Below are 138,106 nucleotides of genomic sequence, written 5' to 3' on the forward strand. Positions count from 1 at the left end.
CCAGCTACTCGCGAGGCTGCGAGGCTGAGGCAGGAGAATCACTTGAACCTGGGAGGCAGAGGTTGCAGTGAGCCGAGATCGCACCATTGCACTCCAGCCTGGATGACAGAGCGAGACTCTGTCTTTAAAAAAAAAAAAAAAAAAGGCCGGGCGCAGTGGCTCACCCTTGTAATTCCAGCACTTTTGGAGGCTGAAGTGGGCGGATCACGAGGTCAGGAGTTTGAGACCAGCCTGACCAACATGGTGAAATCCTGTCTCTAACAAAAATACAAAAATTAGCCAGGTGCGGTGGCAGGTGCCTGTAATCCCAGCTACTCGGGATGTTGAGGCAGGAGAATTGCTTGAGCCTGGGAGGTGGAGGTTGCAGTGAGCTGAGACTGTGCCACTGCACTCCAGCCTGGGCAAAAGAGCAAGACTCCATATAAAAAAAAAGTACCCCAAATTTGCCAGGCGTGGTGGCACATGCCTGTAATCCCAGGTACTCAGGAGGCTGAGGCAGGAGAATCGCTTGAACCCGGGAGGCGGAGGTTGCAGTGAGCTGAGATCGTGCCACTGCACCCCAGCCTGGGTGACAGAGGGAAGCTCTGTCTCAAAATAAATAAATAAATAAATAAAATAAAATAAAATAGAGAGTATAGGGCCAGGTATGGTGGTTTACGCCTGTAATTCCACTTTGGGAGGCCGCGGCAGGTGTATCACTTGAGGCCAGGAGTTTGAGACTAGCCTGGGCAACATGGTGAGACCCTGTCTGTACTAAAAATATAAAAATTAGCTGGGCGTGGTTGCGCGTCTGTAATCCCAGGTACTTGGGAGGCTGAGGCACGTGAATCGCTTGAACCTGGGAGGCAGAGGTTGCAGTTAGCAGAGATCGTGCCACTGCACTCCAGTCTGGGCAACAGAGTGAGACTCCGTTTCAAAAAAAAAAAAAAAGAGAGAGAGTATAGCAAAGTTGAGGAGAAAAAATAAAGGTTATTAGGGAGCCATCAGTCTGGTTATAGAGATTCAGCAACCAGGCTTGGAGGGGTAGCAGTGTGATAGGTTAGAAAGAGCTAGCAAGGGTCGGGTGTGGTGGCTCACACCTCTAATCCCAGCACTTTGGGAGGCCGAGGCAGGCAGATCACTTGAGGTCAGGAGTTCGAAACCAGCCTGGCCATCATGGTGAAACCCCGTCTCTACTAAAAACACAAAAAATTAGCTGGATGTGGTGGCAGGTGCCTGTAATCCCAGCTAGAGAGGTTGAGACAGGATAATTACCTGAACCTGGGAGGCAGAGGTTGCAGTGAGCCAAGATCATGCCACTGCACTCCAGCCTGGGTGACAGGGCGAGACTCTGTCTCAGAAAAAAAAAAAGAGATATCAAGTATGGTGGTCACAGTCTAGGGGAGTCACGGTGGCCAAGCCCAGTTCCAGCCCTCAGAGGTCACAGTCTGGTGGGGAAAATGGAGGGACCAGGCCTGATGCTTGTTCTGGGAGTCAGTGTCTGGTTGAGAAATTGCGGGAAAATACTTTTTCCCAGCCTTCAAGAAAATACTTGTGTTCATTTAAATTCTCCCAAAATTTCAACATCTGTTCCAAAATTCAGTTGGTTGCCTGTTCCTCTGCCTTTCAGGCATTTGTCTTTGCCCTTTCCACCACCTTAAATACCTCTGTTGTCTGCCACGAAATATCCTCATAGACTTCTTTATCAGTTTCAAAAGTGGATTTGCAAGAAAATCTTCTTTCCCCCTCTGCCCTCAGCGGCTTTTCAATCGAGCCCTCACTCACCTGACTTTACTGTTTTACCGCCTCACCCATTTACAGGCTTGCATATCTTCAGAACAGTTCAATTCTATTCCTCAGCTTCTTCAAAGACCAAATGGAAGTAAGAAGCAGCATGTTCTGACTAATATCCCTTTAGAGAAATAAATTAGATGAAACACCTGCAGCAGTTAAAATTGTGCCTGGTGATTGGTCTTTAAAAGGACTAATGTCTTTTGTTTGCATATTGTCTTCCTCCATGCCCTCTTCCTTTCTAAATTCTTTTATCCATCCTTCTGGAATCTGTTTCTCCCAAGGACTTTTATCCCTCTTGGCCTGCATGGGCTATGTTCACTGCACAGTGGAAAACAAGGACAGGAGACTCTTTGCCAAAGTTAAAAGCGCATCAAACACGCCTAGCTTTTATTATTTTAATCACAAACCTATAGACCCCTCAGTATACCCTCCCTGGGGCCTGGCCCCAGCAATCCAAAGCTGACAACCTTGGGTGTAGGTATGAGGGGTGGGAATGGAGGGGGGAGTGTCTCGATAACTCTGAAATGGGGTGATTCCTCCCAATGAAGAACTGGGTGAGGAACAGAGGTTGGGGTGGCCTAGATTCTCAGTATGCGGAGCAATAAAAAAATCAGATAAACAAATGAGGGGGTACAATATGCTTTTAAAACCCTCCTCCAAGCCTCTGCCTTGCTGGGGGAAGGCTTCCAGTTTTTCCTGGGCTGGGGAGCTCCCAGGATAGCCCCTTCCTTCATCCTCTTGCCCTACATGTTGAAAAAGAATACTGAGGTACTGGTTCTGGTAACCTGAACTCAGTCCCCCACTAATACCCATCACCTTCCCAAACTGCCCCTCAAGGAAGAAGGCAGGACTCTGCCCAAGGGTGGGGGCCTCTCACTCCAGATATAGGTCTGGAAAATTCATCCATGAAATTTCATCATCTGTCCCCTTCCCCAAGAGCAAGGTTGGCTCAGAGCCCTCCTAGGTTAGGTCAGGTTGGTCCCAGGTTAAGGCGGGGGAGCTTAAGTACCACTCCTCCCTGCAGTGTGGAATGCTTAGATGGGATGTTGCTGAGGGACAAGGGTGGGGCTGTGATCTCCACAAGCACTAGCGGTGGCCTGGTCCTACTGATTCTTCCACATCTGAAATGCCTGTGCTGGGCTGTTCCTATAGGGAAGGGGTGGGGCCTGGCTCCTCCATTCCTAGAAGGCCAGGAGAGTTCCCAGGGGAAGGGGCCGGGTCTCATCCTCACTTCTGTTCCTTGCCTGGGCAGAGCAGGGCAGGGTTCATGGGGAAGGGGCAGAACTTAAACCCCCAGGGCTGGCACCTCCATTACTTGACTCCTCTTCTGTGCCAGGATGGACTAGACTGGTGGTTCCAAGACAAAGGATGGAGCAACATCCTGACATCTCCCTTTCCCAGGAGACCTGGCTAGGACAGTCCCTAGGGGACAGGGGCGAGACCTCATCCTGTCTCCTTCCCTCACCTGGGCAAGGATGAGTCCCACGGGGGCAGGGGTGAGGCTGTGATCCCCAGGGGGCAGGCCCTGATCTCATGTCCTTCTCCAGCCTTCTCCTTCTGAAATACCTGCACTGGGCAGTTCCTTTGGGGAAGGTGCAGGACCTCATCTGACTCCTCCTCCTTGCCTGATTACGGGGTGGGGCCTGATCACATCTCCTCTTCCCCCAGGATACCTGGGCAGGGCAGTCTCATGGGAGGGTGGGGGAAAAGGCGGGGCCTCATCCTGACTGGTCCTCCTTTCCTGGGTAGGGAAGTCCCAGGGGAGGGGTGAGGCCTGATCAGGACTCCTCCTCCATGCTGAAGCTGCTGCGGCGGCTGCTGGCCTTGGAGACAGCAGGGGACACTGAAGAAAGCAGGGGATCGGAGGCAGCCCGCAGTGGGGACAGGGCACCCCCCGACAGTCCTCCCACCACCCCCTCCTCCTCCTCCATCAGAATGTCCTCCAGCCCCAGGTGGAAGGGGTCTCCCAGGTCCCCCAGGTGGTCGCTGGGAAAGTGCAGGTCCAGAAGGGCATCTGAGGGTGGTGCGGGGGGCTGCTGATGGGGAGCATTCTGGGCAGGTCCCCCCCCTACATGGAACGTTGCTGTGCCTGGCCTGCCCTCCTCCTCAATGTCCAGCTGCTCTGGCTTGAGGCTGTCAGAAGCCGAAGTCGTGGCCAGGGAGAGCAGCCCTGGAGTGGGAGGTACCGGCAGGCCATGGATCTGGGCCTGCAGTTCTAGTTCCTGTAAAAAATGGGGGTTGGGTGCAGGATAAGTAGGGTTCAGAGTCCCTCAGAGGCAGAGGAGTGTAAAGGTTGAAAAGGGTAGGTTCCCTGGGTTGGAATTCAGCTTCTGCTACTCACTAGTTGCAAAACTTTAGGCAAGGTGCTTAACATCTCTGAAGCTTCAGAGTCGCAAATTGTAAAGTGGGTATATAATAATGGCCCCTAGGCTGGGCGCGGTGGCTCACGCCTGTAATCACTTTGGGAGGCCGAGGCAGGTGGATCACCTGAGGTCGGGAGTTCGAGACCAGCTTGACCAACATGGAGAAACCCCGTCTCTACTAAAAATACAAAAATTAGCTGAGTGTGGTGGTGCATGCCTATAATCCTAGCTACTCAGGAGGATAAGACAGGAGAATTGCTTGAACCCGGGAGGCAGAGGTTGCGGTGAGCCGAGACTGCGCCATTGCACTCCAGCCTGGGCAACAAGAGCGAAACTCCATCTCAAAAATAAATAAATAAATAAAAAATGGCCCCTATCTCATAGAATTCTGAGGATTGAATAAGTTAGTGGATATAAAGCTCTTGTCACAGTACAGAGCACAAGATAAATGCTATGTACGTTAGCACTATTATTATCTTTGTTAATATTGTGATTATTATTTATCATTATCACTATCATCATCGTGTGAGTTGGGAAGCCCGGGGATCCCCCAAGTATGCCAGGAAGGGAAACCCTGGCCTGCTCTCTCTCTGCCTCCACCTGTAGGAAGCTCTCCCCCGCTTCCCCCACCACCATCTCTTCTTTTCAAACCTGAATTCGGAGCTGCAGGCTGCGGTTGGCCTGCTCCAGGGATCGCTGCCGGCTCTCCAGGTCTTTGGAGCGCTGCTGCTCCTTCTGCAGCTTGCGGATATAATCCACAGAGGCCTTCAGGATGGTGCCCTTGTTCCAGCGCATCTCCCTGTGGGGCCCAAGTGGGAGGCAAGCAGGAAATGCCACATGAGGGGTTTCTCAGGAGCTGAGGTGGGGATTGCACCAGGTGGGAGCCTCCCACCACATGCTTAGAACTTGAGGCTGGGGTCCTTCAAAGGTATGGAGTACCCAGAGGAAAACTTCCCGCCTGGAATCTTCCAATGGTGCCCCATCGCACTCCAAACCCTGGAAGCCGTCTCTGACCTGACCCCTTAGGATTCCTCTCTTCCCTATGTCCCTCCGATTGATCTCACTACAGCCACATTGGTCTCTCAGTGCTCCTAGAATATAGAAAACCATTCCCATCTCAGGGCATCAATCCCAGCCGTGCCTTCTGCCTTGAATACTCTTACCCCCAGACACCCATGCGGCTCCCCGCCTTGCCTCCTTAGGCTCTTTATTCAAACGTTTCCTTGTCAGTTGGGGCCTGCCCTGTCATCACCTTCCTTACCCCAAACTAACCCTCCCCAACATTCTCCCATTTTCCTTCCAGTCTTTATTCTTCTCATAATACTCATCATAATGGATCTCATGGATGTTTACTTATTTACTATTTGTCTGCCCCCACTAAAACATCAGTTTCATGAGGTCTGTTTTGTTCCCTCTGGTATCTTTAGGGCCTAATATGGTACCTGGCACAAACCAGAGGCTCAATAAATAAATCTTTCCCTTTTCCTTTTTTTTGGGGGGGTGGGGGTGGGGGATGGAGTCTCGCTCTGTCACCCAGGCTGGAGTGCAGTGGCACAATCTCGGCTCACTACAATCTCCACCTCTTGGATTCAAGCAATTCTCCTGCCTCAGCCTTCTGAGTAGCTGAGATTGCAGGCCTACGCCACCACGCCCGGCTAATTTTTTTTGTATTTTTTGTAGAGACGGGGTTTCACCATGTTGGCCAGGCTGGTCTCGAACTCCTGACCTCAGGTGATCCACCCGTCTCGGCCTCCCCAAGTGCTGCGATTATAGGTGCCCACCACCACGCCCCGCTAATTTTTGTATTTTTAATAGAGATGGGGTTTCACCATGTTGGGCAGGATGGTCTCGATCTCCTGACCTTGTGATCCACCTGCCTCAGCCTCCCAAAGTGCTGGGATTACAGGCGTGAGCCACCGCGCCCGGCCACCTTTTTTTTTTTTTTTTTTTGAGACAAAGTCTTGCTCTGTCACCCAGGCTGGAGTGCAGTGGCACCATATTGGCACACTGCAACCTCCGCCTCCCGGGTTCAAGCGATTCTCCTGCCTCAGCATCCCGAGTCGCGGGGATTACAGGTGCGTGCCACCACGCCCAGCTAAATTTTTTGTATTTTTAGTGGAGACAGGGTTTCACCACGTTGGCCTTCAACTCCTGACCTCGTGATCCGCCTGCATTGGCCTCTCAAAGTGCCAGGATTACAGGTGTGAGCCACTGCACCTGGCTAATTTTTGTATTTTTTAGTAGAGACGGGGTTTCATCATGTTGGCCAGGCTAGTCTGAAACTCCTGACCTTAGGTGATCCACCCACCTCGGCCTCCCAAAGTGCTGGGATTACAGGCATGAGCCACCACACCCGGCCAATAAATAAATCTTGAATAAATAAAGGAAGTACCATTGAACCACTGCACTCCAGCCTGGGTGACAGAGTGAGACTCCATCTCAAAAAAAAGGAAGTACTAAGTGAACAGCAAAGTAGGTGCATATATCCTATGGGGACCAGATGGGGCACAGACCATAACATTATGTGCCTAAAATTTTAGGTGCTGACACAGTGAGGGTCTACAACCCTGTTCAGGCTGAGAAAGAACCAGACAGAGGAGAAATGCCTGGGCCAAGACTGCCTGGTGAGTCCACCAAGGCACAATTTTAGTAGCATGGGACGCCTGCCCCACCTCCCGCTGGCTTGAGGGTCCCAGCCCAGACTCACGGGTCACTGGACTTAGGGATGAGAGTGCCCAGTTCCTTGATCCTGTCGTTAATGTTGAATCGCCTGCGACGCTCAACTTTGGAGAGGGGAGGAGAGGAAGAAAGAGTGGGAGAAAGAGTTGTCAATTAGCCAAAAATGGAAAAGACAGAAAGTAGGGAGTTGGGAGGCTGTTGCAGGGAAGGAGTTCCCCATGGGGGGCCAGGACTCGGGGTGAGGCAGGCCTGCACAGCACCCGGGCAATGCACATGCTCTCTGGCTTACTTAGGTTGTGATTGTCTTTCTTCTGCCGTTCCTTCAAAAGGGCCTTTGCCTCGGTCTCTGGAAAAGAGTGGAGTGATCAGGGCCTCTGAGCACGGAAGGCAAGAAACACATGCAGATGCTAAGGTAGGGTTTGGTAGCCAAAAGCAGGGGAAATGCCTTTTTTAAAAAGTGCCTTCTTTTTACTATTTTAAGCCATGGTGATAGGCTGGTTGTTAAATCCAAGATGAGAGGAAGTGAGAAGTGGGGTGAAAGCAACACCACAAGCCATATGGGGAAAGAGGACAAACAGCCCCCATTTCTGTATGTCCAAACCATTCCCCTCAGAATCAGGCCCATCTCTAGACCTGGTAGGCACAGGGCTCACCTGGGGTAAAGTGTAGGGCCATGGGGCCAAGACCCTATCACCTACCAGAGATCTCCCTTTTGATGTTGGGCAGCTCAGCTGGGCAGGAGTTGCTGACAGTGATGGCTGGTGTGGCCACGCCTTGACTACTGTACACATCAAGCAGATTCCCTGACACAGGCAGCTGGGGGCAGAGAGGGCAGAGACTCACCAGTTGGGAACAAACCCCAGGCTTGGCTCCTCCTCAGAACCAGGTTCCTGAGCTTCCACATATCCCAAAGATGGGGCACCCTCTAATGCAAGGACTGGCTGACTCAGCACCGGAACCCTTGCTTCTCCTTCAAGGCAAATTCACATGACGACCAAACAGGGAGGACAGAGCAAATCGGACCTACCTTGCTTCGCTGGGAGACTGGAGCCTGCCTGGCCTGCTTATCACTTCCTCCAGTCCCTCATATCCCTCAGTGACCTCTAAAGCCCCTTTCCCAAACCCTGGGGCTGGCTCTGAGAAGAAATGCTGGAAAACCACCCTTCTCAGGTCTTTGTCGACTCTGATGTGACATTCCAGTCCGTTAGCTCCTCCCAGCACAACATTCCAATCCAGCATTCTTGGAACACTCCAACCCAATCTTCTCCGACCTTGGTAAATTGTCATGACAACATTCTATCCAAAATCTGGCCTTCTGGAGAATTCCAACCTAATCTCCAGTCTTTCACTTTGATCAAGTTGTACCATCTTCCACTCTGATCAAGTTGTACCATCTTCCACATCAGGGTCTCCTGCTGCTGTGGACCAAGGTCCTGACTCCAGTATCTTCCTGCACATTCTGTTCTCTCAGGAGATTCTTATCCAACTATTCAATTAGCACTGCTTTATGTCAGCCTAGTTTTTTTTTTTTTTTTTCTCTCCTTCACACTTTCCTGGATATACTCCAGAGAAGCACACCAATCTGAAGTATACCCAGGGCCAGGTGCGGTGGCTCACGCCTGTAATCCCAGCACTTTGGGAGGCCGAGGCGGGCGGATCACTTGAGGTCAGGAGTTCGTGACCAGCCTGGCCAACACGGTGAAACTCCATCTCTACTAAAAATACAAAACAACAAAAAAAATTAGCCGGGCGTGGTGGCCTGCACCTGTAGTCCCAACTACTTGAGAGGCTGAAACAGGAGAGTTGCTTGAACCCAGGAGGTGGAGGTTGCAGTGAGCCAAGATCACCCCACTACACTCCAGCCTGGGCAACAGAGCGAGACTCCATCTCAAAATAAATAAATAAATAAATAAATAAAAATAAAATAAAGTATATCCAAATCCCACTTCTTCATGAGTTTTAATCTCTCTTTTTTTTTTGAGATGGAGTATCATTCTGTCACCCAGGCTGGAGGGCAGTGGCGTAATCTCGGCTCACTGTAAGCTCTGCCTCCCGGGTTCACGCCATTCTCCTGCCTCAGCCTCCCGAGTAGCTGGGACTACAGGTGCCCGCCACCACGCCCGGCTAATTTTTTCGTATTTTTAGTAGAGACGGGGTTTCACTGTGTTAGCCAGGATGGTCTCGATCTCCTGACCTTGTGATCTGCCCACCTCAGCCTCCCAAAATGCTGGGATTACAGGTGTCAGCCACTGCGCCTGGCTGAGTTTTAATCTCTTGAACCCACTTCCAGTCTGGTGGATATAAGGTCCCAATCTCTAGCTGTGTCCAAATCAATAAAAAGTTCTGATAAATTAGTCTCTTTTTTTTTTTTTTTTTTTTTTTTTTTTTTTTTGAGATGGAGTCTCGCTCTGTCGCCCAGGCTGGAGTGCAGTGGCACAATCTCGGCTCACTGCAAGCTCCGCCTCCTGGGTTCACGCCATTCTCCTGCCTCAGCCTCTCCGAGTAGCTGGGACTACAGGCGCCCGCCACCACGCCCGGCTAATTTTTTTGTATTTTTAGTAGAGACGGGGTTTCACCGTGGTCTCGATCTCCTGACCTCGTGATCCGCCCGCCTCGGCCTCCCAAAGTGCTGGGATTACAAGCGTGAGCCACCACGCCCGGCCAAATTAGTCTCATTTTTATACATGCTTCCATCCTATTGATAAGTTGGAGAAAAGCAAAACTACAGCCACTTGGTATGCTCTAAAGCAAGTTATGAGACCAAGCATGGTGGCTATGTCTGTAATCCCAGCACTTTGGGAGGCCGAGGTGGGTAGATGGCTTGAGCTCAGGAGTTCGAGACCAGCCTGGGCAACATAGTGAGACCCTGTCTCTACTAAAAATACAAAAAATTAGCCAGGCATGGTGACACAAGCCTATGGTCCCAGCTACTTGGGAGGCTGAGGTGGGAGGATCACTTGCGCCTGGAAAGTGGAGGCTGCAGTGATCCAGGATTACACCACTGCACTCCAGCCTGGGTGACAGAGCAAGGCCCTGTCTCAAAAATAAATAGGCCAGGTGCAGTGGCTCAAGCCTGTAATCCGAGAACTTTGGGAGGCCGAGGTGGGTGGATCACCTGAGGTCAGGAGTTCGAGACCAGCCTGACCAACATAGTGAAACCCCATCTCTACTAAAATACAAAAATTAGCCAGGCGTGCTGGCGGGCTCCTGTAATCTTGGCTACTTGGGAGGCTAAGGCAGGAGAATCGCTTGAACCCAGGAGGCAGAGGGTGCAATGAGCAGAGATCGCACCATTGCATTCCAGCCTGGACAAGGAGAGCGAAACTCCATCTCAAAAAAAAAAAAAAAATTAAATAAATAAATAAATACATAAGTAAGTAAGTAAGTAAAGCAAGTTAGGCCAGGCATGGTGGCTCATGCCTGTAATCCCAGCACTTTGGGAGGCCGAGGCAGGCAGATCACAAAGTCAGGAGATTGAGACCATCCTGGGTAACACGGTGAAACCCCGTCTCTACTAAAAATACAAAAATTGGCTGGGCATGGGGGCACGCGCCTGTAGTCCCAGTTACTCAGGAGGCTGAGGCAAGAGAATCGCTTGAACTTGGTAGGCAGAGGTTCCAGTGAGCCGAGATAGCACCATTGCGCTCCAGCCTGGGTGACAGAGCAAGACTTCGTCTCAAAAAAAAAATAAATAAATATAATAAAGCAAGTTATGAGACTCTTGGAGTGTTCAAAACCAGAATGTTACAATGGTACATCCCTTGCTCTAGAAAGTTTTATCTACTGACTAGAAGGACTCTGCCTCCTGGTACAGTTCACTTGTTATATTCCAATCACTACGAGATCCAACTACTTGTTATAACCCACAGCAAGTTTGAAGACTTTCGTTATGCTTCAAGGCCGGGCGTGGTGGCTCACACCTGTAATTCCAGCACTTTGGGAGGCCAAGGCAGGTGGATCACTTGAAGTCAGGAGTTCAAGACCAGCCTGGCTCACAGGGTGAAACCCGGTCTCTACTAAAAATACAAAAATTAGCCAAGCATAGTGGCGTACACCTGTAATCCCAGCTACGTGAGAGGCTGAGGCACGAAAATCACTTGAACCCAGCGAGCAGAGGTTGCAGTGAGCCGAGATCACACCGCTGCACTCCAGCCAGGGCGACAGAGTGAGACTCTGTCTTAAAAGAAAAAAAAAAGGTAAAAATAAAACAAAATGCTCCAATCATTACATGGTCTGGTGTATATGTCCCAATGACCTGAATCCCTTGGTACATTCAAGTTGCTATAAGATTCTCATCTCGGCCAGGCGCGGTGGCTCACGCCTGTAATCCCAGTACTTTGGGAGGCTGAGGAGGGCAGATCACGAAGTCAGGAGTTCAAGACCTGCCTGATCAACATGATGAAACCCCGTCTCTACTAAAAATACAAAAATTAGCTGGGTGTGGTGGCACGTGCCTATAATCCCAGCTACTCAGGAGGCTGAGGTAAGAGAATCGCTTGGACCTGGGAGGCAGAGGTTGCAGTGAGCCGAGATCGCGCCACTGCACTCCAGCCTGGGTGACAGAGCGAGACTCCGTCTCAAAAAATAAAATAAAATAAAATAAAAAAGATTATCATCTCTTGGTACTTCTCACAGCAAAGCCCAAGCACCTTGATATGCCCTACTGTCTCAGTGAACTCCCCACCTGTATCTCTCACAGTCTACATGGCCCACCTCTCAACACACTCCAACAAGGTCCAAGGGCATTGACATACCCTGTTCTTGTCATAAGGCCTCCCTCTCTATCTTAGCACAATCAAGGCAAGGATCTCATATACACACAGCCAGCCTGAGTATGGTCTTGGTGATACAGAAATGCCCTAATTTTCAGACCAACCTCCCATCTCAGGGCCTCACCGTGCTGGGGAGCTGCAGTCCTGTGGTGCCTCCGGGCAGATAGCTGAGCATTTCATCATTGTAACTGGACTCCAGGCTGATGATCTCATCAATGACATCATCAATCTAGGGAAAGAAGTAAATATTATACAGGTTTAGAAGAATTTGGGAGGGGAATGTGGGAGGAGGTTTGGCTGTAGCCTCTTACCTCCTTCTCTGAGCTGGACCCGATGGTGAGCAACGCCATGGGGCTGTTGGGCGCACTACCTGTGGGGCCGGTAGTGTGGGCAGCCTCAGGGGCAGGCAGTGGCTGGGCACTTGCAGGTCCCGGCGGTGGGGTGAGGGCCTGGGAAGCCAGCTTGGGCCCGAGTGTGGTGGACAGGTACTGTTTCACCTGCTGCCGGCGCGCCTGCTGCAGATGGTAGCGCGTTGGATTCTCCAGGTGGGTCTGCACCTGTGAAATAAGGTAGACAAGGAAAGGGAGGGGACAAGGCAGAACAGGACTCAAAGGGGTGAACTCTGAGCCCCAGCCTGACCCTCCTAACTCATCAGTGCCTAGACTCAGGCAGACAAGCTGGGCCCAGAATCTGAGAACACCCCAAAAATATTGGCGAGTCTCCCCCAGGACCCAAACTCTCTTTCTCAGAAATCCTTCACAGCTGCCAAGATCCACCCATGACTGACATGATCCCTCTTAGTTTCTGGAAAACCCTGTCACAGTCCCCAAAATTCCCCACCTAGTCTCTGACACCACCTAATAGACCTGGGAACCATACAATGCTTCCCAAGACCCCCTAATGGCCAAAGAACTAATGTATCCCACACACAAAGCTCTTCCTACAAAGCCAGGGCCCATTTGGGGCACTCATGAGCCTCCATGGTCCACCAAGACATCCTCATGGCCCCCAAGAACTCTTCGCAATTTCACAAGATCACCTCAGAAACCCAAAACACATGAGACACGAACACAGATCATTTAATCAGTACCAGGGACCTTCCTTAGAGCCCCTAAGACCTTGCCCCCAAATCACCAGCGCATCGAGGCCATCCCTAGCTCCTAGGATCACTCCTCAGTCACCAGGAGCCCCCTCCCAGGGCCTCTGGATCTCACCTTACCTTGAGCACCTCCCTGGGCACCTGAGCAGGGGGTGGACGGCCCAATGTGTGGCCCCCACCAGAGACGCCAACCACAGAGATGGCAGGAGAGGCAGGTGCAGGACTGGGGAAGGGAGCCGCAGCGGCCTGTTCCCGACGCTCACGCCTCTCCTGCTCCTGCGCCTGGGCCCGCATTAGCTGCTGCCGCAGCAAGACCCTCGATGAAGAAGATGACGACATGGCAGGGGTCCTGGAGCCCCCTGCAGAAGACGATGCAGAGAGTGTAGCTGGGGTGGCTGGTGTGGCCTGCAGTGATATTGGGAGGCTGTGGAATGGGAAATATGGGGCCATATTTTAGGTAAGCTAAAAGTCTCATCCCAAGCCTAAAGGGTCTTAGTGTGATGGAGCAGACACAGGAACCAGGCCTGTTCTCTGCCTTCCGAGGCCACAGTGTAGAAGCAGAGACACAGTAACCAGGCTTGGTGGTGGCTCTCAGGGGTCACAGTCTGATGGGGGACACACTGGAGGTCAGTCTGGTGGGGAAGTTTTAGACTTTGGTCCTTATGGTGAAGCCTAGATTTGAGCCTGTTCACATATTAAGTGGAGATGCTATTGTTCGGCTCTGCAAGGGGGGGTTTGTCCTATTTACAGGAGAGCAGAAGCAGCAGAATTGAGGCTGTGGCAGCAGAATGTGGATACAGAGGGCTCCTAAGCCCAATGTGAGGCTAGAGAAGCTCTCTGAGCTCCTGGGGGTGGATGTCAGGTGATAGGAGAAGCCCCAGGTTCCTCTTCCTCCCCTGCCTGGGCCTCTGGTCCCAGGAGCTAGGCAGTCTTGAAAACCTCGGAGATTTCACAATACTCTCTTCCTGCCCCTCTTCCACCTCCCCTCCCCTCTCTCAGAGCCCGGGCCGATGACTCAGCACATTTAGACTTCCAAGCTTGGGGAAAGAAGAGACCAGCAGGGGCTCCTCAAGGGCTGAGAGTGGGTGAGCTGGTAGTGTGGGAAGGGACTGAGATGGGGCTAGAGGCATGTCCCTGCCCACCCGGGGACAGGAGTTTAAGCAGGCCACTCCCTATCTCTGAGCACTCCAGGCCGGCTGGAACACCTGAGGCTGGAACACTTGCATATGAATGGGTGTGCAGGTGGGCTGGGGGCACGCAGGGGAGGTCTTGACAGAGATACTGGAATCCTAGCTTGGCCACCTACTTTCCTGTGTGACATGCTCTTTCTGGCCCCTAATTTTATCACCTAGAAAATGCAGGCTGGTGAAAGAATGGGTTGGGCTGGTACTGAGGGCCTCTGCCCATCAAGAGGGGAGAGGAGGGCTGAGGAATTGGGAGGGGAATCAGATAGACAAGTCATACACACCTTGAGCGAAGAGGTAAGGGTTGGCTTTTGAGCTCGTAGAAGCTGTCAGGATCAAGGACGTTTTCTAATTCTATGTCAGCAACAATCCCGGATTCCGGAAGCAAAGAGTTCAGGCTGAGGGGGAGGTGGAGTGGTGGTCAGTGATTGAATGAAGGACCTTATTCCCCAGCCCTCCCCTGAGATGGAGAAAGAGAGCGACAGAGAGGGGGAGAACGAAGAGGAGGGCACGAGCCCCTCATATCTGGCCACCTTGCTGGGTACCACACCACCATGAATTCCCACCTCCTTCCCCCATCCCCCCTTTCCCTTCCCCACTGTGTTACTCATAGTCCCTTAGGAGTCAGAATAATAAGAATGCCTCCATCCCAACCCCCATACTGTAACAACCTGGGTTTGAGGAAAACAATTTAGGAATAACAATTCACTTTATAGAAAGATTCCTGACTTCCTATTCAGAGTTTTCCCAGCCCCCATACCCCCCTACTTTTTTTTTTTTTTTTTTTGAGACAGAGTCTCGCTGTGTCGCCAGGCTGGAGTACAGTGGTGTGATCTCGGCTCACTGCAACCTCTGCCTCCTGGGTTCAAGCGATTCTCACGCCTCAGCCTCCCGAGTAGCTGGGATTACAGGCACATGCCACCACGTCCGGCTAATTTTTGTATTTTTAGTAGAGACGGGGTTTCACCATGTTGGCCAGGATGGTCTTGATCTCCTGACCTCATGATCCGCCTGCCTCGGCCTCCCAAAGTGCTGGGATTACAGGTGTGAGCCACTGCGCCCAGATCTCCTGACCTCATGATCCGCCTGCCTCGGCCTCCCAAAGTGCTGGGATTACAGGTGTGAGCCACTGCGCCCGGCCAACCCCCTGCTATTTTCTTTACAGCTGAAAGTGAGCCCAGGTATATGTGTACACGTGCACGCGTGCACACACACACACACACACACAGAGCAAGTAGGGGCATCCCTCAGCATAACAGTCCCTTGTAACACAAACTGAATGCATCACAAAGAGAACTGGGAATAATTCACTTGACGTAAAGATCTACCATTTCACAAATGAGTTTGTCCCAGCCCCAGCCAGAGTTCATGGGATGCCAACACATGCCTAAATATAAAACAGAAATATCAAAGGCTTCCCCTTGCTCCAACAGACTGGATTTACAAGAGGGAGAATTTGGGTGGTTGATCCACTTTATACAAGCATCTTTTCTTACTGGAGGAGCCTGCCCAGCCTTCTCCTGTTTTTTTTTTTTTGGATAGATCAAAACACACACACACCCCCAACACCAACACCCACTGGCGTACAAAATAAGAAGCCATATACACCCCTCCCTTTAACTATGTCCACTACTGCGATGATCTAGGTTGTTACAGAGGAATTAGAAGACGGTGAATCGATATACAGAAAGGCTCTGCTCAGCCCCAGAGAGCAAGGGACAGTTAACACACACGTGGATGAATATGCATCCTTCGATTTCGCTAAACATTTAGAATGCTGAGAGATTGCTGGTGACTTCACTTGACAAGAATCCTCTCCCCTCCCCAAGGATCTGTCTTCCTTCCTCTCCTCACCCTCAGATGGAGCCCTAAAACCACCCAGGAAGTTGGGAAGAGGAAGCTCGGGGAGCCACTGAGCTCAGCACAATCCCAGGCACAAAGGAGGCAAAGACCCCCCCTCCGCAGGGCTTACACACCCATTGCACAGAAGTTGGCAGAGATGGGCACTGGGGTGAGCAGGGAGGGCTGGGGCTGCAAAGCCCCTTGATGAAAGTAAGGATGAGAAGAGGCCAGAGGGGATCCACCCAGGCAGGGATGGTGCAATCTGTACTGGTTCCAGCTCTAGGGACAGATTCAAGATTACCCCCAGGAGCTCGGAGATCCAAAAGAAGATAAAAAGAAAAGGGGTGTGGGGCTAGGGAGTGGGAAGGGCTGAGAGGCTAGAGCGAGTAGCAGCATGAACAAGAGCCTCCTCTGGGTTCCCAAACAAGGTCTGAGGCCTTCTCTGAGCTAAGAGGTAACATCATCACCCTCTGCCTGGCTGGCTGTCTCCCATTCAGGCCCTTAACAGGTGTGGGAAGAGGGCTTTTCCACTATCCTTGGGATCTGCCCCAGCTGGGTAGGCGGGCAGGGAGGAAAGGATTATTCTGGTCAAGTCTTGCTGAATGTTGCTTCTCTTGTTCATTCACACGCACTCACAAGGCTGGTCCGAGGCAGCATATCTGAGATACCTCCAAATCCCTCCAGATTCATGTTATCCCCAAACACAGCAACCAGTCACTGAGAGGCACCAAGCTCCCAAGACAGCACTTCTGTCCCTCAGGACCCCTTCTCCCACACTGAGGGAAAAAGATTCTAGGATTCCCTTAAAACCAGTGCCTCACCTGACAGTGTCCCCTCAAATTCATTCCCCTCATGTACGACTGAAAATCCCCGAATTAAGCCTCTAATCAGAGACCCTGTCTGCCAAGTTCAGCTATCTCAGACCAGTTTCTGGATACTCCAGAATAGGCCCCTCTAGACGCAGTCAAGGGCTCCCCAAACCTGACCCAGACCCCGCTTAATGCACTCCCACGACTCCTTTAATAAAGCCACAATCCAAGCAGGCCACTGCCGGATTCCTTAGGTGCCCCCCTAAGACGGGCGCCCCGACGTCCTCCAAGGCTAGGCCGAGGGCCTCTAATCCCAGTCCGGGGCCCCCGCTGCCCCCGAGATCAGGCCCCCTGGGAGCCCCAGTCGGCACTCCCGGCCCCAGGCGGCCCCGCACCTGAGCAGCTGAGCCGAGTCGGCCGGCCTGCGCTCCTCCAACAGCACGAACACGGCTCGAGGGCCCTCCGCGCTGGCCTCTACGCCATCCCGAGCTGGTTCGGCCGCATGAGACATGACGCCCGGCCCCGGGTGAGCCCTGCCAGGCCGGTCGGGCCTCGGCCCGGTCCCCCTAACAAAATAAGAGTCCCCCCTCCCCCCAGCTCGCCACCGCCTCCTCCTCCGCTAAGCCATGGAGCTAGCACTGCGCGGGCGGGCGGCGTCGGGGAGATGGGATGGGCCGTGAGTCATCCCCCGCCCAGAACGGACCGACGCCCCCCCCTCAACCTAACCCCGGACGACCGCCCTCCTCCCCCTCGTCTTCTTCCCCCTCCTCCCTCCTCCCAGGGATGGGGAAACTCCACAGGAAGTGACCGCACTGGGGATGGACGGCCCGCCTGGCCACGACCCATTAGCGAGGCGGCCAATCGCTGAACGGCGATTCGAGGGCCCACCCTAAGCGACGCCTCCGACGCGGAGGAAAAACGCGATTCGGCCCGCCCTCATTCCGAGAAGAAGCACCCAGACCACGCCCTCAGGGGCAGCGACAAATAGGCGAGGGGTGATTTGGTTGAACCACGCCTCTATGTTTGCGTCGCTTTCGGAGCCACGCCCTCTCTTCTCAAATTATCCCTCTGCAAGATATTATTAAGCCGCTCCTTGGGTCCTCTGCGCCTGCGCATCGATGGCCAGTCGGCGCACGGAGGGTCTCCTGGCCAAGCTTTTAGCTGCGGAACTGCGCCCTCTCTCGGCCAATATTTGTAATATCTGAGCCCTAGACCGCGCTCCAACCTCGATCTAGCTGTGCTCTCTCAGCCAAAGCCATAACTATGAGGCAGAGGCAGCTACATTCCCTGAAGGTGCGGGCCAGAAACCCCGCCCTTACGGTGTCCGCAGTCCAGCCGCCCAGCTGGTCTTCTGGGAGTACTCCGCCTGTTCCATGCCATCGAGAGCGGTTGTACTATGTTCATTGCGCTGCGCAATATGTGCTTAATAAATTCTTGACGGGTGGATGAATCTGGTCCCTTCGGTGAATGACGACTTCTGGAATCACAAAGATCCAGGTTTGAATAGGGAAGGGGACCTCCCCTCTCCCAGCCTCAGCTTTCCTGGCCTGTTAAATGGGGGTCAAAATACCTGTCTGGCAGGGTTGTTCTAAGGATTAAAGATAATGTATGAAAAGTTAGCTAGCAGGTTGTTTGGCATACAAGAAGCTTCCCCAAATTAGTTGATTCACTCATTTGTTCACTTATTCAACATTCACTGAGCGCTTCTGTATGCCAGACACATGCAAGCCGGCTCGCACACGGCAGAGGGTCTCACCCATATCCTCAGGTGCAAATAGCTCAAAAAACACCCAGACCCACAGCCTTCCCTTCCTCTTTCCTGACGTCCCAAGACCCCACCCTGAGTTGCGCCTCCAGGAATTTCACCGGGCTCTCATTTACCTTGGACCTTCCTGTATTGGCATCATTATTTCACAGGTCTGTCAGTTGCTTTCGTAAACTCATCCATACAAGGGGGAAACCTCTACGTAATAAAGATGACTTCTGGCCGGGCGCGGTGGCTCATGCCTGTAATCCCAGCACTTTGGGAGGCCGAGGCGGGTGGATCACCTGAGGTCAGGAGTTTGAGACCAGCCTGGCCAACATGGTGAAACCCCGTCTCTACTAAAAACACAAAAAATTAGCCGGGCGTGGTGGCGGGCGCCTGTAATCCCAACTACTCGGGAGGCTGAGGTAGGAAAATCCCTTGAACCGGGAGGCAGAAGTTGCAGTGAACCAAGATGGCGTCACTGCACTGCAGCCTGGGTGACAGAGTGAGACTCAGTCTCAGAAAAAAAGAAGGCCGGGCGCGGTGGCTCAAGCCTGTAATCCCAGCACTTTGGGAGGCCGAGACGGGCGGATCACGAGGTCAGGAGATCGAGACCATCCTGGCTAACACGGTGAAACCCCGTCTCTACTAAAAATACAAAAAAATTAGCCGGGTGTGGTGGCAGGCGCCTGTAGTCCCAGCTACTTTGGAGGCTGAGGCAGGAGAATGGCGTGAACCCGGGAGGCGGAGCTTGCAGTGAGCCGAGATCTCGCCACTGCACTCCAGCCTGGGCGACAGAGCAAAACTCCGTCTCAAAAAAAAAAAAAAAAAAAGAATACATTACCAATTGTACCAATCAAAATTCTAAAACGGTACTTGTAGATCCAATGTTAAAATTCCTATGATGCCTTAAACATGTAAGAATGGGCTGGGCGCGGTGGCTCACACCTGTAATCCCAGCAGTTTGGGAGGCCGAGGTGGGTGGGTCGCTTGAGGCCAGAAGTTCGATACCAGCCTGGCCAACATGGCGAAACCTCGTCTCTACAAAAATACAAAAATTAGCCGGGCGTGGTGGCCCGTGCCTGGCCTGTAGTCCCAGCTACCCAGGAGGCTGAGGCAGGAGAATAGGTTGAATCCGGGAGGCAGAGGTTGCAGTGAGCCGAGATCACGCCACTGCACTCCAGCCTGGGGCGACAGAGTGAGACTCTGTCTCAAAAACAAAAACAATGGCCCGGTGCGGTGGCTCACGCCTGTAATCCCAGCACTTTGAGAGGCCGAGGCAGGTGGATCACTTGAGGTCAGAAGTTCAAGACCAGCCTGGCCAACATAGCAAAACCCTGTCTCTACTAAAAATACAAAACAATTAGCCAGGCATGGTGGCGTGCGCCTGTAATCCCAGCTACTAGGGAGGCTGAGGCACAAGAATCGCTTGAACCCGGGAGGTGGAGGTTGCAGTGAGCCGAGATCGTGCCACTGCACTCCAACTTGGGAGACAGAGCTAGACTCCATCTCAAAAAAAAAAACAAACAAACATGTAAGAATGGCTAATTTTACAAAAGAAGAAAGAGGAGGGTCCAGGGGAGGTGGCTCCCACCTGTAATCCCAACACTTTGGGAGGCCAAGGTGGGAGAATTGCTTGAGCCCAGGAGTTTGAGACTAGTCTGGGAAACATAGGGAGACCCCATCTGTACAAAAAAGTTTTTAAAAAAGTAGGCTGGGCATGGTGGCTCATGCCTGTAATCCCAGCACTTTGGGAGGCTGAGGCCAGAGGATCATGAGGTCAAGGGATTGAGGCCATCCTGGCCAACATGGTGAAACCCCGTCTCTACTAAAAATACAAAAATTAGTTGGGCATGGTGGCACGCGCCTGGCCTGTAGTCCCAGCTACTTGGGAGGCTGAGGCAGGAGAATCTCTTGAACCCGGGAGGCGGAGGTTGCAGTGAGCCAAGATCGCACCACTACACTCCAGCCTGGCGACAAAGGGAGCCTCTGTCTCAGAAAAAAAAAAAAAAGAAAAGAACAAAAAAATTAGCTGGGCATGGCGGTGCACACCTGTGGTCCCAGCTAGTTGGGAGGCTGAGGCAGGAGGATCTCTTGAGCCTGGAAAGTTTGAAGTTGCAGTGAGCCGTGTTTGCACCACTACCCTCCAGCCTGGGCGACAGAATGAGACTCTGTATCAATTAATAAATAAAACTACATACTGTCTGATGAAAGATGCTACAAAGTTAAAAGACTTACAACAGACTGGCAACAAATATTTACAGCAGTAGAGCCACAGAGTAATTATCCTGTCACACATCCCAATCCTACAAACAACAGCTTCACACACGCATCTTAAATGTCTCCATGACAAGTGATATCCCATGACATCCTGCATGATATGCCTACCCTGCATCTTTCTGAGTTTCTCTCTCTCTTTACTTTTTTTTTTTTTTTTTTTTTGAGACGGAGTCTCGTTCTGTCACCCAGGCTGGAGTGCAGTGGCGCAATCTCGGCTCACTGCAAGCTCCGCCTCCCGGGTTTACGCCATTCTCCTACCTCAGCCTCTCCGAGTAGCTGGGACTACAGGCGCCCGCCACCACGTCCGGCTAATTTTTTGTATTTTTTAGTAGAAGCGGGGTTTCACCGTGGTCTCCATCTCCTGACCTCGTGATCCGCCCGCCTCAGCCTCCCAAAGTGCTGGGATTACAAGCATGAGCCACCGCGCCTGGCCGTTCTCTCTTTTCTTTTTCTTTTTCTTTTTTTTTTTTGAGACAGAGTCTCGCTCTTGCCCAGGTTGGAGTGCAGTGGCGCAATCTCGGCTCACTGCAAGGTCCGCCTCCTGGGTTCACGCCATTCTCCTGCCTCAACCTCCCGAGTAGCTGGGACTACAGGCACCTGCTACCATGCCCGGCTAATTTTTTTGTATTTTTAGTAGAGATGGGGTTTCGCCATGTTAGCCAGGATGGTCTCGATCTCCTGACTTCATGATCTGCCCGCCTCGGCCTCCCAAAGTGCTGGGATTACAGGCGTGAGCCACCACACCCAGCCTTCTTTTTTCTTTCTCTTTCTCTCTTTTTTTTTTTGAGATGGAGTCTCACTCTGTCACCCAGGCTGGAGTGCAGTGACACTATCTCGGCTCACTGCAGCCTCTGCCTTCTGGGTTCAGGCGATTCTCCTGCCTCAGCCTCCCAAGTAACTGGGGTTACAGGTGCCCGCCACAGCGCCCAGCTAATTTTTTTTGTATTTTTAGTAGAGACAGGGTTTCCCCATGTTGGCCAGGCTGGTTTCAAACTCCTGACCTCAAGTGATCTGCCCGCCTCGGCCTCCCATAGTGCTGGGATTAAAGGCATGAGCCACACGCCCGGCCCTAGTTTCTGTCAATATCTCATTCTCAACTTTCTCAATACTTGCACCCCTGCCATATAGTTGGAGTTCCTTTTTTTCTTTCTTTCTTTTTTTTCGGAGACAGGGTTTCGCTCTGTCATCCAGGCTGGAGTGCAGTGGTGTGATCTCAGCTCACTGCAACCTTATCTGGGTTTTCACTGCAAGACAACGTCAAGGTGCTGTGAAGGGGACATGTGGAGAGAAGTGGGAGGGCAGCTGGATGGTGAAGTTGGGGGTATTTAGGGATAGATATGAGTGGCGATTGAAGGTGGCTTGGGGGTGAGTTTGGGTTCTACAACAGGACAGTTTGCAGGCAATTGAAGGATCATTTGAAGGTTTTTGGGAGGAATGGGGCTTCAATAAGACAGTTTAAGAGTGCAGGTGGGAGCTATTGGGAGGGTGGACTGGGAATACGGTTAATGGGTGGAGGATGGTTTGGGGTACAGTTGGAGGGAATATAGGAAGATGGGCTTTTAGAGATAGAGTTCGGCCTTCTGTAAGGTGGTTTAAGGAACAGATGTTAACTGTCATAAGATGGTGTGGTAGGCTGAATAATCCCCTCCACCCCTGCCAATATATTTATGTCCTATGTCCTAATCCCTGGAATTTTTTTTTAATTAATTAATTTTTTTGGACGAAGTCTCACTGTCGCCCAGGCTGGAGTGCAGTGGTGCGATCTTGGCTCACTGCAACCTCCGGCTCCTGGGTTCAAGCCATTCTCCTCCCTCAGGCTCTCGGGTAGCTGGAACTACAGGCAGGCACCCGCCACCACGCCCAGCTAATTTTTTGTATTTTTAGTAGAGACGGGGTTTCACCCTGTTAGCCAGGATGGTCTCGATCTCCTGACCTCGTGATCTGCCCGCCTCAGCCTCCCAAAGTGCTGGTATTACAGGCGTGAGCCACCGCATCCGGCCAAGGAACTTTTTTTTTTTTAAGAGTCTTGCTCTGTCACCCAGGCTGGAGTGCAGTGGTGTGATCTCAGCTCACTGCAACTTCGTCTCCCTGGTTCAAGCGATTCTCTTGCCTCAGCCTCCCAAGTAGCTGGGATTACAGGCATGCTGCACCATGCCCCGTTAATTTTTGTATTTTTAGTAGTGACAGAGTTTTACCATGTTGGCCAGGCTAGTCTTGAACTCCTGACCTCAAGCAATCTGCCTGCCTCCGCCTCCCAAAGTGCTGGGATTACAGGCATGAGGCACGGCACCTGCCCCCTCACCCATTTTTTTTGTTTGTTTTTTGAGTCAAGGTCTCACTCTGTCACCCAGGCTGGAGTGCAGTGGCATGATCATGGCTTACTGCAGCCTCCATCTCCTGGACTCAAGCAGTCCTCCTGCCTCAGCCTCCTGAGTAGCTGGGACTACAGGTGTGTGACAGCATGCCTGGTTAATTCCCTGGAACCTTTGAATGCTACTTTATGTGACAAAAAGACTTTGCAGGTGTGATTAAGGATTTTGAGATGAGGAGATTGTTCTGGATTAGCTGGTAGACCCTAACTGTAATCCTAAATGTTCTTATAAGAGGTAGGCAGAAGCAAATTTGACTGACAGAAAAGGAGGAGGCAATTTGACCATGGAGGCAGACTGTAGTGATATGACTGCCAAAAGCCAAAGAATGCCTGAAGAGGCAACAGATAGTCCTTTTTGTTTGTTTGTTTGTTTGTTTGTTTGAGATGGAATCTCACTCTGTCACCCAGGCTACAGTGCAATGGTGCAGTCTCGGCTCACTGCAACCTCTGCCTCCTGGGTTCAAGCGGTTCTCCTGCCTCAGCCTCCCAAGTAGCTGGGACTACAGGCGCCCGCCACCATGCCTGATTAATTTTTGTATTTTTAGTAGAGACAGGTTTTCGCCATGTTGGTCAGGCTGGTCTGGAATTCCTGACTTCAGGTGATCCACCCGCCTCGGCCTTCCAAAGTGCTGGCATTACAGGTGTGAGCCACCTCACCTGGCCTAAAGACAATTTTTCCATGGAGTGTGGTGGGGGCTGGTTTCGCAATGAAACTGTTCCACCTCAGATGATCAGGCATTAGTTAGATTCTCATAAGGAGGATCTTGTAAGCATGTAACCTGGATCCCTTGCATGCACAGTTCACAATAGGGTTTGCTCTCCTATGAGAATCTAATGCCACTGCTGCTGTGACAGAAGCTTGAGCTCAGGAGTTAATGCTTGCTTGCCTGCCACTCAGGCCCCTAACAGGCCACTGACTGGTACTTGTCCTTGGCCCAGGGGTTGGAGGTCCCTGCCTTATAGCCTCCAGAGGGAGTGCAGCTCTGCTGACACCTTAATTTTGGCCCAGTGCAACTGATTTTAGACTTCTGGCCCTTAAAACTGTGAAAGAATACATTTCTGTTTTTTGTTTTTTTGTTTTTAAGAGAGGTAGCTATTTATTTATTTATTTAGAGATGGAGTCTTGCTCTATCGCCCAGGCTGGAGTGCAGTGGCGTGATCTTGACTCACTGCAACCTCCACCTCCCAGGTTCAAGCAATTCTCCCACCTCGGCCTCCCTAGTAGCTGGGACTACACCATGCCTGGCTAATTTTTGTTAAATTTTTTTTAATAGAGATGGGATCTCGCCATGTTGTCCAGGCTGGTCTCAAACTCCTGGCCTCAAGTGATCCGCCTGCCTGGGCCTCCCAAAGTGGTGGTATTACAGGGGTGAGCCACCACGAATTTCTGTTTTTTTTTTTTTCTTTTCTTTTTTTTTTCTTTTCTTTTTTTTTTTTTTTTGAGACGGAGTCTCGCTCTGTTGCCAGGCTGGAGTGCAGTGGCAAGATCTCTGCTCACTGCAACCTCCGCCTCCCGGGTTCAAGCGATTCTCCTGCCTCAGCCTCCGGAGTAGCTGGGACTACAGGCGCTTGCCACCACGCCCAGCTAATTTTATATTTTTAGTAGAGACGGGGTTTCACCATGTTGGCTAGGATGGTCTCTATCTCTTGATCTCTTAATCTGCCCACTCGGCCTCCCAAAGTGTTGGGATTACAGGTGTGGGCCATCGTGCCCTTTGTTTTTTTAAGCCACCAAGTTTGCAGTAATTGTTTACAGCAGCCACAGGGAAGAACTACAGATGACTTTGGGGAAGAGTTGGGGGTCACTGGAAGGACTTAGGGCTACGTTGGGGGTTACCAAGGGCAGTTTGAGAGTATAATTAGAGGCTGTTGGAAAGCATTTGGGTGCAGCTGGAGCCATCAAAGGGAAAATTGAGGTGGGATTTGCGGGGTCATTGGAGGGTGGATGGGAGGTATAGCTGGGAGACTGTGGGGAGATAAATGGGAAATGTTTACAGGTAGCATTGGGTGCTATTAGAGGGCAGTTTAGGGTGTAGTTGGGAGTTCTTGGAGGGTGGTTTGGGTGGCATTGTTGGGAAAAATTGAAAGATGTTTTGTGGGTGTAGTTGCTCATAATTTAAGACAAGGTTGGGGCTGGGCGCAGTGGCTCACACCTGTAATCCTAGCACTTGGGGAGGCTGAGGTGGGCAGATCACCTGAGGTCGGGAGTTCGAGACCAGCCTGACCAACATGGAGAAACCCCGTCTTTACTAAAAATACAAAATTAGCCGGGCGTGGTGGCACATGCCTGTAATCCCAGCTACTCGTGGGGCTGAGGCAGGAGAATCACTTGAACCCGGGAGGCGGAGGTTGCAGTGAGCAGAGATCTCACCATTGCACTCCAGCCTAGGCAACAAGAGCCAAACTGCATCTCAAAAAAAAAAAAGACAAGGTTGGGCTTGGCGGTCAGTGAAGAGTGGTTTTAGGTTACAGTCTGGGTCTGCAGTTCTGGGACCAAAGGAATGTAGTTAGTAGGTAGAGTCACGGCTGGGGCTGTTGGAAGGGGAATTTTAGGGGTGGGGTTTGGAATTGTTGGAGAGTAGTTTAGAGTTAGGTTTGGGTATTACCAAAAAGGCATTTTGGGGATATTCTTGGGAGTTGATAAAGGGCAGTTTGAGGATGTAGAGCAGACTGCTGGAAGGTGGTTTAGGGGTGAAGATGAGGATCGGGAGGGTAGTTTAGTGATGATATTTGGGGATTATAGAGTGGTCTGGGGTACAGTTGAGGGCTGGTAGGTATGGTCCAGTGTGCAGTTTGGGGGTCTGTTTTGAAGTCTGGGTGTCAGAAGGGGTGTTTTGAGTTGTGGTTGAGGAGCTATTGGTGGGTAATTTGGAAAGAAGTTAAAGATCATTGGATAGACTACTGTTCAGCAATAAAAGGAACAAACCACTGTTACATGCTACCACACGGATGAACCTCAAAAACATCAAGCTAAATGAAAGATGCAAGACACAAAAAATCCACATATTGCATTTTTAGGAAATGTCCAAGAAAGGCAAATTTATAGAGACAGAAAGTAGATTTGTGGTTGCCTATGGTTGAGAATGGGAATGGCATTCAGTCATGAGGGATTTTTTGGGGGGTAATGGAAATGCTCTAAAACTGGGCTATAGCGATTGTTACACACTTTGGTAAAATTTTTGTCTTTTTCTTTTCTTTTTTTTGAGACAGAGTCTTGCTCTGTCGCCCAGGCTGGAGTGCAGTGGCACGATCTCAGCTCACTGCAACCTCCACCTTCCAGGTTCAAGCTATTCTCCCGCCTCAGCCTCCTGAGTAGCTGGGATTACAGGTGCCTGCCACCATGCCTGGCTAATTTTTGTATTTTTAGTAGAGATGGGGTTTCACCATGTTGGCCACGCTGGTCCTGAACTCCTGACCTCAGGTGATCTGCCCACCTTGGCCTCTCAAAGTGCTGGGATTACAAGTGTGAGCCACTGTGCCTCACTTAGGTAAATTTACTAAAGTTGTTGCATTGCACATTTAATCATGAATGACTTTTATGGTACATAATTATCATTATTATTTTTTGAGACGGAGTCTCACTCTGTTGCCCAAGTTAGAGTGCAGTGGCACTATCTTGGCTCACTGCAACCTCCACCTCCTGGGTTTAAGTGATTCTCCTGCCTCAGCCTCCTGAGTAGCTGGGATTACAGGTGTGAGCCATCATGCCCGGCTAATTTTTTGTATTTTTAGTAGAGACGGGGTTTCACCATGTTGGCCAGGCTGGTCTTGAACTCTTGGCCTCAAGTGATCCATTTGCCTTGGCCTCCCAAAGTGCCAGGATTACAAGTGTGAGCCACTGTGCCCAGCCTGGTACGTAAATTATATCCCAGTTAAGTTGTTTTAAGAAAAAAATCACTGAGAGTGCTTTGTAATTTAGGTCACTTAAGTATGATCCAGGGTGCATGTAAGTCTTCAGAGGGCTTAGGGGACACATTTGGGGCCACTGGAGTATGATTTGGGAGCCCAATTGGGTAACTACAGCAGGATGGTTGGTGGCTATTCAGAGGTACAGTTGAGGACTGTTGGAGAGTGTTTGAGGTGCAGTTTGGGTCAGTGGAGTGTGGGTTAGAGGTGTAGATGGTGCTGGAGGGTGGCTTGAAATGCAGTTGAAAGACCACAGAAAGCGTAGCTGGGTTATATGGCACAGTGATAGGGGCTGTTGGAAGGTAATTTTGTGGGGATATGAGGGGAGGTCAATGAAAGGTGGTTGGGTAAGAGGGGTCCATGGAACATGGTTTGGAGGTAGTGTGGGTGACTGTTGGAATTATTTTGTGGTGCAGGTGAGGCCCACGTTAAGGGTAATTAGGAATGTTTGGGCTGGTGTTGGGGGCTCCTGGAGAGCCATTTTGGGTCAATGGAGTATGGTTTGGAGGGTACATGGAGAGGGGTTTGGGGTCAATGGAGGGTGTTACAGGTGCACATTGGAAGTAGATAGCAGGTGATTTGCACATGCTGTTTGGAGGGTAATGGTTTCAGGGCTGATTGCAGATGGTTTGATGGAGCAAACTGGGGGTAGTGTAAGGTAGTTTACTGCTACAGCTTGGGTGTCCATAGAGGGTGGACTGGAGGTACCGCTTGGAATCAACAGACAGTAGTTTGGGGATATAATTTGGAGGATAATGGAGGTTGGTTTGGAGTGCATTTGAGGAACAACAGGGAGGGTAGCTGGGGTTTACAGATGTGGGGATAGCTTACAGAGAGCAGCTTGGCGTACTGCTTGAGGGTCCCTGTGGGACGACTTGAGGTGAGGGGCGCCAGTAGGCTCCCTGAGGGGGCGTGGCCTCGGCGAGGGAGGGCTCCGCCGCCCTCGAGGAAGCGTGTGCGCACGCGCTCCCAGCTTGTTCGCTCCTGGCGCTCCCAGGGCAAGAAAATCGAAGACCCGAGCCGGCGCCTGCGCACTTCGTCTCCACCGCTGCTGTGGTCTCGTGCCCCGCCCCCCGGTCCCCCCACCCCCTAGGCTTGGCTGAGCGGCGGAGGTGGCCGTGCCGCTGGAAGCGGACAGACCCGAGTTAGAGGTGGGGGCGGGGGTCCATCGCCCGCGGCCGGGCCGGCGCTCCCCTCCCACCCTCCCCGCGACCCCCGTCTGGCCCCCACGGCTAACGGCAGCGCAGCCGAACACGGCCCACGGGCAGGACGCCGAAGGGGAGCAGGCGCGCGCCGGGGGACGAGCAGGGCACAGTGAGGGAGGGGCGCGTCCACTACCCCGGCCGGCCGACACCGACCCCGCCTACCGCGGCGCGGGGACCCTTGGTGAGTAACCAGCCCCGCCTAAGGAGGAAGGGAGGGGACAGGGTGGGGTGAAGGCCCGGAAAAGCCGACGGGGCGTACCTGCGCGCCCACCCGCGACCTCTAACCCCGTGGCCTCAGCCCTGACCCCTTCCGACCTGACTACATCTTTTTTAAACCTCAACCCCTGCTGGCCTTGGCCTCAGGACCTTCCATCCGAGCCCTGACCTAACCATATTCTGGCCTGGTATGCCTCAACCCCTGTTTTGTCCCCCTAAATCCAGTCCTGACCCCAAACCCCATCCAGTTCTGTCCTGGGGATCTTTGACCTGACCCTGATCCTTGCCCGACCCCGTCTCATCTCTGAAACATCTTGCCCTATCCTAATGCCCAACAGTGACCCCAGTTTCTGTCCTGACGCTTGACCTATCTGTTCCCTAAACTTATCCAGTCTCCAAACCTCTTCCAGTCATGTCCTGCCCCCCTAACCCCAATCTGGTGTAGTTCTGTCCTGATTCCTGCCCCCTAACTTTTGTCCTTTCTCTGCACCCTATATGATATCCTCTCCTATATACTCGTGATCTGCATCCTGGCTCACCACCTTTAAATACCCTCGTCTCCTGCCTTGTCCCTGCCCCTGACTCTGCCCCGTTTTTCCCTCTTCTTGTCCCATCACCATACTCATTCCTATCCTCATTGTATCCTGGTCTTTTCCTGTTCCTGACCTCCATCCTGAACCTGCCCTTTTCCCTGTCCCCTCCTTTGACCACTGGCTTAGCCTTTCCTAGTCATGTCTTCTGACTGCTGTTATATGTTAATCCTGTCCCCTGCCCCGCTGTTTTGTCTCTTTCTTGTACTTTTTCTCTGACCCTTGTCCTGAACCCCACCTTATCCCATCCCCTGGCGAGTGTCCTGGCTCATTCCCCATCCTGCCTCTTGACCTCCATCCTACAATAACTCTGGTTCTATCTTGTCCCCTACGCTCCTTCCTGTTCTGTCCCTTCCCATCCCAGCCCCAGGGTGTTCTCCCCCTTACCATGCCCCTCCACCCTGTTCAGATCTTCTTCCTTCCTAATATCCACTTGCCATCCCTTGTGAGCCCAGGACAGGGGTCCCATTATACTGTGCCCGGAACTTGAAGATTCTGCTGTTCCCAGGACCTCTGAAGTACATCCCAAATGCTTCTCTTAGCAAGAGCAAGCAGCCCTATGCGCCCTGTGTGGCTGATGGGGGTTTTTGTGTGTGATCTCCCCTATCCCCACCCTAGTGATCTTACATAGAGCTTACATTTCTCTTCCTGCCCCAGGAGGGCATGCAACTGTTCCTACGCCCCTGCCCTCCGCAAGTGTGAAAGAATACCCTAAATTATTCAGTGACTGGGAGTCTGAGAGGTCTGGGTCATGTTTCCAGTCTTGCTGTGTTGGGGACTGCCTCATGTTGGGGGGAAGAGTTGAGAAAATATGAAGAGATGGGGAACCCAGGGGTATGTATGAATCTTCTAGGCCATGTTACCCCTATTCCCTGGACTTGATTCCGGGTGCATGATCCCTGCTTTCCTGGCCTGAAAAAGTAGAAGTCTATTCTAGGCCAAGGCTTCGGGACTTGGTATAGAGGAGGGATGGGGTCAAGGATTCACCCTCCTTCTCTCAGCAGTAAGCAATAAAAATCTTGGTGCTAAGTCCACCCCACCTCTGTGGGGCTTGTCTGTGGGGGAGAAGGCCAGGCAGTCACTGGATGTAAGAATCAAGCCTGTCCAGTGGTAACAGTAACAACAGTAATGCAGGGTTCCCCTCATTGTCTGAATCTCCTTGATTCTGAGGATGATGGGGAGAACTTGGATAGCTAGAGGGTAATGTGTTACTCAATTAGGTTTCGTTCCTGCATTTCTCATAGAGACTAGTGAGTTTGAATAACAAGATGCCAGACCTATCTTATTTATCCTGAACATCTATCCAAACCTATTGATAACAAAACAAGCATTCCTCACTGTCCCAATCTATTTGGTACCCGAATTCTGAGAGGGAGAGTGCCCGAAGTTCAGACAGTGAAACCTACCAAGTTATCTGAAGGTATTTTGTTTTCACATCTTACGTAGTGAGTAGAGAAAATTGAGATAATGAAGAATAATGACTAACCAAAAAATGTACCCAAATCTATGAACTTTCCTGAGCTCCAGGGACAAGAGTTGGGATAGTGAGGGTACCCTGTTATGTAAATGGTTCCTGCATTTTGCTTGGAGGGTAAGGAAAGTTCAAGAATGAGGGATACCAGTCGTTTCTCAAAAATGTTTCTAAATCCATTCAGTTCTTGCATTTGGATGGTGAGAGTTCAGACGATTTCTCTGAGTGTATTTGGTTCCTGCATTTTTGATGTTGAGAAAGGAGAGGTTGGATCATGAGGGAAACAGCTCTGTTTCAAATATGTCTCATTTGGTGAGCAGGGAGGGTACCGTGTCTAGATAGCAAGTAGGATTTGGAAGCTGAGGGATACCAGTTCTGTCTCAAAAATGCATCTGAGGCCGGGCGCGGTGGCTCACGCCTGTCATCCCAGCACTTTGGGAGGCCGAGGCGGGTGGATCACCAGGTCAGGAGTTCAAGCCCACCCTGGCCAAGATGGTGAAACCCCGTCTCTACTAAAAATACAAAAATTAGCCGGGCATGGTAGCACGCGCCTGTAATCCCAGCTACTCAGGAGGCTGAAGCAGGGAACTGCTTGAACCCGGGATTGCAGTGAGCCGAGATCATGCCACTGCACTCCAGCCTGGGTGACAGGGTGAGACTCCGTCTCAAAAAAAAAAAAAATTGCGTCTGAATACATTTAGTCTTTGATTTTGGATAGCAAGAGTTCAGACAAGTTATCTGAGGAAAAACAACTGTTTCAAATGTATCAAGTGAGACTGAAGGACACCAGCTCTGTCTGGAAAAAATGTACCTGAATGTATCTACTTGATTCCTGACTTCCTGTGGGGAAGAATACTTGTAACTGTGACAGCCAACATACACTGAGCTCTTACCAGGCACTGTTCTGCACAAGCTTTAAATGTATTAACTGATTTAATGCTCACAATAGCCCTGTGAGGTACATACTGTTATCATCATCCCTAATTGACAGGCACAGAGAGGTTAAGTGACTTGTTCAAGCAGTCACACAGCTAGTAAGTGGCAGAGCTGGGTTGAATCCCAGACTCACCATTTACTAGTGGTAGCAGGGTCATGTGAGGCCCAGGGCCTAGCTGGGGTAGGGCTTAGAGGTTGGGTCATCTTCGAGGCTGTTAAAAGTCATGGACCAGGGCAATGATGTGTGTTAGTGACTCTGCCCCATTTGTCTGCCTGGCCCAGGAGGTCCAGTTACCTGGTCTCCCCCAGTTACCCCTACAACAGCCCACCTCTGTGTGAGTGTATTAATTGTTGTTAGTAAGAGTCATTAATGACATGATGTGTTTCCTTGCACTTTGAAATGCCTTTCAGAGTTACTTGTGGCCTCCATTGTCTCTGTAACCACCTTTTACCCATTTTACAGATAAGGAGACCTAAGCTTTGAGACTCAATCTACATTGCCAGCCAGATTCTCATCCCTCTTGGCTCTGATTTTATTACTCTCCCGCTTCCCAACATCTTTGGTGGCCCATAAAAGGTGGGAGAGGCTGTGGCCGAGAGGACACTCCCCACAGACACCCGATGCCCACCTTACCACTCACTGCGCACCTCTACCAGCCCCAGGCAGTGAAGCGGGGAGGGCGATGAAAGGGGCCTTTGTGTTCCATGCTGGAAATCTCACACCCAGGAAGAAAGGTGGGCAGGGATGGCGGGAGGCCTTAATAGTGTGAGTCTGGGGCATTGCTGATTCAGAGTGAGCTCCTCTCTAGGCTCGGCCCATCTACAGCTTTCCTCACTTCAGGTCATGGTGTGGGCTGCTGCGGGGGCTGGGTAGGGCTTGGGCCCTGGGTCACAGAGCAGATGGTCCTGAATGGAGCACAGGATGTGTGCTGTGTGCCGAGACTGGCCCAGAGCCCAGGTGGTGGTGGTGGTGGTGATGGTGGTGGTGGTGGGCGGGGTGAGGGGAGGCAGGAACAGTACATTGTAAGGACTCAAAGCTCTCATTTCCTTCTCTGGCATGAAGCCTGACTCTCCGAAGAAGAGAGACCCAGCATGGATGTGAAGAAGCATGAGCCCCCTTCCCTACTTCTCCTTCCCACTTGCAGGAGTAGCCTCTATCTGCCTCCCAGCCAGGACCCAGCCCCCGGAAATTCTGATTTCACCTTCTCTTCTGCCACTGTGATCTGAATCGGGCCTCTTCACCTTTCCAGGCCTCAGCTTCTGCATCTATAAAATGGCTGTGAGGAGGCTGGGTCTGTGCCATCCTGCTACATTTGTAGGAACCAAGAGGGATCAAAACCCATAAGTGTTTTGTAGGGCGTAAGTTGTTCTTGATTTATTGAGATTATTTCTTCTGGAGCCACAGAAGGATCTTGAGACCTGGCCTCTCCTTAGAAAGGTTGACTTCCTCTGTCCCCAACTTGGGAAACTGTTCCCTAGTGAGGGTGGGAATTGCCCCAAGGCCTTCTACCACTGCCTTGCCCTGGGAGGAAAGGGTAGGGGCCTCAGAATGTGATGCTTACTGCCAAGAGACAAAAACCCAGTTTACACCCGAAGCCTCCCATGTACTTTACAGCTCCCCACACCTCTATGGCCCAGATCCAAGGTGCTCCTTGGGTGGGCAGCGTCTAATCCTCTGGGAATTTGGGCAGTAGGAGAGGCAGCTACTACTCCCACCACTCTCAGCCCTTCTTCCCAGTTTTCTGCTAAGTGTACTGGGTGAGGAGGCACATGCCTCCATGCCTGGACAGTTTTAAAAAAAATTTTTGTAGAAATGGGGGTCTCACTATGTTGCACAGTCTGGTCTTGAACTCTTGGCTTCAAGCGATCCTCCCACCTCGACCTCCCAAAGTGCTGAGATTACAGGCACCAGCTACCCTGCCTGGCCCAGGCTGTCTTCTTAGACATGCTGGGCACCCTGAGTGGACCTGGCCCTGAAACTGCCCCCAGGGGTGACCCTAGTCCTGGTGGCAGACAGGCAAGGGTTAAAAGGTGTGGGCCGGCCCAGTTCCTGGCAGGTAGGCTGGGCCATTACCTAGTGGGAGGTGGCCAAGGCATCTGCCACTGCTGCTCATTGCCACTACCAGCCGGAGCCAGGGCCTGGTCCCAGGGCCTGGTCGAGACAACTATTTTTGAGGTATCTGAGGCTACCCCACAGCACTCTCTGGCATTGGTGAGCACCTGGGAGCAGTGGGCTCAGGGTGCGAGGGGGATAAGGGCATTGGGGAGCTGGGGCAGGGTGTACTGAAGTTCCCTTCGGTAGAGAGCCAGGTCTGTGGGAGAGGCACACCAACAATGCAGGGCAGGGTGGTGGTGGGGGGGTGGGGGGGCGGTGAGAATGGAGGGCCTGAGGACAGGGGCAAAGCCCAAAACACCAATTTCCTTTCCTGGCACCAAGCCGATTCCCTGCCAGAAATGGACGAGGAGGGATCGGGGAGAAGAGAAGTATAAGTTCCCCCTTCTCCACCCTATCCCTGCTTCCTTTCCTCCCCCCCAGGAGTAGCCTCTGTCCTCCCCCAACCCAGGGCCAAGCTCCCCAAGAAAGACCAGACTGGGCTACTAAGAAACCATTACTCAGGCACCTGCCTGCCTATGCCTGATTTGTTCACCACAGTGAAGGAAGCGGGGGCTCTGGGGAGGGGAATGGCCCAGACATTGAGAGTTTGTATTTGCTCTAATAGTGGCAGGATGTGGAAATGACCCCCTAAGTGTTGGGGTGCCACCCAGGTGAGGTATCTTGGTTGTAAACAGTCATTACAGCCAGGAATTTCTCGGCTGTGGTGTCAGAATGGCAGACCTGAAAAACCTGCCGGGCCCGCCTCTGGGTGTGGGGGGTACCCTCTGCTGTTCTCCCGCTGCAGCTGGTCCCTGGGACAGGATGGGGGCCATGGGGTCACTGGTAGGGGGAGACCTGGGGTTGGTGTGGGGGTGCGCTGGGGAGGGGTTTGCTGGGATCCCTTTCTCGCCATCTGGGTGGGGATGAGGCAGCCCCAGGCCCCAAGGCAAGTATGCAGAGGGCAGGTGAGCGGAGGCAGAAGCTTAGGAACTGGGTGTGGGGGTGTGGGGCGTTGACTTGTGTCTAGCCTGCCCAGTGACCCCATGACTCATACTCTAACTATGTCCCCCCGAGATCAGGCTGATAGGGAGGAGTTGGGGTTCCTGTGTGGACCCTGTCTGGACTTCCAGGACGCTCTGAGAAATTAGAGAAGAAAGGATTGGCTGGGCGCAGTGCCTCACGCATGTAATCCCAGCACTTTGGGAGGCCAAGGCGGGTGGATCACCTGAGGTCAGGAGTTCGAGAGCAGCCTGGCCAACATGGTGAAACCGAATTTCTACTAAAAATACAAAATTAGCCAGGCATGGTGGCATGCACCTGTAATCCCAGCTACTCTGGAGGCTGAAGTGGGAGAATTGCTTGAACCTGGGAAGTGGTGGAGGCTGCAGTGAGCCAAGATCGTGCCACTGCACTCCAGCCTAAGCGACAGAGCCAGACCCTATCTCCAAAAAAAAAAAGAATTGAAGCAGCCCAGCATGGGATTGGGATTGGGACCAATGCTGGCAAGGGGGACCATGGATGGAATTGGGTTCCTGTGGGGGTAAAGGAAGGTTCCAGGGAACCCTGTGAGAGTTCCTTGGGCCTAAATGGGGGCTGGGCCTAAATGGGGGCTGGGAAAGTTGGAGCCCCAGTGATCTGGGATGTGGAGGAACCCCTGCCATGCTGGGAAGTGTCAGACCTTAGATGAGTGGGGATGTGGGGCCTGGGTTTGTCAAAAGGCTTTAGGGACTGATCCCCACCCCTGCTATTGAAGGCAGGGCACCACTGCTTCAAGAGAGGGGTACAGACCCTATGGGGCAGGTAGGAGGACTGCAGAGAAACATGACACCTTATAAGCAGCTTGGCCTCACCCCGCAATACACAGACGGGGAAGGGGCTTGAACCCATGCCTCCTTGGTTGGCTGGGTCTTCCTCACACCAGGCTAACATGTCATGACAAGCTGCCGACTTCAAGGTAGGTGATAATGGGAGCTCTGTGGCCCCATAAAGCCCTCCCAGTCACCTGCCACCTAGGTTTGGCCAGGTGGTGGGAGGTGATGTCACTCAGCTGCCCAGCTGGGGACTGAGCATGATGTGGAAGGAAGGGAGCAAACTCCAGAGGAGGGGTGGCCAGCCAAGGCAGGTTCCATGGTCAGCTGAGCCATCGGGGGCAGAGGAGGAGGCAGGAGGCAGATGGTTCGTTATTTGCAGCTGTGGACTTTGCTTCTCACAAATCCCAGCAGGAGGACTTCCCTACACTAGGCTCAGGACAGGCTGTCATGGCGAGAGGGGCTGGAGGGACCCTGGGTCAAGTGAACATTCTCCTTGCTGCACTAGAGCTACAGAATGGAGTTGGGACAAGCACAGACCCACAGATCTGAGCTTGAACCCTGGCTCCACTGCCTCCTCATTCACTTACTCCATCTTTTATTCATTCAGCTGGCATGCATTCATTGAGCACTTGTGTGTACAGCCATGTCCAGGGTGCTGGTGATGCTGATGAAAATGGGACAGATAATGTTTCCTGTCCTCGTCGATGTTCCAGGAGGCACAATCTCTTGTTGAACAACCATTTGTGAGAGGATATAACTGTGGAAGTGATAATTAAGTTCTAGAATGATAAGTGTGATGCAGGGGCTGGGGTGGTGAGAAGTTGAAGAAAGCACTTCAGGCAGCATCCACAGCCTGGGCAAAGGCCCTGAGGCCTGAGGGACCAGGGAGCTTATGAGGAAGTTGGTGGGGTTAGAGCGGTTCTCATGAGCGAGAGTGTAGGACCAGAGGGGTGGGCCTGGGTTATGTCTGTGGCTATGGGCCAGTTATTTCACCTCTGTGCCTTCCTTTCCTCATCTCTAAAATGGGGATACGAATCTTTCCAGGTGGCTCTGAAGATTCAGTGTGGCATCATAGGTAACTGTTGCAGGCACCCAGGTGATGACTGTGTGTCCATTGTTGTTATAGTTGGTTGAATCTATCCCATTAATTCTCCTTCCCCAGGCAAGACTCGTGGCTGTGACCCATGGGCCTCTGAGGAGGCGTTGTAAGTCCGCCCAGCTCCCCACTTGCTGTGCTCTCACTCAATGCGAAGGGAACCAAGGTACCAGGGCCAAGTGGGTCCAGACATCCACACGGATTCTGAAAGGGCAGGTCAAGCAGGCACGTGGGGCCCAGGTTACCCCTTATTCCCCGCTGTGGCATGGGAAGCTGGGAAGGGCTGGGGGTTGGGGTATCATGGGATGTGCTTCCTTAACGGCTCCTGTGTGTCACTGCCAGACTTTGTCCAGCCATCAGCCACGGCCTCTTGACAGCAACAAGATGGAAGTCAAAGGTCAGCTGATCAGCTCTCCTACCTTCAATGCCCCAGGTCGGTGGCTGCTTCCCCTCCTGCTGCCTCCTCCCCTGCTCTGAATCACCACCTGCTTGCTCGGGAAGAGTCGGTCCCTTGCCCCACAGCTGCTCCAGAATGCCCTGGCTGTCCTACTGATCTTTGGTCCCTCTGTGTCCAGCTGCCCTGTTCGGAGAGGCTGCCCCCCAGGTGAAGTCAGAGCGTCTGCGGGGGCTGCTTGACCGGCAGCGGACCCTGCAGGAGGCCCTGAGCCTGAAACTTCAGGAGCTCCGCAAAGTGTGTCTCCAGGAGGCGGTGAGGGCCTGGCCCTAGGGGTATCAGGCGGGGAGGTTGGGAGGAGGTGAGGAGCTGGGGCCCCTAGGTAGACAGACTTGGGTGGCAATTCCTCAACCACTTGTCTTGGCTTTAGATTCCCTGTCACCCACTTTCTCCTCAAAGCTCAGCTTAGATGTGTTAGAATGAATGAAATAGGCTGGGCGCTGTGCCTCAGGCCTGTAATCTCAGCACTTTGGGAGGCTGAGGCAGGTGGATCACCTGAGGTTGGGAGTTCGAAACCAGCCTGACCAACATGGAGAAATCTCATCTCTACTAAAAATGCAAAATTAGGCTGGGCACAGTGGCTCATGCCTGTAATCCCAGCACTTTGGGAGGCCGAGGTTGGCGGATCACGATGCCAGGAGATCCAGACCATCCTGGCTAACACGGTGAAACCCCGTCTCTACTAAAAATACAAAAAATTAGCCAGGCGTGGTGGCAGGCGTCTGTAGTTCCAGCTACTCGGGAGGCTGAGGCAGAATAGCGTGAACCCGAGAGGCGGAGCTTGCAGTGAGCCGAGATTGCGCCACTGCACTCCAGCCTGAGCGACAGAGCAAGACTGTTTCAAAAAAAAAAAAAGCAAAATTAGCTGGGTGTGGTGATCCCAGCTACTTGGGAGGCTGAGGCAGAAGAATCGCTTAAACCCTGGAGGTGGAGGTTGCAGTGAGCTGAGATTGCGCCATTGCACTCCAGCCTGGGCAACAAGAGCGAAACTCCACCTCAAAAAAAAAATATGGTAATACAGGCCCACTGTTGACAATTTCAAATCCAACAAACCTCAGAAAACAGGTTCTGTCCAAAATTTGGCAGCACAGTCTGACCTGAACTGGCACAGGGTGATCTGTTTCAGTTTACCCCTCTTACTGTGAATGCCCACAATGTGCCGGAAATAATACTATAGCTCAGACCACGCAGCCACAGCCCCTGAAGGGAGTTATATAATACTTAGGATCTCGATGGTATCACCTTTATAAAAATGAAACAATTCTGGATTCCAAAGCAGGTCTCCCTGCCTCCCATGCCCATCACCCCAGGGGTTTGGGCCACTGAGGTTTGGGCACACCTGCTTGGTGGAGATACTGGTAGGAGGGAGGGGAGTATTGTGCATGGTTGCTGAGCAGGGCCAGGCTCCTGGTAGGACTTCTGTAGCTTCTGGGATCATTAATGCTTCACCCCATCCTTTCAACTAACCCTTGGTAGTCTCTGACCCCTACCTCCCACCAGGAGCTGACTGGCCAGCTGCCCCCTGAGTGCCCACTAGAGCCTGGTGAACGGCCCCAGTTGGTCCGCCGGCGGCCCCCCACAGCCCGCGCCTACCCTCCACCGCACCCCAACCAAGCACACCACTCCTTGTGCCCTGCTGAGGTGAGCAGATGGGTGTGGAGAGCAAGAGGGTGGGGAGAGGGGACAAGTACAGAGGAGTAGCCAGGAGGAAGGTGTGGGGAGGGGGCTTGTGGCCAGGTGAGGGAGAGGCTAAGATGAGAAGGAGAAGGGCTTCTGGAGGTAGGTTCCTGCAATGAGGGAGGATGCTGGTCCCTAACTGTCAGGACAGGCCTCCCACCTTCAGGAAGATGAACAGACCCAGCCCTTCACCAAGAGAGGCCCTGACCCGCCCCCTCCCCAGGGTGAATAGGTCTGAAAAGGCTGCAGGAAGTGCAGGCCAGCCTCTAGTGGGTTTGGCCCCGCCAGGTCCCTGTTCCTGGCCATTTCCAACATTTGGGTGGGCCCGACAGGAGCTGGCTCTTGAGGCCCTGGAGCGCGAGGTGTCAGTGCAGCAGCAGATCGCGGCGGCCGCCCGCCGCCTGGCCCTGGCCCCTGATCTGAGCACCGAGCAGCGCCGGCGCCGGCGCCAGGTCCAGGCAGACGCACTGAGGAGGCTGCACGAGCTAGAGGAGCAGCTCGGGGATGTCCGGGCCCGCCTTGGCCTCCCAGTGCTCCCGCTGCCCCAGCCACTGCCACTGTCCACGGGGTCAGTGATCACTGCCCAGGGAGTCTGCCTGGGCATGCGCCTTGCTCAGCTCAGCCAAGGTGAGCATCCCCTGGTGAGGGTGGGAGAGTGGACACTGGCGAATGGACGTGGTAGGGCTGGGATGGGTGACTGGCTGGTGAAAACCGGGAGGTAGGCACAACTCAAGTGGTCCAACCCATGAGAAGAGTTGTGACAAACTGGCTTACTGGAAAGGACAAACTGGGGGACTGATGAATATCTGCCGGGACAGTCAGGAACCAAGCTGGGGTGGTCTTGGTCTCTGGTAAAAGCAGATTCTTGGGAAGGGAACAGGATGAGGTGGAAACTGGCCAGAAGGTGGCCCAAGTAGAGGTGCCCACCCAGTGGTGTAAGGGGGTAGCACCCAGGCCTGGGAGTGAGAGGCCCATTTCTCCCCCTCTCACCTGTAGAGGACGTAGTTCTGCACTCAGAGAGCAGCTCCCTCTCAGAGTCTGGGGCCAGCCATGACAACGGTGAGGACTCCTATCCCCGAAACCTGCCCCCGACTCCTACGTCCCTTCAGCCTATTCCCTTTATTCATCCGACCACATCCTGCATGATCAGCCCATCCTTTGATGCCCTGCCCCTCCTGTGCTGCTTCAGCTTCTCCTTAGCCATGCGCCATCTTCCTGTGGGTCCCCCATCTTCTTAGCCTCACACCACCCCAGCCCCACAGCCCCAGAACCTACTTGTCAGCCTTAGCTCCTCCTCAGCCTGCTTAACCTGTCCCAGCACTTTGCCCCTCCCCATGGCCTTGCCCCTCAGCCTGTCCTGCCCCCTCTGGGCCCCCCTCATTGAATTCTATCCCACTTGCTCTCTTCCACTCAGAGGAGCCCCATGGCTGCTTCTCTCTGGCCGAGCGCCCCTCACCACCCAAGGCTTGGGACCAGCTGCGGGCAGTATCTGGGGGGAGCCCTGAGCGGCGAACCCCATGGAAACCACCTCCATCAGATCTTTATGGGGATCTGAAGAGCCGGCGGAACTCTGTGGCCAGCCCCACCAGGTGAGAATGAGCCCCTCCTCCCCTCCGCAGGAGCTGGGAATGGGATAGCAAGCCTGGGCTGGCAGAGGGTCTCCTGGTGGGTACAGTCTCTAACCTAGGCCTGCCTGTCTGTCTAGCCCCACACGCTCGCTGCCCAGGAGTGCCTCCAGTTTTGAGGGGCGAAGTGTGCCTGCCACCCCTGTCCTCACCCGGGGCGCTGGCCCCCAGCTCTGCAAGTAAGAGGAATCTGAGGGTGGGCTGGAGGATCAGAGGGGAGGGAACCATTAGTTCTCACTGGAAGCTTGAGGACAGCATTATCAAAAAGTGGGATGGCTGGGCGTGGTGGCTCATGCTTGTAATCCCAGCACTTTCGGAGGCCGAGGCGGGCGGGTTACTTGAGATCAGGGGTTCAAGACCAGCCTGACCAACATGGTGAAACCCCGTCTCTACTAAAAATACAAAAATTAGCTGGGCATGGTGGGGCATGCCTGTAATCCCAGCTACTTGGGAGGCTGAGGCAGGAGAATCGCTTGAACCCGGGAGGCAGAGGTTGCAGTGAGCTGAGATCAGCATCGTGCCACTGCACTCCAGCCTGGGCAACAAGAGCGAAACTCCGTCTCAAAACAAACAAAAGCTGTGGGACATGGGAGGCTGGGCATTAAAGGTGAGCAGGTATCTCAGTGGATAATGGGGTAGGGATTTGGGGCAGAATCATCAAAGTTTGAGTATGGGCTTTTCTGTGCATTTTGGACAAGCCATTCCCCTTCTCTGAGTCAGTCTCCTCATTTGTGAAATGGAAATAATAATATCTGCCTTTGAACGACATGGACATAATAAGTTCTGGTTAACATATACTCAGTGCCTGCCACCTGCTAGGAATTGCATCAACTCATTTAATCATAATGAGATCCCTATGAGGTGGGTGCTATTGTTGTTCCCATTTTATAGATGAGGCAAGTGAGGCACAGAAAGGTTAAGTAACTTGTTAGTAAACTGAAGTCCTGGAGTTTGAGCCCAGGCAAGTTTTACTCTAGAGTCCATGCTTTTAACCACCGTCCTCTTCTGCTTCTTAAACAGAGTGCCTACTTTCCCCAGGCTCTGAACAAAACCAAGTCCCCGTCCTTGTGGGGCTTGCATTCTGTGAATGGTGGCTGTTGGGATGGTAGCTTTGGGTGGTTCATACGTATGGTCGGATAGAGAATTCAGGCAGGGTTTTACATGTGAGCCCTAAGGCCTAGGACTCAATCCTGGAGGCTGTGCGAGCCATGAGAAGGGCCTTAGCAGGGGGAGGGGTCAGCTGGATTAGGAATAGCCCCCTGCCTGGCATCTACTCTGCTAGCCTTTCCTCTGAGTCCCTACACAGATTTACACCTCCCTTGGAGCTAACAGTGCCAGGCCTCCCCCACGCATTTCTACCCCTGACCATCTAGCCTAGGATAGAACCTCAGCTGCCCTTTACATGTCACTACCTGCCACCTTTATACACACAGCTTCCAACCCTGGGCCCATCTGGAGATGTGAAAGTGAAGGCTCAGAAAGGGGTGGGGTAGGGAGGGCACTGCACGCCTTCTGCCTGATTTTTCTGACCCTATTCCGTGACCCTTGCCTCTCACCCCAGACCTGAAGGCCTTCATTCTCGTCAGTGGTCCGGCAGTCAGGACTCCCAGATGGGCTTCCCCCGGGCGGACCCTGCCTCCGATCGCGCCTCCCTCTTCGTAGCTCGCACCCGCCGCAGCAACAGTTCTGAGGCCCTGCTGGTGGACCGGGCCGCTGGTGGGGGAGCTGGCTCCCCGCCCGCCCCTCTGGCTCCCTCTGCCTCTGGCCCCCCAGTCTGCAAGAGCAGTGAGGTGCTGTATGAGCGCCCCCAACCAACCCCTGCCTTCTCCTCCCGCACAGCAGGCCCCCCAGACCCTCCCCGGGCCGCCCGGCCTAGCTCAGCTGCCCCTGCCTCCCGAGGTGCCCCCCGGCTCCCACCTGTGTGTGGGGACTTCCTCTTGGACTATTCCTTGGACCGGGGCCTGCCCCGCAGTGGCGGTGGAGCAGGCTGGGGGGAGCTGCTGCCTGCAGCTGAGGTCCCAGGACCCCTCTCCCGCCGGGATGGGCTCCTCACCATGCTCCCCGGCCCACCACCTGTGTATGCAGCTGACAGCAACAGCCCCCTCCTCCGCACCAAGGACCCCCACACCCGTGCCACCCGCACTAAGCCCTGTGGCCTGCCCCCAGAGGCTGCCGAGGGCCCTGAGGTGCATCCAAACTCTCTGCTGTGGATGCCCCCCCCCACCCGTATCCCCTCGGCTGGTGAACGCAGTGGCCACAAGAACCTGGCTCTGGAGGGGCTGCGGGACTGGTACATCCGGAACTCGGGACTGGCTGCGGGGCCCCAGCGCCGGCCTGTGCTCCCTTCTGTGGGCCCGCCACACCAACCCTTCCTTCATGCCCGCTGCTATGAGGTGGGCCAGGCGCTGTATGGGGCCCCCAGCCAGGCGCCACTCCCACACTCGAGGAGTTTCACGGCGCCCCCTGTCTCTGGCAGGTATGGGGGTTGCTTTTACTGATGGGTAGGGGTCTCTTAAGGCAGATGGCGAAGATATCCAGGCCAGGGAGTGGCTAGTCATGATAGCTAATGAATTGGACCACGAGGAAACTAGCTGCTGTGATGGCACAGGGTCACTCTACTGCACATGACCTGCATTAGTCCATGGGGTCCTGGTGGAGGGGATCTTGGGCACTGGTAGCAGCAATTCTTTATCAAGTTATAGGCTGAAGATGAGCCTTGAAGCCAGGGTGCCGGGAGGAAGGGACATCTCATGCCCCTTGCCGTTTTCTTCCTTTTTTCTCCATGCCCCGGAGCCTGAAAGTGCTGTCCTGTGCCTGCCTCCACCTCTTTAACGAGCCTCTTTTCCTTTCTTTTTCTGTGTCTTGTCTGTCTTTCCCTCTTCTTGTCTTCCCCGCCCTGTCCTCCGGATTCCTGCTACCCCTTCTAAAGATACTACGCGGACTTCCTGTATCCCCCGGAGCTGAGCGCTCGTTTAAGTGACCTGACGCTAGAGGGGGAGCAGTCCTCCAGTTCTGACACCCAGACCCCGGGGACACTGGTCTGACCCCTTCTGATATGTCCCTTGTTGGCCTGGGCACGATTCCAATCTGGGGAGCACACAGCTGACCTCGCTGGGCCCTGCGGTGTGGTTGCTCTCAGTCCTGAGCGGAGTGCGCCAACCTAATCTTCCAAGGCCCCTGGCTCCCCGTAGGCCCAGGAAGGTGTCTGACACCCTGCTTCTTGTCTCACACTGTGCTGGGGACTGGGGGCCCTCAGCCAGCTTAAAAGAGGGGGGATGATGTCATGGGGACCCCAAGCCCCTTCCTCTATTTATGTTTACAGTTGTGACTTAGGTATTCACTGTCTTCCTCCAACACTAGGCGTTTTATAAAAGGGAAACTGTGATCTCATCTGGTTGGGTTCATTCCTGTTCCCATGCCCAACCAGGTTCCATTCAGGAACCCCCTCCATAAAATGGACCATATCGGGTCTCAGGGCCATTTAGGGCCGCCAGGAGACTCTGGTGTGAACAGAAATCCCTGCCACGCATCGCCAGGGCAGTTGTTGGGGCAGTGGGCTCTCTGCCCACACTTGGAAGGACTGCAGTCTGGGTGGGATGCCTGAAGGAGCCCAACCCCGTCTGTGCCCATGGCCTCTGCCCTGACCACCCCCAGTCAGGAGGCCCCACAGGAGGGGTAAAGGGAAGAGCCATCAGGTGTGCTGTGTCCTGGGATCCTGTGGGGGTTGAACTTGGCATCTACCAGATCTGGCACCCAGTAGATGCCAGTGAAATCCTCAGGTGAGGTCTGGCTACAGGCCACGGGCCACGGGCCACTCACACCTTCCTTGGCTTTCCTTCCACCCCTCACCCTTTTTTTTTTTTTTTTTCTGGAGACGGGGTCTTGCTCTGTCGCCAGGCTGGAGTGCAGTGGCGCAATCTCAGCTCACTGCAACCTCCGCCTCCTGGGTTCTCCTGCCTCACCCTCCCGAGTAGCTGGGATTACAGGCACATGGCACCATGCCCAGCTAATTTTTGTATTCTTAGTAGAGACAAGGTTTCACCATATTGGCCAGGCTGGTCTTGAACTCTTGACCTCGTGATCTGCCCGCCTTGGCCTCCCAAAGTGCTGGGATTACAGCCGTGAGCCACTGCACCCAACCCCAATCCACCACTTTTTAAGCAAACCCACACAAGTTGTGTTTTCTATGATACCTGTCTGTGATTTTCGGAGCTGGGGGTTCCCTTACCCCCTTTTCCTGGTGTTAAACTTTTCTTTTTATACCAGTGGATCTGGACCCAAGACATTACCCACATTGGAAGGGGATTTGTATAATAAATGTGTAAACTGAACCCATGTGTTGCTGCTCTGTCTGCCTCACCTTGGGGGCCCACACCTCTAGTCAAGACCAGATAATATATTTTTACAGGAAAAAACATACCTTGGGAATAGCCTGTGATAGTGTCATCTGTTTTGACTTTAACTTGCTTTGTGATGTGGGGCAACTTCTTTGCCTGTCTGCACTCAGATTTCTAGCCAACCTCAAACAATAACTCTTGGTAATATAAATGGTGATAACAAAGACTCTGTCCTTAACCTCCCTATACATTTTTTTTTAATTTTTATTTTTTTGAGACAATGTTTCACTCTGTTGCCCAGGCTGAAATGTAGTGGCACGATAACGGCTCACTGCAGCCTTGACCTCCTGGACTCAGTCTTCCCACCTCAGCCGCCTGAATAGCTGAAACTACAGTTGTGCACCACCATACCTGCTAATTAAAAGAAAAAAATTGTAGGCCGGGTGCGCAGTGGCTCACGCCTGTAATCCTAGCACTTGGGAGGCCAAGGCAGGCAGATCACGAGGTCAGGAGATCAAGACCATCCTGGCTAACACAGTGAAACCCCGTCTCTACTAAAAATACAAAAAAATTAGCTGGGCGTGGTGGCACGTGTGTGTAATCCCAGCTACTCGGGAGGCTGAGGCAGGAGAACCGCTTGAACCTGGGAGGCAGAGATTGCAGTGAGCCGAGATCACACCACTGCACTCCAGCCAGGGCGACAGAGCCAGGACGTCTCAAAAAAAAAAAAAAAAAAAAATGTAGAGATGGGGTCTCATGTTGCCCAGGTTAGTCTTGGACTCCTAGGCTTGAGCAGTCCTCCTGCCTCAGCCTCCCAAAGTGCTGGGATTACAGGTGTGAGCTACCATGTCCAGCTTTTTGAGACAGGTTCTCACTGTTGCCCAGGTTGGAGTGCAGTGGCACAATCGCAGCTCACTGCAGCCTCTACCTCTTAGGCTCTGGCCATCCTCCTGCCACAGCCTCCCAAGTAGCTGGGATTACAGAAGCACACCACCATGCCCAGCTAAATTTTAATTTTTTTGTAGAGATAGAGTCTTGCTATATTGCCCAGGCTGGTCTCAAACTCCTAGCCTCAAGTGATCCTCTAGTCTCAGCCTCCCAAAGTGTTGGAATTACAGGCATGAGCCACCGCACCTATCCTTCCCTGTGCTTTAATGCTGATCCAGAGGTAATAAGTTCAAGGAAGGGCCTCAGAGATCACCTCTTCAGCCCACATATTCAGGAAGAGCCTAGCAAAATTGAAAAGTAGAAGGCCACTTCTGTCCTTTGAAATGTACAAGGACTTTACCCAGGAGGCTCAAATTGGCATGAGATGCAACAGGCTTTATTGTTGCAGCAACACTAACATATACGCCCCATTCCCTGCTGAGGCCTGTCCCCACCTCACCCCTTGGTTGTCGATGGTGTGGAACACTGGGGTGAGGGGCAAAATCCCTAAGCAGAGCTGGAGGGAGGCAAGTGGGACTGGTGAGGGTCGGGATCACCTGGACCAAGGGTCCAACAGTCAGGATACCCAACTCCATCCACACAGGGGCATGGAACACTTGGGTTCTGAGTTCAAGATTTGGCAATGTTTTGACCTGGGTTGGAAGGTAGGGTGGGGTCTGGAAAAGCTTTGGTCCAGGGTTCAAGATTTGAGAGTGCCTTGCCCCAGGCCCCAGTTTGGGGATGAGCATGGAGAAGGGTGGATAGGAGTGTCTCTGGGTTCACAATTTGAAATTGGCCATGGATGCTCTGGCCTGAAGCCCCAGTTTTGGGGCTGGATGTAGGTGGCTCTTGGTCCTAGGTTCAGGGCTGGGGAAGACTCTTGTCCCTAGGTAATGGGGGCTGGGTGTGAGGGATATCTTAGTTTGGGGCCGGCGTGGGGGTAGGGCGGTCACAGACGTCCTGTTTTGTTTGGGCAGGGGGCTCTAGGCTCCTGTTTTAAGTGCTGGGAAAGGGCTCTGGGTCCCAATTATGGGCTGGGGGTGGGGTGGTATTCTCCAGGTCCTGGGTACAGATCCCAGGGGCCTAGGATCCAGCCTCCTGCTCTTGTCCCAGCGCCTCTAGTAGCAGGCCCATTGGCGTCCGCTTGAGACCAATGCTCTCGATCTTGTTCTCAATCTTGTTCTTAAGGTTGCGCAGGCGCAACGAGGCGTGCACCAGGATCACTGTGGGCGGCACCGAGAGGGGTGGTCAGTGGAATAGACCTCAGCCTGCAGCCAACCGGGGTCCACCGAAGGGAATTGGCGCGCAGGCAGGCCAATGGAGTGGTGAGCAGCCAGGACGCCTCAGATACTGAAAGCGTGGCCGAGTAATTGGCTTGGCAACGTGGGCATGGCCAGGGAAGGCGCCCAGTAACGGAGACGTGGCCAGTGGAAGGCACTTAACACCAAGAGTGAGATAGTAAAGGCGATAATAAAAGGGGTGTTCCCAGAAGGGGGAACGAAGCCCGGGAAGGCGCTTTTAGCGGGGGCGTGGCCAGGCCCTCGGGTTTCCCAGCCCCCTCTCAACCCGGGGACCGGGGCAGGGCTGGCCTGGTGCCTTAAGCATGCTCTGGCCGCTTTCCTGGCTATCTCGGGGTAGTGGAGACTCACGAAGCACCGGCCCGGCGATGCTGAGCAGGAAGGTGCAAGCGCCGCCCGCGACCCAGAGAACCAGGAGGCCGACGGCAAGCACTGCGGCCAGGCAGGCGGCAGGGTGGCTGCGGCGGCAGCGGCGCACAGCTGCGCGGGTCTCAGCTGCCCACACCAGCACGCCGAGGGCCACCGCCACTACCAGCGCGCTCAGGAGCGTATGAAGCGGCCGCACGTACCTGCGGGTACAAGGGAACCAAGCTAGCCCGCCAGGCGGAGAGACGGCCTCCGGACCACCACCCACCCTGGGCCCCAAGAGCCAGGGTCTCCAGTCTCCGGACACTCCAGCCCGGCACATCCTCCCACCAGCCCTGTCTCTAGCAGGCCCATCTGCCAGGGCTCCCGACTCACCTCTGTAGACCCCTCCTTCCCTCCTTGTCAGTTCCACTGTCCTGTCTTCCTTAGGTCCCCTCTTCAGGCCCTCCCATCCCGCTAGACACTCCCCACATCCCCGGGCTCCCAACACTTCCCTGGACTTTCCTTCCGACTCTACCCCAGTAGGGCCCCTCATCAGCCTGCCCGCAAGCTCCCCTTTAACCCCAGCCCCAGCAAATCCCTCTTCCAGGCCTTCTGTCTCCACAGGTTCCCCTCTCCCCAGGCCGAGGGTCCTTATAGGAGCCCCCTCCAGGCTTCCTCCCCTCCCAATGCCCCCTCCAGGCTCCCATTTCCCTATAGATTCCTCCCTCCATCATTGCTAGGACCTCTTCCAGGTCGTCAGCCCCACTCTGAATTTCCAGCACTGTTCAAGTCCTCCAGATTCTCCATCCCTCTCTGGTCTCAGGCTTTCCAACCATGGATCCTCCTCCTGGGCCCAAGTTCCCCAACAGGTACCTGCCCCTGCCGCCTTCCAATCATAGCCAGGCTCCCCTCCAAGACCGGATCCCCGATAAATACATCTTCCAAACTCTCCAACTTTACCGTCTATTTCCCGGTCTCTGCCCTAAGTACTCCAGGGTCGGCCTCAATCTGGCCCCATCATTCACATCACACCCCCCCCCACGCCCCTCAAGTACTCTCATGTCCCCCTTTCGGGCCCTCCTTTTTTTCCGGTTCACCTTCCAGCCTACTTTCCCCTTCAGTCCCACACTTGTCTCCATCCTCCCCAGATCTTCCCTGTAGACCCCCATCCCCCGCAGGCCCTCCTCATCAGCCAGGCTACATCTCCCTGAGGCCCTCCTTATAACTAGGCTCCACCTCCTTCAAGGCCCCCCTTCCAAGTTCCTCAGGCCGTCCATCTCTACTGACTTCGCCCTTCCCGGCCTTGCATCCCCCTCAGGTTCCCCGTCTTGGTCCTCAAAGACCTGTAGGTCTACCCCCCACGCTCTGCAGACGTCCCTGGCCAACCGGCGCCTCCCTCCCTCACCCGGCGAGAGCGAGGCCGATGCCGAAGCAGAGAAGGTAGTTGGTTTGGTAGTAGAGGAGGTTGTTGATGACGCGGTGGCACCATCGCTGCGGGTCGCATGGATCCGGAGCCGCCAGACGCGCCGACCCCAGAACAAAGTCGTCCAGGGCGCGTAGCGGTGGCAGCCGCACCTCCGACATCCTGCCGGTTAATGTGGCTGGACCAGCCAGGAGGGGGCCGGACTACAACAACCGTTACGCCCCTCGCCACCGCGGGGCACACCGGGAAACGGAGTCTGGGCTGGGCAGCTTTTTCCTAACCTCCTAGGTGGATTGCGCAGGGGCGGCGATGCACGTGACCGGAAAAGCAACTAACACGCCACTCAGGAAAGCAGCAAAGGCTGCTGGGAAATTAAGTCTTGGCCACGGAGCGAGATGCTCCCAACCCTTAAAACTGCTATCCACCCCCGCGCGGGGCGCCGCAGGGGCTGCTCCAGGCGGTGCCAGCGGCTCAAGCACAAAGTAGCCAGACAGATAAGAAAGGAGGGACTGTCACAAGGATCCGAGTTGGATTCCACCTCCTTCCTGTCAGCGCCCAAGAGGGTCACATTTCTCCAGGAAACTCCATGCCCCGCCCCTGAGGTCAAGCCGTAAATGCCATTAAGGGCCTTTTATTCGTATTCATCACATCGGAGATCATCTCTTCCTAGGAAGCTTTTAAAAAATCCCCAGGTTGGATTAGGGCACTCCCTCTGGGTCCCTGGCAATTTCCTCCAGGTTAGGGATCCCAAGGGGTCGCTGCCTTCCTGGGTCTCTGGCCTGGCCCTTGGGGCACACAGTCATCAAGAAGTGCTGGGGGGAAGTGAGCTCTTTATTTAGACATAGCTCTGCTGAGTGGAAAGTGGGCACCAGCCCCATTAATGCTTGCTGGCTGGTGGCTTCCAAGCACACCCCACTGCCAAGGCTCAGCTCTGCAGTCTGCCACTGCAGGTCCCTAGCACAGCCCCCAGGGTCCTTAAAAGTCATCATCATCACAGATGTCAAGGTACACGTCGAAAGCCTCTCTGTTGCAGTTTCCATCAGGAGTGAAGACATATTTGTGGAAGGTCCCATCTACGCAGATGGCTGGGGGAGGGGGGGTGGTAAAAGGTCAGAGGCTGCCACAGCCACAGGCTCCAGTCCTCTCAGGCATCTCAGGACCTAGGGTCTGCCTCCAGGCCTTTGCCCAATGCTGTCCCCCTTACTGATGATGAAGCTGAGCCTCACATGGCCCAAAAATCCTTTCAGGTCCAACCTGCAGGCCTTTGCCCCATGCAGTACCCCCAACCAAGGGGCTGTTCCCACTCACCAATGACAGAGTTGACGTTCTTGGAAGTATTGCGACCGAAGGCGCAGATGCAAGCTGACTCAGCAGGCACAGTGAAGCTCGCCAGGCTCCACTGAGAGTCCACGTACTGCCCAATCATAGGCCCCACCTTGCCCACGCGAGCCAGCCTGCAGGCAGCACTGGCTAAGCCCAGGTATGGTAAACGGGCAGGGGGACAGGGACACGGTAGGGTGGGGAGGGGGTACTCACGCGGAGCGGCGGTTGAGGCGGGTATCCTTGAGAGCAAAGATATGGACGGTGCCCTTATCACTGGAAGCGCAGAGGAAGGAGGAGTCGTGGCTGAAGTTAATGCTAGAAGACAGATCAGCAGTGATGCCCACATGTCATGTGGTATGGGGTCACCAGCCCACCATGCATACCCTGTGCTCACCAGTAGAGGGTGGCAGGGTCAGTGCCTCGGCGCAGCTCCACCAGTTTCTCTTTGGATTGTGTGTCAAAGAGGCGAATAAGGGTACCCTTCTGGGAGGCTGAGGCCACTACAGTGCCTGGCTGGTTTAGAGACACACAGGCTATGTCACTCTGATGTGCATTGATCGTGAATGGAGCAGACGAGGTGCCAGGCTTTGTGCTCGCCAGGTCCTGGGGTAGGAGGGAGGAGTCTGAGGTTGGGGTGGTATGGAGGGAAGGGGCCAAGAGTCCACAAGGAAGCCAGTCCACGAACCTACCCACCCTTGTCCACTGGACGGCTCACCACAAGTTGCAGACTCCCACACTTGTGTCCCGGGAACACTAACAGTTGCTTCTCCAGGCTGGGGCAGAGGTCACAGAGCCCTAGGGTGTGAAGATGGGGGGGGTGGGCGGCTGAAGAGGAGGCAGCATCTCAGAATGGACAGAGCTGGATGAGGACCAGACTTCAACCCTCCACGATAAGCTTAACTCAAAGAACCCTGAGGGGGCTCAGCTCAGCTGCACGCCCCGCCAGCTAGGCAGATTCCATTCCTAGCTCTGCAGCTGTGGAATCTAGTAAGCTGCTATGACAGCCCCAGGAAGCTCAGGGATCCCTGACACACCCACCCATGTCCTCACGAGGTGTTTCTGCTCTGCCACTGGGGTACCCAGGGGTGGGGCAGGGCTGGAGGTGGGGAGAACTGGCTGAGGGCTGGAAAGATGGAGAGGCTGTGAGTGTGAGCATCTCCCTGCCTCTTTCCCCATTTCTCTGTGTGTGAGTGCCCCTTCCTTTCTTTCCTCATCTCTGCCCCTCTGCCCCATCCACTGTTTCATGCCCTTACACCTGTGTATCTGAGCCCTCTCACCCTTGGGGTTGTCCCGGGTATCAAACTCAAACAGCTTTCGGGGATTGTCGGGGAAGGAGTACACATAGATGCGGTTCTTCAGCACGATCACGATTCTGTGGGTATCACACAACACAGGATGGCCGTGAGGGGGTGGCGGGATGCCCAGGGAGGACTATCCCTCTCACTTACTGTGGGGACCTCCTACCTCCCACCCCGGTCCTCCTCAGGCTCACTTGTCATGGCGCATGCGCACAGAAAGCACTGGCTTGGTGAATGTGAACTCCAGCACCAGCTTCTCCTTGGAGTCCTTGCCCTCCCGGGCATCGTCCCAGATCAGCACTGCTGGGCAGGTGGGTGGGTTGTCGGGGCCAAGGTTTAGGGTAAGGGGCAGCCCTGGTGACACAGGATCCACCCCTGCTTCCCAGGGACCTCAACCTACTTGCTTAGCCTTTCAATAAACAACCAGTGAGATCCTCGCACAGCACGAGCACTTGTGGATATGATCCCTGAGAGGAGTGTTCTAGACTGTTACACTCATCTACAGATGAGGAAACTGAGGTTCAAAGTGGTTGAGTGTCTGGCCAAGGACCTCAAAGCCCATCAGCAACCAAACAGGGACTCACACTCAGGCCTGTAACTTCCCCTCGGTAACTATTTCTGCCTCCAGGGTCCTAGTCCACGCACCCTGGAGATTTCCGTGAGGAATCCTAGGGCTCTGTGACTCACCTAGGGCAACTCCTGCCTTGTCCAGATGGGATCATCAAGAAAAACCCTTAAAGTAAGATGGCATTTGAGGCTCAAGCCAAGGGGGTATTGGGAAGACGGCTCCAAGATTTTAAAACCTATTGCTTGTGTGACCTTGGATGAGTCACTTAACTGCACTGGGCCTCAGTTTCCTCATCGGTAAAAATGGGGATAATGATCCTTCCTACCCCATAGAGTTACTGTGAGGATTAAATGAGTTAATAGACGTAAAGTGCTTAGGGCAGTCCCAGGCTCACAGTAAGTGCTCTAGGGCATGGCACACAGGAGGCACTCAATCAGCGTTTTTAAAATGAAAACAAAGCACCAAGCTTCTCAAGCTGTAAGATCCATGACTTCCAAGCTGTAGGCCTCCTCTCTGTGTGACTCTGAAGTACTCTGTCTTCATCTGCCAGTACCTTGGGCTGCCTGTGGGAGGCCAGGAGTCCGAGAAATCTGGGCCAAAGGGCAGGATGAGGGTGCTTACCTGAGATCTCTGAGAACTTGGGACTACTACCACCGCCCACCAAGGCCAGAAGGTTGGAGCGGTGCAGCATCTCCACCAAGCCCATGCTGCCCACCTGCTCGTGGTCTGGACAGGGACCAGGGTGTCAGTGGAGGTGGGAGCCAATGCCCAGCCCAGCTCTTCTGCCCATTGCCCCTCCCCTGCCAACAGCTCACCCAGATGCCCCTTCTCCATCAAGGGCTCCACGTTGTAGATGCGCACACCTGTCTCCATGGCGCAGCAAAAGCAGCCTGGGGGATGGAAGGAATCCAGACTGCCTTAAAGAATGCCCAGGTAGGAAGCTGGGGGCCCATGGCCCACTTCTGACCCCTCTTTCCCTCGCTCCCTCCCACAAGGGTACAGGCCCATCCTCTCTCACTTTGGTCTTGGTTGAAACGCAGGCTGGTCACCCCTCGAAGTGGCTGTTGAGTCATGGTGCAGGATTGTTCCCCTGGATACAAATGGGATAAAGATGAGAAGAGTCCTGGAGTCTCCCCTCCAAGTTCTGCCTCATCTGATTTCCTCCTCCTCCCACTCTGCTAACTACTGACTCTGGAGTGACTGCGAAAAAGATAAAAACAGGCCAGGCGTGGTGGCTCATGCCGGTAATCCCAGCACTTTGGGAGGCCAAGGCGGGTGGATCACCTGAGGTCAGGAGTTTGAGATCAGCCTGGCCAACATGGTGAAATCCCGTCTCTAGTAAAAATACAAAAGTTAGCTGGGTGTGGTGGGGCGCACCTATAATCGCAGCTACTCAGGAGGCCGAGGCAGGAGAATCGCTTGAACCCGAAAGGCAGAGATGGCAGTGAGCCGAAATCAAGCCATTGCATTCCAGCCTGGGTGACAGAGCGAGACTCCGTCTCGGGGGGGAAACAAATATAAAAACAGAGAGAGTCCCAGGGTCTCTGCTCTAAGCTCCCAAGATCCCAAACAGCATGGCCAGGAACCCTCCTTCTTTCAGATTTGGCAAGCTCCAGGCCCACACTGACGTGGACCCCACACCTCCTCTTTACATGCTGGCCCTCACTGACTTGTCAGGAAGTAATGTGATAGGGGGTGCCCCCGTGATATCTCCTCCCCACCCCCAGCCAATCTTGATCCCAATGCCAGACATGGCCTGGAACCACTCCCAACCCATTTCTCATCTTCACACCTGACCTAGCACCGGACTCTGTCAATAAATAGAAAAAAGTGGGCTAGGTGAAGCACTTCTTGTACCTCCCTGACTTGGCCCTGAGACTGCTATGCTTGGTCTGCCATCCCCAGGAACTCCTCTGCTCATACCGTTCTAACTGTACCCCAACCTATTTGACCACCCCAGAGTCCTCTCACACCTTTCCCCCTCACCGGCTTCCCCAAACCCCTTCAGGATGCCTACCTTGGGATGACCCCTTCTCATGCCTTGGTAGAACTACCCATCAGGGCCAGCCTAGAAATTCCCTTAGATCGGCTTATACCCTAGGGACTCTACCCTAGGATTCCCCCTAGCACTCTAAATTTTCCACCCCTGGGACATCTCCTTCCTTGTGTTCTGCTGTCCTTGACTACAACATAACCTGGCCTGGACCCAACCCCAGGAACCCCACCCATCCTCCTAAGATTCCCCCTCTAGACCCCTATCCAAGACCCTGCCCCAGGGCGCCCTTGCCCAAAACAAACCACCCACAACTCCTACCTAGGAGAACCTCAACCCCTAAGATGCCTGCACAGTCCCCTACTAAGATTACCGCCATAGAGCTCCCAACTTCCCTTCAAATCCTCAACTCCCCAAGAACTCTGGCCAGACACACTCCCTCCCCATCCTCCAAGAGCCCAAATCTCCTTCCTTTCTTTCAATTACACCCTCCACTGGAATGCCTCATGGTCTTTCTTTGGACAGCTCTGCCTTAGAGTTATTCTCTGGACAGCTCCAACTTTCAAGACCCCTTTTTTGCACCTCCATTCCAAACGCCCGCGCCACCCCAGACTCTGTCTGGGATGCCTCGCCCCTCTCCCAAGACCAGCCGCATGCTCCTTCGAACGCCAGCACCCACGCAAGACCTCTGCCTTAGACCCCTACTCGAAAGACTCCCAGCCTCCCCCAGACCCAACCAACCCTGGGATCGTGCTCCAGCTTCCTGCCGCCTTCACCAGCCTGACCTCCGCGTGTCCCTGACCCGGGCCCCTGCTGTCGGTGCCGCCCGCGGCCCGGTTTTCTGACCTCCCGGGCCTTGGAGCCCGGCTCGGGTGTTTACATCAGGCCCTACTTCCGGGGGAGGGAGCCTGTCGCAGGAAATGACTCACCTCAGCTGGAAAACGGCGGCCACCGCCTTCCTCGCCCAGTTCCCGGGTCTTCGGAGCATCGCGAGTGACAGTGGGGACCTCGAGGGAGGGCGCGGGGAGCGGAGGAAGGTCGGCTGGGGGACCAGAGGCGAAGGGGGTTCCTCAAGGCCGAGACTGTCTGAGGGAACCCGGAAGGGTGGGGAGAGAGAGCGTGCCTTGCCCCCAGCAGAGCGAAACCGGTCGAGCCCTCAGCCCCTTGGTCACCCACGATGGGGGAGTAAACCTTCCCTGCGAACAATTTTCGGACCTCCGCGGCGGCCGAGAGTAGCCGCCCCGGTTCGCAACACACAGTCCTCCCAGGCTTCCAGAGGGGCGGCGCTGGGGGTTACAGGCGGGGGCGGACCTGGAGACCTTGAAAGTGGAGAAACCTCCTTGGCTCCAGGAAGCCAAGGAACAGATTTCGCTTTCTTTCTCCCCACCCTACCCCCCCCAACCCCGCCAGCTCTGAGTTTTGTCTTTTGTGTTTTGTTTTGTTTTGTTTTGTTTTGTTTTCTAAGACAGAGTTTCGCTCTGTCGCCCAGGCTGGAGTGCAGTGGCGCGATCTCGGCTCACTGCAACCTCCGCCTCCCGGGTTCAGACGGTTATCCTGCCTCAGCCTCCGGAGTAGCTGGGATTGCAGGCGTGCGCCACCACGCCCAGCTAATTTTTGTATTTTTAGTAGAGACGGGGGTTTCACCATATTGGTCAGGCTGGTCTCGAACTCCTGACTTCAGGTTATCCACCCGCCTCGGCCTCCCAAAGTGCTGGGATTACAGGCTTGAGCTACCACGCCCGGCCTCTGCTTTTATTTTCACAAAATACAAAATAGCTTTTTGATAGTAAAAGGTACAAATGCTTTGGGTTAAAAAAAAAAAGGTCTTACCTATGATAAAGCTTAAAAAAAAAAAGGCCCCAAATTATATGCATACTGGAAGAAATTTTTTTGAGACGGAGTTTGGCTCTTTTTGCCCAGGCTGGAGTGCAATTAGCGCAATCTCGGCTCACCACAACCTCCACCTCCCGGGTTCAAGGGATTCTCCTGCCTCAGCCTCCCAAGTAGCTGGGATTACAGGCATGTGCCACCACGCCCAGCTAATTTTGTATTTTTAGTAGAGACCGGGTTTCTCCATGTTGATCAGTCTAGTCTTGAACTCCTGACCTCAGGTGATCCGCCTGCCTCGGCCCCCCGAAGTGTTGGGATTACAGGCGTGAGCCACTGTGCCCGGCTGGAAGGATCTTTAATTAAACTTTACATTAAGAAATAATAAATAGGCTGGGCGCAGTGGCTCACGCCTGTAATCCCAGCACTTTGGGAGGTCGAGGCAGGCGGATCATGAGGTCAGGAGTTCGAGATCAGCCTGGCCAGCATGGTGAAACCCCGTCTCTACTAAAAATACAAAAAATTAGCCAGGCATGGTGGTGCGCACCTGTAGTTCCAGCTACTTGGGAGGCTGAGGCAGGAGAATCACTTGAACCCAGGAGGAGGAGGTTGCAGTGAGCCGAGATCACACCACTGCACTCCAGCCTGGGTAACATAGAGTGAGACTCTGTCTTGAAAAAAAAAAAAAAAAAAGCCGGGCGTGGTGACACGTGCCTGTAATCCTAGCTACTGGGGAGGCTGAGGCAGGAAAGCCGCTTGAACCTAGGAGGCGGAGGTTGCAGCAAGCCCAGATCCTACCATTGCACTCCAGCCTGGCAGACAAGAGTGAAACTCCCGTCTCAAAAAAAAAAAAGGGCTGGGCATGGTGATGCATGCCTGTAATCCCAGCACTTTGGGAGGCCAAGGCAGGCGGATTGCCTGAGCTCAGGGGTTTGAGACCACCCTGGGTAACATGGTGAAACCTCCTCTCTACTAAAATACAAAAAATTAGCCGGGCGTGGTGGCGGGCACCTGTAAGTCCCAGTTACTCGGGAGGCTGAGGCAGGAGAATCATTGGAACCCAGAAGGCAGAGGTTGCAGTGAGCCAAGATCGTGCCACTGCACTCCAGCCTGGGTGACAGAGGGAAACCCTGTCTCAAAAAAAAAAAAAAAGAATATTCTTGAAAAAAAAGAAATACGCTTTTTGCAGTGGCAGTATCATAGCCAATGAGGTTTAGCCAAAGTGTGGATATTGCTACTTGGAAACTTTTCCCAATACCCCGCCCCGAAGACTTGCAATATAGTCAGCACTGGCAATTTTTGACAGTCTATGAAGACTGAATATTAAAGAAAAAAAAGAAAAAATACAGAGAAATCTCATACTTTTAATACAATCAGGGTTTCACATTGAGGCAATCCCCCCTTTACTTTTTTTTGAAGTATTGTTTTGATGCTTCTATTTTTTCATATATTAATCTATAAGAACATCTTTTAAACTCATCCTTTTTAACCAGTTCATGATATTATGTAGCATTGTTCAGCCCTTCCCCAACTAATGGCTGCCTAGGTTGTTTCAGATACTGTGTCGTCAATTCCCATGTATATATTTACTTGCGAATTTTGGCCCTATATACTCCCCTTGGCATGATTCCACTACTGTGCTCCTCAACAAGGCCAATCATCTGGCTTTCTTCAGACTCCACTTCCTCATGTCCCAGACCATATTCAACTCAATTCAATTTGGTGTCTGTCACTCCCATGTCTTTGGGACTGCTCTTAACCAGACCACTGATGAATAATAATCTTGCCAAACCAGCAATCACTTCTCTGCCCTCTCCTGTGACTTTCTAGTGAAACCCACAATTTCTTTCTCTCACTCTCTTGGTTTTTATTTTTCTTTCTTTCTTTTTTTAAGATGGAGTCTCACTCTGTCATGTAGGCTGTAGTGCAGTGGCACGATCTCGGCTCACTGCAACCTTTGCTTCCTGGTTTCAAGTGATTCTCCTGCCTTAGCCTCCCGAGTAACTGAGATTGCAGGCATGCGCCACCATGCCCAGCTAATTTTTTTTTTTTGAGACAGAGTCTAGCTCTGTCATCCAGGCTGGAGTGTGGTGGCGCGATCTCAGCTAACTGCAACCTCCGCCTCCCAGGTTCAAGCAATTCTCCTGCCTCAGCTTCCCAAGTAGCTGGGATTATAGGCACGCACCACCACGCCCGGCTAATTTCACTCCTGACCTTGTGATCCACCCGCCTTGGCCTCCCAAAGTGCTGGGATTACAGGTGTGAGCCACCGCGCCCAGCCTAATTTTTGTATTTTTAGTAGAGATGAGGTTTCACCATATTGGCCAGGCTGGTCTGGAACTCCTGACCTCATGATCCACCTGTCTTGGCCTCCCAAAATGGGGATTACAGGCGTGAGCCACCATGCCCAGCCTCTCTTGTTTTTTTTTTTTCTCCATCTCTGGCTACTCCTCCACTTGTATCAAACTTCCAAATATTAGAATATCCTTGGGTATAATCCTGTCTGATCCTCTCTTCCTAAGTGACTTCCTCTTCTCCTATAGCCTTAATTATTGCAAATATTTGGAAGATCCTCTAGGCCTTCAGCTTAGACCTTTCTCTGGAACACCAGACTCAAACGTACCGTAATGACCTGTTTGACATTCATGTGGGTGTCACATGCTGCTTATCCATCCAAACAGATTTGTCCTATTTCCTTTGCTCAGATGCTCCCCCACTGTCTCCTTCATCTCAACCAATGGCATCACAATACAGTTTGTGGCCAGGCGTGGTGGCTCACGCCTGTAATCCCAGCACTTTGGGAGGGCGAGGTGGGCAGATCACTTGAGGTCAGGAGTTGAGACCAGCCTGGCCAACACCGTGAAACCCCATCTCTACTAAAAATACAAAAATTAGCTGGGTGTAGTGGTGCACACCTCTAATCACAGCTACTCAGGAGGCTGAGGCGGAAGAATAGCTTGAACCCGGGAGGTGGAGGTTGCAGTGAGCTGAGATTGCACCACTGCACTCCAGCCTGGGTGACAGAGTGACATTCCGTCTAAAAAAAAAAAAGAATAAAAATAAAAATACATTTTGTTACTCGAGTCAAAGAGCAGATATATCATGCTTAATTCCCCTCCGTTTTTTTCTTTTTTCTTTTTTTTGAGATGGAGCCTTGCTCTGTCACCCAGGCTGGAGTGCGGTGGTGCAATCTCAGCTCACTGCAACCTCCACCTCCCGGGTTCAAGCTGTTCTTCCACCTCAGCCTCCTGAGTAGCTGGGATTACAGGTGTGTGCCACCACGCCCGGATAATTTTTGTATTTTTAGTAGAGACAGAGTTTCACCATGTTGGTCAGGTTGGTCTCAAACTCCTGACCTCAAGTGATCCGCCCACCTGGGCCTCCCAAAGTGCTAGGATTACAGGCATGAACCACCGTGCCTGGCCCAACATCTCTTTAAACAACTGCCCCTGGGCATGGGTGGGTGGGTGGAGGATGTGACTGAGCTGAGATGCTCCTTTCTCTCTGGGACTGATAAATTTTGCATACTTTACATATCTCAGACTGCCCTTGGGCTATTTGTCTTTTCTCTTCCCCCACCCCCCAGGCGGAGTCTTGCTCTGTCGCCCAGGCTGGAGTGCAGTGGCACAATCTCCGCTCACTGCAGCCTCCGTCTCCTGGGTTCAAGGGATTCTTCTGCTTCAGCCTCCTGAGTAGTGGGGATTACAGGCGTGTACCACCACGCCGGGCTAGTTTTTGTATTTTTAGTAGAGATGGGGTTTCACTGTGTCAGACAGGCTGGTCTGGAACTCCTGATCTCAAATGATTTGCCCGCCTTGGCCTCCCAAAATGCTGGGATTACAGGCGTGAGCCACTGTGCCCAGCCTCCTTTTTTCCTTTTTTAGAGACAGGGTCGGGATCCTCCTGTCTCTGCCTCCCAAAGTGCTGGGATTACAGGCATAAGCCACCGCTCCCAGCCTAGTTTTATTTTCTCAGTGCAAATTTAGGAGCCATCAGTACACTGTTTTCGTTTTTTGTTTCTTTTTCTTTAAAGATAAAGAAGGCTGGGCATGGTGGCTTATGCCTGTAATCCCAGCACTTTAGGAGACCAAGGCAGGCAGATCACCTAAGGTCAGGAGTTCAAGACCAGCCTGGACGACATGGTGAAACCCCGCCTTTACTAAAAATACAAAATTAGCCGGGCATGGTGGTGCATGCCTGTAATCCCAGCTACTTGGGAGGCTGAGGCACGAGAATCTCTTCAACCCGGGAGGCAGAGGTTTGCAGTGAACTGATATCGTGCCATTGCACTCCAGCCTGGGCAACAAGAGCAAAACTGTCTCAAAAAAAGAAAAAAACTTAGCTGGGTATGGTGGTGCATGCCTGTAATCCCAGCTACTCGGGAGGCTGAGGCAGGAGAATCACTTGAACCTGGGAGGTGCAGGTTGCAGTGAGTCGAGATTGTGCCACTTCGGTCCAGCTTGGACAACAGAGCGAGACTATATTAAATAAATAAATAAATAAATAAAAATGAAATGAAAGAGATCACCTAGCAAGTGAATGTAAATAAAGAAGAGGTTACAGGACTAAGACTTTGGACATTGCTAAGATATAGGGCTCAGGGGAACCAGGAGGAACTAGCAAGACTGAATAGGAGAAGTTGCCGGGCGCTGTGGCTCACGCTTGTAAACCCAGCACTTTGGGAGGCGGAGGCGGGCGGATCACAAGGTCAGGAGATCGAGACCAAGGTGAAACCCCATCTCTACTAAAAATACAAAAAATTAGCCGGGCGTGGTGGCGGACGCCTGTAGTCCCAGCTACTCGGAGAGGCTGAGGCAGGAGAATGGCGTGAACCCGGGAGGCGGAGCTTGCAGTGAGCCGAGATCGCGCCACTGCACTCCAGCCTGGGTGAAAGAGCGAGACTCCGTCTCAAAAAAAAAAAAAAAAAAAAAGACTGAATAGGAGAAGCCAGTGAGGCAGGAGCAGAGCCAAGAGAGGATTCCAGAAAGTCAAAGGAAAAAGCATTTCTTTTTTCTTTTTTTTTTTTGAGACGGAGTCTCGCTCTGTCGCCCAGGCTGGAGTGCAGTGGTGCAATCTCGGCTCACTGCAAGCTCCGCCTCCCGGGTTCCCGCCATTCTCCTGCCTCAGCCTCTCCGAGTAGCTGGGACTACAGGCGCCCGCCACCACGCCCGGCTAATTTTTTTTTGTATTTTTAGTAGAGACGGGGTTTCACCGTGGTCTCAATCTCCTGACCTCGTGATCCGCCCGCCTCGGCCTCCCAAAGTGCTGGGATTACAAGCGTGAGCCACCGCACCCGGCCAGGAAAAAGCATTTCAAGGACAGGTGCGGTGGCTCACGCCTGTAATCTGAGCACTTTGGGAGGCCAAGGTGGGAAGACTGCTTGAGCAGTTGCTGAGATTGTTTTAGCCAGAGGTTGAGGCTTCAGTGAGCCATGATTGTGCCACTGCGCTCCAGCCTGGGCAACAGAGCGAGACCCAGTCTCAGAAACAAACAAACAAAAATAAGTCATTAAACAGCAGTGATAATAAAAACAAACAGCAGCCACAACAAACCCTGGGAAGGACACAATCTGAATTTCAGAGTTGCCACATTATTTAAAATGTCCAGATTAGAAAACGCAAAGAAACTAGAAAGTAGGCCAGACACAGTGGCTCACGCTTGTAATCTCAGCACTTTGGGAGGCCAAGGCAGGTGGATCACTTGAGGTCAGGAGTTTGAGACCAGCCTGGCCAACATGGTGAAACTTTGTCTCTACTAAAAACACAAAAATTAGCCGGGCGTGGTGGCGCACGCCTGTAATCACAGTTACTCAGGAGGCTGAGGCGGGAGAATCACTTGAACTCGGGAGGCGGAGGCTGCAGTGAGCCAAGATCACGCCACTGCACTCCAGCCTGGGTGACAGAGGGAGGCTCCATCTCAAAAAATAAACTAGAAAGCGTAGCCCATACACAGGAAAGAAAAAAAGAAAAAAAAAACGGTAAATAAAAACTTCCACTGAGGAAGCTCAGATGTTGGAATTACTAGACAAAGTTTTTTTTGAGACAGAGTCTCACTCTGTTACCCAGGCTGGAGTGCAGTGGTATGATCTCAGCTCACTACAACCTCAGCCTCCTGGGTTCAAGCAATTCTTGTGCCTCTGCCTCCTACGTAGCTGGAATTACATGCATGTGCCACCACGCCCCACTAATTATTGTATTTTTAGTACACACAGAGTTTCACCATGTTGGCCAGGCAATATAGTGAGACCCCATCTCTACAAAAAATTAGCTGGGCATGGTGGTGCGTGCCTGTAGTCCCACCTACTCAGGAGGCTATGGCAGGAAGATCACTTGAGCCTAGAAGGTGGAGGTTGCAATGAGCTGAGATCGGGTCACTGCATTCCAGCCTGGGTGACAGAGCAAAACCTTATCTCAAAAAAAAAAAAAAAAAAAGAGAAAAAAGGAAGTACTGTACTTATATGTGTGGTACAACATGGATGAACCTTGAAAATATTATGCTATATGAAATAAGCCAGACACAATAGGCCACATATTTTTATGATTAATTTATATGAAAAACCAAGATAGGCAACTTCATAGAGACAGAAAATACATTCGTGGTTTTTAGGAGCTAAAGGCTAGGGGGTGCGTGGAATAGTGACTGGTAATGGCTAGGGGGTTTCTTTTAGAGGTAATGAAATAAAGGAATAAAGCTTCTTTTTTTTTTTTTTTTTGAGACAAGAGTCTGACTCTGTCCAGACTAGAGTGCAGTGGTGTGAACTTGGCTCACTGCAACCTCCGCCTCCCAGGTTCAAGCGATTCACCTGCCTCAGCCTTCCGAGTAACTGGGATTACAGGCGCCTGCCACCGTGCCCGGCTAATATGTTGTATTTTTAGTAGAAACGGGATTTCATCATGTTGGCCAGGCTGGTCTTGAACTCCTGACCTCAGGTGATCCACCTGGCTGTGCCTCCCAAAGTGTTGGGAATACAGACGTGAGCCACCACACCTGACCCAAAATAAAGCTTCTTGAATTAGATAGTGTTGATGTCTGCACAATCTTGTGAATGTACTAAAAACCACTGAATTGCACACTTTGAAGAGGTTGGTTCTATGATATGTAAATCTTATCTTACAACTATAAGAAAAGGAATGACTTATTGAAACATGGAACAACTTGGTGAATCTCCAATAACTTTTTTTTTGAGATGGAGTTTTTTGCTCGTCACCCAGGCTGGAGTGCAATGGCACGATCTCAACTCACTGCAACCTCCGCCTCCTGGGTTCAAGCAATTCTCCTGCCTCAGCCTCCCGAGTAGCTGGGACTACAGGCACCTGCTACCATGCCTGGCTAATTTTTATATTTTTAGTATGGTCAGAGTTTCACCATGTTGGCCAGGCTGGTGTTGAACTCCTGACCTCAGGTGACTCACCTGCCTCGGCCTCTCAAAGTGCTGGGATTACAGGCATGAGCCACCGTGCCAGGCCTTTTTTTTTTTTTTTTTTTTTTTTTGAGACGGAGTCTTGCTCTGTCGCCCAGACTGGAGTAGGGTGGCGCGATCTCGGCTCACTGCAACCTCTGCCTCCCGGGTTCACGCCATTCTCCTGCCTCAGCCTCCCAAGTGGCGCCTGCCACCACGCCTGGCTAACTTTTTTTGTATTTTTAGTAGAGGCGGGGTTTCACCGTGATAGCCAGGATAGCCTCGATCTCCTGACCTCGTGATCCGCCCGCCTCAGCCTCCCAAAGTGCTGGGATTATAGGTGTGAGCCACTACGCCTGGCCTCCAATAACTTTTATAGAGTGAAAGAACTAGCCGGGCGTGGTGGCTCACACCTGTAATCCCAGCACTTTGGGAGGCCGAGGCGGGTGGATCACGAGGTCAGGAGTTCAAGACCAGCCTGACCAAGATGGTGAAACCCCGTCTCTACTAAAAATACAAAAATTAGCCAGGCGCTGTGGCAGGCGCCTGTAATCCCAGCTACTTGGGAGGCTGAGGCAGAAGAATCGCTTGAACCCAGACGGCAGAGGTGGCAGTGAGCTAAGATCACGCCACTGCACTTCAGCCTGGGTGATAGAGTGAGTCTCTGTCTCAAAAAAAAAAGAAAGAACTTAGAGAGAGCCAGGCTTGGTGGCTCATGCTTGTAATTCCAGCACTTTGGGAGGCTGAGGCGGGTGGATCACTTGTGCTCAGGAGTTCGAGACCAGCCTGGCCAACATGGCAAAACCCCATCTCTACCAAAAATACAAAAATTAGCTGAGCGTGATGGTGCACGTCTGTAATCCCAGCTACTTCAGAGGCTGAGGCAAGATAATCACTTGAAACCAGGAGGTAGAGGTTGCAGTGAGCCGAGATCGCACCACTGCACTCCAGCCTGGGCGACAGAGTGAGACTCCGTCTCAAAAAGAAAGAAAAGAAAGAAGGAATTTAGAAAAGAGTTCATACTGAGATGCATTTACATAAAACTCTTAAAAAGGCAAAATATGCCAGGCGCGGTGGCTCATGCCTGTAATCCCAGCACTTTGGGAGGCCGAGGTGGGTGGATCACGAGGTCAGTAGATCGAGACCATCCTGGCTAACACGGTGAAACCCCGTCTCTACAAAAAATTAGCCAGGCATGGTGGCACTTGCCTGTAGTCTCAGCTACTTGGGAGGCTGAGGCAGGAGAATCGCTTGAACCCGGGAGGCGGAGGTTGCAGTGAGCAAGACCACGCCATTGCACTCCAGCCTGGGCAACACAGCAACACTCCATCTCAAAAAAAAAAAAAAAAAAAAGGCAAAATATAACAAAGTATATTTTGTATACTTTGTTATATTTTGTATGCTATAGTAACAAAGCAGATCCGTGGTTGCTTGGGGATGAGGGGGGGCAGTTAGGAAGGGAATTACAAAGCGGCATGAGGAAACTTGGAGACGATGATATGTTCACTATCTTGATTATGGTGATGGTTTCATGAGTGTATGCATATGTTGTTTTTTTCAAAACAAATACCTAACACTTCCGTTTCTTGGACCAAATTTTTTTTTTTTTACTTACCCTGTCCCCACCACCTGCTTGGACCAAAATGTAATACCTATTTATGTCCTAAAAAAAAATAGTAGCGGTTTAGAAAATCGACAACACATAGATAGAAAAAAAAATTGTTAAATAACTACAATTGCTTATTAATGGATGCATGTTTGTTAGACTCTGCACACCTTCCCAAACCTTAATCAGATTGTATGATATCACCTAAATCACTTGATCCATGCTGATTTTTGTCAGGTGTTTGCTTTTTATCACAGAAACTGCTGTAAACCCAGCTTTGCAAAAATATGTCATTGAAAGAAAAGTAGTTCAATGTAACTTTGAAACTTTGAACTCCCTTGAATAGTTTATGGGGTATCTGACATGTTGAGTACCCATATATTTCCCTCAAACAATTTAAAGCATCTTGCAGCGCCCCTGAGAATTCACTATGGCACTCTGAGGTGCCTCAACACAGTTTGGGAACTGCATTCCTAACTCATGCAGGTATGTGTTTCCTCATTCTGTGTCTTTTCACTTAGTATTATGTTTTTTTTGTTTTGTTTTTTAGAGGGAGTCTCTGTCACCCAGGCTGGAGTGCAATGGCGCCATCTTGGCTCACTGCAACCTCCGCCTCCTGGGTTCAAGCCATTCTCCTGCCTCAGCCTCCCAAGTAGCCGAGATTACAGGTGCCCACCACCACGCCCAGCTAATTTTTGTATTAGAGACGGGGTTTCCATGTTGGTCAGGATGATCTCGATCTCCTGACCTCGGCCTCCCAAAGTGCTGGGATTACAGGCGTGAGCCATTCTGCCTGGCCAGTATTATGTTTTTAAGCTTGATACTTTGTTTTCTTTTAATAGGGATGGGGTCTCGAGGTCTCACTATGTTGCCCAGGCTATTTTTTTTTTTTTTGAGACGGAATTTTGCTCTTGTCATCCAGGCTGGAGTGCAATGGCACGATCTCAGCTCACTGCAACCTCCACCTCCTGGGTTCAAGCAATTCTCTTGCCTGGGATTACAGGCTTGAGCCACTGAGCCAGGCCAGCCCAGGCTAATCTTGAACCACTGGGCTCAAGTAATCTTCCCGTCTCAGTCTTCCAGAGTGCTAGGATTACAGGCGTGAGCCACCACAATCAGTATTTTTTTTTTTAATGAGTCAGGGTCTCCCTCTGTCACCCACACTGGAGTGCAGTGGTGTGATCATAGTTCACTGCAGCCTCGAACTCCTGGGCTCAAGCAATACTCCCACTTCAGCCTCCCGAGTAGCTGGGACTACAGGCACACTTCACCATGCCCAGCTTTTTAAAACATTTTTTTTGTTAAGGTGCAGTCTCATTATGTTGGCCAGGCTGGTCTCAAATTGCCGGCCTCAAGTGATTCTCCCACCTTGTTCTCCCAAAGTGCTGGGATTACAGGTGTGACCCACCTTGCCTGGCCCAGGGTGTCTTTTTTTTTTTTTTTTTTTTTTTTTTTTTTTTTTTTGAGAAGGAGTCTCACTCTGTCGCCCAAGCTGGAGTGCAGTGGTGTGATCTCAGCTCACTGCAGCCTCCACCTCCTGGGTTCAAGCGATTCTCCTGCCTCAGCATCCCCAGTAGCTGGAATTACAGGCATGCACCACCATGCCTGGCTATTTTCTGTATTTTTAGTAGACACATGGTTTCACCATGTTGGCCAGGCTGGTCTCATAGGGTGTCTTTAACTAGCATGGAACCCACAAGGTCCACTCATTCATTTTTGTATTACCTCCCAGGCTCAGCATGGTGCCTGAACCTCTATAAGGAGGCAATGTGTGTTAACAGAGACAGGAGGGGTCAGGTGCAGTGGCTCACACCTGTAATCCCAGCACTATGGGAGGCCAAGGCAGGCAGATCACTTGAGGCCAGGAATTCGAGACCAGCCTGGCCAACATGGCAAAATCCCGTCTTTACTAAAATTGCAAAAATTAGCCATGCGTTGTGGTGTACGCCTGTAATCCCAGCTATTCAGGAGGCTGAGACATGAGAATTGCTTGAACTTGGGAGTTTGAGGTTGCAGTGAGCTGAGATTGCCCCACTGCACTCCAGCCTGGGTGAAAAAATAAGACTGTCTCAAAGAAAAAAACTTTTTTTGTGTGTAGAGATGGGGTTTCCCCAGGTTGCCCAGGCTATAACTGTACTTTAAAAGACACAATACTCTAGAGATGTCATTAGAGTTAGTTAGATTATTATCTTAATTGACCCTAAATTCACTATTTTGGAACTAAGCAACCAATTACGGCCTGGTGATATATTCACCTGCTCCCTAGATGGAGGTTCTGTGAATGCAGCAGCTCTGTCCATGTTGTTTACTGTAGGGCTGAACACTGACCTTGAGACATAGTTGGCGCTCAAAATTATATGTTGAATGAGAGAATTTTGATTAGGTGGATCTAATGCATTTGAAATAATTCATAGAGCTGGGCACGGTGGCTCAAGCCTGTAATCCCAGCACTTTGGGAGGCGGAGGCAGGCAGATCGCCTGAGGTCAGGTGTTCAAGACCAGCCTGGCCCCAGCCTCCCTAGTAGCTGGGATTACCACCACGCCTGGCTAATTTTGTATTTTTAGTAGAGATGGGGTTTCTCCATGTTGGTCAGGCTGGTCTCAAACTCCCGACCTCAGGTGATCTGCCTGCCTCAGCCTCCCAAAGTGCTGGGATTACAGGCATGAGCCACCGAGCCCGACCATCCTGGACATCTCTTAACCCTGTGATTCAGCTTTCCCTCTGCAAAGGGAGCATGCATTCCAGTGAAAGTTTAGAAGAATTACAGTGATATCACTTTCATGAATCAAAATTGCCTACTTGACTACAGGGGACCATTTGTGAAAATTACTGTTGCGGCTGGGCATGGTGCCTCACACCTGTAATCCCAGCACTTTGGGAGGACAAGGTGGGAGGATTGCTTGAGCCCAGGAGTTCGAGAACGGCCTGGGCAACATGGCAAAATTCCATCTCTACAAAAAATACAGACTGGGCATGGTGGCTCACACCTGTAATCCCAGAACTTTGGGAGGACAAGGCGGGCGAGCCTCCTGAGTAGCTGAGACTACAGGTTCACACCACTACATCCGGCTAACTTTTTTTTTTTGAGATGGAGTCTTGCTCTGTTGCCCAGGCTGGAGTGCAGTGGCGCGATCTCGGCTCACTGCAACTTCTTCCTCCCAGGTTCATGCCATTCTCCTGCTTCAGCCTCCCGAGTAGCTGGGACTACAGGCGCCCGCCACCACGCCTGGCTAATTTTTTGTATTTTTAGTAGAGACGGAGTCTCACCGTGTTAGCCAGGATGGTCTCGATCTCCTGACCTCGTGATCTGCCCACCTCGGCCTCCAAAAGTGCTGGGATTACAGGTGTGAGCCACCGTGCCTGGCCTTTTTTTTTTTTTTTTTTGAGGCGGCATCTTGCTCTGTCACCCAGGCTAGAGTGCAATGGCGTGATCTGGGCTCACTGCAACCTCTGCCTCCCGGGTTCAAGCAATTCTCTGCCTCAGCCAAGCAATTCTCTGCCTCAGCCTCCTGAGTAGCTGGAATTACAGGCACAAGCTGCCATGCCTGGCTATTGTTTTTGTATTTTTTTTTAGTAGAGATGGGGTTTCAATAAGTTGGGCAGGCTGGTCTTGAATTCCTGACCTCATGATCCACCTGCCTCAGCCTCCCAAAGTGCTAGGATTACAGGTGTGAGCCACCGCGCCCGGCCACATCTGGCTAATTTTTTGTAGGGTCAGGATTTCTCTATGTTGTCTAAGCTGGTCATGAACTCCTGGGCTCAAGTGATTTGCTCGCCTTGGCATCCCAAAGTGCTGAGATTACAGGCATGAGCCACTGCACCTGGCCTATAACGCAAATTTTATTTTTATAATTTTTTTTTCTGAGACCGAGTTGCACAGGCTGGAATGCAGTGGTGCGATCTCGGCTCGCTGCAACCTCCACCTCCCAGGTTCAAGCGATTCTCCTGCCTCAGCCTCCCAAGTAGCTGGGATTACAGGTGCCCGTCACCATGCCTGGCTAATTTTTTTTTTTTCTGAGATGGAGTTTTGCTCTGTCACCCAGGCTAGAGTGCAGTGGCGCAATCTCGGCTCACTGCAACAACCTCTGCCTCCCAGGTTCAAGCGATTCTCCTGCCTCAGCTTCTCGAGTAGCTGGGATTACAGATGTGCGTCACCACATCCAGCCAATTTTTGTATTTTTAGTAGAGATGGAATTTCACCATGTTAGCCAGGCTGGTCTCGAACTCCTGACCTCAGGTGATCCACCCGCCTCAGCTTCCCAAAATGCTGAGATTACAAGCATGCGCTACTGTGCCTGGCCAATAAGACTACTATTACTTAATTAGAAAAAAAGTTTTGAAAGATTGGATATTTTTAAACATTGAAAAAGTATTTTTTGCTGGGCACAGTGGCTCATGCCTGTAATCCTAGCACTTTGGGAGGCGGAGGCAGGAGTTCAAGACCAGCCTGGCCAACATTGTGAAACCCCGTCTTAAAAATTAGCAGACGTGGGCAGGGCGCGGTGGCTCACATCTGTAATCCCAGCACTTTGGGAGGCTGAGACGGGCGGATCAGGTCAGGAGATCGAGACCATCCTGGCTAACACGGTGAAACCCCGTCTCTACTAAAAATACAAAAAATTAGCCAGGCGTGGTGGCGGGCGCCTGTAGTCCCAGCTACTCAGGAGGCTGAGGCAGGAGAATGGCATGAACCCGGGAGGCGGAGCTTGCAGTGAGCCGAGATCGCGCCATTGCACTTCATCCAGCCTGGGCAACAGAGCGAGACTCCGTCTCAAAAAAAAAAAATTAGCAGGCGTGCACGCTTGAACCCAGGAGACAGAGGCTGCAGTGAGCTGAGATCATGCCACTGCACTCCAGCCTGGGTGACATAGCAAGACTGTCTCAAAAAAAAAAAAATTGTGGCTTAAGAAATATTGACACTTGCCTTCCCTCCTTCCCTCCCTCCCTCCCTTCTTTCCTTCCTTCCTTCCTTCCTTCTTTCTTTTCTTTTCTTTTCTTTTCTTTCTTTTCTTTTTTCTTTTCTCTTTCTTTCTTTCTTTCTTTCTTTCTTTCTTTCTTTCTTTCTTTCTTTCTTTCCTTTCTTTCTTTCTTTCTTTCTTCTCTCTTTCTTTCTTTCTTTTTCTTTTCTCTTTCCCTCTCTGGCCCAGGCTACAATCTACTCCGCTTGCTGTCCGCTTGCTGCTGCCCGCGCCGCGGACTGCCTGCGACTGCCGGCGCGCGCGACCGCTGCCTGCCTTTTCTCCTTTCGCTGCAGGCACGCGTTCGCCATCTTGGCCACGCTGGTCGCCAGCTCCTGACGCCGAGTGCTCTGCCCGCCTCAGCCTCCCGAGGTACTGGGACTACAGACGGAGTCTCGCTCACCCAGTGCTCGGTGTTGCCCGGGCTGGAGTGCGGTGGCGTGGTCTGGCCTCGCGGCAGCCTCTGCCCCCCAGCCGCCTGCCTTGGCCTACCAGGGTGCTGGGATTGCAGCCCCTGCCCGGCCGCCGCCCCGTCTGGGAGGTGGGGAGCGCCTCTGCCCGGCCGCCCCGTCTGGGAAGTGAGGAGCGCCTCTGCCCGGCCGCCCCGTCCGGGAAGAAATGAGGAGTGCCTCTGCCCGGGCGCCACATCCGGGAAGAAATGAGGAGCGCCTCTACCCGGCCGCCCCATCCGGGAAGAAGTGAGGAGCGCCTCTGCCCGGCCACCCATCGTCTGGGAAGTGAGGAGCGCCTCTGCCCGGCCACCCACCGTCTGGGAAGTGAGGAGCGCCTCTGCCCGGCCACCCACCGTCTGGGAAGTGAGGAGCGCCTCTGCCCGGCCACCCACCGTCTGGGAAGTGAGGAGCGCCTCTGCCCGGCCACCCACCGTCTGGGAAGTGAGGAGCGCCTCTGCCCGGCCACCCACCGTCTGGGAAGTGAGGAGCGCCTCTGCCCGGCCACCCACCGTCTGGGAAGTGAGGAGCGCCTCTGCCCGGCCACCCACCGTCTGGGAAGTGAGGAGCGCCTCTGCCCGGCCACCCATCGTCTGGGAAGTGAGGAGCGCCTCTGCCCGGCCTCCCATCGTCTGGGAGGTGAGGAGCGCCTCTGCCCGGCCGCCCCGTCCGGGAAGAAGTGAGGAGCGCCTCTGCCCAGCCGCCCCGTCCGGGAAGAAGTGAGGAGCGCCTCTGCCCGGCCGCCCCGTCCGGGAAGAAATGAGGAGCGCCTCTGCCCGGCCGCCTCGTCCGGGAAGAAGTGAGGAGCGCCTCTGCCCGGCCGCCCCGTCCGGGAAGAAATGAGGAGCGCCTCTCCCCCGGGCTCCCCATCTGGGAAGAAGTGAGGAGCGCCTCTACCCGGCCGCCCCATCCGGGAAGAAGTGAGGAGCGCCTCTGCCCGGCCACCCATCGTCTGGGAAGTGAGGAGCGCCTCTGCCCGGCCACCCACCGTCTGGGAAGTGAGGAGCGCCTCTGCCCGGCCACCCACCGTCTGGGAAGTGAGGAGCGCCTCTGCCCGGCCGCCCCGTCTGGGAAGTGAGGAGCGCCTCTGCCCGGCCACCCATCGTCTGGGAAGTGAGCAGCGCCTCTGCCCGGCCACCCCGTCCGGGAAGAAGTGAGGAGCGCCTCTGCCCGGGCGCCCCGTCCGGGAAGAAGTGAGGAGCGCCTCTGCCCGGCCGCCCCGTCCGGGAAGAAGTGAGGAGCGCCTCTGCCCGGCCGCCCCGTCCGGGAAGAAGTGAGGAGCGCCTCTGCCCGGCCGCCCCGTCCGGGAAGAAGTGAGGAGCGCCTCTGCCCGGCCGCCCCGTCTGGGAAGTGAGGAGCGCCTCTGCCCGGCCACCCCGTCCGGGAAGAAATGAGGAGCGCCTCTGCCCGGGCGCCCCATCCGGGAAGAAGTGAGGAGCGCCTCTGGCCGCCCCATCTGGGAGGTGAGGAGCTCCTCTGCCCGGCCACCCACCGTCTGGGAAGTGAGGAGCGCCTCTGCCCGGCCGCCCCGTCTGGGAAGTGAGGAGCGCCTCTGCCCGGCCACCCCGTCCGGGAAGAAATGAGGAGCGCCTCTGCCCGGGCGCCCCGTCCGGGAAGAAGTGAGGAGCGCCTCTGCCCGGCCGCCCCATCTGGGAGGTGAGGAGCGCCTCTGCCCGGCCACCCATCGTCTGGGAAGTGAGGAGCGCCTCTGCCCGGCCACCCATCGTCTGGGAGGTGAGGAGCGCCTCTGCCCGGCCACCCATCGTCTGGAAAGTGAGGAGTGCCTCTGCCCGGCTGCCCCATCTGGGAAGTGAGGAGTGCCTCTGCCCGGCCACCCATCGTCTGGGAAGTGAGGAGCGCCTCTGCCCGGCCGCCCCGTCTGGGAAGTGAGGAGCGCCTCTGCCCGGCCGCCCCGTCCGGGAAGAAGTGAGGAGCGTCTCTGCCTGGCCGCCCCGTCTGGGAAGTGAGGAGCTCCTCTGCCCGGCCGCCCCGTGTCTGGGTAGAAGTGAGGAGCTCCTCTGCCTGGCCGCTCCGTCTGGGAGGTCTACCACGGAGGCCAGAAGCAATGTGGGGGCTGGACGTGGTGGCTCACGCCTGTGGTCCCGGCACTCTGGGGGGCGAGGCGGGTTGATCACTTCGGGCTAGGAGTTCGAGACCAGTCTGGCCAACTTGGCGAAACATGAAGAATACAACAGACAAACCAACCAACCAACTCAGTGACAACAAAACAGGTCTACCCTGGAGTCATACTCTAATTTTTTCTATTTTCCTCCCTTTCTGATCCTTTATCCCACTTTCTTTTTCTTCCTCTTCCTTCTCCCTCTTCTTTGTCAAATAGAGGATTGAGTTATTATCACTGATCCATATAAAGTCCCTCTCTCATTTATTTTAACTCCCACCCCCCATTTCTATTCCCCGACTTCCCATGTGCAACCTTCCTAATATGTTTGATACGCATCTTTTTGTTTGTATGTATTTTTAGAAAATGTTTATTGTTTTTGTATGCAAAAAAAATTAATAAAAAAAAAACATTTTAGATGGGGTGGGGCACACACAAAATTTTTTTTTAGTGTTTTAAAGTCAGACTTCTTTTTGAGGCAAAGTCTCACTCTGCTGCCCAGGCTAAAATGCAGTCATGTGATCTTGGCTTACTGCCATCTCTGCCCCCTGGGTTCAAGGGATTCTCCTGCCTCAGTCTTCCAAGTAGCTGGGACAACAGGTGCCGGCCACCACACCCAGCTAATTTTTGTGTTTTTAGCAGAGATAGGGTTTCGCCATATTGGCCAGGCTGGTCTCAAACTCCTGACCTTTAATGATCTGCCCACTTTGGCCTCCCAGACTGTTGGGATTACAGACATGAGCCACTGGTGCCTGGCCTAAAGTCAGACTTTATTTATATGCAAAAAAGCCATGTTATATTTGTAAACTATACTTAAAGTTAACTATATTTCTCAATAACTAAATTTCTTTAATTGGATTTGTAGCTGGAAAGAAAGAAAAATTTCACTAAAATAGTCCAACAGAAAAAAAAAAAAAAAAGAAATATTGACACTTAAACTACCTTGAAAATAAGAATAGATTTTGTCTAGAAATAAATTATACTATTTGAAATAATGATTATGTTTTTATTTGGTTCACTAATTCCATAAGGTCATAAAACAGATAATATAAAAAGCTTCCACGGTTCTATTTATATGGACATTAGTAGGAACTTGCAAGTGCTACTGTAATTCCTCAATGTATTGTTTCAGCAGTACTAATTTAATGCAGATATAGTCTAGATTAAGTTTTACATTTTTTTTTGAGACGGAGTCTCGCTCTGTCGCCCAGGCTAGAGTGCAGTGGCGCGATCTCAGCTCACTGCAAGCTCCGCCTCCCGGGTTCACGCCATTCTCCTGCCTCAGCCTCCCAAGTAGCTGGGACTACAGGTGCCCGCCAACACACCTGGCTAGTTTTTTGTACTTTTAGTAGAGATGGGGTTTCACCGTGTTAGCCAGGATGGTCTTTTTTTTTTTTCTTTTGAAACAGAGTCTCTGTCGCCCAGGCGGGAGTGCAGTGGCGCGATCTCGCCTCACTGCAAGCTCCGTCCCCCGGGTTCACGCCATTCTCCTGCCTCAGCCTCTCCGAGTAGCTGGGACTACAGGCGCCCGCCACTATGCCCAGCTAATTTTTTTTTTTTTTTTTTTTTTTTTTGAGACGGAGTCTCGCTCTGTCCCCTAGGCTGGAGTGCAGTGGCACGATCTCGGCTCACTGCAACCTCTGCCTCCCGGGTTCACGCCATTCTCCTGCCTCAGCCTCTCCGAGTAGCTGGGACTACAGGCGCCTGCCACCACGCCCGGCTAATTTTTTGTATTTTTAGTAGAGACGGGGTTTCACCATGGTCTCGATCTCCTGACCTCGTGATCCGCCCGCCTCGGCCTCCCAAAGTGCTGGGATTACAAGCGTGAGCCACCGCGCCCGGCCTCCGGCTAATTTTTTTTGTATTTTTAGTAGAGACAGGGTTTCACCGTGGTCTCGATCTCCTGACCTCATGATCCACCCGCCTCGGCCTCCCAAAGTGCTGGGATTACAAGCGTGAGCCACCGTGCCCGGCCGCCAGGATGGTCTTGATCTCCTGACCTTGTGATCCACCTGCCTTGGCCTCCCAAAGTGCTGGGATTACAGGCGTGAGCCACCCCACCTGGCCAAGTTTTACATTGTTAAGCTATCCATGTTCTCTTGGGAACTGAACTTTTTTTCCTCTTGATGCTCTGGATTTGACATTGCACTTGACTTTTTATGTAGTAACTGACATGTGCCAGAGTTGGCATCTTCCGCCAAGTCCAAGCATCATGAGTAACTTTTGCTTATTTCTCTTTTTTTTTTTTTTTTTGAGACAGGTTTTGCTGTCACCTAGGCCGCAGTGCAGTAGCGTAATCGTGGCTCATTGCAGCCTCAACCTCCTGAGCTCACTCAATTCTCCCACCTCAGCCTCCCATGTAGCTGAGACTACAGGCACGCACTACCACACCCAGCTAAATTTGTTTATTTTTATAGAGACTAGATCTCACTATGTTGCCCAGGCTGGTCTTGAACTCTGGAGCTCAAGCGATCCTCCTGTCTCAGCCTCCCAAAATGTTGGCATTATAGGCATGAGCCACTGCACCCTGCCTTGCTTATCTTTATAGATTCAAATGGTAGGCATTTCCCATCACCCAATTCCTTTTTTTGTTATTGTTGAATAGGGTCTTGCTCTGTTGCCCAGGCTAGAGGGCAGTAGCCCAATCACAGCTCACTGCAGCTTTAATCTTTTGGACTCAAGTAATCCTCCTGCCTCAGCCTCACAAAGTGCTGGGATTACAGGCATGAGCCACCACCAGGCTTGGCAAGTGATGAAATTTTTTATTTTTTGAGACGGAGTTTCGCTCTGTCGCCAGGCTGGAGTGCAGTGGCACAATCTTGGCTCACTACAACCTCCACCTCCTGGGTTCAAGCGATTCTCCTGCCTCAGCCTCCCAAGTAGCTGGGACTACAGGTGCGTGCCACCATGCTCGGCTAATAAGAGATGGGGTTCCACCATGTTGGCCAGGATGGTCTCCATCTCTTGACCTCGTGATCTGCCCACCTTGGCCTCCCAATGTGCTGGGATTACAGGCGTGAGTTACTGCGCCTGGCCGGCAAGTGATGAAATTCTTATAATTTAAATGGCTACAGACTTAAAAGGCAAGCTATATACATTGAAGCACTTTTTTTTTTAGCATTTGTACTATTCAAATAGACCTATTCTTTTATTAATAAGCTAAAGATTTTCTTTTCCTCCCCCATCTTCTTTATTTGTAATACTTTTGGGTGTGTTTCTTTTAGTTAAGTATGCACAACAGATAAGAAAGGGTGTGTTTCTGTTATTTATTTGAGATGGAGTTTCACTTTTGTCACCCAGGCTGGAGTGCAGTGGCATGATCTCAGCTCACTGCAACCTCCACCTCTGGGGTTCAAGTGATTCTCCTGCCTCAGCCTCCCGGGTAGCTGGTATTACAGGCGCCCACCACTACCCCCAGCTAATTGTTTTTTTTTTTTTTTTTTTGAGACAGAGTCTTGCTCTGTCACCAGGCTGGAATGTGGTGGCGTGATCTGGGCTTACTGCAGCCTCCACCTCCTGGGTTCAAGTGATTCTCCTGCCTCAGCCTCCCGAGTAGCTGGGACTACAGGCACGTGCCACCATGCCCAGCTCATTTTTTGTATTTTTAGTAGAGATGGGGTTTCACAGTGTTGGTTAGGATGGTCTCAAACTCCTGACCTCAGGTGATCTGCCCACCTTGGCCTCCCAAAGTACTGGGATTACAGGCGTGAGCCACCGTGCCCGGCCTCCCCCAGCTAATTTTTGTATTATTATTATTATTATTTTTTGAGATGGAGTTTTGCTCCTGTTGCCCAGGCTGGAGTACAATGGCGCGATCTCGGCTCACTGCAACCTCTGCCTCCCAGGTTCAAGCGATTCTCCTGTCTCGGCCTCCAGAGTAGCTGGGATTACAGGCGTTAGCCACCACACCTGGCTAATTTTTTGTATTTTTAGTAGAGACGGGGTTTCACCATGTTGGTCAGGCCGGTCTTGAACTCCTGACCTCAGGTGATCCATCTGCCTTGGCCTCCCAAAGTGCTGGGATTACAGGCACGAGCCACCGTGCCCGGCCTATTTATTTATTTTTTGAGATGAGGTCTCACTCTGTTGCCCAGGCTGGAGTGCAGTGTTGCCATCATGGCTCACTGCAGCCTCTAATTGCAAGGCTTAAGTGATCCTCCCACATCAGCCTCCTGAGTAGCTGGGACCACAAGTGTGTACCACCAAACTGGGCTAATTTTTTGTAATTTTTGTAGAGACAGGGTCTCACATTGCCCAGACTGGTCTCAAACCCCTGGCCTCAAGTACTCTTTCTTTAAAAAAGATAATACTGCAGGGCGTGGAGGCTCATGCCTGTAATCCCAGCACTTTGGGAGGCTGAGGTGGGTGGATCACTTGAGGTCAGGAGTTTGAGACCAGCCTGGCCAACATGGCAAAACCTGGTCTCTACTAAAAATACAAAAATTAGCCAGGAGTGGTGGCGAGCACCTGTAAATCCCATCTACTCGGGAGGAATTGCTTGAACCTGGGAGGCAGAGGTTGCAGTGAGTCAAGATCGTGCCACTAAACTCCAGCCTGGACGACAGAATGAGAACCTATCTAAAAAAAAAAAAAAAAAAAAAAAAAAAAAAGGTAATACAGGCTAGGCACAGTGGCTCATGCCTGTAATTCCAGCACTTTGGGAGTCTGAGGCAGGAGGATTGCCTGAGCGCAGGAATTTGAGACCAGCAGGGCAACATTGTGAGACCTCATCTCTACAAAAAGTAAAAAATTAGCCAGGTGTAGTGTGGCACACCTGTACTCCAAGCTACTTGCGGGGCTGAGGTGGGAGGATGGCTTGAGCACAGGCTGTCCAGACTGCAGTGAGCCATGACTTTGCCATTATACTCCAGCCTGGGTGACAAAGGAATTCCCTGTCTCTACCCCCCCACCAAAAAAGGAGTTAATATAGCTTATTGTATGTTTGGTTATACTATAGTCTTTAGAACAAAATCTCAAACAAAAACAATGCACCCCTCACTTCCTATGGCACCTGAGTGGTGAAACTGAAGTATATACAAAGTATTATACGAAACTGAAGTATACAAAGTATTATATGAAACTGAAGTATATACAAAGTATTATACAAAAGTGAATTATACATGTTACAAAGCCAGCCACTCTCAGAAACATCCAGCGGAGGGGCCTGGCACAGTGGCTCATGCCAGTAATCGCAGCACTTTGGGAGGCCCAGGTGGGTGGATCACCTGAGGTCAGGTGTTCAAGACCATCCTGGCCAACATGGTGAAACCCCATCCCTACTAAAAATACAAAAATTAGCTGGGCGTGGTGGTGCGTGCCTGTAGTCCCAGCTACTCGGGAAGCTGAGGCAGGAGAATCTCTTGAACCCGGGAGGCAGAGGTTGCAGTGAGCCGAGATCACATCACTGCACTCCAGCATGGCGACAGAGTGAGATTCCGTCTCAAAAAAAAAAAAAAAAAAAATCCAGAGGTGATTAAATGCCCGGACTTCAACTGAACCTTTGATAAGTGTTACCCAGTACTCCAGTTTCCACACACTCAGAGTTAAAATAGCAACCTTTTTCCTCATTCCTGAGAAAAGAGGGATAAAATAACAATCTAAGAGGAAAGGAAAGAACAATGTTTCTGGGCTGGGCGCGGTGGCTCACGCCTGTAATCCCAGCACTTTGGGAGGCCGAGGCAGGCAGATCATGAGGTCAGGAGATCCAGACCAACCTGGCTAACACGGTGAAACCCCGTCTCTACTAAAAATACAAAAAATTAACCGGGCGTGGTGGCGGGCGCCTGTAGTCCCAGCTACTCGGGAGGCTGAGGCAGGAGAATGGCGTGAACCCGGGAGGCAGAGCTTGCAGTGAGTCGAGATCGCGCCACTGCACTCTAGCCTGGGCGACAGAGCGAGACTACTTCTCAAAAAAAAAAAAAAAAAAAAAAAAAAGAACGGTGTTTCTTGGGACCAGACCTAATATCAAGGTTGGCTGTTTTCGGCAGTGGAGGCAGCACTGCGCTATTGGAGTTTCCAAGCTAATTAAGGGAATTTTTTCCCACTTGGTGAAGGCTGGGGCCTCAGGGCTCAGGCTTCCTAACATTTTGGGTACCCAGTTAAAAGATCAACAGTCCCCTGTCCCTTCAGCATGTGACTCACCCCAGGGCAATGAACTGGGCCCATGGCTCCATCTACATCTATATCCCTATAAATCATGGATTTATACATATTGGTATATACGTTTATAATGCTTGTAATATATACTTCCATTTCAACTTACATATATATAAAATGTAACAATTTCTTTTCTTTTTTTTTTTTTTTGAGGCGGCGTTTCGCTCTGTCGCCCAGGCTGGAGTGCACTGGCGCGATCTCGGCTCGCTGCAAGCTCCGCCTCCCGGGTTCACGCCATCCTCCTGCCTCAGCCTCCTGAGTAGCTGGGACTACAGGTGCCCGTCACCACGCCCGGCTGATTTTTTCTATTTTTTTAGTAGAGACGGGGTTTCACTGTGTTAGCCAGGATTGTCTCGATCTCTTGACCTCGTGATCCGCCTGCCTCGGCCTCCCAAAGTGCTGGGGATTACAGGCGTGAGCCACTGCGCCCAGCCAAAATGTAACAATTTCAACCGGTAAAAAGGTAAGTGGTCACCTCATCTATGATCTGGATTAAATAAGACGTGTCAACGCAGCCATCCTGCCCCATCCGACCAGACCTTAATGCTCCAAAACCATCAGTTTGCGCTTGGAAAACTGGGGAAAGTGTTTATTCTCTTACACAAGCTTCGCCAAAGGCCCTGACACTTAGGGCTTTTTCACTGCTGTGAACGTTGGACCGGCTTGTGAGAAGGAGTACAGTTAATCTAACTTTGGTATACTGTATCCAGAGACCACAGGGGGCTCACTCTGCGATTTATGGTGCGAGGAGGACCAGACACCCGCTGTGCCCGTCCTACTCCTGCAGATCAAACTCAAAGCCACACTTTCCGGAGTGAGAAACGGGTCAGTAAATGAACGAAGGAACCACGGTGTGCAGGCAGAGAACCCCGCTGGGTTTGCTACGAAGGTTGAGGTGGAAGCGCCCAGCGCACCAGGCGCCACGGCCCGGTGTGTGACCTCACTAACCTCCATCAGCGCGCACCCTGTCCTGCCCCTTCACGGGCGAACAACCCCACACGAGGTAGTGGTGTGGGAACCAGCACCCGGAACCGTAAAAGCACAGCTTTCGCGAAGCCCAAGCACTGAATGGCACCCACTGCGCATGCCCCAGAGCGGCGACGAACGGGAGCCCGGTGCGCCGGGGCGGAGGCGCGCCCGGGCCGCTGCCGAGAAGCGCCAATCAGCCATCGACCAATCAGATCACCACAGTCCATCGTCATCGACCAATCAGAGCCCACCGCGCCTTGTGGCCCTGAGCCAGTTGCTTGTTCCGCTGCGGGAGGGCTGGGTCAAGACTAAGCCTTTGGGGGAGACCGCAACGCGGTGGGCGGGAGAGAGGACGAGGGCCGCTCGGGTCTGGGAGCGCCAACAGGACGGGATGGGCACGAGCATGCCGGGCCCCGCGCGGGGAAGGGGCTCTTTCCTTACCCCACACAAAAAGGTGTGCCCGAGTTGGCTGCCCCTGCCCATTGTTGCGGCCCCATGTGGACGCTTTCGTGCGCGCGTCCCTGCCCCGCGCGTGGCGGGTCATTCCAGGCTGTGGGCTGTGGGCTGCGGGCTGTGGGGTCCGAGGGTCGGACACGTGGGGGAGTGGACACCCCTAGGGTCACACAGACAGGGCTTTGGACACCCACAGTGGGCACTCCTGGGGTCACACAGACCGAGGTGCAGGGAGGTAGGGCGCGCCCGCCCAGGGGTAGTTGGTGGTGGCTGAGGGTGAGGGCAAGGTAGGGACTGCGAGGAGACTTCTGGTTCCCTGGCTGGGCCAGGGTTTTCCTGTGCAGGTGAGGGGAGTAGGCCGGGGCCTCTGGTTGGCGGGGAGGGCTCCAGGAGCCTGTCCCAACCCTGCAGGCCTCTGGCTGAGCCTCACAGAAGGGAGCTCTGAGATGGGCTGTGCAGCAGGGGAAAGAAAAAGAGGTCGGCCGCCTGTTCTGGGCTCTTGACCATCCACCAGTGGTGGTGGAACCTGGAAGTCTGAGGGAGGAGGGTAGGGAGGCACTTGAGAGACGGGGGGAATCTAGGCGTCAGGAATGATAGTTCGTTGATCCAAGTTACTCAGTAATGGATAATTTTAACACGTGCCAACCTCTCCTGATTACGTGAATAATTTCACTGCGTCTTCACAAAACCTTAACTACTATTATCATCGTTGCGTTCTGGATGAGAGACCTAAGGCCCTGTAGGGGTTACCAGAAGGCACACAGCTGAGCAGAGCCAGGGCCAGGGTCAGGCTGTGCACTCTGGACTCTGTGTTCTGACCACTGCGTCATTGACTCTACAGATGTCTCTGCTTTCTGTGCTCACCCTGTCCTCATTCCACCCCCGGCAGGACTGAGGGCCCCCGAAGCATCCATTTGCCCACAGCGTCAGTGAACTGTGTAGAACTCTCTGTGCAAGGGAGCTGGCCCCTGCGCACCCTGAGTCGTTTTTCTTCCCTGGCTCCCCAGGCAGGGGCAATGAATAGAGGACAGGGAAGCTTTGTAGGAAGAGGGCAGTAAATCACAGCATAGTTATCCAGACTGCAATTATTTATTTAGTGCATGCAGGGTCTTGTGCTAGGTGGTGGGGATTCCGCACTGAACCAGACAAGGGTCCTGTTCCTACCTGCCCTTGGGGTGTGTTTTGGGAATTCCTCTGTGAGGGTGCTTTGGCATTGAATTGGCAGAGGTCTGGTGCTGGGGGGCTCTCCCACACCAGCAAGACTTGTAATGTACATGAATGTGAATGTCATTTCAGGATGGTGAAAGGAGGCCGTTTCTTTTTTTTTTTTTTTTTTTTTGAGACAGAGTCTCGCTCTGTCGCCCAGGCTGGAGTGCAGTGGCGCAATCTCGGCTCACTGCAAGCTCTGCCTCCCGGGTTCACGCTATTCTCCTGCCTCAGCCTCTCCGAGTAGCTGGGACTATAGGTGCCCGCCACCACGCCCGGCTAATTTTTTTGTATTTTTAGTAGAGACGGGGTTTCACTGTGGTCTCGATCTCCTGACCTCGTGATCCGCCCGCCTCAGCCTCCCAAAGTGCTGGGATTACAAGCGTGAGCCACCGCGCCCGGCCTTTTTTTTTTTTTTTTTTTTTTTTCTGAGACGGAGTTTCGCTCTTGTTGCCCAGGCTGGAGTGCAATGGCGCGATCTCGGCTCACTGCAACCTCCGCCTCCCAGGTTCAAGCGATTCTCCTGCCTCAGCCTCCCTAGTAGCTGGGATTACAGGCATGTGCCACCACGCCCAGCTAGTTTTGTATTTTTAGTAGAGATGGGGTTTCACCATGTTGGCCAGGCTGGTCTCAAACTCCTGACCTCAGGTGATCCACCCGCCTCGGCCTCCCAAAGTGCTGGGATTACAGGCATGAGCCACCATGCCCGGCCGAAATGTTTCTTATTAAAAGGGAGCACTGGATCTGAGGGTTGGGAAATGACACTTCCTTCCTGTCCCAGGAAGCACCCCGCAGTCAGGGGTACAGAGGGCCATGAGGATAGTACAGTGAGGGGAGGAGGAGGATATAGCAACGTAAATTTTGCCATCTTGGCCTCAGTTTGGTTTTAAAGGACAGAAGCTGGACCTTCCCTATGTGTAGGACTCAATTAGTGGGGCCAGGGTGTGGAAGACATCCCTGTCTTACTACCTACTCAGGGCCTGAGGTGTGGCAACCAGGATCTTGTAGGGAATGCCTTCCCAACAAGAAGCAAAATACAGAAGATACAAACAAGAAGCCAGGCGTAGTGGCTCACACCTGTAATGCAAGCACTTTGGGAGGCTGAGATGGGAGGATCCCTTGCACTCAGGAGTTTGAGACCCACCTAAGCAACATAGTGAGACCCTGTCTTTATAAAAAAAATTTTAAAAATTAGCCGGGTATGGTGGTGTGTGCCTGTAGTCCCAGCTACTTGAGGGGCTGAGGAGGGAGGATTGCTTGAGCCTGAGAGTTCAAGATTGCAGTGCGCTGTGATCGTGCCAGTGCACTCCAGCCTGGATGATAAAGCAAGACCCTGTCTCAAAAAAATTAAAAAAAGATATAAACAGGAGGTGATTTGTCTGGTGCCCCTGGAGGTTGGAGAAGAAGGTGATGGGCTCTATCCCAGTTCTTGGGCGTTCCTGGTATTTACTGTGTAGTAAATTACTTCTGCTTCCAGCTGTGCAGACAAGCAAACAGAAAAGCTGGATTAAAGCTGCTGTTTTTAAGTTTATTTGAAGGCCCAGGAGAGCAAATTATCTTTGAGGTATTACCTCACCAAATACTGGCATCCAGTGCAGAAAAGCAAGAGTTGATGGAGACACATAAAAAACAAACAAGCAGCTGGGCGTGGTGGCTCACGCTTGTAATCCCAGCACTTTGGGAGGCCGAGGCGGGCGGATCACGAGGTCAGGAGATCGAGACCACGGTGAAACCCCGTCTCTACTAAAAATACAAAAAATTAGCCAGGCGTGGTGGCGGGCGCCTGTAGTCCCAGCTACTCAGAGAGGCTGAGGCAGGAGAATGGCGTGAACCCAGGAGGCGGAGCTTGCAGTGAGCCGAGATTGCGCCACTGCACTCCAGCCTGGGCAACAGAGCAAGACTCTGTCTCAAAAAAAAAAAAAAAAAAAGCTCGGCTGGGCACAGTGGCTCACGCCTGCAATCCCAGCACTTTGGGAGGCTGAGGTGGGCGGATCACCTGAGGTCAGGAGTTCGAGACTAGCCTGGCCAACGTGGTGAAACCCCATCTCTACTAAAAATACAGAAATTAGCTAGGCGTGGTGGCGGGCGCCTGTAATCCTAGCTACTCGGGAGGCTGAGGCAGAGAATCGCTTTAACCTGGGAGGCAGAGGTTGCAGTGAGCTGAGATCGTGCCACTGTACTCCCGCCTGGGCAACAGAGCAAGACTCTGTCTCAAAAACAAACAAAAACCAAAACAACAAAAAAACAAAAACCAAACTAGCTCTGGCCGGACGTGGTGGCTCATGCCTGTAATCCCAGCACTTTGGGAGGTGTGCAGACCACCTGAAGCCAGGAGTTCGAGACCAGCCTGGCCAACATAGTGAAACCCCATCTACACTAAAAACACAAAAAATTAGTCTGTCATGGTGGTGGGTGTGCTGTGGTCCCAGCTACTGGGGAGGCTGAGGTGGGAGGATCACTTGTGCCTGGGAGGCAGAAATTGCAGTGAGCTGAGATTGTGCCACTGCACTTCAATCTGGGTGACAGAGTGAGACCGCGTCTTATTAAAAAAATAAATACAAATATTAGTTGGGTGTGGTGGCATGGGCCTGTAATCCCAGCTACTTGGGAGGCTGAGGTGAGAAAATTGCTTGAACCTGGGAGGTGGAGGCCTCAGTGAGCCGAGATCATGCCACTGCACTCCAACCTGGGCAACAGAGCAAGATTCTGTCTCAAAAAAAACAAAAACAAAAAACAAAGGCCAGGTGCAGTGGCTCATACCTGTAATTCCAGCACTTTGGGTGGCCCAGGCAGGTTGGTTGCTTGAGGTAAGGAGTTTAAGACTGGCCCGGCCAACATGGTGAAACCCTGTCTCTACTAAGAATACAAAAATTAGCTGGGCGTGGTGGCCCATGCTTGTAATCTCAGCTACTCCGGAGGCTACGGTACAAGAATCACTTGAAACCCAGGAGGCAGAAGTTGCAGTGGGCCGAGATTGCACCACGGCACTCCAGCCTTGGCAACAGAGTGAGACTGTCTCTAAATAAATACATACATACATACAGACAGACATACATACTAGCTCCAAATTACTGATGCCAATCAAGAGTAATAAAAAATATGAATGATATGAAACGTGATATTAAAATGATTAGTAAATCACTATCATCCATAATGGCAAAACTCATTCCATTATGTACTAAAATAACAAAAATCAGGCCAACACTTTGGGAGGCTGACGTGGGCAGATCCCTTGAGTTCAGAGGTTCGAGACTAGCCTGAGCAACATAGCAAAATTTCATCTCTACAAGAAATATAAAAATTAGCCAGGCACAGTGGAACATGCCTGTGGTCCCAGCTACTCAGGAGGCTGAGGTGGGAGGAAGAGGATGGCTTGAGCCTGGGAGGCGGAGGTTGCAGTGAGCTGAGATCATGCCACTGCACTCCAGCCTGGGCAATAGAGCCAGACCTTGTTTTTAAAAAAAAAAAAAAAAAAAACATTCTCATACCTTGATAAGGAAATATGCAACTTTTAAATGTTAATTTAGAAAATAACCAGCAAATGTAACAGATGTTTACTGTCCCCTAAATTAGTGTTCAAGGGGATCGATCTGGATGCAGAGAAAGAAGCAGAAAAATGGAGAACAGGCCAGGCACAGTGGCTCACGCCTGTAATCCCAGGGCTTTGGGAGGTTGAGGGAGCAGGATTGCTTCAGCCCACGAGTTCAAGACCAGCCTGGGCAAAATGGCAAAGCCCAATCTCTATGGAAAATACAAACTTTTAAAAATTAGCCCACTATGGTGGCACTGACCTGTAGTCCCAGCTACTCAGGAGGCTGAGGTGGGAGGATCCCTTGAGCCCAGGAGTTGGAGGTGGCAGTGAGCCATGATTGTGCCACTGTACTACAACCTGAATGATGGTGAGACCCTATCTCTAAAAAGAAAAAGCAGAATAATTTTATCTTGGCCCCCATGTGGCACCTCACAGCTTGGGAACAACAATTTCTCACGTTTCCTCAGCTCCAACCACCACTCACAAGCTGTGTGACCTCGAGCAAGGCACCCAGGCTCCTCTGGACCTCAGCTTCCCTGTCAGTACAATGGGGATAACAATAGTGCTTACTTTATGGGGTCATCTGTGAATGTGAAATGAGTTAATAAATGGAAAGCACTTAGAAAAACCTCTGGAACCACTGAATCAAATTGGATATCATTATTGATCCCTCATTCAATCCTTCAATACCCATTTAGTGTCATCTGTCCAGATGCTGGAGATACGCCTAGCACACACTGACTGCTCAGTGAGCAGTGTCACAATGAACACGTACAATGGCCTTGAAGGCCACATCAGGGCTTGCCCTGATCAGCAGGTTGGAAGTGCTCCAGGCCCAAAGCTTAGCTGTGAGTGGGGACACGGGAGGGAGGTTGGAACTGCCACTGCAGAAGGGGCTCTGAACCTAGGTTCAGGAGAGAGGCTTTGAACTTGCACGTGTGGGGAGCCATGGAAGTTTCCAGGAAGGACTGCAGGTCCCACCTGGAGATGTGCCGTTCCTCCTTCAGGTACCTGGGAATGTCAGTCACACCCCAGACCTGCTCAGCTCCCCCAAACTGCTGTTCCGGTATCTGAGAGCTTCAAGTCCCCAAATGGCCTATCTAATACATGGGGAAACTGAGGCCTAGGGAGGCCCGGGGACTGAGCTAGCATTCACTTGTGGAAATAGTCTGGCATCACCTGAAGAAGTTAGGGACATGCAAACCCTATGCCCTCAGATTCCCCTCTGAGAGTCTGCGTGCCTATGTGAACCAGGAGACACGTGCGGGAGTGAACACTGCAGTGTTACTCCCAACAGCAAGAACCAGGCCTGTTACAGAATATGGACACCCAGGCTGCACATGCACACCACAGAATGCTGTATGGCAGTGGAAATAAATGAACAGCTACCCCTACAGGCAAACAGGAATCATAGCAACAGCTGGGAATGATGGCATGAAGCAGAGGGACAAAAATGTGCACTCATGCCCGGTCTGCCTGGCTTACAATCCTGGCTCTCTGCTTGCCAGCTAGAACTATCGTGCAAATCATTTAACCACTCGGTGCCTCAGTTCCCTCATATGTAAAATGGACATGGTAACAGTGTGTATCCCACAGGCCATTATGAGGATTTAAATGATTTAAAGGATTGTGGGCTGGGCACAGTGGCTCACGCCTGTAATCCCAGCACTTTGGGAGGCCGAGGTGGGTGGATCACCTGAGGTCAGGAGTTCAAGACCAGCCTGGCTAACATGGTGAAGCCTTGTCTCTACTAAAAATACAAAAAAAAAAAAAAAAAAAATAGCCAGGTATGGTGGCAGGGGCTTGTAAACCCAGCTACTTGGAAGGCTGAGGCAGGAGAATCACTTGAACCTGGGAGGCAGAGGATGCAGTGAGCTGAGATCAGCATCGTGCCACTGCACTCCAGCCTGGGCAACAGAGTGAGACTCGGTCTCAAAAATATAAATAAATAAATAAACAAACAAATAAATGATTGTGAATGTAAAGGGGACAGAACAGTGCCTGACACACACATCAAGTGCTACATGAGTGTTAAGATAAAGCTGGCTGGGTGTGGTGGCTCACGCCTGTAATCACAGCACTTTGGGAGACTGAGGTGGACAGATCACCTGAGGTCAGGAGTTCGAGACCAGCCTAGCCAACATAGAGAAACCCCATCTCTACTAAAAATACAAAAATTACCCGGGCGTGGTGGCGGGCACCTGTAATCCCAGCTACTCGGGAGGCTGAGGCAGGAGAATTGCTTCAATCCGGGAGGTGGAGGTTGCAGTGAGCCAAGATTGCACTGCTGCACTCCAGCCTGGGTGACAGAGCGAGACTCTGTCTCCAAACAAACAAACAAAAAACAAAAACAAAAAGAAAACCAGAGGTACAGTGGCTCACACCTGTAATCCCAGCACTTTGAGAGGCTAGGGCAGGAGGATCGCCTGAGGCCAAGAGTTCAAGACCAGCATAGGCAACATGGCGAGACCCTGTCTTTATTAAAAATTTAAAAATTAGCCAGGTGTGGTGGGATGCACCTGTAGTCCCAACTACTCAAGAGGCTGAGGGGCGAGGAATACTTGAGTTTGAGGCAGCAGTGACCTATGATTGCAGCACTGCACTCCAGCCTGGGCAATAGAACAAGACCTTGTCTCAAAAAAAAAAAACAAAAACAAAAACAAAAAAAGATAAATCTAGAATGTCCAGTGGGGAAAAAGTAAGTTTCCAAAGATTACATAGTGTTATGGTTTGATGACTTGTACCTCTCAAACCCAACACTTTGGGAGGCCAAGGTGGGTGGATCACCTGAGGTCAGGAGTTCGAGACCAGCCTGACCAACGTGGTGAAACTCCATTTCCACTACAAATACAAAAATTAGCCAGGCATGGTGGCGGGCACCTATAATCCCAGCTACTCGGGAGGCTGAGGCAGGAGAAATCGCGTGAACCTGGGAGGTGGAGGTTGCAGTGAGCTGAGATCGTACCATTACACTCTAGCCTAGGTGACAGAGCACTACTCTATCTTAAAAAAAGAAAAAGAAAAAGAAATGTAATTGCCATTGTAACAGTATTAAGAGGTGAGATCTTTAAGAGGTCATCAAGCAAGCGAGAGAGAGAGAGAGAGAGTCTTTTTCCACCGCGTGAGAACACAGTGAGGTTATCTGCAAGCCAGGAAAAGAGTCCTCATCAGAAATGACCCTACCAGACCTTGTTCTGGGAATTCTAGCCTACAGAACTGTGAGAAAATAAATTTCTGTTGTTTAAGCCAAAAAAAAAAAAGTGGTAATCAAGAGGCCTCATGAATGGATTACTGCTGTTATTATGGGAGTGGGGAGTGGGTTTCTCATAATAAAATGGGTTCAGCCCCCTCTCTGGCCCTCTCTTACTCTTTCCCCCTCCACTATGGGATGACACAGCAAGAAGACCCTGGCCAGATGCTGCACCTAGATCTTGGACTTCCCAGCCTCCAGAACTATAAGGAATAAATTTCTATTCTTTATAAATTACCCAGTGTCATGTATTTTGGTACAACAGCACAAAACAGATTAAGATGCATACTTTTTTTTTTTTTTTTGAGATGGAGTCTCGCTCTGTTGCCCAGGCTGGAGTGCAGTGGTGCAATCTCAGCTCACTACAAGCTCCACCTCCCAGGTTCATGCCATTCTCCTGCCTCAGCCTCCTGAGTAGCTGGGACTATAGGCGCCCGCCACCATGACTGGCTAATTTTTTGTATTTTTAGTAGAGATGGGGTTTCACCGTGTTAGCCAGGATGGTCTCGATCTCCTGACCTCGTGATCTGCCTGCCTCGGCCTCCCAAAGTGCTGGAATTACAGGCGTGAGCCACTGTGCCCAGCCTAAGATGTATACTTTTATACAGTTCAGAAACACCAAAGATGAAGCAAGATATTTAGGCTGCAGACTACTGGCTTCTTGTATCCTCACATAGCTGAAAGAGGACGAGAGTCTCTGGGGTGCCTTTTAAGGCACTGATCCCATCTATGAGGGCTCTGCCCTTGTGACCTAATTACCTCCCAAAGGCCCCACCCTTAATGCCATCACATGGGGCGGTTATGATTTTTTTTCTTTTGAGATGAAGTCTCACCTTATTGCCCAGGCTGGAGTGCAATGGCACAATCTCAGTTCACTGCAACCTCCGCCTCCCGGATTCAAATGATTCTCCTGTCTCAGCCTCCCAAGTAGCTGAGATTACAGGTGCACGCCACCACACCCGGCTAATTTTTGCCTTTTTAGTAGAGATGGGGTTTCACCATGTTGGCCAGGCTGGTCTCGAACTCCTGACCTCAGGTGATCCGCCCACCTTGGCCTCCCAAAGTGCTGGGATTGTAGGCGTGAGCCAGTGCTCCTGGCCTCTACAAAAAATTTCTAAAAAATCAGCTGGGCGTGGTGGTGCACACCTGTAGTCCCAGCTACTCAGTAGGCAGGAAGATTGCTTGAGCCCAGGAGATCAAGGCTGCAGTGAGCCATGATTGTGTCCCTGCACAATCAGCCTGGGAGACAGAGTGAGACCCTGTCTCCAAAAAAAAAAAAAAAAAAGGAAGACTTGCTGGGCATCTAATGGGAAAATCTGTGTTCCCAACAATGGAAATCAGCTAGATTGACCAAAGCACCAGAGGAACAAATGTATTTAGAGTGGTTCTGTGTGCACATGGTAGGGGGTGTATGGCAAGCAGGGAGTTGTCAACTGGCAGTCTTTAGCAGTGGCTATATGGAGGCTTCTCATGATTTCCACTTCAGTCAGAACAAAAGCCACAGTAGTTCCAGTGGACTGACCTTACAGCACTACAGGATCTCCCTGACCTGACCTCCTACCACCTTCTCCCTCACTTACTCCCCTGCAGCCACACCAGCCTCCCGGCTGTTCCTCACACACGCTAGCAACAGTGCTACCACAGGGCCTTTGCACTTCATTTCCCCTGCCTAGACCGCTTTCCCCAGATAGCTGCATGACCGTCCCTTACGTCCTTAATACCTTTGCTTAATGTCACCTTCTAAGGCTTTCTGTGGCCATCCTATTAATACTGCCCCTTTCCCCCATGGTTCTTAGCTTCTTGTAACATCTTCCATCACTTACTTCTGCTTATTGCTCACTGTCTCAGCCCCAGTGGAGTGTCAGCCCCACAAGGGCAAGGATGTTTGTTTTGTTTGTAGCTCCATACTCGGTACCCAGGATGCTGCCTGGCATATAGTAGGGTCTTGATATTAAGTGATTTACTCTATATGGTTCCCCTAGCATGCAGGATGGTACCTGACATTCAGTAGGGGCTCAAGAGATGTTTGTTGAATGAATTGGGGTGATAAGGGACTTGGTGAGGACCCGCCCCCACTTAGATAGCTTTAGAAGCTGTTGGATACTTCATCCATCTGCGTGGTGCTGCAGACATGGAGATGAAGAGGCGGCCTCAGTGTGGGGGTAGAGGGGAGCATTCCCTTGACTGAGGAAGGAATGTTAGAAAAGAGAGCTGAGGCTGGGCGTGGTGGCTCATATCTGTAAACCCAGCACTTTGGGGGGCCGAGGTGGGCAGATCACGAGGTCAGGAGTTCGAGATCAGCCTGACCAACATTGTGAAACCCTGTGTCTACTAAAAATACAAAAATTAGCCAGGCATGGTGGCATGCGCCTGTAATCCCAGCTACTGAAGAGGCTGAGGCAGGAGAATCACTTGAACCCGGGAGGTGAAGGTTGCAGTGAGCCGAGATCACGCCACTGCATTCCAGCCTGGGCGACAGAGCAAGACTCCATCTCAAAAAAAAAAAAAAAAAAAAAAAAAAGAGCTGAGGCCAGGTGTGGTGGCTCATGCCTATAATCCCAGCACTTTGGAAGGCCAAGATGGGAAGATCACTTGAGCCCAGGAGTTCAAGACCAGCCTGAGCAATAGAGTGAGACCTTGTCTCTATTATATTTAAAATAAAAAATTATTTAAAAAAATTTTTTTAAAAGAAGAGCTGACCTGTCCATATCTGCCACCGAACACAGCCTGGGCAGCAACCCCCATCACCTCAATAATTGACTCCTCTCTGAAAGGCAAAGAAACTGCTTCCTGAGTCTGCTGCTACAAATTCAAGGCTCGGCGTCTGGACAATTTTTAACAGAAGCAGCCCCCTGCCGGGCAAACTTCTGGGGGTTTGGCAGAAGAGGCAGATGCCTTTTAATCTACCTCTTGCTCAATCCCTGTGATGTGAAAAAAGCCAGCCTGGACAAATTGTACAGGTCACAGTCCCCAGCTTGTGAGGGGCCTGTAGAGAATTCTCGGGCTCACAGAAGCCGTTGCTGCAGTAACCACCGCCGCAAGAGCAACTTTGGCAGCAGGCAGGTGCCAGGCAGCAAGCTGAGAGAACACTGCACAGATTCAAAGTGTCTTCAGATACAAGGCTTTGTTTGTGCACAGTGAACAAGGGGCATATTGGGAAAGCCTCCTTATATTGTCCACACTTCCCTGAATGTAAGGAGCCCTGTCCTCAAAATGGGGATCAGCAGGGCTCCTTTCAAGGCAAAGCAGAAAAAGTCCCAGTGGCCTGTCAGGGGAGACCAGGCACTTTGGCTGGAGCTAGGTGTTCTGGACAAAGGGCCATATTCAAGAACTTTGGGCCCCATTTTCAAGCGTAGGCTTAGGAGAAAGATGAAATCCAGGAAATCTGAAGCTGATGAGATATCTACTTTAGCATTGTGGCACAGGGAGGAGATGGAGGGTGTCTGAAATGGCTGGGTTATGTCGTGTTACAGGGCAGAGACAGAGCCCCAGTGCCATTCCCTGGGGAGCTTTAGCCCTTCTCAAAGGTGCTACCAAGGCTGGTTTATTATGATTGGAGAAGGGAGGAGGCCTCCTTGACAGAGTGAAGTGCATAAAGCATAGGAAACGGACTACTGGACATGAGCAGTTGGGAACATCCTCCCTACGATTAACAAAATACAAGCCAGAGACCAGGCACGGTGGCTCATTCCAGTGCCTATAATCCCAGCACTTTGGGAGGCTGAGACGGGAAGATTGCTTGAGCCCAGGAGGTCAATGCTGCTGTGAGCTATGATTGCACCACTGCACTCCAGTCTGGGCAACAGAGGAAGACCCCAGGCTCAGCATATTCTCTGGGGTCCTGCTCTAAACTGAGAGTGAAAGCATACTCTGCTGCTAGTTGCTAGAGTTCTTGCTCAGAAAGTTGTTCAGAGATACAGTATTTCAGATTCTACAGCATCTAAAGATTTTTTTTTTTTTGAGACAGAGTCTAACTCTGTCCCCCGGGTTGGAGTGCAGTGGCACGATCTGGGCTCACAGCAACCTCTGCCTCCTGGGTTCAAGCGATTCTCTTGCCTCAGCCTCCTGAGTAGCTAGGATTATAGGCGTGCACCAGCATACCTTGATAATTTTTTGTATTTTTGTACTTTTAGTAGAGACAGGGTTTCACCTTGTTGGCCAGGCTGATCTTGAACTCCTGGGCTCAAGCGATCCATCCACCTCAGCCTCCTAAAGTGCTAGGATTACAGGCATGTACCACTGCACGCAAGTGCATAGTTTCTATATTCCAAGAGTGAGCTCACAATCAAATGAGTCCTTTAACTTGTCCTGTACCCTGAGCAGAAAAGCAAGGCTGAAAAATGAAATGGTTCCCACCTCAGTCAACTCAGTTCCCACCTTAACTCGCAGCTCATCATACCACTTATGATTTCATCTTTCTATTAAGTACTTGAAATGGTTTTTATTATACCCTAAATTTTGGTAAATATTGGGTTTGTTTCTAGCTTCCCTACTGGTTCACCCATCCCTTTCCCTTGTCCTTGTCCCAGGACGGCACCAGAAGTAGAGGATGGAACAATGATCTTCCCACCTTCTGAAGGCAACTTTCTCATATGGTACAGAACTGGTACCAGCCTGGGGGATGGGAGGAGTCCCATGGGTCAGTCATCATCTGTGTCACTAGGGCCCATGTACTGGCAGATGGCATCGTAGTGAAGCTCCACCACTTGATTTTCTCTTGGCAGTTGCACCAAAGCCCGGCTCCGTGCTCTGTCCCGGCTCAGCAAATGTCCCACCTGGAACAGAGGTGAAGTGGAATCAGCAAGGCAAGCCTAGACCCTGGGACAGGCCCTGAACGACCCACAAACCTCTACTGCCAGGTCTGAGACTCACCCTTCCAGCCTGTGGGCCCAGTACCACCATCACACGGTCACCCTCTGCCTTGGGAACCAGGGTCTCCAGCATGTCTTCCCTCAGGCCTACGGATAAGGGAGAGGGGAGTGAGGCCCACAGCAAGGACCAGCCCAACCAGCATCCTGTCAGAAGGGCCTTTCCTGGCCAGGCGTGGTGGCTCACACCTGTAGTCCCAGCACTTTGGGAGGCTAAGTTGGGAGGATCGCTTGAGCCCAGGAGTTCAAGACCAAACCTGGGCAAGATGGTCAGACCTCGTCTCTACAAATTTTTTTGTTTTTTGTTTTTTGAGACTGAGTTTGGCTCTTGTTGCCCAGGCTGGGGTGCAATGGTGTGATCTTGGCTCACTGCAACCTCCGCCTCCTGGGTTCAAACGATTCTCCTGCCTCAGCCTCCTGAGTAGCTGGGATTACAGGCACCCACTACTGCATTTGGCTAATTTTGTATTTTCAGTAGAGACGGGGTTTTGACATGTTGGTCAGGCTGGTCTCGAACTCCTGACCTCAGGTGATCCACCCTCCTCGGCCTCCCAAAGTGCTGGGATTACAGGCATGAGCCACCGTGCCCAGCCTACAAAAAATTTTAAAATTAGCCAGGCATGGTGGTGAGTGCCTGCAGTCCCAGCTACTCAGGAGGCTGAGGTGAGAGGATGGCTTGAAATCAGGAATTCGAGGTGGCAGTGATCCATGATGGTGCCACTGCACTCCAGCCTAGGTGATAAAACGAGACCCCATCTCAAAAAAAAAAAAAGGGCCTTTCAGCCGGGTGTGGTGGCTCATGCCTGTAATCCCAGCACTTTGGGAGGCTGAGGCAGGAGGATCACAAGGTAAGGAGTTCGAGACCAGCCTGGCCAATATGGTGAAAACCTGTCTCTATTAAAAATGCCAAAATTAGCTGGGTGTGATGGTGGGCACCTGTAGTCCCAGCTACTCAGGAGGCTGAGGCAGAAGAATCGCTTGAACCCGGGAGGCGGAGGTTGCAGTGAGCCGAGATTGTGCCACTGCACTCCAGCCTGGGTGACAGAGTGAGACTCTGTTTCAAAAAAAAAAAAAAAAAAGAAGGGCCTTTCCTGTATTCCCTGGAGCCACTCTACACCCTGTTGACAGATGGGAGTCCCACCACATCCATTTCACAGATGAGGAAGCCTAAGGAGTAGTTTACAAAAATCACTGTAATAAAGGGTGGTGGTGATAACAACAGGCACCTTTTATTGTGGGCATGTTTTAACCCCTGCCCTGCACTGAGAGCTCAATACACATTCCTTCACTAAGGCACCAATCACAAGAGGAAGAAATAGTAAATTCCATACTAATTTGACAGACCGGAGGCCGAGCGCGGTGGCTCACGCTTGTAATCCCAGCACTTTGGGAGGCCGAGGTGGGAGGATCACTTGAGGTCAGCAGTTCCAAGACCAGCATGGCCAACATGGTGAAACCCCGTCTCTACTAAAAACACAAAAATTAGCCAGGTGTGGTGACGCTTGCCTGTAATCCCAGCTACTTGGGAGGTTGAGGCAGGAGAATCGCTTGAACCTGGGAAGTGGGGGTTGCAGTGAGCCGAGATCACACCACTGCACTCCAGCCTGGGTGACAGAGTGAGACTCTGTCTCAAAAAAAAAAAAAAAAGAAAATTTGACAGACTGGGAGAGTGGGGCTCAAGATAACCACCATCATGGAAGTATCTAATGTTCTGTAAGAGGATGCTAGGCCTTGCAAAATACCTGAACTCTGCCAAACCTCCCAGCTTTGCCTGGGCCAGGCTCTGGGCCTAAAACACTCTTCTTGATCAACCTCCAGCTGCCATCGCTCAAACTCACCTTCCAGGACTCGGCCTTCATCTGTCCGACAAACACAGGTATCTGGGCTTAGGACATCTTCAATTATCATCTGGGGATACAAGTTAGGGGGATGTGAGATTTTAGAGAGGTAGGGGGGCTCAGTCCCTAGGAGAGGGAGGGGGACTCAGGCTGCAGGGTTCCCACCTTGGTGTTGTAATACTGGCCTCCTTTGTACATGTTGTCCACAAACCGCACGCGCAGGTCCCTGTGCAACCAGTGCTGACTCCTGGGGGCTGCTTTCTCACTCTTGGCTGCAGGCCCATCCTGTCTGTGGAGGAGGTGCCAGCACTAGGCTTAGCTCTTCATCAGATGCACTTTCCAGTTGCCCTCCCTTTGCCTATGCTATGAAACCCACCCACAATGCAGTTCCCAGTTCCTTCTATGAGCCTGCCTTGCCTCGGAAGCCTTCCCTGGCTGCTCGAGCCTACCCACAGCCCTGCCTTCTTGACCCCTCCCGCATGCTCAGAGTCCCACCGGTCTGGAAGGTGTTTCCGCTTCCTCTCTGAGTTGTCCTGCTGGATGTGGAGTTCTTGATTCCGGAGGGTCTTCCGTGATGAGGCAGTTCCGTTCTGTTGCCCTGGGGAAGGAAGTTTTGTTCACCTGGCCTGTTCAAGAGGTTATGAGGAGAACCAGGACAGAGCCTCAGTGTCTCACTGCCCTTTCCTTCCAAGGCCATGTCTCAGCCTAGAGCCACCTCCCACCTGCCAAAGTGCCCCTCTCACCCCTCATGCATTTGCTAGTAGAATGCCTCTCCCCCACCTCTCAACCATTTCAGCTTTCTTCAGGAACCCTCCCGCAGCCAACCTAGCCCACACCAACAATGCTCACCTAGTGTGGACTAGAGATTCCCGGAGAGCTCTGTCTGTACCCATTTGCCAAACTGCCCCGTCCTACCGAAACGCCTTCGCCTGTGCTGTTCTGTCTGCCTAGAATTCCTTCCTTCTCGGTCACACCCTAATCCTAGCAGTTCTCACTCCCTAGTAAAAGAGAGGTTCATCACCCCAAATGGACAAAGATCTCGAAGGTAGGAATTGGTTTCTGCACCTGTTTCTTCTCACTCAGAGACAGGCTACAGACCCAGGGGTATGACATCGACCTTTCTCCAGTCAAATGGAATAAGTCTCTCACCTCCTGACCTCTGATTGGAAGTCATATCTGCCAGGCACACTGCTGCCCCTCCCTGCTGCAGATCTAAAACCACCCAATTAGCCAGGCCCTGCCACCCCTAGGAATGCGTTGCCAACTCCCCTAGCTCTATAAGAGGCTCACTCACTGAGATCCAAGGTGTTCTTGTCAAACTCCTGCTGGGAGACAGGCCGCAGGTAGTACTCACTAACAGTCACCACCCGGCTCCCCACAGCCAGACGAACCATGGCCCGAACATTGTCAGGATCGAGGCCTTCCACCTAAAGTGTTGAGGGGAAGAAGTCAGGTAGGGGTTGTGGACTCCACCCATATTCCTAGGACCAAGATGTCAACCCCTTACCTCTAAGAGGCTTGCTTCCTCTGTCTCCCCAACCAGACTCTGACCCCTGAGAAGTAGGACCAGGTCTGGTTCCTGTGTCTCCCTCAGCTGACTGTGGGGCTTCCTTGGATCCTTTAAGCATTTAATCCTCAGGGACTTGTGGCATATGGCATTCTCTTCCTTTTAGCTGGGAACTGAGGCTCACAAAGGCCAGCAAGTGGTCCTGGGTTACTGAGTGAGGCAGTGGGCCAAGCAGACCTAAAAGACTAGGAGTCCCAGCCTTTCTACCTCAAATTCAATTATTCCTCCATCTGACCCTCGGATCAACCTTCCCTGCTGCCTGTTTTGGGCTCCCGGGATATCTTGGTTCCTTACCTTTCCATAGAGGCCTCGGTGAGGGCCAGAAAGAACCACCACAGCTCCTCCAGGCACCAGCCCTTGAGGCTGATCTTCTTTATCTTTCTCTTGCTCCTCATCTGGCTTTGGCATGCGGGAGGGGCCAGTGGGGGTCAAGGCCTGGGCATCGGTCAGGTTGGCACCCAGCCCTAACCCCTTGGGCCTCAGTGAGTTGACACGGGGCTTCACTACTCTGCAGGGAGGAATATGGGTTTGCTGGAGAGGATGCAACCGTCTTCAACACCTTATTTACTTCCTCTTCCTGCCCAAATCCGCCCCCCTCCGCCCCACTGACATTTTCTTTTCTTTTCTTTTTTTTTTGGAGACGGAGTTTTGCTCTTGTCATCCAAGTTGGAGTACAATGCCTCGATCTCGGCTCAATGCAACCTCCACCTCCCGGGTTCAAGCGATTCTCCTGCCTCAGCCTCCCGAGTTGCTGGGGTTACAGGCGCATGCCACCACACCCGGCTAATTTTTGTATTTTTAGTAGAGACAGGGTTTCACCATGTTGGTCAGGCTGGTCTCGAACTCCTGACCTCAGGTGATCTGCCCTCTTTGGCCTCCCAAAGTACTGAGATTACAGGTGTGAGCGACCGTGTCCGGCCCCCACCAATATTTTCAAGGTTGCCCTTTCTGATCTCATATTAGGACTGTTTTTGACTTACAGAAACAGCAATTTCATTTGGTTCAACCTAATAACATGCTGCATATACCATCTATTACTTAATATCTACAGTGAGATCAGAGGCAGATCGCTGTAACCAAATATACTATTTCTATAGGGGAAATCATATGAATATTCACACCAAGCAGGAGAAACCGGATTATAAATACTCAACATGGTTGGGCATGGTGGCTCATGCCTGTAATCCCAGCACTTTGGGAGACCGAGGTTGGTAGATCACCTAAGGTCAGGAGTTCAAGACCAGCATGGCCAACATGGGGAAACCCCATCTCTACTAAAAATACAAAAATTAACCAGGCGTGCTGGTGCATGCCTGTAATCCCAGCTACTCAGGAGGCTGAGGCAGGACAATTACTTGAACTCTGGAGGTAGAGGCTGCAGCAAGCCGAGATTGCGCCACTGCATCCCAGCCTGGGTGACAGAGACTCCATCTCAAAAAAAAAAAAAAAAAAAAAAAACCCAAAAAAAAACAAAACTCAACACCAATTCAGGTCATATTTGGCTGCCAATGGGTTATGAAAAAATGTTTGGTTTTCAGAATTCTTGAGTTTGCAATTGCGAAGAAAGGGTTGCAAGTCTGCGTGACAATAGCAAATGTTTAGTCTACGCTTTCTTGGGGTCAGGGCCTACTGTATGTGCTTTATGTATATAATTTCTTTTTCTTTTCCTTTTTTTTTTTTTTTTGAGATGGAGTCTCACCGTCGCCCAGGCTGGAGTGCAGTGGCGCAATTTCGGCTCACTGCAAGCTCCGCCTCCCGGGTTCACGCCATTCTCCTGCCTCAGCCTCCTGAGTAGCTGGAACTACAGGCGCCCGCCACCATGCCCGGCTAATTTTTTGTATTTTTTTTTTTAGTAGAGACGGGCTTTCACCGTGCTAGCCAGGATGGTCTCGATCTCCTGACCTCGTGATCCACCCACCTCAGCCTCCCAAAGTGCTGGGATTACATGTGTGAGCCACTGCACTCGGCCCTAATTTCTTTTCTTAAAATTAATTAATCTTTTGTAGAGATGGGGCCTCCCTATGTTGCCCAGGCTGGTCTCAAACTCCTGGGGTTAAGTGATCCTCCTGCCTCAGTCTCCCAAAGTGCTGGGATTACAGGCATGAGCCACTACCTGGCCTATGTGTATAATTTCATTTAACTCTCACAACAGACCTGTGAAGTCAGTACTATTACCCCCATTTTTCAGATGAGGAAATTGATGTCCCTAGAGGCAAAGTTATATAAATGGGATTCCATTAGAGTTTCAAAGGGCAAATAGGAGTTTAAAACAGTAGTGGAAGGGGCTCCTGAATTAGTTAGGGTGATAATGTATCCTCCCTCCCTACCTGGGTGGTTCTGGTTTGGCAGTGACCCTGGGGATCTTGACTGCAGCCTGATCTGTCTGTCCCCTCGCCCCATCCCAGAACTCACTGATTGAAGGTGCGGCCGATGCCCTCGCCAGGTTTCCAGCCCATGCCCCGCAGCATGGCCAGCCCATAGGCCTCCACGGGGACCGCCTCATAATTAGCCTCCTCTGGCACCTACGGGTTCAGGTAGAGGAGGGAGGGTCAGGCTTTGCTTATACTGGGTCTTCTATTTGAAGCGCACTTGCTGCCCCCCACTGGGAGACCTGCTATGCGTCTTTTCCAATCAGCTCAAGGGTGAGTTTTGATTTCCTCTTTCCATCCCTCACTGTACTTCCTCCATGTTCAGTCCTTCAACAAATATAAAGCACCTAGTCTATGGCAAGTACTGTTCTAGGTACTGGGGATGAAGCTGTGAACCAAACAGACAAAAACCCCTACCCTTGCAGAGCTTCTGATCTAGTTGTGGAGACATACTATAAATAAAACCCAGAAAACATGATATGTCAGGTGGTGATGTAAAGAACAAGAAAACAGGGTAAGAAGATGCAGAGGGATGGAGAGGGAGTGTCACTGGGTTGACATTTAAGCAGAGATCAGGAGATGACAGCAGAGGGTGCCATGAGGATATGAGAAGAAAGTGTCCCAACCTGAAAGCATAGTAACAGCAAAGGCCCTGAGGCCGAACAAGGCTTGGTATGTGTGAGAGCTATCATGAAAGTCACCATGACTGAAACGGAGATAGTGAGAGTAGACAGCAGAGAAGGGTGGGGAAGAGACCAAATCAGGAGAGCTGGGCAGGAGTCAGAGGACCTTGAGCTAGGTGGGAGCCACAAGAGGGACCAGTGAGGAAATTACTCTAATAGTCCAGATGAGAGATGCTGGTGGCTCAGCCCTTTGCAGTGGTATTGGTGGTGGTGAGAAGTGGTCAGTTCTGGGTGTCATTTTGAAAAAAGATGATAGGATTGTGCTGGCAGATTGTATGGGGCATGAAATAAAGAGAGGAATTGAGGATGACTCCAAGGTTTTCTTTTTTTTTTTCTTGAGATGAAGTCTTGCTCTGTTGCCCAGGCTGGAGTGCAGTTGCACGATCTCAGCTCACTGTAACCTCAGTCTCCTGGGTTCAAGCGATTCTCCTGCCTCAGCCTCCCGAGTAGCTGTGATTACAGGCACGTGCCACCATGCCTAGCTAATTTTTGTATTTTTACTAGCGATGGGGTTTCGCCATGTTGGCCAGGCTGGTCTCGAACTCCTTACCTCAGGTGATCCACCTGCCTCAGCCTCCCAAAGTGTTGGGATTATAGGCGTGAGCCACCGCGCCTGGCTGACTCCAAGGTTTTTATGCTGAGTGAGAGGAAGGATGGATGGAATTTTTGGTCACCTGATATGTAGAAAGCTGCAGGAGGAGGTTTATAGAGGGAAAAATTGGAAGAATGAGGCCAAAGCTGGAACAGGATGAAAGGATGAAGAGGGAAGTGAGGATCTTTTTTCTCTTTAAAGTTGAAGGAGCTGGGCACAGTGGCTCACACCTGTAATCCCAGCACTTTGGGAGGCTGAGGTGGGTAGATCACTTGAGGTCAGGAGTTCAAGACCAGCCTGACCAACATGGCGAAACCTCGTCTCTACTAAAAATACAAAAATTAGCCAGGCAGTAGTGACATGTGTCTGTAATCCCAGCTACTTGGGAGGCTGAGGCAGGAGAATGGCTTGATCCCGGGACTGGGAGGTTGCAGTGAGCCGAGATCACACCACTTCACTCCAGCCTGGGCGACAGGGCAAGACTCTGTCTCAAAAAACAAAAAACAAACAAACAAAAAAAAGTTGAAGGAAACCAGGGCACATCTGAAGGCTGAAGAGAAAAGTTCAGTTGAAAGAGAGAGTGGTGTGGGGCTGTAGGAGAACTAGACTCTAAAGAAGCAGCGCAAGAAATTTATGAAAGAAGAGGTGAAAAGTCAGGTCTGTGGGTATGAAAGACAGACTTGGTTACTTCTGTAGACATGCTTCTCATGTCCCCTCTTGTCACCTCCCATCATCACTCCTTCCCATTCACTCCAGATACACCACATGTTGCCTCACTGATGGACACATATCACATCGATTTTCTGCCACTATGCCATTGCTTGGGCTGTTACTACTAACAGGAGTACTCACTCTGTACTTCCCTCTCTCACTAAACCCTACTTATCCTTCCAGACCACTCTGGTCTAATTCCCCAGCATCTCTAGCCTGGACTACTCATCCCCTTGCTTCCACCTTCACTAATGAGTCTGTTCACAGCAGCCAGAGGGATGCTGTCAAATCATAAATTATATTTCATCTATGCTCAGGGCTTGTCCAGGCTCTGGTCTCACTCAGAGTAAAAGCCGAAGTCCTCACAATGGCCTACAAGGCCCTGCCTGGTCTAGCACCCCCATCTCCTTTCTGACTTCGTCTACTACCCCTTCCCCTTACTCATTCCACTTCAGTCACACTGGTCTCCTTGGTGTTCCGCAAACACTCTAGGCAGTGTCTACCTTCAGGGCCTTTACATTTCCTGTTCCCTTTGCTGCACACCTCATTCAGATAATCCTAGGATTCAAGTACGTTTTTAGCATCCAGATATCCAGATTCATTTGGTAATGCTTCCAAAAAGGATGACAGGAGAAGGGGCAGGTGGCGGGCCTCTAGCACACACACAGACTTTCCCTGCTATGTGCAGGGACACAGCCTGGCAGACAGGGCAAAGAAAGGCTGGGGCAGGAGGGGGACAAGGGGCCAGCTCACTGTCTCTGCCCGGGGTTCGCTGTCTGCCCCTTCCCCGCTGGGGGTGCATCCTTTCTGGATCATGGGGATAGCGAGCGTAGGGTCGACACCCACATTCTCTCTCTCTTCCAGAGACTTCTTGGATTCTAAAGGAAGAATAGGAGGGAGCAATGAAGTCCCACTCTATCCTTCCACCTTCTTTCTCTTCTTCCTTCACTGGGGAAGGGTAAAGGGGCATCACTCACCCTCAATGAGCTCCTTCACAGCCTGGGACAGCACCCCATCCGCCAAGGCCCCAGTATCTGTGGATGGCCCAGGGGGCCGGGCTGGTGGCTGCCTGCGATGGCCATTCTGGATCAAAGGGATGACGAGTTCCTTGGGGGCCTCCTGGGGCTTCACACTGATGTGGACACAGAGGGGTGGGGTTGGGAGAATGGCAGGGTCAGTGGGTCACACTCCTTCATTCAGAGAAAACACAAGAGCCAAACTCACCCCAGCCCCACAGACCATGTCTTCCCTACTCCATGGCTGGATCTCCTGTACCTCTCTGATTGTGCATTCTTTGGATTATCTCCCCCAGTGCCCCCAGCTCGTAAATGTCAGTGCCTTCGAGTAATAAGTCCTGGACTCTCTATTTAACTCAAGACCGGCTTCCACAACGGCCCACAAATCACTATCTTCAGCCCAGACCCTCCCCAGCTCCAGGTTCCCAAACAGCTTCCTAGATCCCTGATTCTCTTCTGGAAATCCCTCCCTCAGACCCCTCAGACTCTCCTCTCATTAAGCTGATGGTGGCCTCCATCAACCTGAATCTGCCGCTCCATCCCGTTCTCCATATCGGAGAAGCCTCACCACTTCAGTTGAGACACTAGCAGGTCCTGTCATTTTCTCATTCTCTCCTTCTCCCAGAACGCACAGACCTCAGTGTCTTCAAGTCCTAAAGACACTTCTCAGTAATACATCCTCTCTTCGCAATTCCCACGGCTATCAGGCCCAATTTCCTTACGCCCTCCTATAAACTCCCGCCTTCTGGCCTCCACGAATTTACTCAGGCTGTGCTTCAGGCTTAACAGGTCACTGTCACCAAGAGAAACAACTGAGATTCCTCCCTCCCGCTTACGCCCACCGCAGCGATTTCCAAGGTGTGAAAGACCCGGCGCGTCACCTCTGCAGTTCCCTCCCTTCCACGGTTTTCAAGAAATCCTTCTCCTCCGGAGATGGCCCCGCTCCGTCTCCCGAGTCGGCCAGCCGCCTCCGTGCGGACGTGCGAGTGAAGCCGAATGAAATTGGGGCAGTGGAAGCAGCTGTCAGCGGCAAAACACCCTCTTCGGAGTCAGCCATCTTGCTCCTTTTCCCAGGCCGGCGCGCTGCTTGCTGGGAAATTTAGTTTGGGTTCAGATCGCTAGGGGCCGGCCAAAGTGCGTAAAAACTACCTTCCCATCAACCACTGTGGCACCGGCGGGAGGGGGCGGTAAGGGGCCGTGGGAAGTAATTGTCGCTCTTTCAAACGTTAAGGGAGCGCGTCGCGCCAAGCGCACAGGGAAATGTAGTTTTTTCTTTTCTTTTTCTTTTTTTTTTTTTTCGTTGTTTGTTTGTTTTTAAGAAGGAGTCTCTCTCTGTTTCCCAGGCTGGAGTGCAGTGGCGTGATCTCGCCTCACTGCAACGTCCGCCTCCCAGGTTCAAGCGATTCTCCTGCCTCAGCCTCCCGAGTAGCTGAGACTACAGGCATGCGCCACCACGCCCAGCTAATTTTTGTATTTTTAGTAGAGACGGGGTTTTCACCGTGTTAGCCAGGATGGTCTCGATTTCCTGACCTCGTGATCCTCCTGCCTCGGCCTCCCAAAAGAAAAGAAAAAGAAAAAAAAGAAAAAAAGAAACTTGTAGTCTAGTAGGGAATACAGACATTTAATACATATTTTAAAAATATAGCAACATGTGCCAAGCTTAGTGTCTCACGCCTGTAATCCCAGCACTTTGGGAGGCCTAGGCAGGAGGATTGTTTGAGCTCAGGACTTTGAGACCACCCTGGGCAACCTAGTGACACCCTGACTCTACAAAAAAATTTAAAAATTAGTGGGGTGTGGTGGCGCACATCTGTGGACGCAGCTACTCAGAGGGCTGAGGGGGGAGGATCGCTTGAGCCTAGGAGGTTAAGGATGCACTGAGCAGTGATCAGGCCACAGCACTACAACCTGGGCAACAGGGTGATACTTTATCTCAAAATAAATAAATAAATAAATAAATGTATGTATACATACAAACACATACATATATATATAGCAACATATAACATTAACAGTTTTATATATATATATAATATATACACACACATATACATATAGCAACATTAAACATATTGTGAGAACCAGGTCCTAAGGCTTCAAAGATTACTGATATGAAGGAAAAGTGAAGCAGTCAGAAAATTAAAAAAAATAAAAAGATTATTGAGACAGATCTCTCTTGTGTGGGACCTCAAGAGTTCATAAAGGCAGGGTGCAGTGGTTCATGCCTGTAATCCCAGCACTTTGAGAAGCCGAGGCAGGTGGATCACTTGAGGCCAGGAGTTCAAGACCAACCTGGCAAAAATGGCAAAACTCTGTCTATACTAAACATACAAAAATTAGCTGGGCATGGTGGCAGGCACCTGTGGTTCCAGCTACTCAGGAGGCTGAGGCACGAGAATCGCTTGAACCCGGGAGGCGGAGGTTGCAGTGAGCCGAGATCGCGTCATTGCACTCCAGCTTGGGCAACACAGTGAAACTCTGCCTTAGAAAATGAAAAAAATTTAAAATAAAAAAAAGAGTTTATACAGAGTGGCTTATACAGAGTTGCTGGGTGTGGTGGCTCACGCCTGTACTTTCAGCACTATGGGAGGCTGAGGCAAGAGGATTACTTGAGGCCAGGAGTTGGTGGTTGCAGTGAGCTATGATCATGGCACTGCGCTATAGCTTGTGTGACAGAGCAAGACCCTGTCTCTAAAAAACTAAATAAATAAAATAAAAATAAAAGTTTGTACAGTAGACGACAGATACTTAAATATTCTTAAGAAAGAGTAATATAATTCTGCTACAAATTAGGCTCAAGGAAATCATTGAAGATGTGTAAAATAATTTTATATGAGATTCATTATCGTATTATTGTGGCAAAAGCTTGAAGACCACTTAAATTATCAACAGAAGGGGATGCAGTAAATGAATTACAGCACACACCTTGGATGAAAGAAATATGTCTTTACATTGGAAGTTATAAATATATATATATATATTTTTTTTGAGACAGGGTCTCACTCTGTTGCCCAGGCTGGAGTGTAGTGGTGTGATTTCGGCTCACTGCAAGCCTCCACCTGAGGCGATTCTCGTGCCTCAGCCTCCTGAGTAGCTGGGATTAGAGGTGCCTGACACAACGCTGGGCTAATTTTTCTATTTTCAGTAGAGGTGGGTTTTTGCCATGTTGGCCAGGTTAGTCTCAAACTCCTCACCTCAGGTGATCCTCCTGCCTTGGCCTCCCAAAGTGCTGAGATTATAGGCGTGAGTCACTGCATGACCAGCCGCTGTAAATATAATTAAATGGACTGGGCACGGTGGCTCATGCCTGTAATCCCAGCACTTTGGGAGGCTGAGGCAGGCAGATCCTCTGAGGTCGGGAGTTCGAGACTAGCCTAGCCAACATGGTGAAACCCCCGTCTGTACTAAAAATAAAAAATTAGCCAGGTGTGGTAGTGGTTACCTGTAATCCCAGTTACTTGGGAGGCTGAGGCAGGAGCATCGCTTGAACCCAGGAGGCAGGGGTTGTGGTGAGCTGAGATCACGCCACTGCACTCCAGCCTGGGTGACAGAGCTAAACTCCCTCTCAAATAAATAAATAAATAAATAAAATAAAATAAAAAAATATAAAATTAAATGAAATGGGGACATACCATGTTTTGGAAGGTAGATTAGTATGGCGGTTTGGAGAATGGTCTTAAAAAGAGGCAACCCATTATTCAATCTCATGGCCATGTTTCCAGGTCTAGAAGCTCTGGGCATTCTGGGATGGGCCCTGGAATCTCAAGGGTAAAACCACTTTGCTTTTCAAGATACAACAAAATTCATTAAAATGTATTTAAAGGTGAGGCATGGTGGCTCATGCCTGTAATCCCAGCACTTTGGGAGGCCAAGGCAGGAGGATCGCTTGAGCCCAGGAGTTGGAGGCTGCAGTGAGCTATGATTGCACCACTGCACTCCAGCCTGGGCAACAAAGGCAGAGGTTGTGGTGAGCCGAGGTCACGCCACTGTACTCCAGCCTGGGCGACAGAGCAAGACTTCATGTCAAAAAACAAAAAGACTTTAGACTTCTGCTTTTTTTTTTTTTTTTTTTGAGATGGAGTCTCGCTCTGTCACCCGGACTGGAGTGCAGTGGCACGACCTCCATTCACCGCAACCTCCATCTCCCCTGGGTTCAAGCAATTCTCCTGCCTCAGCCTTCCCGAGTAGCTGGGACTACAGGCGCATGCCACCACGCCCGGCTAATTTTTTGTATATTTAGTAGAGACAGGGTTTCACCGTGTTAGCCAGGATGGTCTCGATCTCCTGACCTCGTGATGTGCCCGCCTTGGCCTGCCAAAGTGCTGGGATTACAGGTGTGAGCCACTGCACCCGGCCTGGTTTTGTTTTTGTTTTTGTTTTTTGTTTTTGGTTTTTGAAATGGAGTCTCACTCTGTCACCCAGGCTGGAGTGCAGTGGTGCGACCTCGGCTCACTGCAACTTCTGCCTCCTGGGTTCAAGAATTTCTCCTGCCTTGGCTGGGCGTGGTGGCTCACACCTGTAATCCCAGCACTTCGGGAGGCCGAGGCAGGTGGATAACGAGGTCAGGAGATCAAGACCATCCTGGCTAACATGGTGAAACCTCGTCTCTACTAAAAATACAAAAAATTAGCAAGGCATGGTGGCGGGCACCTGTAGTCCCAGCTACTCAGGAGGCTGAGGCAGGAGAATGGCGTGAACCCGGGAGGTGGAGGCTGCAGTGAGCGGAGACTGTGCCACTGCACTCCAGCCTGGGCAACAGAGCGAGACTCCGTCTCATTAAAAAAAAAAAAAGAATTTCTCTTGCCTTAGCTTCCCGAGTAGCTGAGATTACAGGCATCTGCAAACGCCCAGCTAATTTTTGTATTTTTAGTAGAGACAGGGTTTCACCATATTGGCCAGACTGGTCTCGAACTCCTGACCTCGTGATCCGCCCACCTTGGCCTCCCCAAGTGCTGGGATTACAGGTGTGAGCCACCGTGCCCGGCCTTTTTTTTTTTTTTTTTGAGATGGAGTCTCGTTCTGTGGCCCAGGCTGGAGTGCAGCAGTGCCATCATGGCTCACCACAACCTTCACTTCCTGGGTTCAAGCGATTCTCCTGCCTCAGCCTCCCAAGTAGCTGGGATTATAGGTGCATGCCACCACGCCCAGCTAATTTTTGTATTTTTAGTAGACGGGGTTTCACCATGTTGATCAGGCTGGTCTTGAACTCCTGACCTCAGGTAATCCACCCACTTTGGCCTCCCAAAGTGCTGGGATTACAGGTGTGAGCCACCACGCCTGGCCCAAAAAATACTTCTGAAAAATATAGTTCAGTTATTTTCTGGAACACCCCTCAATGTGGATTTGTCTTGTGATTTCTCATTATTCAACTGAGATTATGAGTTTTGGGCAAGAATGTCATGGAGATGATGTGCCCTTCTAATCACGTCATATCAGGGAGTTCATGATACTGAGAAGTCCTATTGTTAATTACATGAACATGAATCAGTTGGTTAAGGTGTTGTCTACCAGGTTTCTCCACTGGTTCCATTGCCTGCAATGCAAACTGTCCATGGTGGAAGTGATACCCACTTCCTAAAGCAACCGCCTGAGGCAATGTGTGCAATGCAACCTTATACATGCTGGGACAAGAGGTACCGGAAGGAGTTTTGTTTTTTGTTTTTAAGCAAGAGTTCCTAGGAAAAACTGAGAGTTTTACCTTCTCAGCTGGTTCACACTTTGTCTCTGACTTGCTCCTGATATGTATCATGGAGATCACCCCAGCCCAACCTGATCCTGATGCATTTTTTTTTTTTTTTGAGACAATCTTGCTCTGTCACCTAGGCTGGAGTGCAGTGGCGTGATCTCGGCTCACCGCAACCTGCATCTCCCGGGTTCAATCGATTCTCCTGCCTCAGCCTCCCGAGTAGCTGGGACTACAGCCATACACCACCTCGTTCTGCTAATTTTTGTATTTATAGTAGAGATGGGGTTTCACCATGTTGGCCAGGCTGGTCTCGAACTCCTGAGCTCAAGCGATCCACCCGCCTTGGCCTCCCAAAGTGCTGGGATTATAGGTGTGAGCCACTGCAGCAGACCTTGATGCAAAATTTTTGGTGGTGAAAATATAATGGTGGCTCATGCCTGTATCCTCAGCTACCCTGGAGGCAAAGGTGGGAGTGTTGCTTGTACCCAGGAGTTTGAGACCAGGCTGGGCAACATAGTGAGATCCTGTCTGTAACAAAAGAATAAAAAAGAGGGAGGAAGAAAAAAAACATAATAAGAGAAAAGACCTTTGTTTCTGTCTTTACTTCATACTGAAAAAATCAGGAGTAACATTTAGAAAAGTATTTTCTTACCATATAGTTAAGGAAGACTATATCCAAGTTTTACAAAACCAGCCATTTATTCTTTTGCTCATTCAATAATCATTGAGTATCCACTCTGTTAACAGGTCCTGCCTCCAAGGAACTCATATGAGATGGGAAAATCAGGGATTACAAATGTGTCTAAGACCTCAGACACAGATGGCTGTAGGAAAGGGTGGTCAAACAGACAAAATGGGGATTAATTGTGCCCAGCACTACTTCCAAAATGGACTGAAGACTGAAAAAGGATTGTGAAGGATGGCAGGAAGTGAAGTTGGAGTGATGTGCAGAGGCTAGGTCATGGATAGCAGGGAATATTAGGACTTTGCTGGGGTAATGAGGAAGTCATGAGAAGGTTATGGGACATGACAAAAATTTGTGTTTTATTTAAAGGTATTTAAAAAAAAAGGTAGAACAGCCTGGGCAACATGGCAAAACTCCATCTTTACAAAATATACAAAAATTGGCCTGTCGTAGTGGCTCACGCCTGTAATCATAGCACTTTGGGAGGCCGAGGTGGGTGGACCACGAGGTCAAGAGGTCAAGACCAGCCTGATCAACATGGTGAAACCCTGTCTCTACTAAAAATACAAAAATTAGCCAGGCGTGGTGGCGCACACCTGTAATCCCAGCTACTCAGAAAGCTGAGGCAGAAGAATCGCTTGAACTTGGGAGGCGGAGGTTGCAGTGAGCTGAGATCGTGCCACTGCACTCCAGCCTGGGTGACAGAGTGAGACTCCATCTCAAAAATAAAATAAAATAAGATATAAAAATAAAAAAATTAGCAGGGCATGGTGGCAGGCACCTGTAATCCCAGCTACTCGGGAGGCTGAGATGGGAGGATTGCTTGAGCCCAGGAGGTCAAGGCTCGTGCCACTGCACCCCAGCCTGGACAACAGAGCAAGACCTTGTTTCAAAAAAAACCCCAAAAAGTAACATGCATAAAACATACAGGGTCAACATCCCCAAAATGCAAAGAGCTCCTCCAATTCAATAACTATAAACTATAGGAAATCCCTGACTGAAAAATAGGCAATGGACATAATCAGGTATTTCATAACATAAGATATACAGGCCGGGAACAGTGGCTCATACCTGTCATCCCAGCACTTTGGGAGGCCGAGGCGGGCGGATCACCTGAGGTCAGGAGTTCGAGACCAGCCTGGCCAATATGGTGAAACCCCATCTCTATTTTTTTGTAAAAATACAAAAAAATTAGCTGGGCGTGGTGGCGGGCACCTGTAATCCCAGCTACTCGGGAGGCTGAGGCAGGAGAATCGCCTGAATCCGAGAGGCAGAGGTTGCAGTGAGCTGAGAACATGCCATTGCACTCCAGCCTGGGCGACAAGAGTGAAACTCTGTCACACATACACACACACACACAAGAAGAAAAAAGAAAAAAAAGAAAGAAATACAAATCATGGCCGGGTGCAGTGGCTCACTCCTATAATCCCAGAACTTTGTGAGGATGAGGCGGGCGGATCACGAGGTCAAGAGTTTGAGACCAGCCTGGCCAACATGGTGAAACCCCATCTCTACTAAAAATACAAAAATTAGCTGGGCGTGGTGGCAGGCCCCTGTAATCCCAACTACTCGGGAGGCTGAAGCAGGAGAACTGCTTGAACCCAGGAGGCGGAGGTTGCTGTGAGCCGAGATTACGCCACTGTACTCCAGCCTGGGGAACAACAGCAAAACTCCATCTCGGAAAAAAAAAAAATTAGTACACTTTGGGAGGCTGAGGCAAGACAATCACTTGAGGCTGGGAGTTCGAGACCAGCCTGGACAACTTAGGAAGACCCCCTATCTCTTCAAAATTAAAAAATTAGCCTTGCATGGTGGTGCCTGCCTGTAGTCCAAGTTACTGGGATGACTGAGATGGGAGGATTGCTTGAGTCCAGGAGTTGGAGGCTGCAGTGAGCTATGATGCCACTTACTTTATCGATAAATAAGTGTCTTAGACTGTTTATGTTGCTGTAAGGGAATAACTGAGGCTGAGTTATTTATTTATTTATTTATTTATTTATTTATTTATTTATTTATTTTTGAGACAGAGTCTTACTCTGTCACCCAGGCTGGAGTGCAGTGGCACGATCTCAGCTCACTGCAACCTCTGCCTCCCGGGTTTAAGCGATTCTCATGCCTCAGCCTCCGGAGTAGCTGGGACTGCAGGCATGTGCCACCATGCCCAGTTAATTTTTGTATTTTTAGGCCGGGCGCGGTGGCTCACGCTTGTAATCCCAGCACTTTGGGAGGCCGAGGCGGGCGGATCACAAGGTCAGGAGATCGAGACCACGGTGAAACCCCGTCTCTACTAAAAATCCAAAAAAAGAAATTAGCCAGGCGTGGTGGCGGGCGCCTGTAGTCCCAGCTACTCGGAAAGGCTGAGGCAGGAGAATGGCGTGAACCCGGGAGGCGGAGCTTGCAGTGAGCCGAGATTGCGCCACTGCACTCCAGCCTGGGCGACAGAGCGAGACTCCATCTCAAAAAAAAAAAAAAAAAAAAAAAAAAAAAAAATTTTTGTATTTTTAGTAGAGACAGAGGTTTCACCATGTTGGCCCGGCTGGTCTTGAACTCCTGATCTCAGGTGATCTGCCCACCTCGGCCTCCCAAAGTGCTGGGATTACAGGCGTGAGCCACCGTGCCTGGCAGGTAATTTATTTTTATTTTATTTATTTTATTTTATTTTATTTTTTGAGATGGACTCTTGCTCTGTTGCCAGGCTGGAGTGCAGTGGCACGATCTCAGCTCACTGCAACCTCTGCCTCCTGGGCTCAAGCAATTATCCTGCCTCAGCCTCCCAAGCAGCTGGGACTACAGGTGCCCTTCACCATGTCTGGCTATTTTTTTTTTTTTTGTATTTTAGTAGAGATGGGGTTTCACCATGTTGCTCAGGCTGGTCTCGAACTCCTGAGCTCAGGCAATCCACCTGCCTCAGCCTCCCAAAGTGCTAGGATTATAGGCTTGAGCCACCGCACCCGGCCTTATTTTTATTTTATTTTATTTATTTTTTTATTTTTGAGATGGAGTTTCACTCTTGTTGCCCAAGCTGGAGCGCCATGGCACGATCTCAGCCCACCACAACCTCTGCCTCCCAGGTTCAAGCGATTCTCCTGCCTCAGCCTCCCAAGTAGTTGAGATTACAGGCATGTGCCAACACACCCAGCAAATTTTGTATTTTCAGTAGAGACGAGGTTTCTCCATGTTGGTCAGGCTGGTCTCGAACTCCCAACCTCAGGTGATTGGCCCGCCTTGGCCTCCCAAAATGATGGGATTGCAGGCGTGAGCCACCACGCCAAGCCAGGTAATTTACTTTTATTTATTTATTTATTTTGAGAAAAGGTATCACACTGTTTGCCCAGGCTAGAGTACAGTGGCTCAATCATAACTTACTGCAATCTCAAATTCCTGGGCTCAAGCACTCCTCCCACCTCAGGCTCCCAAGTAACTCCCAGCTAATTTTTTCTTTTTTTAGTGGAGAGGAAGTCGCACTATGTTGCCCAGCCTCGTCGTGAACTCCTGGGCTCAAGTGATCTTCTTGTGACTGGGTAATGTATTTATTTTTATTTATAAATGTTTTATATTTATATAATTGGGTCTCACTACGTTGCCCAGGCTGGTCTCCAACTCCTGAGCTCAAGCAACCCTCTTGTCTTGACCTCCCAAAGTGTTAGCATTACAGGTGTGAGCCACTGTACCTGGCACTTAAAATCTTTTTAAACATTTTTATTTACTTATTAGTTATTTAAGGCTGGATAATTCATAAAGTGAAGAGGTTTATGTGGCTCACAGTTCTGCAGACTGTACAAGAAGCATGACAGTATCTGTTTGGCTTCTGGTCAGGGCCTTTTGCTGCTTTCATTCATGGCCTAAGTCCAAGGGGAGCCACCATGCAGAGATCACATGGGAAGAGCCATGCAAAAGAGAGGGGAAGTGCCAGGCTCTTTCTTTCCTTCTTTCCTTCCTTCTTTCTTTCATTCCTTCTTTCCTTCTCCTTCCTTCCCTCCTTCCTTCCTTCCTTCCTTCCTTCCTTCCTTCCTTCCTTCCTGTCTCTTTGTTTCTTTTTTAGATGGAGTCTCACTCTGTTGTCAGGCTGGAGTGCAGTGGCGCGAACTCATCTCACTGCAACCTCCGCCTCCCGAGTTCAAGCGATTCTCTTGCCTCAGCTTCCTGAATAGCTGGGACTACAGGCACGGGCCACCACGCCCAGCTAATTTTTTGTATTTTTAGTAGAGACGGGGTTTCACCGTGTTAGCCAGAATGGTCTCGATCTCTTGACCTCGTGATCCACCCACCTTGGCCTCCCAAAGTGCTGGGATTACAGGCGTGAGCCACCGTGCCCAGCCTTTGCCAGGCTCTTTTCAACAACCAGTTCCCCAGGGAACTAAGAGTGAGAACTCACTCACTCCCTTCCTGAGAGATCCACTCACAAGATCCAAACACCTCTAATCAGGCCCCTCCTCCAACACTGGGGATCAAATTTTAACACGAGGATTGGTGGAGCCAAACCATGTCTAAACCATAGGAGTAAGCTTTTATGTGTTATTTGTGACAATTCATCAATCTGTATGCTTATAAATCAGTGTATGCCATACCGTGATTAAACAGGTTTAAAAATTCTTCTAGAGTGATAGGGAACAATAGCTAGAATATTTTGTTAAGTGGAAAAAGCAATTTCAGAAGTGTGCAGGTGATTTCTGGGGAATTGGTCAGTCTCTTTTTTAACCTGGCAGGGGTTACACATATATTAATTTTACAATTCATTAAACTGTTTATGTACATTGTATGCATGTTCTTCTCTATTAGCTATATATTACCATTTTAAAAACTAGAGAGAGAAGGACTTTCAGACGGGTGGGATGAGGAGCTTGGTGGACATTCTCCCCAACAAAGCAAGCATAACTGGTGGAAATTATTAAAAAATAAAACAGGCCAGGCACGGTGGCTCACGCCTGTAATCCCAGCACTTTGGGAGGCCGAGGCGGGCGGATCACGAGGTCAGGAGATCGAGACCATCCTGGCTAACACAGTGAAACCCCGTCTCTACTAAAATTACAAAAAATTAGCTGGGCGAGGTGGTGGGCGCCTGTAGTCCCAGCTACGCGGGAGGCTGAGGCAGGAGAATGGCGTGAACCCCGGGAGGCGGAGCCTGCAGTGAGCCGAGATCGCGCCAATGCACTCCAGCCTGGGTGAAAGAGCGAGACTCCTTCTCAAAAAAAAAAAAATAATAATAATAATAAATAAATAAAACAACAACCCCCTGAGAGTTGTCAAAGGTCATACAGCAAATGGAGACACATTTATTCAAGAAAATAGGCCGGGTGTGGTGGCTCACGCCTGTAATCCTAGCACTTTGGGAGGCCGAGGTGGGTGGATCATTTGAGGTCAGGACTTTGAGACCAGCCTGGCCAACATGGTGAAACCCCATCTCTACTAAAAATTAAAAAAAATTAGCCAAGTGTGGTGGCACATGCTTGTAATCCCAGCTACTGGGGAGGCCGAGGCAGGAGAATTGCTTGAACCCAGGAGGCAGAGGTTGCAGTGAGCAAAGTTCGCAGCACTGCACTCGAGCAAGGGCAACAAGAGTGAAACTGTCTCAAAAATAAAAATAAAAATAAAAAATAAAATAAAATAGGCCAGGTGTGGTGGCTCACACCTGTAATTCTAGCACTTTGGGAGGCCGAGGTGGGTGGATCACCTGAGGTCGGGAGTTCGAAACTAGACTGGCCAACATGGTGAAACCCCATTTCTACTAAAAATACAAAAATTAGCCAGGTGTGGTGGTGCATGCCTGTAATTCCAGCTACTCAGGAGGCTGAGGCAGGAGTATTGCTTGAACCTGGGAGGCAGAGGCTACAGTGAGCCAAGATGGTTCCACTGCACTCCAGCCTGGGCAACAGAGCTAGACTCCATCTCAAAAAAACAAAACAAAACAAAACAAAACAAAAACCCAAAAAACAATAACAACAACAAAAAAAAAACCTTAAGGGAAGGGGAAGGTATGATGACACTATTTCATCAAATAGAGAAGATTAATGAAGTAAAAATTACAAAAAACCCACAAATCGCCAGGCGCGGTGGCTCACGCCTGTAATCCCAGCACTTTGGGAGGCCAAGGTGGGCAGATCACGAGGTCAGGAGATCAAGATCATCCTGACTAACACGGTGAAACCCCATCTCTAATAAAAATACAAAAAAATTAGTCTGGCGTAGTGGTGGGCGCCTGTAGTCCCAGCTACTTGGAAGGCTGAGGCAGGAGAATGGTGTGAACCTGGGAGGCGAAGCTTGCAGTGAGCCGAGATCGTGCCACTGCACTCCAGGCTGGGTGACAGAGTGAGACTCTGTCTCAAAACAAAACAAAACAAAACCCCACAAATCTTGAAGTTGAATAGTACTGTATAATAACCGAAATGAGAAGAGAGAAAAGAAAAAAAATTCACTAGAGGGGATAACAGTAAATTAGAGCTGGCAGGCAAAAGCACCAGTGAACTAGTAGAGAGAACAATATGGATTATGCAAACTGAAGACCAGACAGTAGAAAGAATCAAGAAAAATGAACACAGCATCAGAGAAATATGGGACACCATTAGGTGCACCAACACACAAGTAACAGCAACACCAGCAGAAGTGGAGACACGCAAGATGAAAGGGGAACATTAAACATACATACATACATACATACATACATACATACATACATACATAAAAGAAGTGGAGACAGGAAGTATCATGGCTGCGAGTAGCTGGGGCCTGAGTCGCAAGCAGTAAAGGAATTTACCAAGACAGCTGTAGGTAAAGAAAAGCAGATTTGGCTCGGCATGGTGGCTCACGCCTGTAATCCCAGCGCTTTGGGAGGCCGAGGCAGGAGGATCATGAGGTCAGGAGATTGAGACCGTCCTGGCTAACACGGTGAAACCTCATCTCTACTAAAAATACAAAAAAAAAAAAAATTAGCTGGGTGTGGTGGTGGGCGCCTGTAGTCCCAGCTACTGGGGAGGCTGAGGCAGGGGAATGACGTGAACCCAGGAGGCAGAGCTTGCAGTGAGCCAAGATCGTGCCACTGCACTCCAGCCAGGGCGACAGAGTGAGACTCTGTCTCAAAAAAAAGTAAAGAAAAGAAAAGCAAATTTAGTCCAGGCACAGTGGCTCACATCTGTAATCCCAGCACACTGGGAGGCCTAGGTGGGTGGATCATTTGAGGTAAGGAGTTTGAGACCAGCCTGGCCACCATGGTGAAACCCCATCTCTACTAAAAATACAAAAATTAACTGGGCATGGTGCATGCCTGAAATACCAGCTACTTGGGAGGCTGAGACAGGTGAATCGCCTGAACCCAGGAGGTGGAGGTTGCAGTGAGCCAAGATTGTGCCACTGTACTCCAGCCTTGGCAACAGAGGGAGACTCCATCCCCCCCAAAAAAATAAAAAAATAAAAATAAAAAAGTCTGGGCACAGTGGCTCACGCCTGTAGTCCCAGCACTTTGGGAGGCTGAGGTGGGAGGATCACCATTAGGTCAGGAGTTTGAGACCAGCCTGACCAACATGGAGAAACCCTGTCTCTACTAAAAAAAATGCAAAATTAATCCCAGCTACTTGGGAGGCTGAGGCAGGAGAATTGCTTGAACCTGGGAAGTGGAATTTGCGGTGAGCCAACATCATGCCATTGCACTACAGCCTGGGCAACAACAGCTAAACTCTGTCTCAAAAAAAAAAAAAAAAGATAAAAAGAAAAGCAGATTTGTTAGAGAAAGTATGAAGATACATTGCAGGGTACAACAGGCAGCAGAGAAGGGGCTGTCTGCCAAGAGGCGGGGGCTGGAGGTTCATGCTGGAGGGGCCTACCTGGTGGAATGAGGTCATTGTGCCAGCAGGTTGTTTGTGATTAGCCATCCCTCGGAACAATTGTTCATTGTTCTCCCCATCCTGGGGCCCTTCCTGAACTAGGGCCCCTTCCTGGTTGCTTAGTTATCAGGACTCCACAGGAAGGAACAGAAAAAAATATCCAAAGAAATAACAGCTAAAAACTTCTCACATTTGGTGGAGAAACTTGTTTTTTTTTTTTTGAGATGGGGTCTCACTCTGTCACCCAGGCTGAGCTGCAGTGGCTCAACACAGCTCACTGCAGCCTCGACTTCCCAGACTCAAGTGATCCTCCCACCTCAGCCTCCGAAGTAAATGAGACTACAGGCACACACCACCATGCCCTGGTTTTGTTTTTTTTTTGTTTTTTTTTTTTTTGAGATGGAGTCTCACTCTGTCGCCCAGGCTGGAGTGCAGTGGCACAATCTCGGCTCACTGCAAGCTCCGCCTCCTGGGTTCACGCCATTCACCTGCCTCAGCCTCTCCGAGTAGCTGGGACTACAGGCGCCCGCCACCATGCCCGGCTAATTTTTTTTTTGTATTTTTAGTAGAGACGGGGGTTCACTGTGGTCTTGATCTCCTGACCTCGTGATCCCCCCGCCTCGGCCTCCCAAAGTGCTGGGATTACAAGCGTGAGCCACCGCGCCCGGCCCATGCCCCGGTTTTTAAAAAAATTATTATTTGTAGAGATGAGGTCTTGCTATGTTGCCCAGGATGGTCTCAAATGCCTGGGCTCAAGGGATCTTCCATCTTAGGCCTCCCAAAATGCTGGGATTACAGGTGTGAGCCACTGTGCCTGGCCTTTTTTTTTTTTTTTTTGAGACGGAGTTTCACTCTTGTTGCCCGGGCAGGAGTGTGATGGTGCAATCTCAGCTCACTGTAACCTCTGCCTCCTGGGTTCAAGTGATTCTCCTGCCTCAGCCTCCTGAGTAGCTGGGATTACAGGCATGCACCACCACGCCTGGCTAATTTTGTATTTTAGTAGAGACAGGGTTTCACCATGTTGGTCAGGCTGGTCTTGAACTCCTGACCTGAAGTGATCTGCCCACCTAAGCCTCCCAAAGTACTAGGACTATAGGCGTGAGCCACCACGTGGGTCCCTGATGGAGAAACTTTAATCTACACATCCAAGAAGTTCAATGAACAAGTAAGATAAATGCAAAGAGGTCCAAACCTAGTGTAGGATCCCTGAGCTCCTCCTCCTTTCTTTTTGTGTTCTGATCTAAAATCAGAGTGCTTTGGCCATTCTTCCACCCAGCGAGCTGCAGGTTTTTCTCAGCAGGCTTGAACCCAACCCAAGGCCTTGAACATTCCCAGGCACTGATAAAGGTATCTGGGTTGTTGCCCAAGCACTGAAAGAAACTGACCCTAGCCCTGAACAAATTCCTTAAAGCCTCATATAAACTCCATACCATGACCCTTTGGCTGTGGACATACCTAGGTAGAACATCCCTTTTCTCTCACTGTCCCTCATAAGGACAGAGTGCTGTCTCTGCAGCACTCTGTATGTAAATTCCCCCAATATACATTTTGGGCTTATCACCCTGGCATTTAGTGCTTCTTTTTTTGGAATCCCAACTCATCCCATCTCAGGATCATTTTGTAACAGGATGAGCTGCAGACAAAACCCCTCAGACACTGGGTTAAAGAAGGAAGAGGCTTTATTCTGCCAGGAGTATTGGCAGACTTGCGTCTCAAGAACCGAGTCCCTGGCTGGGCGCGGTGGCTCAATACTGTAATCCCAGCACTTTAGGAGGCCGAGGCGGGCAGATCACAAGGTCAGGAGATCGAGACCATCTTGGCTAACACAGTGAAACCCCGTCTCTACTAAAAATACAAAAAATTAGCCGGGCGTGTTGGCGGGCGCCTGTAGTCCCAGCTACTCGGGAGGCTGAGGCAGGAGAATGGCGTGAACCCGGGAGGCGGAGCTTGCAGTGAGCCGAGAGTGCGCCACTGCACTCCAGCCAGGGCGACAGAGCGAGACTCTGTCTCAAAAAAAAAAAAAAAAAAGAACCGAGTCCCCAAAGAAAGAGTTCTTGGCCCTTTTAAGGGCTTACAGATCTAAGGGGTCCACATGAAAGGGTCGTGATAGATTGAACAAGCATGGGGTACATGGCTAGGTGGGGGTGGTGAGCAAGGTGAGTGTTTCTCCATACCATTGTCTGTGATCTATAGATAGCACAAGTGGTTAGGGTGTGGGTTAATCTTTAACCTACAGGCCTGGCCAGTGGTGCCGATCAGTCTGTTATTTTTTCAGTTTTTACTTCCTCCTTTTCTTTGGAGATAGGGGACAGTAGGAGAAATGGCCTCTTTCCTCATTCCCCCCTTTGAGAACCTCACTCACTAGTGGGAGTTCTCATTATCATCCTCGCTATCTAGATCTTCCTGTGAGACAGATCAATAGTGATTCATGTAGTATACTTGTGCTGAGGTCTTTTGATGAACTAAGGTGATAACGAAGCTTCTTAGTAACTGGAGAAATATGGGTAACATACAGGGGAGTAACATGCAGGTTCCTAACACTATTATCATTCCTATTATAAGAGTTTTAGGCCAGGCGTGGTGGCTCATGCCTGTAATCCCAGCACTTTGGGAGGCCGAGACGGGCGGATCATGAGGTCAGGAGATCGAGACCATCCCGGCTAACATGGAGAAACCCCGTCTCTACTGAAAATACAAAAAAGAAATTAGCCGGGCGTGCTGGCAGGCACCTGTAGTCCCAGCTACTCAGGAGGCTGAGGTAGGAGAATGGCGTGAACCTGGGAGGCAGAGCTTGCAGTGAGCCGAGATCGCGTCACTGCACTCCAGCCTGGGCAACAGAGCGAGACTCCGTCTCAAAAAAAAAAAAAAAAGAGTTTTAAATCCTCCTAGAGCTGGAAACCATTTTCCAAATAGGGATCCAGGATCAAACCTATGCCAAACCTGAATGGGTACATGTGCCAGCTTTTTCATGTCTCTAACTATATTTTTGACTACTTGTCCTTGATCATTTCTTTGCAGACAGCAATTGGTCAAGTTGAATTTTTCACAGACTCCTCCTTCAGCTGCCAGCAAATAGTCTAAGGCCAATCTATTCTGATAGGTGGCATTTCTCATTTGGGTTTCCTGCTGGGCTAAAAGAGTTAAAGCTCTGCCAGTTTCATTAGTGATTATTTCTAAGATGGCCTGTAACCGTATGATCCAGTTGAGCATGTAGATGATGGTATGATATCCCTGTGAATCATCTTGTGCCCATGTGGCAGGCCTATAATACTGTATGATCCTTTTGGGGCACCACTCATCATCTTTCCAATTTCCTATAGCTATTCTCCTCTTTTCTTGGGAGGCATAGAAAGGGAAACCTAGGAGCTCACCTGTTTTTATGGGCAGTAGGAAAAAGGATGGCTTAATGGTGCCAGTGACACAACTACCTGCCCATTGATCAGGTAACTGAGTGTAGGCTCTGTGCCTACATATCCAGTATAGTCCAGCAGGAGCCATCCAGTCTTGATGAGATTGTGGATGAGCCTAAGCAGTCTGTAATTTAGGAAATTTACTGAAGGGATTATTTTCAGTATGGTTTAGACCCCACCAGGTGACTGTCCCTGTGTCCCTGTTATGTGTTTATACAGCTTCTGTCCTAGACAATTGAGCCTTCCTACAGGGATGCTGAAGTCTTTTCCTTTTCTAGCTATGCAGTATTGTCCAATAATAGAGGTTTTCAAGACCCAGAAGTTGCTAGTTTGGGCCTTCTGGACTGGAATTATGTCAGGAACTGGATCAGTAGGCACTAATTCTCGGGTTTCCCAAGGCCATCAGTCTCCCATAGTGGTTCCCCCACATACATAACAGGAAGTAACACTGAGGGAATGAGCTACATTTTCTGCTAACTGGAGAAACAAGTTCTTTGTCCTTTTTTGTGGAAGCTCTGGTGCTGGCAGATTCAGCTCATCGTAAAAGGTCTGAAACACTGGTTTGGAAGATCACTTGTGGACCTCCCCTTGGACTAAAATATTTACTCGGGGATCCAGCCCAGTTCCATCGATTCCTAGAGTTACATACTCTCCTGTTTTCCAGCAGGGATCAAGGGGATTGGTAATTAGTAGTTCTAATGGGTTATAGTGACCACTAGTGCAGGAAGAGTTACTCTTTCCTTTTTGAAGGCAGACAGGGTCCTTCTCATCTTTTTTTCCAGGTGGCCTAAATGACACAGGACCAGTAACTACATTTGTCACTACACAGTCCTAATTCATGACAAACATACTTCTTTTCTACTATGTAGCCCCTTTCCCAGTCTAGAGAGCCACATCTTATTCTATTTCCATACGGGTCACTGTTGATTGCCGCACAGGTGTCAAATTTTAAGATAATTTGTTTGGGGACTTCTTTCTCTTCTGTTCTAGTTATTACTTTACTAGTATCAGCTTTTCCCCAGCTGCCAGTCCTCAATCTTATTTCAAAAACAGTAGTCATAGGGGGCTCAGATGGTTTATAGTACATATCAGACTGGTCGCTTCCTGGGCTACATACCTTGTATAGAGTAGCATTATACAAACAAGTTCCTTTTAGAGTCCCAGTACACTCATACTAACTATAAAATAATAGGACTGCAGCAACCTTTTGTCCTACCTTAGTGACTTGATTTTGTCCTACCTTAGTGACTGGGAACAGTCCTCAGTCTGAGGAAGGTCAGTTGAAGTCCTTACTGTACAAGTCCAAAATTTAAGGAAAATGAGTCCCATGATGAGTTTTCTCATGCTTTGGCCATGCGTGGACCAGTCAGCTTCTGAATGTGACTGGAGCAGGGCTTGTCATCTTCTTCAGAGTCACTTTGCAGGGTTTATCTGGGCTTGGTCTCACCTCCCAGGTCTCAGGTGCTGCAGGTTTTACCTGGCTGTGTTGGATCCAGGCTGGGATTCCCTCTACCTTTACGGCTGTGGCAGTGGTCAAGATGACGGTCTGGGGTCCTTTCCACTGTGGCCGCAAGGGGCCTACGTTGTAATCCTTGATCCACACCTGATCATCCGGGGACAAAGGGTGAACTGGGGAGAATAAGCTGCTGGGGCACCTCTAATTTACTCAGGCTGAAATTGTTTGTGTAAGTTTCCCTAAAGCCTGTAGCTGTTGCTGTAACGCAATTTCACCTAGCTCTCGAGGAGTGCCTGGGAGTCCCTGTAGTATGGGAGGGGGCCTATGATATAATATTTCATAAGGGGAATATCCTGTTCTTCTAGAAGGGGTACATATAATCTTAAACAATACTATAGGGAGAGCTTGTACCCACTTTAATCCTGTTTCTTGACACACTTTCCCTAAACTATTTTCGATACTGCAATTCATCCGCTCCACCTTTCCGGAACTCTGTGGTCGGTAGGCGGTATGTAGTTTCCATGTGATCCCCAATACCTTTGCCGCCTTCTGTAACAAGTCAGCCACAAATGCCGGCCCGTTGTCTGAGCTGATTTGTAAGGGCAGTCCAAACCTAGGGATGAGATCTCGGAGAAGCACACGGGTTACTTCACGAGCTTTCTCGGTCCGTGTTGGATAGGCCTCCACCCACCCAGAGTATGTACACACTAGAACTAGCAAATACTTGTTACCTCCACATTTGGGCATCTCAGTGAAGTCTACTTGGAGATCTTCAAAGGGGGCTGCTCCATAAGCTTGTATGCTGGCGGGGATGGTTGGACCTTGCCTAGCATTGTGCTGCCGGAAGGTAACACACTGCTGCGCCACTGTTTTGGCAAGGGCTGAAAGATGCGAGATGTAGAAGTACTGGCCTAATAACTTTTCAAGTGACTCTTGGCCTAGGTGGGTGGTCTCATGCACAGCCAGTATGACTGCGGCTCCTAGCAGTTGTGGCACAGCTATTCTTCCGTCCAATAACTGGATCCATCCCTCTTCTATCACCTGCCCTCCCTCTGCCTGGAGAAAGTCCTTCTCTTCTTTAGAATAAGTAGGTACAAGGTCAGGTGCGTGAGGGAGCACGGGGGCTGTGACTGATGCCCGGTAGGGGGTGGATGCTGCTTTTCGAGCCTCTGAGTCAGCTCGGGAGTTCCCCAAGGCAATCGAGGTGGAAGCTCGCTGGTGTCCTCTGCAGTGCATGAGCCACCTTTTGGGGGCTTCCACACTGCCTCTAATAATTGCAGGATCTCTTGCTGATACTTTATGTCTTTTCCCCTAGAGTTCAACAGGCCTTTTTCCCTGTAGAATGCCCCATGCACTTGGAGAGTTAAAAAGGCATACCAAGAGTCAGTGTAAATGTTTACAGTCTTAAAGGCCGGAATTAAAGTAGAGTTTGGCTTTGTGGACTGAAGTGCCCTGGGGCAACGATTTGGCTTCAGTGACAGCATCCAGGGTTACCATATCCCACACACCTCTCATGGGTTGACGAAGCTGCTCCCGTCCATGTACAGCTCCCAGTCTACTTTTGTCCAAGGATGGTCTCGGAGGTCGGGCCTGCTAGAATAAACTGACTCCAACACCTCTACACAGTTATGTTCAACTGGGCTCTCTGATACCAGAAGCAAGGTGGCGGGGTTCAGGGTGTTGCAAACTTCAATGGTTATGCGGGGATTCTCATAGAGCAAGCTTTGGTACTAGTTAGTCTAGCATTCATTAGCCAATTATGTCCTTTGGTGTTCATTAATGTTACCACAGCATGGGGGGGTCTTTATTTTTTTTTTTTTTTGAGACGGAGTCTCACACTGGTTACGCTGCAAGCGTGGATGGCCAGACTGGGTATTTTTCCTGGGGCCCCCCTTTCTCACCCCTTCGGGGGGGACCCCTCTATTGCTGCGGCTAGCAGGTCGGCATTTCGCTGGGCTTGGTGTCCGCTCTCTCTGCAGTTCTCTCTGCGGCTTACCGCATCTCTATTCACAAACACCTGGTTGGCTATCTCCAACAACTGTGAAATATTTATGCCTGCAAACCCAGCCTGTTTATGTAGTTTTCTTCTAATGTCTTCTGCACTTTGACTAACTAAAGCCATGTTAATCATGTGCTTGTTTTCAGGGCTGTTGGGATCAAAGGGAGTATACATACGATAGGCCTCATATGGTCTCTCGTAAAATTGTGCTGGACTCTCTTCCTTTCCTTGAATAACCTCAGATATTTTATTTATATTGGTGGCCTTCTGAGCTCCTTTCTTTAACCCTTCCAGGAGGGCTTCCCTCTACCAGTTTAGCCTTTGCATACTGTTTTTCATTTGGGTCCCACTGCGGGTCTGTCCCTGGTAACTGGGCCATCACATACTCTTGGGGGTTTTGGTAATCAGCCGGAACATGTTCCTCTAGCCACTTAGTTGCTGCTTGGAGCACCCTTTGCCGTTCATCTGTGTTAAAGAGGCACATGAGCAACTGGTGGCAATCAGCCCAAGTAGGGTTGTGGGTCTGGATAATAGTTTGGAGCAAATCAATTATAGCTTGAGGCTTTTCAGTATAGGATGGGGTATTGTTTTTCCAATTGAGGAGATTGGCAGAGGTGAAGGGTTGGTACACAAAGGCATGCCTTTCCACCATATGCCCATCCTCGTTTACCCCAGTATACCGTTGCTCTCTCAGGGGCATTTGTATCCCAGTTTTAGGCCTCAAATGGGCTACCAAGGGAGGAGTTTCTCCTGAGGTCTCGCATCCTTTCTTTTCTACTCTAGGTGGCCTAGGGGTATGTAGGCCTTGTGGAAGCTTGGGCACAGTGGGCTCAGGAGTGGGAGCCCTTCTTTCTTGGTGAAAGGAGGGGCCACTGGTGCTCTTTCTTACCATGAATCCTTTGATGTTGGGTCGGACAGGACTTTAGGAGCCAACTTCCCTCGGTGGGTGAAGCGGGATTCTTCCTTGGCTGTCTGTCCCTTTGCCACTAGTACTGCTGCTGCCTGTCCTCTTAACCACTGTGGGGGGTCTAAAACCAGCTGTAACCAACTGTCTACGTATGGAAACTGGTCTGGGTTTTCTGGCTTACCAGTTACCTTGTGCCATACCTTTGAAACAAAGGACTGTCTAGGCTTCCTTCTGATGGCCAACTCACTTCTAATGCTGGCCAATCTATCTCACACGAGGTCCTAAGTTTTCCTAGGGTCATAGTAACCCCATAATCTCCATTAAAACCTTTTTTGAAATTATTTAACATGGTTCCTAATGGAGTGGGCTTACTTTGCGTCTCACCCATCTCCACCCCAACCCAAGACAAAAACGACACTCACGACACAAGAAGGGAAAGGGTAAAGGGGTCACCCACTTGCCTCGGCAGTCACTGGCCGCTTCCTTTGCAGGAATCTCGGATCCTCTTAGCTTAGGCAGGCTGGTACCAGGCGCCAGCACGAACTGCCACTTAGCCATGTGAGGTATCCTACGGAACTGCAGCTTGGGGCTTAACACTCACTTTGGATGGCGACCACTGTCCATCCAGTGCCCGTCTAAAACAAGCATTCACTCACTTTCACTTTCCTTTTTTTCAAACAAGCCAAGCCAAATCATAATCAAAACTGAGACCAAAGTGCCGATAAGGGCATACCACGGGTGATCAGGCCCCGCTTCCACTCAAATGGAGTGGGTAAGTTCCCAGGACTGGTCCTACCATATTCCAGATGTCCAGACTCCAAGCGCCAGTTCCTTCCTGGTGTTCAGCCCCTGCATTGATCCTCTGCAGGGGCCTGCCGAGCACTGCTCTGATGAGGTGTTCCACAAGGGCAAATGCCTACTCGGGAGCTCTCTCAGGATCCGCGTTGCTCAAACTGGCCGGAGTCCCCTGCAGGGATGCTCCACAGGGCAGGCCTAAGCCGCCTAAGGGGCTGCCTCGACCATCGTTAATCACCTCGCTTCCTGGTCAGGGAACCAAGAAATGTAAGGAAGAGGCTTTATTCGGTCAGGAGCGTTGGCAGACTTGCGTCTCAAGAACGAAGCCCCCCTAAGAAAGAGTTCCTGGCCCTTTTAAGGGCTTACAACTCTAAGGGGTCCACGTGAAAGGGTCGTGATAGATTGAACAAGCATGGGGTACATGACTAGGTGGGGGTGGTGGGCAAGGCAAGTGTTTCTCCATACCATTGTCTGTGATCTATAGATATCACAAGCGGTTAGGGTGTGGGTTAATCTTTAACCTACAGGCCTGGCCAGTGGTGCCAATCAGTCTGTTATTTTTCAGTTTTTACTTCCTCCTTTTCTTTGGAGACAGGGGACAGTAGGAGAAATGGCCTCTCTCCTCAGTTTCAGCCACTCCCTTGTGGGAACTCCCTTACTGCTGATTTTTGAGAGATTCCAGCCATGGTTAGACAGGACAAAACACTCAGGCATATCATAGTCAAAAATCTTGAAATCCAAAGAGAATATCTTGCAAGCACAAATAGAAAAATGACTCGTCACATATAAGGGAACTCCAATAAGATTAAGAGTTGACTTCTCATCAGAAACAAGAGAGCCCAGAAGACAGCTAAAATCATATTTAATGGTGAAAGACTGAATACCTTTCACCTAAGATCAGGAACAAAACAAGAGCATCTGCTCTTGCTAATTCTATTCAATATCATATTAGAAGTTCTAGCCATGGCAATTAGGCAAGAAAAAATAGGCATTCAGGGCCAGGTGCAGTATCTCACACCTGTAATCCCAGCACTTTGGGAGGCTGAGGCAGGTGGATCACGAGGTCAGGAGTTTGAGGCCAGCCTGACCAACAAGGTGAAACCCTGTCTCTACTAAAAATACAAAAATTAGCCGGGCATGGTGGCACACGCCTGTAATCCCAGCTACTCAGGAGGCTGACACAGGAGAATTGCTTGAACCTAGGAGGCAGAGGTTGCAATGAACTGAGATCATGCCATTGCACTCCAGCCTGGGCAACAGAGCAAGACTCCACCTCCAAAAAAAAAAAAAAAAAAAAAGCTGGGCGCAGTGGCTCACGCCTGTAATCCCAGCACTTTGGGAGGCTGAGGTAGGTGGATCACAAGGTCAGGAGATTGAGACTATCCTGGCTAACATGGTGAAACCCCATCTCTACTAAAAATACAAAAAATTAGCCAGGCGTGGTGGCAGGTGCCTGTAGACCCAGCTACTCGGGAGGCTGAGACAGGAGAATGGCATGAACCCGGGAGGCGGAGCTTGCAGTGAGCCGAGATCGCGCCACTGCACTCCAGCCTAGGTGACACAGCGAGACTCTGTCTCAAAAAAAAAAAGAAGAAAGAATTTTTTTAAAGTTAGCTCAAAATTGGCTGGGTGCGGTGGCTCATGCCTGTAATCCCAGCACTTTGGGAGGCTGAAGTGGGCAGATCATCTGAGGTCAGGAGTTCAAGACCAGCCTGGCCAACATGGTGAAGCCCCATCTGTGCCAGAAATACAAAAATTAGCCGGTGTGGTGGCGCATGCCTGTGATCCCAGCTACTCAGGAGGCTGACGCAGGGACAATTGCTTGAACTCGGGGAGGGGAGGTTGCAGTGAGCTGAGATCATGCTACTGCACTCCAGCCTGGGTGACAGAGCAAGACTCTGAAAAAAAAAAAAAATATATATATATATATATAAAATTACATATACATATATACACACACAATGTATTTATATATATATGTATATACACATGCATAAATGGCCAATAAGCACAATGAAAAGATGCTTAAAATCTGTATTAATTTCTGATTGCTGCTGTAACAAATTACCATACATTTACTGGCTTGAAACAACACCACAAAATGTCTTACAGTTCTGTAGGGCAGAATTCTCATCAGGCTAATATCAAGGTGTCAGCAGGGCTGCTTTCCTTGTGGAGAATCTGTTTTCCTTGCCTTTTTTTTTTTTTTTTTTGAGATGGAGTCTCGCTCTGTCGCCCAGGCTGGAGTGCAATGGCGTGATCTCGGCTCATTGCAAGCTCCGCCTCTGGGATTCATGCCATTCTCCTGCCTCAGCCTCCCAAGTAGCTGGGACTACAGGCGCTCGCCACCAGGCCCAGCTAATTTTTTGTATTTTTAATAGAGACGGAGTTTCACTGTGGTCTCGATCTCCTGACCTCGTGATCTGCCCGCCTCAGCCTCCCAAAGTGCTGTGATTACAGGCGTGAGCCACCACGCCTGGCCACTTTTTCTTCTTCTTCTTTTTTTTTCTCTTGAGATGGAGTTTCGCTCTTGTAGCCCATGCTGGAGTGCAATGGTGAGATATCTGCTCACTGCAACTTCTGCCTCCTGGGTTCAAGCAATTCTCCTGCCTCAGCCTCCCAAGTAGTTGGGATTACAGGCGTGTGCCACCACGCCCGGCTAATTTTTGTATTTTTAGGAGAGACGGGGTTTCACCATGTTGGCCAGGCTGGTCTCAAACTCTTGACCTCAGGTGGTCCGCCCGCCTAGGTCTCCCAAAGTGCTGGGATTACAGGCATGAGCCACTGTGCCCGGCCAGCACTTCCTCCATCTTCAAAGCCAGCACTGCATCATCTTCAAATCTTTCTCTATCACCCCTGTTTCACATTTCCTTTTCATCCCTTGTCATATTTTCTTCACTGATTCTCCTGCATCCTCTTTTATTTTTCAGAACTCCTTTGACTATATTGCCCTCCTCAATAATCCAGGATAATCTCCCCATTTCAAGATCCTTAATCACATCTGCAATGTATCTTTTGCCATATAAGGTAACATATTCACAGGTTCTAGGGATTAGGAGGTGAACATCTTTGGGAGCTTATTGTTCTGCCTATCAAAACATATTTATCTAAAGCATATAAAAACATAATTATTTATTAGGAAAATGCAAATCAACCACAATGAGATCCAACCTCACATCCACTAGGATGTTATATTAAAAAATACAGACAAGGGGCCAGGCACGGTGGCTCACACTTGTAATCCTAGCACTTTGGGAGGCTGAGGTGGGTGATCCCTTGAGGTCAGGAGTTTGAGACCAGCCTGGCCAAAATGGTGAAACCCCATCTCTACTAAAAATACAAAAATTAGCTGGGTGTGGTGGCACACACCTGTAGTCCCAGGTACTTGGGAGGCTGAGGTGGGAGAATCGCTTGGACCTGTGAGGCAGAGGTTGCACTGAGGTGAGATCGCACCACTGCACTCCAGTCTGGGCCGGAGTAAGACTCCATGTCAAAAAAATAAATACATAAAATACAGATAAGGCAGAGAGTGGTGGCTCATGCCTGTAATTCCAGCACTTTGGGAGGCTGAGGTGGGTGGATAATTTGAGGCCAGGAGATTTAGACCAGCCTGGCCAACATGGCAAAATCCTGTCTCTACTAAAAATACAATTAAAAAAATAGCCAGGTGTGGTGGTGCACACCTGTAATCCCAGCTACTGAGGAGACTGAGGCGCAAGAATCACTTGAACCCGGGAGGTGGAGGTTTTTTTTGCAGTGAGCCGAGATGGTGCCACTTCACTCCAGCCTGAGCAGCAGATCGAGACCCTCTCTCAAAAAATATATATAGACAATAACAAGTGTTAGAGATGACTTGGAGAAATTGGGAACCTCATACATTGCTGGTGGGATTGTAGAATGTTGCAGTGACTTTGGAATATAGTTTAATAGCTCTTCAGAATGTTAAACTTAGAGTTACCATATGACCCAACAATTCTACCCCTAGGTATATATATACTCAAGATAAATGAAAACATATGTCCACTCAAAAATTCATACATAAATGTTTGGAGCAGCATTATTTATAATAGCCAAAAAGTGGAAACAATCCAAATGTTCATTTACCAATGAATGTATAAATAAAATATGGTATGTCCATACAAGAAATATTAATTGGCAATATAAAGGACTGAGGTACTGGCACAGGCTACAACATAGAACCTCAAAAACATTGTGCCTTGTGAAGGAAGTCACAAAAGACCACATATTGTATGATTCAATATTTAGGAAATGAGAATAAGCATATCCATAGAGATAGTATGTTAATGGTTGCCAAGGGCTGGAGGAGTAGAGCTAAAGGTTGTAGGGCAGACGCTGTGACTATGCCTGCAGTCCCAGCTACTCGGGAGTCTGAGGCAGGAGGCTCACTTGAGTCCAAGAGTTTGGGCTGTAGTGTGCTATGCTGATTGGGTGTTCACATTAACTTTGTGATCAATATGGTGACCTCTCAGAACCGGGTACCACCAGATTGCCTAAGGAGGGGTGAATCTACCCACGCTGGAAACACAGCAGGTCAAAACTCCTGTGCTGCTCAGTAGTGGTATCGCGACTGTGAATAGCCACTGCACTCCAGCCTGGGCAACATAGCAAGATCCCATCTCTCTAAAAAAAGGCTATAGGGCTTATGTATTCATTCATTCATTCATTCATTCATTGAGACAGTGTCTTGCTCTGTTGCCTAGCCTGGAGTGCAGTGGTGTGATCAGGACTCACTGTAACATCCACCTCTCCCGCTCAAGTGATTCTTCTGCCTTAACCCCTGAAGTAGCTAGACTACAGGCGTTTACCATCATGTCAGGCTACATTTTAATTTTTTATTTTTATTTCTTTATTTTTTGAGATAGAGTCTCGCTCTGTCACCAGGCTGGAGTGCAGTGGCACGAGCACGGCTGACTGCAACTTCTGCCTCTTGGGTTCAAGCGATTCTTGTGGCTCAACCTCCCAAGTAGCTGAGATTACAGGCATGTGCCACTGCACCCAACTAATTTTTGTATTTTTAGTAGAGATGGGGTTTCACCATGTTGGCCAGGATGGTCTCGATCTCCTGACCTTGTGATCCGCCCACCTCGGCCTCCCAAAGTGCTGGGATTAAAGGCGTGAGCCACCGTGCCCGACCTTTATTTTTTACTTTTAGGAGAGACAGGGTCTCACTATGTTGCCCAGGCTGGTCTGGAACTCCTGGGCTCAAGTGATCCTCCTGCTTCAGCCTCCCAGAGTGTTGGGATTACAGATGTGAGCCACTGTGACTGGCATGGGGTTTCTTTTAGGGAGACAAAAATGTTCTAAATTTACAATGGGATGATGATTGCACAATCTTGTGAATATACTAAAACCAAGTGTATACTTTAAATGGATGAATTGTATGGTATGTAAATTATATATATAATATCTCAATATGTCTATTAAAAAGTTATTAAAAGATTGCAATACATTATCTACCCATGATCTCCTGTATTTCAAACAAAAAGTCTGAAAGTTGTTTCAGAAAAATACAGGTTACATGGTTTTGGTTTTTTGTTGTTGTTCTGATTCTTAACATGAATATATGTATTTTGTTTACATTCGAGTAGCTAAGTTTTTCTTTCTTTCTCTTTTCTTTTAGTTTTTTTGTTTGTTTGTTTGTTTTTGAGAAAGTGTCTGGCTCTGTTGCCCAGGCTGGAGTGCAGTGGCGCAATCTCGGCTCCCTGCAAGCTCCGCCTCCCGGGTTCACGCCATTCTCCTGCCTCAGCCTCCCAAGTAGCTGGGACTACAGGTGCCCGCCACCATGTCCGGCTAATTTTTTTTGTATTTTTAGTAGAGACGGGGTTTCACCATGTTAGCCAGGATGGTCTCGATCTCCTGACCTCGTGATCCACCCGCCTCGGCCTCCCAAAATGCTGGGATTACAGGCGTGAGCCACTGTGCATGGTCTAGTATTTTGTTTTAATTTTTAGTTTCAGGGGTGGCCCAGCGCAGTGGCTCATGCCTGTAATCCCAGCACTTTGGGAGGCCAAGGTGGGTGGATCACTTGGGCCCAGGAGTTCAAGACCAGACTGGACAAAATGGTGAAACCCCATCTCCACTAAAAACACAAACATTAGCTGGGCGTGGTGGCGGGCGCCTGTAATCCCAGCTACTCCGGAGGCTGAGGCAGGAGACAGAGGTTGCGATGAGCTGAGATGGCGCCATTGCACTTCAGCCTGGGCAACAGAGCGAGACTCCGTCTCAAAAAAAAAAAAGTTCAGGGGTACATGTGCAGGTTTGTTACATAGATAAACGTGTGTGATGGGGGCTTGTTGTACAGATTATTTCATCCCCCAGGTATTTTTTTTTTTTTTTTTTTTTTTTTTTGAGACGGAGTCTTGCTCTGTCTCCCAGGCGGGAGTGCAATGGCGCGATCTCGGCTCACTGCAAGCTCCGCCTCCCGGGTTCATGCCATTCTCCTGCCTCAGCCTCCCGAGTAGCTGGGACTACAGGCGCCCGCCAACACGTCCGGCTAATTTTTTGTATTTTTAGTAGAGATGGGGTTTCACTGTGTTAGCCAGGATGGTCTCGATCTCCTGACCTCGTGATCCGCCCGCCTCGGCCTCCCAAAGTGCTGGGATTACAGGCTTGAGCCACCACGCCCGGCCCATCCCCCAGGTATTAAGTCTGGTAACCATTAGTTATTTTTCCTGATCCTCTCCCTCCTCCCATCCTCCAATCTCCAATAGGCCCCAGTGTGTATTGTTCCCCTCTCTGTGTTCATGTGTTCTCATCATTTAGCTCCCACTTATACTGAGAACATGCAGTACTTGGTTTTCTGTTCCTGCATTAGTTTGTAAAGGATAATGGTCTCCAACTCCATCCATGTCCCTGCAAAGGACGTGATCTCATTCTTTCGTATGGCTGCAGCTAAGCTTTTCACAAAGAGCTTAAATAACATACTGAAGGTGAGGAAGCAGGTAGTAGCAGTCAGACTTGAACCCAGGCTGCCTAGCACCAGAGTTTGGAGTCTTACCCAATTCTCCATATTGGCTCAGGGCTTGTGCTATGTTTTCAGCCTAGCTTTGTCCACTGCCCTTCTTCACCTTCCATCCTTCCCCATACCCTTGCAAGCCTCCCGCCCCCAAGGTTCATTAAGGCAGACTCCAGAGCCACGTACTGTTCACAGCTCCCGAAAAGTACCCAAGGTTTTTCACGCCTGGCTGTATTTGTCATGATAGAACCTCTGCATGAAAGGCGAGGGGGTCTGTGGGTAAGGCGGCTATCCATGATATTATTGTCCTTACAGCCCAGAACGATAAAGACTAGGGGATTGAAGAGGCGGAGAAAGCGGTTAGGGACTCTCCATAGAAATTGTCTCAGCCCCGCCCCTTAAATTCACTTTCTAGCCGCAGCTCCTTGAATTTACGTCCGAGCCACGCCTCCAATTAAACTGTCTCCGCACCCTCATCTCAAGTAATCCCCAAAGCTCCACCTCCTTAAATAATCTTGGGCCTGGCCATTTGAACACCTCCAGACCTTACCTTCCTATCTCCCTTTAATAAAGCGCAGAAAACATTTCTCAAATAACACCTTTAGGATTATCTCCAAATATGGTCACACACACAGGCAAACTCCATTCGGCCCACCCTGGAGAATGCTACTTCAAAATTTGGCTCCTGTGGGGAACATCGCACACCGGGGCCTGTCGTGGGGTGGAGGGAGTGGGGAGGGATAGCATTAGGAGATATACCTAATGTAAATGACGAATTAATGGGTGCAACACACCAACACGGCACATGTATACATATGTAACAAACCTGCACGTTGTGCACATGTACCCTGGAACTTAAAGTATAATAATAATAAAAAAAAAACATTTGGCTCCCGAACCTTCCAGAGCACACCCTTTAATTAGCCTCTAACCCTCATCCCATTCCTGACATCGCAAGCCCCGCCCCCATGGGCCTATAGGCTCCATCCCCGTGACTCACATTTCAGGCCTGCCCCTTCGCTGCGCGCTCGCCCCCAGCACTCTCCAGGCCTCGCCCCCTCGGAAAAGACCCTCAAGGCCCCGCCGGCCAGAACGGGGATCCAGCTCCGCACTCTCAACTAATCTGGCCCTCGCCTACTGCGATAACCCCAAGGCTCCTCCCACTCGAAGCATCCTCTGATCTCCGCCCTCCTAAATCGCGCCCCTTGGCCCCACCCAAGGCAGGGCAGTAGCTGCTGACCCCGCAGGCCTGCTCCTCTGAACCCCTCTCCTCTCTGAACCAGTCCCCTGGGAGGCCCCACCCCAGTCACACGTCCTCCTTCCGGCGCAGGCGCAATGTGGCGCCCGCCATGTGTACCGGCGCCGCCACGTCTACCGCAGCTCCCGCAGCCAAGGGGCGCGCGTCCAGCCGCGCCAGGAGCTGCCGGGTGCTGGGGCAAGCGGGCGGGAGGGGCCCAGGCCTGCGCGCGAGAGGGGACAGGTCAACGCCGACCCTCGGCCTCGGCCAACCCCCATGCTTCCGGACGGTCAAAGACTAGAAATGCCTCTCAGGATACCCGGCGACCCCTGGCCACTCCCTTGATAGTTTCGGAGGTCACTTCTGTCCCTCCCCTCTCACGCGATCCCCGACCATCGCGGGTAGACGGTGCACCCCCAGCCTGCTCCCACGGTGTCCCTGGAGATCGCTGTTTGACTGCAATAGTCCTAGACACCTCCGAACACCCCGTGAGGTCCTCGACTGCCCCCCAATCACCCTGGATGCCCAACTCTTCGCTCGCGATATCTCAGGGGACCCCGTTTCCCCCAGATATCCTGGGAGAACACGGCCTGACCCCGTAGCCCTGGGACCCCCAATTCCCCCTCTAGGTATCCTAGGCAACCGCTGCTACCCCCATGAATTCCCTCAGAGGGCCCGTTCCCCCCATGGCCCACATACCTCCAGAGTCCCCCTCCACAGGTCCCCAGGGGCCCCCAGCTCTCCTCCCCCCAGTTCACTACAGACCCTGAGTGCCCAGGTGTCCCCAGTGACCACGGGCAGACCCCTCCCCGCACATCTGCACGTCTCCCTGGAGACTTCTGAGAGCCCCTCCCCTGCTCTGGTGCGCGGCCCTTTCGCTCGTGTGTGGGTGTGGGTAGGGGACCTCCAGCCCAGCCTCCATCGCTGGGCCCCTGCCCCCTGCCACCGCCATTTGGGCGCCAGAGCCACTCTGTTTACCACCTGTCAGAAGGAAAAGATGTGGAGCAGACAGGCGGGACGGGGGGGTGGCGGCGACTCGCTCTGTCCTTCCCCAACATCCCCAATCCCTGTACTTCCTCTGCTCCCCTTAGAGTTCGCGGCGCCACCTGTGCGCGGCTCCATGGCCAGTAGTCGGCTGGGTGGACGCAGGGCAGCCAGCGACGAGTTTTGAGCTCTGGGACGTGCTCACCTGGTGACCTGCTCAGACCCTGGAAAGAGGCTGGCGGGTCCCGTGCCTGGTTCCTGGATCTGCGGGGTGGCCTATCTGGCGGCCAGCAAGGAGGCCTAGCTCCCTTAGCTGAGGATGCTGGGCTGGCTCCTTTTTCTACTCCGGGATGTTGTTATTCCAGCATAGGAAGGGGCAGTCGAAGCCCAGAGACATTAGGGTACTGTCTGACCTCTGACAACTAAAAGCAGGGACTCAGAACTGGAGCCTGAGTTTACTAAGGAACTCTGCAATCTCCATCCACCAGAGCTTTGCACAAGTAGGCACTCAGTATATTTGCAGGGAAAGTTTATCCCCCACTGTCCCTGTTGGGAAACTGGAAATGTGTGGTGGGACTGAGTACCGTTGGAGCTTTTAGAGCCAAAGAATGGTTTGGTGCTCTGAGCATTATGTGGTTGCGGAACTCAAAAATTGGAGAGGGTGGGCTGGGTGCGGTGGCTCATGCCTGTAATTCCAACACTTTGGAAGGCCAAGGCAGATGGATCACTTGAGGCCAGGAGTTTGAGACCAGCCTGGCCAACATGGCAAAACTCCATCTCTACTAAGATTATAAAAATTAGCCGGGCATGGTAGCGGGCGTCTGTAATCCTAGCTACTTGGGGGGCTGAGGCAAGAGAATCGCTTGAACCTGGGAGGCGAAGGTTGCAGTGAGCTGAGATCGCTCCACTGCACTCCAACTTGGGTGACAGAGCAAGACTCCCTCTCAAAAAAAAAAAAAAAAAAGAAAGAAAAAGAAAAAGGAAAAGAAAAAAGAAAAGAAAAAAAATTGCAGAGGGCAGGTCCCTTGGAGAGTGGATGAGAGGTGGGGCCCAAAATTGAGGAGGCTCTGAATGAATGCATTGGAGTTGGATGGGACACTAGCTGATGTCAGTGGAGGAATGAGGCCTCTTCTATGTTTGAAAAGGGAAGTGTCTGGGGACATAAGCCCCAAGCAGGGAGCATTCGGACACAGTGTGACTGTAGTGGAAGGAGGAATGGGATTGCAGTGAGAGAGGGCCTTTCACCACTACTTTGCCAAATAAGAAACTTAGGGTCTGAGAGGTTCAGGGACCTGCCTAGGTCCCTGCAGCAAGCCAGCAACACCAGTTTCAGGCAGCTTACCTACGACACTCACTTGGTCAGTGACTGTTTCACTATGGGCTGTGGACACACTGTGTCCTAATGTCCATTCTGGCTGGTTGTGCAAGCCTCTCTGGTTCACCTTTCAGAGGCCCAGTATCCTCATAGGTGAAAGGGTCTGAACAGTTCCTGCTTTCATTCCACCTGCAGTCCCCTGCCTCTTTCACCTCTGACCTGACCTTGTCTAAGGGGGGACACCCTGGACCTCCTTCACTGCTCCTCCCAATTCTTATTGAGACTTCCACATCTGAATCTGGAGAAGGCAGCCTCCAATCTGGGGCTCCAGGTTTTAAGAACCTGTGGATGTGAGAGTGAGGTGCTTACACACTGTGAAGGAGAGCTTGAGGCTCTGTAGCTCCATGGATGGGAGGGTCTTGCAGACTGGGGCATTGTCCAAGGTCTGAGGACAGATGGACGGTGAGGGGAGGCATCCAAGCACCAGGTAGAATCTCTAACATCGATCAGGGAGCTTGCCAACTGGATGGGAAACTGCTTCCAGGCTGGGAGGTATTCAGGCTTGGGGAATCATGAACGAATGAAGGGGTCCAAGGATGTCCTCAGGGGACATGAATTACAGGGGCGGGGGCCCAGGATGCTGGATAGGTGTTCACTGAGACAGCTGACACCAGCAGGGCCGAAGTTCCAGGGCCAGAGAGTAAGTAGTGCATGTGTCACTGAGGCTGCTGGCAGGGTTAGGGGTGTAGAGAGGATGCAGACATGAGGGAGGAACTCCAGCCACTGCATTGTCTGACACCTCAATGTACCTCTCTGGGAAGTGGGGGTGATGAGATATGCATTGTAAGATTGTCAAAAGAGTTCGGAACAAAGCTTCCAAATTGCTGGTGTTGTGCCAAGCCAAGCTATTTGGTAGCAGTGTTGGTGCTTATCTTTAATATTGATTACAATGACACTATGGGGGAGCAAACCCTCACTTAACCCTGCCCCACTGTGGATTCAAATCAATGCCCCTCTTAGCCTCATCCATTTGTGAATACAACCCAATTACCCATGGGTGCGGTGGGTCATGCCTGTAATCCCAGCACCTTGGGAGGCAGAGGTGGGCTGAGTTTGAGACCAGCCTGGCCAACATGATGAAAATTTGTCTCTACTAAAACTATAGAAATTAGCCGGGTGTGGTGGTGGGTGCCTTTAGTCCCAGCTACTCAGGAGGCTGAAGCATAAGAATTGCTTGAACCCAGGAGATGGAGGTTGTAGTGGGCCGAGATCGCACTACTGCACTCCAGCCTGAGTGACAGAGCGAAATCTCAAAAAAAAAAACAAACATTAAAAAAAAACCAATTACCCCTTTTAGCCTCACATAATTCAAAGATTAAGTCAATTTCTCTCACAGCCCCACCCAATTCATTAATTTAACAAAAGATTGTATTTATTTATTTATTAGAGACAAAGAAATCTTGCTACATTGGCTAGGCTGGTCTCAAAATTCTGGCCTTAGTGATCTTCTCACCTTGGCTTCCCAAAGTGCTGGAATTACAGGCGTGAGTCATCATGCCCAGCCTGTTTTGAGAATTTATATTTTATTTTTTTAAAGACCGGGTCTTGCTCTGTCACTGAGGGTGGAGTGCAGTGGCATGATCACAGCTCATTGTAACCTCGAAGTCTTGGGCTTAAGTGATCCTCCTGCCTCAGCCTCCCAAGTAGCTGGGACTACAGGTGCATGCACGACACCCATCTATTTTAAGTTTTGAAGGGGTTGAGATATAATTGACTTCAATTTGATAGGTTTTGAATATGTTTATATCAGTGAAACGATCACTACAGTGAAGATACTGAACAGGCTGGGTGTGGTGGCTCACCTCTGTAATCCCAGCACATTGGGAGGCAGAGGTGGGAGGATTTTTTGAAGCCAGGAGTTTAAGACCAGCCTGGACAACATAGTGAGACCCCCCCGCCCCAGTCTCTACAAAAATGTAAAAAATTTGCCAGGCATTGTGGCACATATGTGTAGTCCTATCTGCTCAGGAGGATCCCTTGAGCCCAGGAGTTTGAGGTTACAATGAGCTATTATTGTGCCACTGCAATCCATCCTGCATGACAGAATGTGACCCTGTCACTTTAAAAAAAAAAAAAAGAAATACTGAGTATAACTATCTCTGCCAAAAGTTTTCTCCTGCCCTTGGTATTTCCTCTTTCCTGCCCTTTTGGCCCCCTCCCTCCAGGCAACCACTAATCCACTTTCTGTCACTGTATATCAGTTTGCATTTTATTAGATTTTTATATAAATAAAATCATACAACATGTTCTTTTTTGGAGCGTGGGTCTGGCTTCTTTTACCATAATTATTTTTGAGATCCATCCAAATCCTTCATTGTTTCTTATTGCTGAGTTGTATTCCCCTGTATGAGTATACCATAGTTTGTTAATTTATTCACCTATTTTTTTCATTGAAAATTGTTTTCTTTTTAAGAGATGGGGTCTCACTAGGTTGCCCAGGCTGGTCTCAAACTCCTGGGCTCAAGCAATCCTCCTGCCTCCACCTCCAGCCTCCCAAAGTGCTGGGATTACAGGCATTAGCATTTTAAAAATAGAGACAATGTTTCTATGTTTTTAAAATAGAGACAATCTTTCACTATGTTGCCAAGGCTGGTCTCCAACTCCTGAGCTCAAGCGATCCTCCCACCTCAGCCTCCCAAAGTGCTGCGATTACTGGCCTCATTCAATTATTAATGGACATTTGGGTTATTTCCAGTTTTTGGATATTAACAAATATTATGGACTGAATTGTGTCCACCCATAAATATATACATATATATTTTTTGTTGTTGTTTTGTTTTGTTTTTTTGAGCGAAGTCTCGCTCTTATCCCCCATGTTTGAGTGCAATGACTCGATCTCCGCTCACTGCAACCTCTGCCTCCCGGGCTCAAATGATTCTCTTGCCTCTGCCTCCCAAGTAGCTGGGATTAAGTCACCTGACACCACGCCCGGCGAATTTTTGTATATTTTAGTAGAAATGGGGTTTCACCATGTTGGCCAGGCTGGTCTTGAACTCCTGAACTCAGGTGATCCACCCGCCTCGGCCTCCCAAGGTGCTGGAATTACAGGCATGAGCCACTGCGCCCAGCCATAAATATATGTTAAAGCCCTAACCTCCAATGTGACTGTATCTGAAGATAGCTTCTTTAGGAGGCAATTAAGGTAAAATGAGGTCATTAAGGTGGAGCCCTAACCAGATAGGACTGTGACCTTATAAGAAACAGAAGAGAGAGATCTCTGCCTCTCTCTGTGTGTGTCTCTCTCACGCCTTTACTCTCCTTCACTCTCTTAATTCCATGTGAGGACACAGCAAGAAGGCAAGCATCTGCAACCCAACAGGAGAGACCTCACCAGGAACCAAATTGGCTACCACCTTGATCGTGGACTTTCCAGCTTCCAGAACTGTGAGAAACTTATGTTGTTTAAACCACCCAGTCTATGATATTTTGTTACAGTAGTTCTAAATGAATAAGACAGGAAATAAAGCTGCTATGAATATTTGTAAGACAAGGCTGTGTAAATGTATGCTTTCTTTTAGATAAATACACAGGAGTGGAATAGCTGGCTCATATGTGTATGCTTAATTTTTAAAGACACTACCAAACTGTTTTCTAAAGTTGCAGGCCGGGCGAGGGTGGCTCACGCCTGTAATCCCAGCACTTTAGGGAGTTTGAGACCAGCCTGACCAACATGGAGAAACCCCGTCTCTACTAAAAA

General features: G+C 51.0%; 6 protein-coding genes and 1 non-coding gene across 23 annotated transcripts; 2 read left to right on the top strand and 5 right to left on the bottom strand.

Moving 5' to 3' along the window:
• Positions 1-2,122: 2,122 nt before the first annotated feature.
• On the bottom strand, positions 2,123-17,411 carry TFE3 (transcription factor binding to IGHM enhancer 3). Its single transcript, XM_055268094.2, has 10 exons — positions 16,917-17,411; positions 14,155-14,268; positions 12,807-13,110; positions 11,899-12,144; positions 11,712-11,816; positions 7,514-7,631; positions 7,105-7,161; positions 6,844-6,919; positions 4,788-4,935; positions 2,123-3,995 (listed from the first exon to the last, which is right to left on the bottom strand). The coding sequence occupies exons 1-10, from the start codon at positions 17,030-17,032 to the stop codon at positions 3,552-3,554; spliced, it is 1,728 nt and encodes a 575-aa protein (XP_055124069.1). The 5' UTR covers positions 17,033-17,411; the 3' UTR covers positions 2,123-3,551.
• A 10,486-nt stretch (positions 17,412-27,897) lies between these two features.
• CCDC120 (coiled-coil domain containing 120) lies at positions 27,898-44,332 on the top strand. Of its 6 annotated transcripts, XM_063634363.1 has the most exons (12): positions 28,227-31,978; positions 32,307-32,602; positions 36,312-36,457; positions 36,588-36,678; positions 36,821-36,954; positions 38,200-38,340; positions 38,709-39,003; positions 39,373-39,435; positions 39,791-39,965; positions 40,082-40,180; positions 41,563-42,477; positions 42,931-44,332. In XM_063634363.1, exons 3-12 carry the CDS (start codon positions 36,395-36,397, stop codon positions 43,043-43,045), a joined length of 2,091 nt encoding a protein of 696 aa, XP_063490433.1. In that variant the 5' UTR covers positions 28,227-31,978; positions 32,307-32,602; positions 36,312-36,394; the 3' UTR covers positions 43,046-44,332. The 6 variants fall into 6 exon arrangements, with proteins under 6 accessions (XP_055124064.1, XP_063490433.1, XP_063490432.1 ...); XM_063634362.1 differs by having other exon boundaries at positions 28,229-31,978; positions 32,389-33,455; positions 36,312-36,678; XM_055268089.2 differs by lacking the exons at positions 28,227-31,978; positions 32,307-32,602; positions 36,312-36,457 and adding an exon at positions 27,898-28,211.
• Positions 44,333-45,640: 1,308 nt separating this feature from the next.
• PRAF2 (PRA1 domain family member 2) lies at positions 45,641-48,852 on the bottom strand. The gene is made up of 3 exons (XM_055268139.2): positions 48,317-48,852; positions 46,915-47,132; positions 45,641-46,488 (listed from the first exon to the last, which is right to left on the bottom strand). The coding sequence occupies exons 1-3, from the start codon at positions 48,493-48,495 to the stop codon at positions 46,349-46,351; spliced, it is 537 nt and encodes a 178-aa protein (XP_055124114.1). The 5' UTR covers positions 48,496-48,852; the 3' UTR covers positions 45,641-46,348.
• Positions 48,853-48,949: 97 nt separating this feature from the next.
• Positions 48,950-55,348, bottom strand: WDR45 (WD repeat domain 45). Of its 10 annotated transcripts, none has more exons than XM_063634366.1 (11): positions 54,446-55,348; positions 52,542-52,613; positions 52,339-52,413; positions 52,145-52,249; positions 51,150-51,255; positions 50,935-51,029; positions 50,373-50,452; positions 50,052-50,260; positions 49,871-49,972; positions 49,643-49,788; positions 48,950-49,419 (listed from the first exon to the last, which is right to left on the bottom strand). In XM_063634366.1, the coding sequence occupies exons 2-11, from the start codon at positions 52,594-52,596 to the stop codon at positions 49,310-49,312; spliced, it is 1,083 nt and encodes a 360-aa protein (XP_063490436.1). In that variant the 5' UTR covers positions 52,597-52,613; positions 54,446-55,348; the 3' UTR covers positions 48,950-49,309. The 10 variants fall into 10 exon arrangements, with proteins under 10 accessions (XP_063490436.1, XP_063490437.1, XP_063490438.1 ...); XM_063634367.1 differs by lacking the exon at positions 54,446-55,348 and adding an exon at positions 54,258-54,423 and having other exon boundaries at positions 49,871-49,960; XM_063634368.1 differs by lacking the exon at positions 54,446-55,348 and adding an exon at positions 54,258-54,422 and having other exon boundaries at positions 50,052-50,170.
• Positions 55,349-56,520: 1,172 nt separating this feature from the next.
• Positions 56,521-56,660, top strand: LOC129476655 (U4 spliceosomal RNA). Its single transcript, XR_008655055.1, has one exon. It is a non-coding gene; the product is annotated as a U4 spliceosomal RNA (small nuclear RNA).
• Positions 56,661-84,130: 27,470 nt separating this feature from the next.
• On the bottom strand, positions 84,131-132,052 carry GPKOW (G-patch domain and KOW motifs). 3 transcript variants are annotated; one of them, XM_055268103.2, is made up of 12 exons: positions 131,814-132,052; positions 101,967-102,175; positions 101,047-101,201; positions 100,823-100,947; positions 98,127-98,236; positions 96,009-96,222; positions 95,442-95,574; positions 94,643-94,745; positions 94,313-94,436; positions 94,148-94,217; positions 92,314-92,399; positions 84,131-92,216 (listed from the first exon to the last, which is right to left on the bottom strand). In XM_055268103.2, the coding sequence occupies exons 2-12, from the start codon at positions 102,140-102,142 to the stop codon at positions 92,082-92,084; spliced, it is 1,431 nt and encodes a 476-aa protein (XP_055124078.1). In that variant the 5' UTR covers positions 102,143-102,175; positions 131,814-132,052; the 3' UTR covers positions 84,131-92,081. The 3 variants fall into 3 exon arrangements, with proteins under 3 accessions (XP_055124078.1, XP_055124077.1, XP_063490539.1); XM_055268102.2 differs by lacking the exon at positions 131,814-132,052 and adding an exon at positions 104,718-105,586; XM_063634469.1 differs by lacking the exon at positions 131,814-132,052 and having other exon boundaries at positions 101,967-102,496.
• LOC134735961 (uncharacterized) lies at positions 120,207-123,414 on the bottom strand. The gene is made up of 2 exons (XM_063634476.1): positions 120,868-123,414; positions 120,207-120,749 (listed from the first exon to the last, which is right to left on the bottom strand). Exons 1-2 carry the CDS (start codon positions 121,370-121,372, stop codon positions 120,604-120,606), a joined length of 651 nt encoding a protein of 216 aa, XP_063490546.1. The 5' UTR covers positions 121,373-123,414; the 3' UTR covers positions 120,207-120,603.
• Positions 132,053-138,106: the final 6,054 nt, after the last annotated feature.

The sequence above is a fragment of the Symphalangus syndactylus genome, chromosome X (assembly GCF_028878055.3).
Source record: "Symphalangus syndactylus isolate Jambi chromosome X, NHGRI_mSymSyn1-v2.1_pri, whole genome shotgun sequence".
Lineage (NCBI taxonomy): Eukaryota > Metazoa > Chordata > Mammalia > Primates > Hylobatidae > Symphalangus > Symphalangus syndactylus.

Bases quoted from the DNA above. Each gene is read 5' to 3' on its own strand.
- TFE3 (XM_055268094.2), bottom strand. From the start codon at position 17,032: ATGTCTCATGCGGCCGAACCAGCTCGGGATGGCGTAGAGGCCAGCGCG. The intron at 14,269-16,916 runs GTGCGGGGCCGC...CCTCCCCCTCAG, and splicing joins GACTCGGCTCAGCTGCTCAG to CCTGAACTCTTTGCTTCCGG. The intron at 6,920-7,104 runs GTAAGCCAGAGA...CCCTCTCCAAAG, and splicing joins GAAAGACAATCACAACCTAA to TTGAGCGTCGCAGGCGATTC.
- CCDC120 (XM_063634362.1), top strand. From the start codon at position 33,189: ATGCTGGGCACCCTGAGTGGACCTGGCCCTGAAACTGCCCCCAGGGGT. The intron at 38,341-38,708 runs GTGAGCAGATGG...TGGGCCCGACAG, and splicing joins ACTCCTTGTGCCCTGCTGAG to GAGCTGGCTCTTGAGGCCCT. The intron at 39,966-40,081 runs GTGAGAATGAGC...CTGTCTGTCTAG, and splicing joins TCTGTGGCCAGCCCCACCAG to CCCCACACGCTCGCTGCCCA.
- PRAF2 (XM_055268139.2), bottom strand. From the start codon at position 48,495: ATGTCGGAGGTGCGGCTGCCACCGCTACGCGCCCTGGACGACTTTGTT. The intron at 47,133-48,316 runs GTGAGGGAGGGA...TTGTACCCGCAG, and splicing joins ATCGGCCTCGCTCTCGCCGG to GTACGTGCGGCCGCTTCATA. The intron at 46,489-46,914 runs GTGAGTCTCCAC...TGCCGCCCACAG, and splicing joins CATCGCCGGGCCGGTGCTTC to TGATCCTGGTGCACGCCTCG.
- WDR45 (XM_055268110.2), bottom strand. From the start codon at position 52,596: ATGACTCAACAGCCACTTCGAGGGGTGACCAGCCTGCGTTTCAACCAA. The intron at 51,259-52,144 runs GTAAGCACCCTC...CCACCTGCCCAG, and splicing joins CAAGTTCTCAGAGATCTCAG to CAGTGCTGATCTGGGACGAT. The intron at 49,973-50,051 runs GTGAGCACAGGG...TCTGTCTTCTAG, and splicing joins GACCCTGCCACCCTCTACTG to CATTAACTTCAGCCACGACT.
- GPKOW (XM_055268102.2), bottom strand. The intron at 100,948-101,046 runs GTGAGTGATGCC...TTCTTCCTTTAG, and splicing joins TGTGAAGGAGCTCATTGAGG to AATCCAAGAAGTCTCTGGAA. The intron at 92,400-94,147 runs GTGAGTTTGAGC...CCTTATCCGTAG, and splicing joins TGAAGGCCGAGTCCTGGAAG to GCCTGAGGGAAGACATGCTG.
- LOC134735961 (XM_063634476.1), bottom strand. From the start codon at position 121,372: ATGCACTGCAGAGGACACCAGCGAGCTTCCACCTCGATTGCCTTGGGG. The intron at 120,750-120,867 runs GTAACAAGTATT...TCTCATCCCTAG, and splicing joins TGAGATGCCCAAATGTGGAG to GTTTGGACTGCCCTTACAAA.